This window comes from Tamandua tetradactyla, chromosome 2, assembly GCF_023851605.1.
Source record: "Tamandua tetradactyla isolate mTamTet1 chromosome 2, mTamTet1.pri, whole genome shotgun sequence".
NCBI classification, from domain to species: Eukaryota; Metazoa; Chordata; class Mammalia; order Pilosa; family Myrmecophagidae; genus Tamandua; species Tamandua tetradactyla.
Window position 1 is genome coordinate 216,330,163 of NC_135328.1, and position 142,978 is coordinate 216,473,140.

At 47.1% G+C, this 142,978-nt stretch overlaps 3 protein-coding genes, 1 long non-coding RNA gene and 2 pseudogenes across 4 annotated transcripts; 3 read left to right on the top strand and 3 right to left on the bottom strand.

Annotated features, from left to right (window-relative positions):
- The first annotated feature begins 13,056 nt into the window (after positions 1-13,056).
- Positions 13,057-35,317, top strand: LOC143664674 (solute carrier family 2, facilitated glucose transporter member 5-like). Its single transcript, XM_077138130.1, has 12 exons — positions 13,057-13,378; positions 19,677-19,775; positions 20,354-20,514; positions 23,992-24,116; positions 28,289-28,441; positions 31,864-31,989; positions 32,085-32,272; positions 32,407-32,517; positions 33,175-33,276; positions 33,661-33,736; positions 34,188-34,315; positions 34,421-35,317. The coding sequence occupies exons 1-12, from the start codon at positions 13,346-13,348 to the stop codon at positions 34,601-34,603; spliced, it is 1,485 nt and encodes a 494-aa protein (XP_076994245.1). The 5' UTR covers positions 13,057-13,345; the 3' UTR covers positions 34,604-35,317.
- Positions 35,318-46,962: 11,645 nt separating this feature from the next.
- SLC2A7 (solute carrier family 2 member 7) lies at positions 46,963-60,006 on the top strand. Its single transcript, XM_077138135.1, has 8 exons — positions 46,963-47,092; positions 52,546-52,671; positions 53,066-53,253; positions 54,334-54,444; positions 55,072-55,173; positions 57,411-57,486; positions 59,087-59,214; positions 59,686-60,006. Exons 1-8 carry the CDS (start codon positions 46,963-46,965, stop codon positions 59,908-59,910), a joined length of 1,086 nt encoding a protein of 361 aa, XP_076994250.1. The 3' UTR covers positions 59,911-60,006.
- Positions 60,007-78,182: 18,176 nt separating this feature from the next.
- CA6 (carbonic anhydrase 6) lies at positions 78,183-104,040 on the bottom strand. Its single transcript, XM_077151404.1, has 8 exons — positions 103,908-104,040; positions 101,392-101,571; positions 94,799-94,947; positions 93,249-93,341; positions 89,120-89,189; positions 85,170-85,327; positions 80,983-81,096; positions 78,183-78,625 (listed from the first exon to the last, which is right to left on the bottom strand). The coding sequence occupies exons 1-8, from the start codon at positions 103,984-103,986 to the stop codon at positions 78,614-78,616; spliced, it is 855 nt and encodes a 284-aa protein (XP_077007519.1). The 5' UTR covers positions 103,987-104,040; the 3' UTR covers positions 78,183-78,613.
- Positions 104,041-107,569: 3,529 nt separating this feature from the next.
- On the bottom strand, positions 107,570-108,174 carry LOC143658687 (rRNA N(6)-adenosine-methyltransferase METTL5-like; annotated as a pseudogene).
- Positions 108,175-110,030: 1,856 nt separating this feature from the next.
- Positions 110,031-117,289, top strand: LOC143664696 (uncharacterized). Its single transcript, XR_013166575.1, has 3 exons — positions 110,031-110,117; positions 110,858-111,031; positions 117,161-117,289. It is a non-coding gene; the product is annotated as an uncharacterized LOC143664696 (long non-coding RNA).
- A 2,413-nt stretch (positions 117,290-119,702) lies between these two features.
- On the bottom strand, positions 119,703-120,803 carry LOC143658693 (homocysteine-responsive endoplasmic reticulum-resident ubiquitin-like domain member 2 protein pseudogene; annotated as a pseudogene).
- Between the last annotated feature and the right edge of the window lie 22,175 nt (positions 120,804-142,978).

Consider the following 142,978-nt stretch of genomic DNA (forward strand, 5'->3'; position numbering starts at 1 on the left):
AAGGAGATTTCCTGGCTGTCACTATTCTCACCTCCAGCCTTTCTAGTGTCACCCAGTCCCCAGCTCACCTCGCACAGCTGGTTCTGCCCCTTTATTTCCAGTGCCCCCAGCCTACCTTTATCAGTCACCGGTGACCATGGAGCCTTACCTGTGTGTGTGCGGGGGGGCGGGGGGGGTGGAGACTTACCTTTGGGGGGTTGCACCTATTTACTCAGCATTTTCAGAATTTCCCGTGACCATTTTGTCAGAGATGGGAACAGACCCTCGCTCTGAGCATTCCTGCAGCTTTTCTTTTCCCAGCAGAATGGCAGACTTGCCTGGGCACAGTGCACCGGGAAGCGCTCTTCAAGTACCAGCAGGGAAAACCCTCGCAGCAGCCAGCATCTGTCTGGGGAGCAAATCTCTGCCTCTGCCGCCCCATCACCCGGCCACTCCAGGAGGAAAAGCAGCTGGGACAGCATGGGGGTTAAAGGACAAGGGCTCACTGCTGCCTGAAGTGGCGAGCAGGGCCCTGGGGACGATGTGCCAGGCTGGGGGACGCGTCTGCCCTGGCTGGGCACAGCCCCGGAAGCCTCGGGGCTGGAGCCCAGGTCGCCTGGGGACCTAGTTAAAAATAGACTTTGTTTCAGTAGGTCTGGGGTGGGACGCAAGGTTCTGCATTTCTAACTGGCTCCCAGTTGGTCTGAGGCTCTGTGCGTTTTCCAGGGGCTTCAGGGGCTCGGGCTGCTGCTCATCTGGCTGGGGGTGGGGGTGGGGGTGGGGCTCCTCTTTTCTCCAGAACCCCCTAGCAAGAAACAAGGCTAGAGCTCTGCTTTTCTACCTTGACCACGAGGGAACATGCAAGGTCCCCTTGGAGGGCTGCTGGCTTCCACGGCCTGTTTCTTAAGAACCCAGGCAGGAAGTGTGAGGAGGGTTGACCAGCCTTTTGGCTCATCAGTAACAGATGCCATGGCGTGCTGGTAGATAAATGCTCAACAGGCTGCGGGTGGTACTGATTTCTGGTATTTGCTGATTTCCAGGCTCTCCCCAGCATGGTTGGTTTCAAAGACGGCAGGGTAAAACCGCGTACTTCCACAGCTAATTATGCGTCGCTTAGAGCACTCCCTTCTGGGTGATCTGATACTCATTTTACATGTGCCTCTGCCCTTTCATTGCCTTTGAGCTCTTTTACAGTTCTGTAGATTGCTGAGAACTGCTGCCAAGGCAAAATAATACTTGTCTATAAATAAGCAAATAACTGCTGGAGGAGAAGGTCTTCCCTCCTTCTGAGCTTTCCAACTGTTTGCAAATTCATTTCAATATTCCTGATCTAGAAATGTGTCTGTTCTTTGGATTCTTTTTTGGGGGGATTCTCTTTGAACATCTGCCTGCTCCCGTCCTTTAGGTGTATTTGGGCTCTGTCCAGTCTTTTTCATTGTTGGAAACGGGTGTCGATTATATGGGATGGGGGATGGAACTAGTTGGTGTTCTGGAGAGGCTGGGCCCTCTGGGTTTCGGGACTTATCTGGCCTAGGAACCCATATGGAAGTTATAGGCTTCCAGAAAGTAATCTTAACACATGAAATTCTTGTAGAATCTCAGAGCCCTAGATGTTCTTTAGGGCTGACAGGAATGGTTTTGATTGGGGGTTGGCAAACCATGGTAAATAGCAATGTCTAGCTGAAGCTTGTGTACACTCTATTTGAACTCTCTTGGCCACTGATACCTTATTTTGTTACGTTTCTTTTCCCCATTTGGTCAGGAAGGCATTGTTGATTCCATGGTGCCAGGGCCAGACTCATCCACCGGAGTCACGTCCTGCATTGCCAGGGAGACTTTCACCCCTGACGTGTCCCACGTGGGGGAGAGGGGAATGATTTTACTTGCAGAGTTGGGCTTAGAGAGAGAGGCCACATCCAAGCAAAAAAAGAGGTTTTCTGGAAGCAACTCCTAGGCATAACCATAGATAGACTTAGCTTCTCCGCTACAAAATGAAATCATTAATGCGTATTTATGTTTTATTTGTATAACTGTCATGATATTTCTGTTTTGAAAAGAATCCTTCAAAGCCAAGAATTTGAGGACACTGAGCAGAGTTGGAAAGGGATGTGCAGGATAGCACTACTGGAGAATATTTTGTATTTATTACTATTTATTTTTATTTATAATTTTGAAATTCACGTAATGTAAAATTAACCACTGTAAAGGAAACAACTCAGTGGCATTTAGTACATTCACATTATTATGCCATCACCACCTCTATCTAGTTCCAAACATCTTCATCACCCCAAAAGGAACCCCCTGACCCATTAAGCAGTTGCTCCCCACTCCTCCCTCTCCCACTCCCCCCCGCCAGCCCCTGGCAACCACTAACCCATGTTCTGTCTCTATGGATTTGCCTATTCTGTAACTTTCCTATAAATGGGATCATGTAATATGTGGCCTTGTGCCTGGCTTCTCTCACTTTACACAATGTTTTTTGAGGTTCATGTAGTGTGTATCACAACGTCTTTCCTTCTAATAGCTGAAAAATCTTCCTTTGTGTGTACAGACCACATTTTTGTTTATCCATTCATCTGTTGATGGACACTTGGGTGGGGTGACCTTTTGGCAATGGCTAGTAGTGCTGCTGTGAATACATGCATAGATATCTGAGTTCCTGCTTTCAGTTCTTTGGGGCATATACCTAGAAGTGGGATGGCCAGGTCATATTGGAAGTTCTGTGTTTAACTTTTTGAGGAACTGCCAAACTGTTTTCCACATTACTGCACCACTCTACCTTCCCCCAACAATGTTCCTTTTTTCCCCACAACCTTACCAATACTTGTTATTCTTCATTTCTTCAATAACAACTGTCTTAGTGGGTGGGAAGTGGTACCTCGCTGTGGTTTTGAATTGGGTATTTCCCGAATGGTTAATGATGTTGAGCATTTTTTTTCATGTACTTATTGGCCATTTGTATATCTTCTTTGGAGAAATGTCTATTCAAGTCCTTTACCCATTGAGGTATCTTGTGTTGAACTGTTAAGACTTCTTTGTATATTCTGTATGCTAGACTATTATGTAATACGTGATTTGCGAATATTTTCTCCCATCCTGTTGACTGTCTTTTCACTTCCTTGGTAATGTCCTTTGATGAACAAAAATTTTTATTTTGAGGTGCAAAATCCAAAAAATATCCATTTTTTCCTTTGTCGCTTGTGCTTTTATTGTCATATCTAAGAATCCTTTGCCAAATCCAAGGTCATGAAGATTTAACTTTATGCTTTCTTATAAGAATTCAATGATTTTAGCCTACACCAGAACTTCATTCCTTTTTACAGCTGAATAATACTCCATTGTATGAATAGACCACATTTTGTTTTTCTCTTCATCCCTTCTATGGACACTTGGGTTGTTTCCACCTTTTGCCTCTTATGAATAATGCTGCTATGAACATTTGCTTACAAGTGTATGTTTCAGTCCCTGTGTCAATTCTTTTGGGTATATACCTAGAAGTAGGTTTCCTTTGCTTGTTTGTTTGTTTGCTTACTTGCTTGTTCCTCATTTGAGCTCCTTTTCAGTTTTAGGCAGATAGTAAACACTTACAGATTTCTTATACATCCAAACAAGTTCATGAAAAGTTACAAATAAAGTACATGCATATTTCAAACACCAGCTAATGTTGTCCATTTTGGATTTTTATACAAAACTATTCAGTGTACATCGTAAGCCCAAGACCATGCAAAAGGGGGTTTCACAAATTATTTGGTATACAGCTAACAAAAAAATGCATTAGATACTTCAGTTAACTGCTCTAACCAAAGCTTCTGTTTGTCCCGTGCTATAAAAAAACTATCTATTTACATAGAATATTCATACAGTGCAAACCAGTTACATTGCAAAAAGTAATACATCTATGCTAGATGACAATACTGAATGATTCAGGAAATCATTTCTACCTTACTTAAATAACATTAACAATTTCATTTTCAACTTTTAATGTATCATATCCATGATGTTGCCAATCTAACATATTTTTTAAGCTATCTCTCTATTCTTTGATTCAAAAGCCAATTACAGAAACAAGAATTTGACCTGATTCTGATTTTTGACAGTTATGATACAATAAAGAAATGCAAACATTTTCCTTTGTACACTAACCACTTCTTCGTTACATAATCCGCTCTAATAATTGTGCCTTTAACAACTGTAGCTTCCTCTGTGATAAAATCTCCTGGCTTCACCCAAACATGTTAAAATTATTCAGGTTTCCTGGTAAATGAAAGAAGGAGATACACCTTCAGTGGCCAGAATCTATTTTTTTTGCTGCCTTAATTATCTATAGTTTATGTTACTATAGAAGGGAATGCCATATCTAGGAGTTTTAATCATCCAAAACAGAAGACTTGCTCCAGTGGATCCCAGGAGCTTTTTACATATGCACTAGTGAGGTCCACTCCCTGTGAAAATGTCCACTTTAAATATGAGTGCAGGGTGGGACATGGTGGCTCAGCAGTCAGAGTGCTCGCCTCCCATGCTGGAGACCCGGGTTCGATTCCTGGTGCCTGCCCATGCAATAAGAAGAATGCATATATATAAGTGCAACAATAGAGCAACAGCTGCAGCGTGCTCCATACCACACACGCAAAGGGCCCTCACAGTTCTCTGTAGTCACGGGACACTCCCCCACCCCCACCCCAGGCTGAGCCCACAGCCCAAGAGCTAAGGATTTCCAATTTTTTTTTTTTTTCTGTATGAGTATCATGTGGCCTCCTTCCAAATTTGGTAGAAATGCTTTTTGAGCAGGGGAATGCAGTCAGGTTTTCTTAAAAGAGATAAAAAAAAATTTCTCCAGATTGTTATGAAATCACTGCACTCATTAGTGTATCCTGGGCATTAGCTGCGGAGGGGCTGGAGATTTTTCAGCATTTAAAAACAGTTTTGAGATTTGTTTTAGCTTCAACCAGTCTCACTAGACAAAAAAAGAGCCTACATTGACAAACTCTTGCTCTTGAGGCTTGCTCTTGTGAAGCTGATGTAGGTAGCAGAGAAGCTTAGCCTACCTATGGTTATCCCTAAGAGTTATTTCTGGAGGACCTCTTTTGTTGCTCAGATGTGGCCTCACTCTCTCTAAGCCCAACTCTGCAAGTGAAATCATTGCCCTCCCCCCTACATGGAACATGACATCCAGGGATGAAAGTCTCCCTGGCAGCGTAGGAGATGACTCCCAGGGATGAATCTGGCCCTGGTGCCGTGGCATCAACAATTCCATCCTGACCAAAAGGCGGGAGGGGGGGGGGGAGTATAATTAAAAAGGTATCAGTGGCTGAGAGAGTTCAAGAGGCTGCTCTGGACGTCACTCATACAAGCCTCATTTAGGCATTGCTACCTACCATAACTTGCCAAACCCAAATCAAAACCATTCCAGCCAATCCCAAAGAACACCTAGGGTGTTATATAAGATCCTACAAAGGTTCCATGCATTAGGGTAACTTTCCAGAAATCTATAACCTCCAGTTGGGTCCCTGGCCCAGATAAGTCCTGAAATGTAGAGGGGCTAGCCTCTCCAGAACATTAGCTATTTCCATCCCCCTATCCCATATTATCAACAGCCCCTTCTCACATGAAAAAGTTAGAATGGACAGGGCGGGCCGCGGTGGCTCAGCGGGCAAGGTGCTTGCCTGCTATGCCGGAGGACCTCGGTTCGATTCCCGGCCCCAGCCCATGTAACAAAAACGGAGAAACAGAATACAATAAAACAAGAAAATGTTTAAAAATGTTTCCCTTTCTTCCTTCCTTCCTTCCTTCTATCCTTCCTTCCTTCTCTCTGTCTTTCCTTTAAAAAAAAAAAAAAAAAAAGTTAGAATGGACATAACTCAAATACCCCTAAAGAATGAGAGAAAGATCAAAGGTGATGGTGGCGTTATACAGGGAAGGTAGGGTTTAACAAATGAGTATGAGTGCTGAATTATTATACTGATATTTCTTTTAGCCTCCAGTACTTTAGAGTAGCTAGAAATAAAATAAATAAATAAATAAATAAATAAAAACCTAAAGTTGTGGAATTGTAACCCATACCAAGCCCTGAAATCTGTTCTACAACTAATTGTTATGATGTGCTTTGAAATTTATTGCTTTTTTGTAGATATGTTATTTTTCACAAAAAGAAAAAAAAAGTCAATTATGATGATTAAAATATATATATTTACATATTCCTTCAAGCCTCCAGTGTCTTGGAACAGCTAGAAGGAAAAATCTGAGATGGTGACAAACTCTAGCATCTTGTTGAAGAATGGTTTGAAAATTACTGCTTTTTTTTCTTTCTTGGCTTTGTATATATGTTATATAATACAGTAAAATAAAAGTTTGGTTTTCTTTTTTTAAAGAAGCCTACACTAACCAAGGATTATTTGCTGATAGAGTCTTACCTGCTCGGCATTAGCACAGGCCGATTAAGTACTGGGTCAAAGGGGCGTCGAATAAACAGCTACCAGCCTGTGCCCGCTCAACATCTCCCAGGGCCCATTGGTGCCAGGGCGACCAACCTGTGGGTGACAAAGGGAGAAGCCAGATGAGTCACCCCCCCCCTGGGGGGGCTGCAGGGGGCCCCCCCCCCCCAACGTGGTAAAAGACCGAGATGGGGCAAAAGGGAAGACCTCCCCCATGCCACCAGCAGGAAAATGAGGAAAGATGGGGGCAGCCCAGGGCAGGGGGCGGGGAGAAGAGGGCACGCCCCACCCTCTTTGTCGGTACCTGGGACTCTTTCGCGCTGAGTGTGCACGTCAGCTCGACCGCACGCTCCATCATCTTAGTACTGGCCTTGGTGATGTCCTCCCCTCTGCCGGCGGGGCCACCTCCGGATGGCGACAGTGATACAGTGGTTGTGCAAAATGATTCTCCTTGCTGGGCTGATCCACGGGCCCGTGGTTCACTTGGTTGGGGTAAGGGGTCCTCGTAGTCATTGCCAACATGCATGAGAGGCCTGCTCATGGGCTTTTCCACCGGGCGGCCGCGAGGCCACCCTCACCACCCTGGCCCCGGCAGCCGCCGCCACGTGCCTCATGGTTTTCGGGTTTCTGCGCTTGCTGCCCTGATCGTGGGTTCTGCCACCCTGACCCCAGCCACCGCCACCCTGGGCTGAGAAGCAGTCGCCTGCAAGACTCCCCTGCCCCGGGTCTCGGCTTCCCCGTCCCACCCCCCACCCCCCCCGCCCCCGGTGTCCCATCCTCCTCCAGCTCTGGCCTCGTCTTGCCCACGCCCCCCTCACTCCACGAGGCCCCCCCAGCAGCACCAAGACCCAGCAGCCGAAGTGGCTTTTCGCCAGGACAACTGATAACCCGTCATTGCTCAGCTAAGCTGCATTTGTGCCTGCAGGAAGACAGCATGCTTCGGCTTGGCTGAAACTGTGCAGTTTTGACATGGATTCAGCAGTCCCGCCTCCGTGAGCAGCGGAGGAGAAGCGGTTTGCAGCGCCGCGGCTGTCGGCCACCGCGGCTTTGTTTTTACTACAACTGAATTGAAAGCTCATGTAGTTGAATTTTTAATAATGGCTGCGTGGAACAACCTGCTCACAGCGTCCCTGAAGGGTTACCGGCAGGCTCTGGAGACCCACCCAAGCTGGCTCCTGCACACCACGGAGTATCTGGCCTGCCTTTTCTCATTTTCTGTGACCAAAGAGAGCTGTCCAGCCAGGGTAATGTGTAACCAAGAGCAGCCACTCGGGCCACCAAGGAGCCTCCTGGCGCCCTCGCCTTCACGCTCTCTGTCCGTGATTCCCCTGGAACATGCCCTTCCAGGGCTCCTGCACTTTCTGATAGGAGAGGTCAAATTCTGTTCCCGATAAGTAAAAAAAACACAAGCACCTTGTAAAGTCTCTGAAATGTATACAATAGGTGTGTCAGAGTGCGCTCGGCCGCCTCCCTGCCCTGGGCACCTGGAATACCTTGGACAGGAGCCCAGATGACTGCAGAGCACCGGACAGGCTCGTGGAGCAAGACAGTGGGCTGGGACCACGTTTTCTCCTACTCTGTCCCCACCCTGCAGAGTTGGGTTCCGATAGCCAGGGGCATGCCTGGCTGGGGCGTGGGTGGCTAAAGAAGGCACAGAGTGATCAGGGAGACACACTATGTGGGTGCCAGGCTGGGACATCTTGTGTCAACCAACTGGACCATCTCCCACCCCTCCCTACCCCAGCTTCTCTGGACTCGAGTGCTGCCTGTGCCTTTTCCGGCATCTGTTCATCTCTCCTACCTTCCCTAAAGCTGGAATAGGGATGACCTGGGGAGCTAATGCCTCCCTCCCTGCCACTCCCTTCATCAAGCAACCCCGCATACACACCACGCCACTAAACCCAACCTCCTCTGTGCCCTCTGAGACATACCCGGGAGCTTCTGCTGTGTGCCCCGAGAACCTCACATTCCACCATGTCACAGAGAAAAGTGGGAGACGTCACTTTAATCCCATGCAACTTTATGATCTGAACGCACACCAAACGCATCGTGCAAACAGCAGAGGGGGAGGCGTGCTTTCTCCCTCCGAGGGAGAGGACTCGGGACTCCCACGTCCAGTAGGACAGTTTCCTCGGAACTTGAAATCCAATGTTAGGGCCGTAGTCACGAGTCAACTAAAATAAATTTGTAAAACACACATATAGATACGAAAATGTCTTTTGCATCTTCTTCAACTGCTCTCCTAATTCCACCACTGAAGTTAAAATTACAGAAAGCAACATGCTTCTTGCAACTCTAAACCAACCCAGAGAAGCGCTTCTGCACGATTTTTAGCTTTTTTCTTTAAGGTCTTCATTAAGTTGCTAAGGCTTGTTCTTCAATAGAGACAATGCTTGCCCTGGGTGATCTCGAACATTATATTAACGTGCTGCAAGCACATACAAACACCGGGGCCCTGCTTACCAGTTGTTACAACTCACGATGCTGAGGCATGTAAAGAGGTGGAGAAGACTTCACCATTTGCACAACCAGAGACTTTTGGCCAGAGTATCTTCCGGTTTCCTGTCCTAACAGACTTGTGGGTTATATCAGTGAGAATTAGGTTCAGCTGCAAGATACAGAAAACAAAGAGAGTATTTTCTTTCATATGACGTTCACACAGGTGGTCCGGGGCAGGTAGGGGGCTCCACTGAGTAGGGGACCCCAGGCCCTTCTCTCTTGTGGCTCACCCTCACCGTCCAAGCTAGTGGCACCCACATTCCAGGCAGCAGGACGGAGAAAGGGACGAAGAAGAGAGCAAGGTTCCCAAGAAGTCACCACATGACATCCATTCATTAAACAGAACTTTGTCATATGTCCCTACCAACTGCTAAGGTGGCAGGGAAATACAGACTTTATTTTGGGCAGCCACAGGTCCAGCCTTAATTTCTTTTGCTGTAGAAGAGGGATTGATGAAATGGATATGGGGATGCAGGAGGGGAGCCACTAGCAGTCTGTGCAATACAGTCCTTGTGGCAGAACTTAAAATTCCAGAACATTCCTAGTGGAAGTGAGACCAGCAGTGACCTGAAGTCCTGATATTGTTATCTGATCAAAGAAAATGGCCCAGGGACTTTCCAGCTTGCGTTTGTGATGCTAACCCAACATTTTACATCCCTGATTAAATTTTCCTATATAAAACTTTTTTTTAATTCTGAAAAGCTTCATTTTCAGAAAGACATCATTTTTATTTTTGCTTCCTTAGTATAATAGTAATATAGAAACGCTCTCATTTCCCCTCCTTCCCCATATTGTCTATCACTCAGTTTGGTCCATTTTATACCCAAATGTATCCACTGCCCTCAGTTTTACCACCACGCTGGCCCCAATCGCCACTGTCTGTCACCTGGTCTATGGCAAGGGACTTCTCCCCCTCTCCCTACACTGGTTCCTTTTCCCCTAATCAGTTTTCTAGGAGCCAGAGTCAACTCGCCCAAGACTTCCCTCTGCTCCTGGCACAAAAATCAAGCTCTTTAATGCAGTCTACAGGTGCTTTGTGCCCTTAGCCGCACTGACCTCACAATCCTGGATGACCTTCCCGTCTCTACCCGTGAGCCTTTGCACAAGCCTTTCCCCCTGTCTGGGCAGCTCTTTCTACCACCTCATCCCTACCCACCCCATTTGCCTGGCTAAGCTCTATTCATCTTTCTTTTACATCTCAGCTCAGATCACTTTTTCAAAGAAGCGTTCCCTCCCCAACTCCTCTCTGCCCTCCTTCAGAGCCCTTTTGTAGTTATAAGCTCATCAATGTGATTATTTGACCAAATTCTGCATCCCCCAACTGGAGTATAAGCCCCATGAGGACGAGGTCACGTTTGTACCTTGTTGTATCCCCACCTGAGTATGGTGCTGGGGACAGTAAATATAAATATGTGCTGGGATTAAAAAACCATCTAACATTTCTCCTCTCAGAATAACCACTGTTTTCAGATTCTGATAAGTGTTTTAAGGTCTGTCTGGGCCAGTTTGCCCACAGTGCAATGGGATGGGATCCACTGGGCTGGCGTGTGTGTTCACATTAACATTTACATTTTGGGCTAATAATACAATTTTGGAATTGAGATCCAGGACCCAAATTCTCAGACCACAGTCCTTGCCAAATGCCTGCTTCCCACTTTCTCCATTTGAAAAGGAGAAAGGGCAGAAGACACAGCCCCCTGAGGAGGAGAAAATTGACTATGGATTCTTTTTTTCCTCAATGATAAAATCCTAATTAAATTTCCCAGTTATGAATCAAGCTGTGAAGGAAGTGGAGACAAGAAGATCAAGGAAGAACCTTGCACCTGCAACCACTCAATTTCCCAATTTTTTTTCTTTTGCCCCTTGAATTTTTTCTGTTCCCTTTAAATTTTTATTGTGGTAAAATATATACAACATATGCATTTCCGATTTTACCAACTTTCAAGGGTCCAGTCCAGTGATGCTAATTATCTTCATGATTTGTACAGAGGTCATCACCACCCACTGCCATACCCTTCCCAGTACTCCAGAAACCACACCAGTAACCCCGGACCGCCCCCTCCCCCAGCTTCCCTTTTAAAATGATTCTTTAGCTTCACTTTCCTGGGAACATTAGTTACCTGTTCCCACAACAAGCCTCAGTCTGCTACCTGCAATTAGCCAGAGAGTTCTAGGGTTAATTGGCCGCGACTTAATATGGCCATTTCATGCTCCAAGGCGAAAAGTGAAAGGTCAAAATTCACTGGTTCACAGGTTCCCTTCCTAATGCTGGTTGTGCAGAGACAGAGGGGGGTGGGGAAGTGAGGGGGTAAGGGGTGGGGGGTGGGGAGTGAGGTGGGGCGGGGACGGACGCGGGGCCCAGTGGGCGGGAGTGGGGGATGGGGTGGGAAAGGCGTCCATCTCCAGTTTTCAGCTCCTGTGGGAAGTAAATAAACCTGGAGCTGAAAACCAAAACGTAGCTCGGCCTGAGACGAGGGCCCAGGCGGAAGGACCGGAGAAGGAACACCCCCGCCGAGCCCCCGCCCCCGCCGGGTCTGCTCCCTTCTCACCTCGCGCCGCACCCTGGGGCGCGCAGACCAGCGGGGGCGGGTTCGTCCTGCCTGCGCCAGCCCGTGATCGCAACCAGGGGAGGTGGCGTCCGCCTCCCGGGGCAGCCCCACGGGGCTCGCCCGGCCTGGACCACCCGCACGCTCTCTGTTTGGGGAGGTCGAGGTAGGCCCGGGGTGGGGTGGGCGCCCCAAGACACGCAAGGAGTGAAGTGGACGGGCAGGACCGAGGGGCGCATCCCCTGCATCTGCCAGACTGATGATTTGCAAACTTGTAACATTTCTTTTTATTTGACTGCACAGCATCTCTCCTTCCCCTTACTCCCCACTAGGTGATTCCCCCCAGGCCCCAAATTAATGTTCATTTTCTTGGGAGACTTGTTCAAAATTCTGTAATAATCTGAAACCTCTGGTCTTGCCAAACCTCCGTTGTATTTGCTGTATTGGGGTGAAGTTGGTGAAAGGAAATGGTCAGTGGTCGGTTCTTCCTGGTGAGTAGGGACACAGGGATCCCCTACACAGCTGTCACACTGCTGCCCCCTTCACAGCCCCCAACACAGCCAGGCCCTGGTGAACCCAACTGTGTAGTTGGGTTCTTGGTTCCGATCAGAAATGCCATACAATGGGGTTTGTTGAAACAATGGGAATTTATTGGCTCATGGTTTTGAAGCTAGAAGCAGCTCAGGCACTGGTGAACTTGGGTCCTTGGCTTTCCCATCACATAGCAATGCATATGGTGGAGTCCTCTCCCTGCTTTTTCAGCTCCCATTGCTTCCATGTGACTTTCTTTCCATAAAGCTTCCAGTAGCCATATAAAGGCCCAATCCCATTCAACTGGGCCACAACTTAACTAAAAATACATCTTCGAAGGGTCCTGTTTACAATGGCTTCACACCCACACGAGTGGATTAGGAACATGTTTTTTTCCTGGGGTACATAACTCAATCTGCCACACCTGTTCACAGTTCCTGCGTTTGCTGCTGAGGCCAGGAAAGTTTCCCAACACATCGTGAGCGCCCAGTAACTTGGCATAATGTGGGTGATCGGAGGAATTATTAAATTAACTGGGTTGGTGCCACAGAAAATAAAACAGGGAGTATGTCCCGTGAAGATGGAAGCCTGAGGGCCATGGGGGACTTTGCTCTGGATTTTGGCTGCCTGCCCTGGCATGTCTGATGCCCCCTGAGCACGGGTGGAGCGCAGGGGCCTGGCGGTGGCCCAGCCTTGGGTGTCCAGCCCCTGCTCAGCAGCTGTGATTCATTTTCCCTGCCCTGCCAATAAGGGGTTTAGATTTGTACTGCTTTCCAATAGTGATAAATATGCACGAAATGATGTCTCTGATTTCCTTTAAAAGGAAAATAAGAAACTTTCTCTCTCTCTCAAAAAAAAAAAAAAAAAAGTGTTGCATAGTTTATTGGGCGAATGTGGAATCCCCAGCAGAGAGATTTGGCTGCAGGATTCCTGGGAGGGACCATTTCTAAGAAGCCTCCAATAGCCCAATCTATTGTCCCTGAATTACCTGGTGTATTGCAGGGTCAGTGACAGCTGTTGCTTTCCTTCGTTTGTGCCAGAAATAGCCCTTCCATTAACTCGCCACCTGCCTGACTAGTGGACGCTTTAGGAGTGAGGAAATTTCTCAGTGTCTCAATTGGGAAGCTGCTGATCCCGCAGTCACAGGGGCACCCACTTGCCTGGGTAAAAAAGAAGTGGAAAGAAGACAAAACTTTGGGTTTCTGAAAGAGTTAATCCAACTTAGGCTGGCTGTAAAAATACCATTGGCTGTTACCTTGCAGGGCCAAAGTACAGCCAGAATGTCTTCTCTCTCCACCGAGTACATCTGCTATTTTGGCTCAAAGGAGACAAGCAGCAGTTTGTACTTGCCGTGGAAAGATGGAGTCACGGGAGCCAGTGGAGAAGGAAGGGGTAAGCACCCTGTCCGGTGAAGAAGCTGAGAGCAGGTCAGCTGCCAGGACCTGTCAATCCTGGAGCGTCCCCAGGGAACTGTTTGGGGGGCCTGCCTCTTGGGAGGCCTAGAGAAGAGGTTTGGAGACAGGTGAGGAGACAGCAGCAGACTTTAAAAGCACCTGTTACAGAATGGAAGCGGCTCGAAGGGCTTGTTTGCTCCAACTTTCTTAACAGTAGAGGCAGTGGGATTCCAAAACAAAATCCTTACACATTGTTTGTGAGATTGTTTTTAAAGAATCTATTTGCAATTTGACTTAAGAACTTTTGGAGCAGTAGCATTTTATTTGATCTTTTCAGCAAGTAACCAAGCTAAGCTGGCATGGAAAGAAAACAGACTCTGAAAAGGTGTTGCTGCTTGCCAGACCCTCAGGACTTGAATTTAGCTCAATTCTGTAGCAGAGGGGCCCTAACTTTTAGTTGATGAGGCTTCCTTTTCATAGACAAAAGAATTTTGTGGACAGCCCCCCTGCCAAGAAAATTGCAATGGTAGTTTTAGAATCCTTTGATTGAGGACGATACATAATGACAGAAAGATGATTAAATTATTGTGAGTCTAATAACGCTTATAAGATGTTTGCATTTTATTTATCACAGTAGCGTCTGCTTATATTTGGAGGGAGGGAGTTGTACATAGTTGTGTAAAATATTATTTATTCAGGCAAGGCAGTGCTTGGAGCCCACGTGGCTGTGAAACCCTTGGCGAGGCAGCTTGGGAGCACTGCTCCGTGACACACAGACCAAGTGCGAGTTTGGGGGGGTAGAAGAACCTGACATTCATGCCTGCACCACCCTGTTCTGACTGTGGGATCTTGGGCATGTTTACTTACCCCCTCTGTGCCTCAGTTTCCTCATCTGTAAAATGGAAGTAATTATGACACCACCTCATGGTTAAAGGAGATAATGCATGTAAAGTTCCTGGCCTTTAGTGAGTCCCCCAAAAGTGTTATCCCTTTTCTATCATCCTCTGGCTCAGGGTTTCTCACCCGTACTATTGGCATTTAGGGCCAGATAATTCTTCGTGGGAGGCACGGGAACGGTCCTGGGTATCGTAAGATGTTAGCAGCCTGCCAGACCTCTACTCACCAGGCACCAGCAGCACCGCCCCCAGCTGTGAGAACCAAGCATTGCCCAGAGGGCAAAGGCCCCCCCGCACCCCCAACTTGAGAGTCACTGGTTCAGGGTTCACGGAGCACCTTTCCAAGGATTAACATGTTTGAGTCTCACAGCAGCGAAGAGGGTGTCAGACAAATCAATCGTCCGCCCTCTATATGAGCACGAGGAACTAGTCGGAGGCGGGGGGAGGGCTTAGGCGTTTACATGGGTGAGGGGAGCCCCTGGTCTGGGCTCTGCCCCCCTTCAAAGGCGCCACCCAGCCTTGCCCCCGCGTAGTGGTCCCTCCAGTTGCCCCGGGAAGGAAACCTCCCGTGCCTGCAGAATGGGCTCCGTGCCCGCAGGCAGGAGACAGGCTCCCGGCCCCAGGCAGCTAAAGGGCCGACCTGCCCCTTGGAAGAAAGCCAGAGCACGTGCTGGCCTTTCAGGGAGGCAGCAAAAGAAAGCATTTCAGGGGTCCAGTGCTTGTAAGGATCTGGGAAATCACTAAGTGAGGCCAAGGAGGGGATCAGGGGCCAAGGAGTAGTGCAGCGGCAGGCCGGGGGCAGTCAGCGAGTCCTGGGCTCCCAGCAGGCTGCGGGGCCTGTTGGGAGGGCACCGGGCATGGCGTGGCCAGTGGGCGCTCCCCATCCCGCGGGCCACGTGGCCTTGGGCAAATCCTGAGCCTCGCCAGTCTTGAGTTTTCTCCTATGTAAAAAGAAAAGACCAGTGTCAGCCCAAAGTGCAAACAGGAATTCTACCAGGAGGAAGGACTCATAGCCTGAAAGGAAAACATCAAGTATGTTCAAGAAAAATATATATATATATGCCAAAGTACTTTGGGAAATGATGATACACATTTCGCCTGAAACCTCTGGGTCCTCATTGAGATGAATTGATAGTGACAGTAAACCTGTATAGAACTCTTAGTACATGCCACGTGTGGTCCTAAGCATTTTACATACAAGAACTCATTTGTTTCTCAACATCAATCCTAAAAGGAAAATAGCAGCAGCATGTGCATTCCACCATTGAGACACAGAGACATTGAGTAACTCGCCCAAGGCCGCACAGCCCCTGCAACTGGAGTCGAATTCAACCCTTGCACTGTGGCCCCAGCAAGACATGCAAGGAACCATATACTGAGGCACCACCAGGCCTAAAATGTCACAATTTTTGTCTCTCTATGCTCCCTGCATCATTTAAGCCTCTCCTGCCGTCTGTGAAACATTGGGTTCAATATTGTGATAAAGTGACTTAGATGAAAGTTTTGATAAATCAAAAGAGCTAACTTTCCCAGGGCTATTTGCTTCTGGCTGGAGATTTCTGAGAAGATGGCTTTAGAGGTACAGCTGTGACCACAGAGACACAGTCCCAAGGCAGGCGGCACAGGCTGGGCTTCTGTCCCGTGTCCCGTGTCCCAGAGTCCCCACCCTTGCCAGCCCTGGGGTGGGGGGTGGGGTAATTTTCTGGAGTCTCTAACTGTCCTAGGCATTGTAAAACACACAGGAAGCCAGTTTACTGAGGGCACCGGGGATGTGTCCCGGGTTTCTCCCAAAGGCCTAGCTCAGTGTCCTACCTCCCGGCGCCCCCAACCTCCCCATCCTGTCCTGACGGTCACTCATTTGCCCAAGTGTGACCCCAACCTGCTCCCTCACCCCAATGCAGCCCACTACCAAATCCTTTTTTAACCCTGGAAAGTAAAAAACAAACAAACAAACAAACAACAACAACAAAAAAAAAGCAAGGAAAGAGAAAAGAGCCCAAGCCCTAGTTTTCTTTTATATGCCTTATTTTATGTAACAGCTTTTTTGAGAATGTAATTCACATCCCACGCAATTCATCCTTTTCAAGTGTGTGATTCACTGTATGCTCACAGAGCTGTACAACCAACACCACAGACAATTCTAGAACAGTTTTATCACCCCAAAAGAAGCTCTGGCCTCACTAGCAGTCATGCCCCTTTTCCCTCAACCTGCACCCCCTCCCCAGCCCTGGGCAACCAACCATTAATCTATTGTGTCTCTATGGATTTGCCTATTCTGAACATTTAACATAGTGGAACCACACAATGTGTGGTCTTTCGTGGCTAACTTCTTTTACTTAGCATAATGTTTTCAAAAAGGATTCATGTTGTGGCATCTATCATCCTTCCTTTTTATGGCTGAATATATTTCACTGAGTGTATATACCACATTGTGTTTATCCATTCATCACTTAATGGACATCTGGGTCATTTTTACCTTTTGTCTATTGTGAATAATAATGCCACTACAAGCATTTGTATGTAAGTTTTTGTGTGAACATGTGTTTTCGTTTCTCTTGGGTCTATACCTGGGAGAGGAATTTATGGGCCGTGTGTTAACTCCATGTTTAACCTTTTGAGGAGCTGCTTGACTGTCCCTCGTGGTGGCTCCACCATTTTACATTCCTACCAGCAAGGTATGAGGGTTCCAGTTTCTCCACCTCTCACCAACACTTGTTAGTATCCGTCTTTTGTTTTCAATGTAGCCATGTGAGTGGACGAGAAATGGTATCTTTGGCTTTGATTTGCATGTTTCCCATGGGTGCCAAGTCCTTTAATTTTACTTCCTAACTAGTCCATGGAGCTGCTACTTCTTGCCTCTGCCCTTCCCCAGCCTCCATCCTCTCCCGGCTTGCCCTCTGCAGTAACGCCCTCGGTGGCCTCCCCACTTCTGTTCACCCAGCAGATAGACTGAGCTTTTAAAAGTTCAAATCTTTCCGCCCCATTCCTTGCCTTCCAGAGCACGTGTCGTGAACACCTGATCTGTCCCGTGGCCCCTCCTGCCCCCCGCCCTGCTCAGTCCCTTCCCTCCATTCCCGTCCTGTGTCCCACCTGAGATGCTGGAAGGTGCCACGCCCCTTCCTGCCTCAGGCCTCCGCACATGCTGTTCCCTTTATCTGGAACACCCTTCTTTCTTCCCTTTCCCCCCTTTTTTAAGGCTCAGCTTAAATGTCACTTTCCTGACTTTTCTTTTTAACCACTCCTGTGCTTTTTCTTCACAGCACTTAGCAGTCATGGTTTAATCATTAAATTATCATGTGGAGTTTTAGAGTGTCTGCTTCCCTGTTGGACCATAAACCTCCTGAGGGCAGGGACCCCATCTGGTTTTCTCCCCAGGCTGCAGCCAGTGCCCAAATACTGCCAGCCCTTGATAAATACTTGTGTCACAAACGAATGAAACCTTCTCAGAGAGTCTTTTCCATTTCCTGAGGTGACATCTGACAGCCTAGGAAAGCCCTGACTTCTACGGGATCCAGGGATGTGCCCTTGGCTTGAATTCAAGGAGGAAGCCCAAGAACAGAGGCTGAATTACGTGCTGTGTGCTTAGAGACTCTAGAGCCTGTGCGTCTCTGAGAATTCTTGCCGAGGTCCTCTTAGAGAGACCACAAAAGCAGCCAGGGCTTGGCTGTCCAGTCCCAGAGCTGAGCTGAGCTTGGCAAACCTGCTACTGGCCAGAACCATCATCTGTGGCCCGAGGGGCTTTGAACCTAGAAATGTCTTCAAAACTGAGGCGCTGTCAGGGGCTACACCCGGCCTGTGGCATTTATAGTTAATCATCTTGCTGGGAAGAGGATAGAGGAAGAGATCATTTCATCAGCATTGTCTTTTTTTGTTTGTTTTTAAGAAAACTAAACACCACTATACCCCCAGTACCTAGAACGGGCTATTTCATGGTAGATGCTGAGTATGAATGAATGAATGAAGGAGTGAATGAATGACTACCCAGGGCTCTGCAGATGGGAGGTGAGCTGAGTCCATCGTGCCCAACCTCAGCAGTGGTGTGTGCACACCCCCAGCCTCCAGCTCAGCCCCGGCAGCTGCCTTCCCCACCTCCACGTCCCCCACCCCCCGCTGCTCCCTGTGACACTGGCAACAGGCTGGGTGGGGCAGGCTGGCTGCCTTGTCTTTACCAGCATCTTCCTGCTGGATTAACCATTTGTGGTTCACACTGGTGGAAAGAGAAGACTGTTGCCGGCAAGCGAAAGGGTTAAGTTTCACCCAGTTTTTGCTCTGAACTGGCCCCTTGCATAGCTTCCTCTCGTAGGGAGTTAACTTCTGCTCCAGGCACCCAGGGGCGGCAGTGGGGTCCCTACTGTGCTGCCTCCACTTACCTCTCTCAAGAGATCCTCTTTAGATTCAGTGGGACAGAAGAAGCCACGGGGACCTCAGCCTCCCACGACTGGGGCCCGGGAGGGTTGAACGTGGACTTGGGGGTGTCACATGAGAAAGGGGAGCACTCGAGCCAGAGGATGGAGGATGGTGCTTCTGTGGTGCCTTCAGAGAGTAGCGTCCCCAGTTCACCCTGGTCATTGGGCTGGCATGTCCCAATGAGCCCCCGCGGTCACTCTGAGAAAATGTTCTTCTTGTTTGAGGAAACTGAAGATCTTAAAAATTAAGCTAGAAAGTGGCAAAGGCCAAATTCAAGATGAGATCTGTGAATTCAAAAGGAAACCTCTTTCCACTTCTCTCTTTTCCCCTTTTCATTATTACTACTGAATGCCCTTTTTAAAGATTGTCTCCAATGGACATTCAGTTCCCTCCTGCATCGAAAGAGGATATTATCACAAAATGCTCGTGTTCACGAGTCCCCAGGAATCTATAAATATAAATTTAATTTGTATTTGTTCATTGTGCCTTCTGCCTATCACAGCAAAAAAAAATTTTTTTTCACATTTTTTTTTCCTCTTTGATCTTAGGGGAGTCGGTGTTTGAGACAATGCTGGGCTGTCATGGCAAATGCAGGCTGGTGGCAGGAATGTCAGAGAAGGGATTAAGATGTTAGGTGGCACGATGGAGGCGGGGTCTCTCAGGCTCTCTCTGACCCAGTGGTTACCGGGGATTTGCACCCCCGGCGGCATTTGGCAGTGTCTGGAGTCACTGTTGGTTTTACCAGTGGAGGTGCTACTGGCATCTAAGGAGCCAAGTCCAGGAAAATGCTGCGCCAACCCCTCAGTGCCCAGGAAGCCCCCACCACAAAGTAGAATTCGGCTCCAATTGTCCATAGTGTAGGGCTGAGTAAGAATGCCTCAGCCCGGGGTCGGTAGGGAAATGGTAGGTGGCCACACTGGTGCCCCGTGGATACTGCAGGCGGCCCCTTAGCCCGGGGCTGCGCCCTGCCCTGAGCCGTGATCTCTTCTGCAGAAGCTGACCCTGGTACTGGCCCTGGCCACGCTGATTGCTGCCTTTGGGTCATCCTTCCAGTACGGGTACAACGTGGCGGCCGTCAACTCCCCTGCAGAGGTAGGTCACTCTGGGGAGAGAGACACAGACCCCTATAAACAGGAAGGTGGGACTGCGGTAGCCCGTGGCAGGGACTGGACACACAGTGGGTCCTCAAGCAGGGGCAGAGGGCAACACTCTCAGGACATATGGCGCAGACCCGAGGGAATCTTCCAGCACAAGGCCATTGGGAGGGACCAGGTTCCCAGAGGCTCAGCTTCTCAGGGAGAGCAGGCACAGGTCAGGAATGGCTGGACACCGAGTGTGCTGGGTTCTAGGAAGGGGCTGTGAGTGTCCATGACCCTCAGCTTGTAGTGAGATCAGAGGGGCTGGGGACACTTGGCCGACTGGAGGATTTGGGTGACTCCTTTCTGGTGTGAGACATAGCCAGGGCAGTTTGCAGTCAGGTATGTGTCCCCGGTACGTGTACCCTGCTGACCTGCCATTAATGAAGTTTTGTCCCACCAACCTTCTTCCACTTAATGGATGTTGATCTCTGTGGGTCCGTGGCGTCCCACGGAGTGGCCTAACACCTTCAGATGTTCTTTCTGCAGAACCAGATCAGAATATATGCTGTTCCGTTTTGTTTTGTGCCCCAGATCATGAAGCAGTTTTACAATGAGACCTACTATGACAGAGCTGGTGTGTACGTGAGCGACTCTCTCCTGACCCTGCTGTGGTCCGTATCTGTGTCCATGTTCCCCTTCGGAGGCTTTATCGGGTCCCTCCTGGTGGGGCCCTTGGTGGACAACTTTGGCAGGTAAGGGAAGCCTCGGCTCCCAGGAGCCCGTAGTCCACATCAGAGCTGAAAACCTTGGCCTCAGACGGAAACCCAATTTTTTTGTAAGACTAAGGTAATAACCGCTGTGATTGTCTTTATTTCCTGATGAGATCTGAGAGGAAGGCGCACAGTGACCAAGTACGTGGGGCCTAGCCCGAGTCCTAGGGGTTAGCAGCGGGAGCGACGGGGACCCACAGGCTCTCGGATGGACACGGAAAGAGCCGGGTTTGCCACGACAATCCAGGACACGCGCTCGCTGCCTTCTCACCTTGATGCCGTCTTCCTTACCAAAAGCAGGACAACCGTCTCTCCCCGTTGCATTGCCTTTCCACGGATCACACGTTGGAATGGCCTGGCCCACTGTCAGTCCCAACACAGAGCGTGATGGCATTCTCGGACTCCACATCGTAATTTAACACAAAGACCTTGCTACTCTCTCCTTGACCTTGGGATCAGCTACTACACGAAGTTTAGCCTCAATGAAATTCCTGAAAACTCTGAATGGCGGAGACGCCTGTCACACCCTCCAGCGCGAGGCAGTCCCAGGCTGCAGTCGAGGCCCGGCGTGCCCTGGGCAGGGCTGAGGTCATTGTCCTACCTCTAGAAATATTAGAAGTTCTCCCTCCTGTCAGTTCATCTGAGATTAGAGAGCTTGTCTGCCTGTCCCCCTCCCTTAATGGAGAAGCCCGTGGGGCTTGGCTGAGGCCAAATTGCTTATTCTAGTGAAAGATGTCGTGAGCCCAAGAGTCCAGAGCAGCACCCAGACCTTGTTCCCTTCTCGGTAGTTCTGAGAAAGGATCTGAGATGAGAAATATGCCACCTCTGGTTTGGGGTCTGGGACCCTAAGATCCTCCGGGGAGGTTAGTGTTGAATTCACGGCCCCAAAAGGGCTTCTCCCGAGAGCATCCCTCAACTCAGGGTCAGGGCTGCAGGCCTCGTCTCCCGAGCGAAGGGCTTGCCTTTTGGGTCAGCACCGACAGCTGAGGGTTGCTGCTCAAATATCGAGTTGGGAAGGTGATAACGCTGCTGAGCTGTCTGCAGTTTTTTAAAGGATTTTTTGGTGACTTTAAGCAACCAGAGTAACAGCCAACCCTTCTTGATGGGTTCCTGAGTGCCTGCACTAGCCTGGGGGCTTATCACATACTGACACATCTAATTCTCAGAAAGGCCAAAGAAGGATGTATTATTACCAGCCCTGTTTTAAAGATGGGGAAACCGAGGCAAAGAGTAGACAGCTGGGAGGTGGTCAGAGGGTCCTTCTGAGCACAGGCTAGTAACCTGCACACACTGCTTCTCCTTACAGGGCCGAGGCCTTCTCCATCTGTGGTTTCATTTTGCAAGTCGCGCATACAATAGCTTTTCTTATGCAAAATGTTTAAAGTTTCAAGTGGTCAAATTTAACTTTCACTTATGGTTTTTGCTTTTAGTGTCTTAAGACAGCCTTCCTTCCCTAGAGTCAGAAGGGTATTCTTCTACACTTTGAAAAATAGTTTATAATGTTGTTTTTCCCAGAGACAGATAAGATGGAAAACATGGTGGGTTAAAAGATGTGAAGGAACTCCGTGGAGTTCCAGCAGAAAAGAACGTAGAAAATGTCAGAAAGGCAATATTGGAAGAGATCATGGCTGAACAATTTCCAGAACTGACGACAAAGACGTGAAAGCTCAGACAAGGAACCACAGAGATCCCAGGATCAACGAAAACTAAATCCACGCCTTGACCCATCACGGTGACATACCAGACTGGAAGAAAATGGAGAGTGCTAGCCTGCCCATGGATGAGAAAGCTCAAAATTGCAAGGATTTGGGTTTTCTTTAAATTAATTTATAAATTCAAAGCAAATCCAACCAAAATCCTTTTTCAAGGATTTTGAAATACTGATTTAAAAGTTATGACAGAAGAATAAAGGAGCACCACTAAGGCACATTTGAGAGAAACTGACTTTCCACACTGGGTGAAAAATAAAGCAACATTAGCTCTCCCTTTCTCACCACATACAAAGTAAAATCCCAGGTCTCTCTGGGAAAAACAAAATTGTAAACTATTTTTTAAAGTGTAGAAGAATAACTTTCTGCCTCTCGGTCAGGTGTTTTCAGGATTGCCTTCCAGGCCATTAATTGTCTCTTCAGCTGTAATTCACCTGCTAACTGTTGGAAGTTTACGGAAAAACCATGCAGATAGTTGAGTTCCCTTAAATCCCCCACCCCATTCCTAACATCTTGCATGAGTATGATGCAGTTGTTACAATTGATTAAAGGATATTATTCATGGCCCACATTAGGGTTCTCTGTGTTGTACAGTCCTGTGAATTCTTTGCTTTTTAAAATTTTTTATTCTAGTAACATCTACACAACCTCAAATGTCCCCCTTTTAACCACATTAAAATATATAATTCAGTATGGTTAATTATACTGGCTAAGTTTTTAATTCAATGGCCCTATTTTTCATTTCCAAAAGTTCTATTAACTTATTTTGCAAATCTATTTTGTTTTGGTTTTATGGAGTCTCTCGTTCTTTCTTATAGTACCATTTTGGTCCCTTATCTTATGACGCTAATTGTTTTAAGCATATTTTAAAGTCTCTGTCTAATTCTGTTGTCTGAAGCTGTGCTGCTGATGATGCTGCTTCTTGCATATGGCAGATTGTTTCCTGTCATAGTGGAATTACATCTATATCAGGCTGAAGGAGGGAATCCTGGGGAGCCTGGCTCGAGTTTTGCTACTGTCAGGCACTCTGGGGCTGTTACCGGACCAAGCACACATCTAATCTTGTTCCTGACTCCCATGGGAATGCTTTTCTAAATTGTATTAAGTTTGGTCATTGTTATAGGTTTTTATCAGCTTAAGAAAGTCCCTTCTATTTATAGTTTGTTAAAGTTGTTTGCTTTTTAAAAAATCATAATGGATGTTAAATTTTATCCACTCCTTTGCTGCTTCTAACGAGATAATCATGTATTTTTTCCCAGCATCACCTTTAATGTGGTAAAATACCTTGAAAAAATTTGTAATATGCTGTTGAGTTCAAGTTGCTGATATTTCGCTTGGGAATTTTGCATCTGTGTTGATCAGTGAAGCTGTCCTCTAGTTTTCTTTTCTTCTGATGTCCTTGCCCAGTTTTGGTTTCCAGATTACATTAAAATCATCTTCTCTTATGATTTCAAAAGCCTTTTACAATATTTGTAAAATACTATACTATATTACACTACACTACCCTATACATTCGTTCTTACCACTGAGGCCCTCTGAACCGTGGTCATTTGCTCCACCTCAGAGGAAATTCCCACCCCAGGCCATGTCCTTGACCTCCCTCAGTTTTGGGACACAGGGAGCTTAAAACACGCAAAGCAAAGCAAATCTGTAGCAGGTGGAGCCTGGAGAGGGAAGGTGCTCGGTAAATGTTTGTTGAATGTATGCATGAATCCTTAAACCAAACTAACTCATGCTTTGTCCTTTGCAGAAAAGGGACCCTGCTGTTCAACAACTTCTTCTCCATCGTGCCTGCCATCTTGATGGGATGCAGCCAAACGGCCAGGTCATTTGAGATGATCATCATTTCCAGACTTTTGGTGGGAATCTGTGCAGGTAAGCTAGGCCCCCTGCCTTGCCCAGCTGCCACACAGGTTCATCGGGAGGAGGGGCAGCGGGCTCCCAGGGACCCCAGGCAAGCCGGGGCCTCCGAGGCACCTAGGCTTAAGCTGTACCTGCGGCTCTGTCGTGAAAAAGCCACCTGGGCCCAGCCTGCTCCTGAGTGCATGCAGCAGGCAGGTCTTCACTGTGATGCTTCCTGGCAAGAAAGCTGTTCTCGGAAAGCACTCAAACTCAGAATCTTTGGGGCAGCAGGCCCTTTCAAACCCATCCTTTATCTTAATGTTTTCCAAACTGCAGGTGTTAGGCAGTGGGTGGTGGAATCTATTTAGCCCAACATTTCCTTTTTAAAAATGAAATACAATAGACTGTATCTCATATATATAGTAAGGGTAAGTGGTGTCTTTTGAAGCTTTGAAATTATTTATCCATACGTGCATGCATGAATAGGCTGCAGTGTAAAACGTATTTCTGTGGGCGATGGTCAGAAAGCTTGAGGAGCCATCTGAAAAAGGAGATCCCCTGCCAAAAAGGAGTTCATCACAGGCACCTTTCAACTTTTATACGGCACTTTCAAGTTTGCAAAGGGCCTTTCACATGTCCTGCCTGACTCTGTCCAGACGGGCTGCCTGCCGACATGATGACCCTCCAACCCACTTCCAGTGTGCCATCTCCTGCCTCATCCCCAGGCTTCCCTCTCCTCAAGGCACACCGATCTAGTGACACCGTGAGATTCTTTTACTCCTCTAGCCTTGTATGAACTGCTGCTTCTACCTAGAACAGTCATTCTCAGTTGGGGGCAATTTTGAGCCCCAGGCAACATTTGGCAGTGTCTGGAGAGTTTGGGTTACTGCATCTAAGGGGAGGAGAGTGCTATTGACAGCTAGTGAGTGGGGGCCAGGGAAGCAGCTAAACATCCCACAGTGCAGCAGACAGCTCCCAAAAGAAAGAATTATCTGGCCCAAAATGTCAATAGTGCTGAGGTTGAGAAACCCTGGTCTAGAATATTCTCTTCTTTTTCTCTGCCTGCTGAACTCCACCTCATCTCTCAAGACTCAACTCAAATGTCCTTCTTTCTGCAAAGCCTTCCTCTACCAATCAGGTTCTCTCCTCCAGACAAATATTACCACATTGTTCTCATTTTCCCAAACACACCTCTAATTGAGCACATCACACACTGTATTGAAAATGCTTTATGTCTATCACTAGAAAGGGAGTGCCTTCAAGTAGACACTGTATTTTATTCAACTTTTATTCCCAGTACTTGCAACAATGCCTGGCAAATAGTAGACACTCAAATGTGTATTGGACAAATGGATTAAATAAGATGCAACTACAAAGAAATATAAAGTATTTTTAAAGTTAAAAAAAAAAAAAAAGCCTGCCGGCAGAGGTACGGCTCACCTGAGGTCTCTCACCTGGACCGTGGAGCTGCTGTGCAAAGCCGGACCCACTGCCCTGTAGCCCCTGCCCCCAGGCTGGGCTTCAGTGGTTTTGGGAAACTCCCCAACAATTTTCTTGAAACCAAAGGGAAGCAAGGCTAAAGCCAGGCTGTGGCATCATTTCACAGGCCGCTCCCCCCGGTCCTGGAGCTGGCATTTTTAGGAGCTCTTGTCTTCTTCCAGGACAAGGCAAGAAGGGAGGGTTTGGCCAATGTCAGCAAGCTCCTTAGCTGGAGTTAAGTGGCACTAGAGGAGAAGTCAAGGAGCCTGGTGGTAGGGGAAGTGGTAGAGAATTGCAGGGCAGGGGAGAAAAGGAAAGGAATAAATTTCCTAAAGAGAGCGAGAGGTCATTTCAAGGGGACAACAATAGATGCCCTGGCAAATCTGACTTGGTCATTGCTTTTCCTGAGCATCTGGACGTTTCTCTCTCTGCCACCCACCCCTGGGCTTTGTCTTCAGGTTTTCCCGGCAGTGATGCTCAACTTTATGGACAAACTAGATGATTCCAAAAAGTTGTCAGCAGCCGGAAGTTTCAGCCTCTTTTCTGGAGACCACCTACAATTCTGAATTGGCTCCAATGGGGAAATATTAGCCTTCAGTACATAGGTTAATCACAGTTAGGAATTCTAACCTTTACTCTTATGGGAAATTTCAGCCAGCAGTTCTCAGACATTTTGGTCTCATGACCTCTTTACACTCTTAAAATCATTGAGAACTCCAAAGAGTTTTTGCTCGCATGGGTTCTATCCATCAATATTTACCATATTAGAAATTGCAGCCAAAAAATGGATTAAGTCACTCAAGAATAACAATAAGCCCATTGCATATTTTATGAAAAATAAGTATTTTTTCAAGAAAAACTTAGAGATAAGGGCATTGTTTTACAGTTTTGCAAATTTCCTTAATGTCTGGCTTAACAGAAGACGGTTGGACTCTCCAACCTGCTTCTCCATTCCATTCACGGGACATCACATGTCATGTAGCCGCTGGAAAAACTCCACTGTACACGCATGAAAGAACGAGAATAAAAAAACAAATAACATCTCAGTATCGTTATGAAAAGAGTTTTGATCTCATAGACACTCTGAAAAGGTCTTGGCAACTCCTGGGACCCTCAGACACTGGTTTGAGGACACCTGCTACCGTGTCACCCATCATACATGCCCTGAAAAGTCAGGCAAGAGTATAATCAAGCTTCCCGCAATCTAGACACTCAATTAAAAATATCCAGATTGGGGCGGGCCACAGTGGCTCAGCGGCAGAGTTCTCGCCTGCCATGCTGGAGACCCAGGTTAGATTCCCAGTGCCTGCCCATGCAAAAAAAGAAAAAAAAGCACCCAGATTGGCGTGGTCCACAGGTGTTCCCTTTAAAAACAGAGTAAACGCCTACTCTGACGAGAAGGTGCAACGAGAAGCAGCACAGTTTGGACGTGAAGATGTCAGCAGTTAGCTGATTTGGTAATAGTCCATTTCTTGGCAAGAACCCTGAAAGCTTTCACCAGCTGTAAGGAATTTGAGCTTTAAAAGCCACTCTGCTCCAGCTCTTGTGTCAGAACAAGACTGGCTGGGAGAGCCCTTGTGGAGTCATTTTGAAGCTGAAGTAGAGATGGCTTCCCACCAGCATTAAGGCAGCGCTGCCTCTTCGCATGCCTCCCATGTGTGACTCGTCAGTTATTTCCTTAACCAAGTCGAGAGGCGACCACCTGGCCTGGGGTAAGCGGTGAGGACGGAGCCAGTGCCCGGGAGGACTCAGCTTCCTTACCCTCCCCCACCCCCCACTGCCCTTTAGGTGCCCCCCCGGAGGCCTTCCATGGAGACCACCTCTTGATGTTCAGGAACTCCCGTGGTCTCTTCTGAAATGCAGCGGGGATATCCTTGGGCAGATGCCCAGCTCAGGGGCTCCTCTCTCAGTACCCTCAGCAACTCCAGCCCTGAGTCGTGCGGGCCTCACGCCCCCTTGTCACTTCCCGCACAGACCCCCGGGTCTCTCTGAGCCTCGGTATGACCTGTGGCTGGTAGGGTGACCTCTGGCCTGTGGCTGCCCCTCTCAGCACCCTCTGGGATCCCTCAGCCTCTCATGGGGCTTTTAGGAGAATCGTATGGAAAATTGGATCATGTGAAAATACTTCGGGTCCTGTAAAATTCTATTGTCCCCTCTTCTAAAGGGGTTCAGGTACCGGCATGACAGGAAACCTTACAAGTTTGAACATCGGGGATTCAGAAGAACTACAGGCATTACATAAGCCTCAGAAATGCAGATGCTCCGTGATAGATATTCACATTTTTAATGTTTGTCATTAGAGACCTGGAGCTTGTGCTTAAAATGTGGAAAAGGATCTATGCGTGGATTTATTGCATAAAGTGAAGTGAAGCTACAGCTGGTGGGAAAGGACCACTGGCCTGTGAATAGCAGTCTGTCCCCAGCGAGCGAGAGAGGTCAGTGTCGCTTCCCGCGAGGCGTGTCCACCCCGTGACTCGGCCCGTCGCCTTCACGGCACCAGTCCCAGAGCAGGGGCTTGTTCCTGGGCTTCTTTGGCCTGGCTGCCTTCTCTCTCCCTCAAGTTTAAAGAAAGAATCGGAACAGGAGTTTGCTTTCTCCTTTGCAGTTGTGAGCGAGTTCCGTCCAGGGTAACGCAATCGCTGTGTTGGAGTCACCGTGAGGAGATGCGGCCCGTCCCCGCCAGACTAGCTCTTCCTCATGGTGTTTGTGTTTCTCCTCTCCTGCAGGCCTGTCTTCCAACGTTGTGCCCATGTACTTGGGGGAGCTGTCCCCTAAAAACCTGAGGGGCGCCATCGGGGTAGTGCCGCAGCTCTTCATCACCGTCGGCATCCTCGGGGCCCAGATCTTCGGTCTCCGGAGTGTCCTCGCCACGGAAGGAGGTGCGTGCCCAGGTCCCCAGGGCCCCTGGACCCCCAGCCCGGCCTGAGCGGCTCCCTCTCCCGGGCGCCCGGACCCCACAGTGCTGGCGTGGTGCTCGGGGTGGCCTGCGTTCTCCAGTCCCTCCTGGGGACACGGGAGAGGTAGCTGTGGCTGCACAGGAGGTACCCCTGTCTCGGCCACCCTGAGCCTGTGGGGGCAGGGGCCTGTGCCCGGTGGCACTAGCCACCCGCGTGCCTGCTCCCTTCCACGCCGGCCTCCCGGCTCCCTTCCACGCCGGCCTCCCGGCCACCTGCTCCCCGAGGCTCTGTGCTTATGCTCATTTCACACACCAGGAAAGGGACACTCGAGAGCCAGGGGGACCTGCCCCCTGTCCCCACGAGGTGGAGTCTCAGGGCTGGGCTTTCGTCCCCCACGTGCACTCTGCCCTCCTTGAGAGAGCAGGAGCCCGGCACGCAAGCGGACGGCAGCTCACACAGTCATTTCCGCGCCGTTTTCCGTGGCCTCCCCTTTCTTTGTGTCAGATCTCAAACCTCTGAAAGGAAAACCATCCTTAGTGAAAACAGGCTAAATGAATCCAGTGCTTATGGCCACATCTTCCATCCGGACTCACTCATTTCTCCAAATGGCCCTACAAGGCATGTGCAGTTACTGTGCCCATTTCCCAGATGCAGAACCAGAGGCACAAAGAGCTTGGATAAGTCACCCAAGGTCATGTAGGGCACACACCCAGGCAGGTCGACTGCCAGGCCCATGTCTAAGCACCACATCCTCCCGCCTCTCAGCCACCCTTGCCCGCGTCCAGACACCTGTTGTGACACCACATCCTCGGGCCCAGCTGGACCTGAGGTGGATGCTCTGTGGTCCCTGCCCAGGTTGCTCACGGGGCTGGGCGCGTAAATGAGCAGCAGGACGGCATCGCCATCTGCACAACCCCACGCAGGAGGGAGGGTCTGGCTCTCTGCAAAGGAGACAGAGCAGAGAGAGGGCCTGGACTGAGCAGGGGACCAGCATCCCAGGCCCGGGAAGAGGGGATGGAGGTGTAAAAGTTCACCGTGCATTCAGGGAACTGCAGATATTGTGCTGGCTGAGAACATTTGTCCTACCAGGAGTCTTTGACCTGAAAGAACTTGAACTGCAGTGCTGGAGCTGAGGGTGCCCTCTGCAGCTCACCAGGGCTCTCTCCCACCTTGGCTCCTACCCCACACAATGACAAGACCACCCAAGCATTTTGTCGGGTGTCATCCCTGGACAGTATGGGTCTCAGGAGGGAGGTGCAGATGGAATCACCAGGGAGAGTCAGCTTCACCAAAACCTCCAACTGCCATGCAAAGGAAGGTGGACACTGGCTCTTTGCAGGGGAGTCCTAGACCTCGGTCCTCTAAGTGTGGTCCGTCCTGGGAGCCTGTTAGACATGCAGACTCTCGGCCCCAGGCCATAGCTGCTGAATCAGAACCTGCATTTTAACCAGAACCCCAGGCAGTTTGAAGACATTAGAAAGAAAGCAGCTCTGTCCAGGAGGTATTTCATGCGGGGTGGAGTTGGGGTGGCTGGGGCAGGGGGGTTCTGCTCTGGCTTGGATGAAGTGGTTGACGCGATGAAGAGTCCAGAGAGTAGACAGGAGCCCATGGTGGTCACTCAGATCCTAAACCAGGACAGGAGATGAGGATATTCCTCCAGTGCAAAACTGAACAAGGCTTGATGAACCACTGAAGGTTGTACAAATGAATGGGGAGAGGGAGGCAGATGTGGCAGAATGTTCTACCTTAAACAGCTGGACAAATGGAGATGCTACTAGCATGGCTGGGTGGGGGCAGGAAGTGATTTCATTGTGGACATATGAAGTCTAAGGAACCATGGGACGTCCAGGTGGAGATTCCTGAGGGTGTGGTACCCAGGAAAGATCTGGGAGCCTCCAGCAGACATGGGGCAGCAGTTGATGTCCTGGAACTGAGAGAGAGTCCAGGAAGATGCCTGACTGCTGAGAAGAAAGAGGGGTCTCCGTGATTTAAGGGGTGGGAGGGGAGGCAGAGACAGTGAAGGCAGAAGAGGAAATGGGGTCCCCTTAGAACTCTCATGCTGCCTCCCCTCATTCACTGACGCTCTCTAGACAGAGTACATGCAGGGTGGGGGCTTTGGCCTTATTCCTCTCTGAATTCCCAGCAGCCAGAACGATTCCTGGTGCCTAATAGGTGCTCAGTAAACAAAGAAGAAAGGAAGACCAGAAGAGAATAGTGCCAGAGAAGCCACCAGGAAAGAGCCTGCTGGGTTCAGATCACAGCTTTGCTCCTAAATAACTGTGTGATCTTCTCTCCGGGCTTCAGTCTTCCCGTGTGTGGCATGGGGACGAGCCTGGCACCTGCCTCATAAGATGCTTGTGGAGGGCAAATGAGCTAATCCACCAGTAGCAGTTAGACCAGGCCAGACAGACGTCAGCCACGGTCTGCTGCAAGCTCACGGATCAGCCAGCACTGACAGCGCGTGCAAGGAGCCTGGACTACTCATTCGCTTCTCTTCGAGCCACTTTTATTGTGAAATTCACATGTATAAAGGAAAATTCAGAAAACACAAAAGTACATTTAATCAAATAGGAGAAACCTGTGTCCCCACTACCCAGACCCAGAACCAGGACCACGCCAGCCCCCCAAATCTGCACCACCCCCCCTTTGTGCCCTGCACCCCTAAAGGAGGCTGCCAGTGTGACAACTGTGGCTATCTTTTCCTTGCTTTTCCCTGTGCTTTCACCACCTCTTGCAATGATGTAGCTAACTGGACCTGTTTCTGAACCTTATGTGGATGGGAATGCATTGTGCAGATTCTGGACTCCACGCTCTGTTTGTGGCATTTGTGCATCGTGGCTGGCTTCAGTGGCATGGTGTGCATCCATCCCGTGAGCACACTGCGATTCAATCACCCGCCGACTGCTCTGCTTTAGCGTTTCTGGTTTAGCCTCTGCTGTCCGGGCCGCCCTGGCCTTCCCGGTTCAGTGTCCCAATGTCCCAGCACGAGCTGCTCTGAGCATTTATCTGGGGGCGGAACTGCTGGCTCAGACCCCAGCTCCTGCCAGGCCATCCTCTAACAGACAAACCAGTGGCGTGCACAGTTGCCCTTTGTCCACGTCCTGGCCAGCACTTGGTCCCAGCAGGCTGTTCCCTTCCTGCCAGCCTGGTGGCTGTGTGCTGTCATTCGCCGCCTCTCTGTCCTGTATGTGCTGAGCAGCGCTGCTCATCCATGCCCCGTGCTGGGGCTGCAGGGGTGAGAAAGACCGAGTCCCTGTCCTCCGGAGCACGTGCTCCATCTCCGAGGAAATACTCAGAGTGGGACCGTTGCCTGCGGTGTGGAGAGCCGGGCTGGGTGGCCCCGAAGACGGCTCCGGGGCAGTGGCGAGCCGGGGCCCCCGAGTGGACGCGCTGTGTCCTTGCAGGCTGGCCGGTCCTCCTGGGGCTCACCGGGGTCCCCGCCGCCCTGCAGCTCCTCCTCCTGCCCTTCTTCCCCGAGAGCCCCAGATACCTACTGATCCAGAAGAAAGATGCAGCGGCTGCCAGAAGCGGTAACGTTAGCCGGCGGGCGGGAGAGCGCTGGGCCTGGGGGGGTCCCGGTCGGCGCCCCCAGACCCCCCTCTCCATCGGCCGCCCCCTCCTTCAGCGCTGACGCGGCTGCGAGGCTGGGCCGACGTGGACGCCGAGGTGGACGAGATCCGGCGGGAGGCCGAGGCGGAGAAGGCGGCCGGCTACATCTCGGTGCCCAAGCTGCTCCGCGCGGCGGCCCTGCGGTGGCAGGTCGTCTCCATCATCGTCCTCATGGGCGGCCAGCAGCTGTCAGGGGTCAACGCGGTACGGGGGCTCCTGCGGGGGGCGGCTGGGGCCCTCCTCCCCCGTGGGCCCGGGTCTCCTCTGGAAGGCCGCACGGGCCCCCGCGCGGAGCCCCTTCCCCCGCCGGCCCCTCTCACGGCCCCACCCTCGTGCAGATCTACTACTACGCGGACCAGATCTACCTGCGCGCCGGCGTGGGGCAGGGCGACGTCCAGTACGTGACGGCCGGCACGGGGGCGGTCAACGTGGTGATGACCACCTGCGCTGTGAGTGCCTCCACGTACTGAGTGCTGGCTCGGTGGTGGATGGGCTGAGGAGGCTCTCACAGAGGAGGAGCCTGTGGTCCAAGGTGGCCTCTGCACTCTCTTCCGAGACAGCCCATCCCCTGTGGGGCCACCCCAAAGATGAACCCCACTGCCCCCCCACTCTGGAAGTGCCGCCTCCCCCAGCCCCACCTGAGGCTGCTCTTCAGCCTCTTAAATTTTCGGCCGCCAAGCCGCCCTGGTCCCTGCGTGACAGGCTGAGCTGGCCCTGGCACGGGCAGCGCAGTGGCCCTTGGCAGCACCTGCAGAATGGAGGGGTCCCACCTCCGTGAGGGGAGAAGCCCTGGGCTCATCCCGATCTCCAGCCAGCCTCCAGCAGCTGTGGGCCTCCTAAGGTTTAGGGACATGTTGTTGGAAGGCTCTCAGAGGTGGAATGTCCTTGAGGTCTAGGCAGCGTGGCCAGGGCCACAGGCCGACTTCCCATGGGTTGTTCCAGGGCACGTCACCCAAGTGCATGCACACAGGCCTGCACACGCCCAGTGAACACGCCACGCACTGGGTGAGGGGTGTGGGGGTGGGCAAGGACTCCGCGGAAGGCAGCTCTGTGGGGGGCAGGGGAGGGGTGTCCTGAGCCCCTCCCCCGTCTGCCCCTTGCCCCAGGTGTTCGTGGTGGAGCGCCTGGGCAGGAGGGTGCTGCTGCTGTTCGGCTTCTCCCTCTGCTTCGCTGCCTGCTGCGTGCTCACGGCCGCGCTGGTCCTGCAGGTGAGAACAGGAGGCCCCGGGGTTCGCAGGGCCAGACCCAGGCACCCCGTGCTTCCAGGGAGGGACTGGCAGAGACGTCCCGCCCCACACCTGATCCGGAGTACAAGGAGGAAGAGATCAGAATGATGTGTTGTCACAAGTCTGACCGGCCAGCCATTCCGAGGCCCACGGCCCTCCGCCCCCCACTGCCCACTGCCCCTTTCAGCGGCGTCTCCAATGCCCATCGGCGCCGCCCTACCAGAGGGGAGCCTGGGTCCCTTCTCCCCCAACCTGGGCCGAAAGACTGACCCTCTGGTCATCCTAGCACAGCCCCTGGGTCCCACCGTCCCCATCACTGGCACTCCTGCCTTGCCAGGTGTGTGCCAACTGGGTTTTCTCCCACAGGACACGATAAGCTGGATGCCCTACATCAGCATCGTCTGCATCTTCTCCTACGTCGTGGGACATGCCCTGGGGCCCAGTATGTACCCCAAAGCTGGCTTCATGGTTGCTGCCCCCCCACTCCTACACCATCGGCCCAAGAAACCTCCAGCTAGGGCTCCTCGGAGAGGCTCCTCCCGCCTCAGCGGGGTGTGTGGGGCACAGTTAGGATGAAAACAGGAAAGCAACTTGTGTAGGTTGCGACTCGCTGGCCTGTGCGACTGGCCTTAGTGAGCCTGGGGGGGTGGCCATCAGCCGGTGTTAGGGACATCACAGGATGTTGGCCATTGTGCCAAGCACACGGTCTGTCCGCTTGTGCTGTTCACATCCTCCTGCGGCTTCCCCACAAGGGACACATTGTGGTCCCTGCAGACACAACGCTTCCCCTCTCGTCCAGCTGCCAGGGTGCCTCTCACGAGGCTGGGCCTCTGGACCTTTGCGTGGGATGCTCGGCCTTCAGGGGAGCGCCCTCTCCCACTCCCTCCCCCCAGGTCCCATCCCCGCTCTGCTCACCACCGAGATCTTCCTGCAGTCCTCGAGGCCGGCAGCCTTCATGGTGGGGGGCACCGTGCACTGGCTCTCCAACTTCGCCGTGGGTCTGATTTTCCCCTTCATTCAAGTAAGTGGCACCCACAGCCCCAAACCCATGGGACACCCCCCGCCCCCTCAGTGCCGGCCTCAGCCCCTCGCCTGGCCACCTGCCCTGTTTCTCCCCCCCCCCCAGGATGGCCTTGGAGCTTACAGCTTCATCATTTTTGCCGTAATATGTCTTCTCACCACCATTTACATCTTCCTGGTTGTCCCCGAGACCAAGGCCAAGACATTCATGGAGATCAATCACATTTTCGCCAAGAAGAATAAGGTGGCAGAGGGGTACCCAGAAAATGAAGAAATGAAAGATCTTTAATCCCCTTCCAGAAAATAACTCAGGGGCAGAGGAGCCTGGGAGGCAGGCTGTAGAGACCTTCCCCGCCTGGCGTTTCGGACTCCCAGTGTCTGTGAATATCCAGAAATGGGGCAAGTCCGGTACAGGGCGCAGTGGGAAATGTCCAAACAGTTCTGGGCTGTTCCTCACGCCAGGCCACCTCTCCCCAGATTGACCAGGCACAACTATGAGATACAAAGAATGGCTGTTCCTCGGCCCTGCGGAGTTAGCCATTTTGTGGCTCATGGTAACACCAACTTTCATAACAAATAAACAAAAAAAATGATTGTGGAGAGAGGAAAGAACTCGAGTTCTGCCAGAGAAACTAACTCTTCTCCAGGTCCATGGACCTCTCAGGGCCACACACCTTCACTCAGAGCAGGACTCATCTGCTCAAACCCTTCTCCTGCCCGGGAAGTCTGATGTCAGCAATGACATCTAGGAAGCTGGGGAACAAGTCCTTACGGAGACAAACCAAGTCAGAGACCATTAATCCTAAATTGCACTGTTGGAAGAAAATGGAATTACTTCTTTATACTGAATAAAACAAATGTGACTGCTTTTCACCAAGACACACTTCTCTCCATGAGCAGGGGGACGGCAGCAGGGGCGTCTCCCGCCTCCTTCATGCAGCTGCACTGAACTGCAGGGTCATCTCCTCAAGGGCAGGGGTTTCTCCCTCAACCCCCTTTCCCTGGAGGAGGCATTCAGACAGGGAAGAAGTAAGGAATAAAGGGGGAGCAAAGTGGTGATTTTTTAAAAATTTAAGTTCAGGAAAGTCTCTGCCCATCTTCAGGTACAGAGTGAATAGCGGTGGGTCCTGAAGGTGAAATGGGATGGGGGGGGAGAGGCAGAAGGGGATGGCCCCCTGGCCCCCACAGCAGAGCTAGAGACTTCTTTTCTTAAAGATGTGAATAAAGCGTTGTGTATGTATGAGGAAAGTGCATTAGAAAAATGTGAAGAAAACTTGATGTGGGAGAAGGGAAGTGGCGGGACCACCTGCTGATTGCCTCTGGCAGGGTGTGAGATAAAGGAAAGTGGAGGCCAGAGGCCGGGCAAGACATCCATGGGAGCTGGAGAAGGAGTGGGGATTTGGCAGGTGATGGATTTAACAACTCACAAGAGTAGAGAGGGCCCAGCCCAAGTGAATGCTGTAAAAGTTGTGGTTGAACCATCCTTGCCCTGCAGTCTGGAAAGGGGGCACAGAAACAGGCAAAGACAGGGCTCTCAGCGCTGAGGGGAGGACAGGTCAGCAGGGTTGTCATGCATTCCGCCAACATCAGCTGCGCACCCCTACCGTGGGAGGGGGTGGGGTGGCCAAGACCTTGGGCATCCACTCCCTGAGCTCAAACCTTGGTTCTGCCACTTCTTAGTTGTGCAAGTTGGGCAGGTCGCTTAGCTGTTCTGTGCCTCAGTTTCCTCTTCTGTTAAGTGGAGCTGATCACAAATACCACATGTGGTGGTTGTGAGAATTACATGCATTTGTATGTTTATAGATTTTAGATGCATGCCCGGCAGGTTTAAGAGATCTCAGCTATAGCTACGTGCTTGGGACCGGTGCTGGTCTTGAGGACAAATAAACCCACAAGAAAATACAGTGAGAGAGCGCTATGTGTGAGCTGGGGTTGAACAGTTGAGGAAATGGTGAGGCGTGGGAGCCACGTGCCTCACTGCCAGAGCAGGAGGTACAGATGAGCAAGGGGGGTCCTTTGGTGAGAGAGCTGGAGACATGGGGATGAAGTCATGTTCAGCTCAAGGACAGACACAGCTATTCCATGTGGAGATATGTGGAGAGACACACACATGCAGCTAGAGAGATACATGGACCTGGTTCTATGGTGGCACAGAGGGAGGTGAGGCATTGTGAAGGACACAGAGGGTTTTTCCAGGGGGAGGAGATGCAGCAAGGAAGTGAGGAATGGAGGCTCCAGGTGAGGGGCAGCACCTGTCATGGAGGTGTTGTGGCGTCAGGGAACTCCAGCTAGTTTGGTCTGAAGGTGAAGCCAGAGGGTGCAAGGGGGCAGAGCATGGGGTGGGGAACCCCTTGTGTGCCAAGCGCTGGAGTCTGAACTTTATCCTGCAGATAATCGTGGAGTCCGTGATCTTTGAGTTTCAGGACGTTCGGAGGCAGTGGTGTGGAGGGGTGGGTCTTGGACCGCTGCCAGGAAATATGAAGCCCCAAGTGGAGGCAGCAGGGGAGGGTCAGAAACAGAGGGGGAGCTCAGAGAGACGCGGTAGGATCTGGCGACCCCTCGGCCATCAGAGGAGGAATCCAGCATCCCTCCCAGGATTCACCGTGGACCAGTGGTGAAGGGTTTGGGGAGCTGGCAGTTTGGGGAGAAGGTATAAAGTATTTTTATATCTGTCCAGACAGAGGAGTTCACAGTAAAGATGTAGAAAGGAAATTGGCCCTATGGCTCCGGGGTTTGGAGAGCAGAGACATTGATATGGGGAAGCTACACATTCATTGCACTTACTGTGCACCAAGCACCATTCCAGGCACTGTTCCAGGCACTGGGGATATACCAGGTCGGGGAGTGAGAGGCACCATAAAGAAAAATAGAGGAGTGTCACGGGTGAGAGGCAGGGGGCTGCCAATTTCAGAGGGAAGTAGTGGAAGTCCTCCCTGAATGTGGGAAACCACCCCGGGACAGCATCTGGACAAACCCAGGAAACAGCGAGTACAGATGCCTAGCGGTGGGAGGGGGCCGGCCACATTTAGGGAATAAGCGGAGACCAGTGGGGCCTGAGCAGGGAGAGAGGGAGGGGTCGGAGGCAGGGAGCTGGGAGGAGGTAGGACTTCACTGGGAGTGTAACGGGAAGCCACTGGCTGGTTTGAGTCTGAGCTCAAAATCAGGATCTGATTTGCAATTCAAAGGCCCATTGCTAGGGTGCAAGGGTGGTTCAGGGGTAGAATGCTAGCCTTCCATGCAGGAGACCTGAGTTCGAATCCCAGCCTATGCCCCGCCTGCACCTCCAAAAGACCCACTGCTGCTGTGGGGCAGCCGAAGAGGAAGCGAGGAGATCAGATCCTTTCTAAATGATCCAGAAATAGGTTAAGGTCCAAATCTGCAAAGTAAGGTGACCCTGGGTAACGGAGTGAGGAGATAACAAGAAGGGGGATGGAACCCCATAAGGGACCAAAGAAGACAGAGGAGCCAGCTCGGCCTTTTGCTGGGACCAGAGAAGGAAGTAGGATCAACTGAGGCAGAGAGAAAAATATTAGACCCTACATTTATTTTTTTTTCCTTCCTCCTTGTCTTGGCTTGCCAGAGCTGCCCCTGACAAATGCCCTGCGATGGGTTGGTGCCAACACCAGGCACTTATTGGCTCGCAATTTGGAGGCTGGAGGCCCCCCACGAGACCGGGCAGGGCCGCACTTCCCCTGAGTCCAGAGGGCTTGTGGGACCCTTCCCTCCAGGCGGAGCCCTGCTTCCTTCTCTCCTCCTAAGGCTTTCTCTGCCTGCTGCATCCTGATTTCCTGTGTAGGGGCTCCTGGCATGCTGAATAGGGACCACATGTTTCAGTTCAGCCACACATTAACTGACAACATCTTCCAAAGGTCCCATTTACAGATGGGTTCACACCTGCAGGAAAGATGAAGATCCGAACCTATCCTTTTGGGGCCCATGATTCAACCCCAACATTCCCTTCTAACTCCGAGTGTGGGTTTTATCGCCTATATGATGTGCATGTGTCTAATTTACTTAAAAATGAAGTATACATATATTAGAGGTTTGTATTCTGAGTTTTGTTACTGATGGGAAGGCACGACAAAAAGTTTGGAGAGCCTTGGGGGCCAAAGATAAGTGAAGGCTAAGGAGAAATGACAGTTCAGGAGAATTAGAAAATGTCAGGAGGGAAATGGGAGGTTTCTTGGAAGCCCATCAAGTTTAGGGCCAGATAGCAAGGGAAGGGCCTGTGGGGAGGAAGGCTGCAGACCTCTTCCTCACTGCTGTGTCCACAGTGCCTAGAAGACTTTATGGTTCTTTGATTGTTTTCTCACAAGGAGGGTTTTGAGGGGTGACACAGCAGAACCAGGAAGAGGCGGCCGTCCCGAGGCTGCATGTCCATCCCCCATTAGCTCGGTTTGTCCAGTGGCTTCCACATTTCTCAATTTCACAGACCAAAATCTGGTGGACTGACACAGGGATGCCTGGTTTCTGTTTTGCAAGTAAGAGCATTTTTAAAAACATTAATTCCTATCTACTCTGATAATGAACCAAGACATTAAATGAGAGGACATTTTTCTAGATAGGGGGAATGGAATCACAGGATAAATTTAGTCCTTCAGATGGACTAGATTTTTCTTTACGAAGCCTTTACTGCATTCCCCCTGGATCCTGATGTTGCTTCACAACCCGGGCAGAGAGATCAGAAGGGGTGAAAATGTGCCCTGGCAGTGAGGGAAGGGCTTGCAGCCGGCCGCAGATCTGAAATCCAATGTTCGCTCCCGACGTTTAATGAGACAGAGTCTTGCCAACTTAAATCTGCTTCCTCGAAGGCTGGCTCCTAGTTTCTGCAGGAGAAGTGGGGAGGCAGAGGGCTAGTGCCCAGCACAGCTGCAGGAACGCCCCCTCGCCGTCCCCTCTCCTAAATTCCTCAGCCGGCTGATCGGGTGCTGGTGGAGGGTTGCTCCTGTCACCCAGAATTCTGCTGGGCACAGGGACAAGGAAGTGGCCTGTGCATGACATCTTCTGTCTCCAAGGAATTTACAAGGAGGACAAAAGCGCAACCCCAAATGAAACATGGAGCGGCCAGATTTAACAGAAGGGAGAGAGCATTGTGCTCAGCTAGGGGTCCGCGGTGAGCTCGTGAGCATCTGGGCAGCTCCAATGCCTGGTAGAGAGCGTGGAACTTATTGACACGTAATGATGTTTGTTGAATGAATGAATGTGAGCGGGAATGACCTTCAAGGAATAGACAAGCTGTGAACTGAACCTTCAGGAATGGGCAGGAAGTGTGCAGGACAGAGGAGAGGTTGTTCTGGAAAGCCGTGGTGGAGGAAGCATCGTGGGATCATGACTTAAGGACCGTCCTTCACTCAACAAATAGTTACCGAGCACCTCTAGGCGCCAAGCAGTGAGTCTAATGGATCTAATGGCCAGAAAAGCAAGTGAACAAATAGTCAAGGTCACCTCATGGTAGTGCTAGAGCATGCCTGGCCAGGGGTGGGGAGACTTTAGAAAAGGAAGCTCTAGAGGGGGCCTCCCAAGGAGGTGATGTGCGACCCAGGACCTGGGGGAAGAGTTCCAAGTGGAAGGAGGTGAGGAAGGAGCTTGGCTTTGCTCTCAGCTGGACTGCAGACTCGGAGAAAGGAAGGGGAGACATAAAGAATTTAATCAAACGCTATCAAAATATATGTGAGCATTGTGACCTGATCAGACAGGAGACAGGCCAAGAGAAAACAGCATTCAATCGGCAAATAAAGTGGAAAGATCCGTGAACTAGCATTCAAGTGTCCTTAGAAGCAAACGGGAAGATGATTGTGGTAGGCCAAATAACACACACGCACACACACACACAGTATGTCTGCATCCTGAACCCTGCCTCCTGTGGGTATATTATGTTACATGGCAAAAGGGATTTAAATTTACAGATGGAATTAAGCTTGCTGATCAGATGGCCCTGGATGGAAGACTGTCCAGGATTATCGGGGTGAGCCCGAACCATCGCCAGGGAAGAGGGAGGCAGAAAGCAGGGAACCAGAGGGCAGTGGGAGAAGGACTTCGCCCAGCGTGGCTGGCTACAAAGATAGAAAAAGGGGCCATCCACCAAGGAATGCTGGGGAAGACAAGGAACAGGATTCTCCCCAAGAGCCTCCAGAAGAAATGCAACCTTGCCCACATCTTAACTTTAACCCAAAGACAGCCGTCTCCAACCCCTAACCTCCAGAACTGTAAGGTGGTAAACTTGCGTTGTTTAAAGCCACTGCATTTGCGCCAATTCGTATAAAAGCTACAGGACACTAATCCTGGTGTCGGTACCTGGAAGTGGGGAGCTGCGTACCTAAAAACGTGGAAGCAGCCTTGGCAGTGGGCCATGGAAGGAGGTGGACAGATTTCAAGAAGCCTGATAGAAAAAGTTCTCCACCTGCTTATTCCTGCGCTGTCCACTCCTGCGCCGTCCACTCCTGCGTCGTCCACTCCTGCGCCGTCCACTCCTGCGCCGTCCACTCCTGCGCCGTCCTGCGAGCCCATGTTTCCTTCTCTGGTCACTTAACATGAAGCTCATAACTTCTACGTAATTTTCCTAATTGCAAAGGCCTTTTCAATAGCAGCCCAGTATTCCAATTAGTTCGCCCGTCATGATTTATTCAGTACTTCCCAGTAGAGGTAATTCTGAAATGAGCACCTTCGTTCAATTATTGCATTCATTTACTTAATACTGTTGGGTGTAATTATAAATAATAAAGTAACATTTCTTTAAAATTATTTCATTTGCTCTTTCTCCCAAATGGACAATTAGTCCAAATTCGGAAGGGTTGGTATAGACAGAGAGATTTTACAGAGGACGCAGTGTAGAGTCAAACAGCAGCCTGGCTTCCTTTCCAACATGTCTCATTTCTAGGAACCCTGTCGGGTGTTTCTCCCACCGTGATGCAATTGGGGAGCTTCGGGTTTTGGTTTCAGGTTAGTAGATACAAAGACATTGCTTGCCCGTGTGGGATTGTCACAGGTAAATCACTGTAACTCTTATCGCACGTTCATGAAAATGTGCTCCTGGGGAAGTCAGCAGGTGCAGAGGCCAAAGGGTCATAAATCCCAGAGGGAAGGGACGGAGCTGGCTGTGCTGGGGGCGGCGCAGTGCCGAGCTCCCGGTGGGCTTCCCGCACACCTGCTGCCAGGATGGAGGAGAAAGAGACGAGGACTCCCCCACCTGCCTCGCTTCCACATAGAGTAAGTGCCAGGTCTAGGAAACTGTCACTGTCACTTTCGCTCCAGATGTGGGGACTTGTGGAGGGAGGCGAGGCTTCCTGAAGCTTCCAGCAAGGAGGGGGTGGCCTGACCTGGGAGGCGGGCGCCAGCCCTGGCAGAGCAGCATCAGCTCAGGCAAGGAGGGAGAGCTGAGCCCAGCTCTGGCGATGCCAGCCTCCCCCAACCTGCCCCCACCCTGTTCCCCGACCCTCACTGCCCAGGAGACGCTGCCCCAATCCGGCCACTCTCTGGCTGGCAGAGTGTGCAGGGCTGAGGGCTGTAGGCAGTCAAGTCACTGCTGTGTACCTGGAGGTGGGGGTGGGGATGGGGTGGAGGTGAGGGTGGGGCTGGGGCACGGTGGGGCAAAGGATAGGGGAGGGGGTGGGGTGGAGGGGTGAGAGTGGGGGTGGGGTAGGTGGGGCAAGGGGTTGGGGTGAGGGTAGGGTGAGGGGGTGGATGGGGTGGGTTGGGGTGGGTCCTGACTGCCGTCCCCCTCCGGCCTCGCCCTCCACCTCCCCTGGCCTCACCCGGGGCACAGGTGGAGGGTGGCGGAGGCCCCACCTTTCCCACCTCTGGGGTCCAGGCCCTGTCTACAGAGCTGAGCATGGCTTCGTGTCCACAGCTCCCGCCCGCCGTGGTGCTGGCCACTCTGAGTGCCGCCTCGGGCTCGGCCTTCCAGTACGGCTACAACATCGCCGTGGTCAACACGCCACACCAGGTGAGCCCGGGACAGGCAGGCCACCGCCGTCCCCATCGCTGTCCCCATCACTGTCCCCCCTCTCTCCCCAAGGCTGCCACCCTTCCCCGCAGCACCCTGCCTCCTCCGGCTCTGGATGCGGGTCCCCAGGGAGTGCCACCCTTCTGGGCACCCTTGACACACTGGCCCTGCTGGGGGGGCCCTGGGGGCAGAGTGTCTCCAAGGCCAGGTGAAGGAAGAGGCCGAGCAGGCAGGAACCCCTGCCCTGGGCGCGAGCTGAGGCCTGAGAGCTGGCCACCACCTCTGACCTCGTGGAGGGCAGGAGTGACCTTCAGGGTGGGCGCTGGAGACAAACGCCTGCTGGGAGTGGGTTCAAGAGAGAGCAAAAGGGAGGGGAAGTAGAGGCGGTGCTGCGGGAGCAGGGGAAATGGAGGAAGGTGAGGGTGTCAAGTGAGGTTTTCGTAAGGAGGGAGCAGAGTCTGCAGGCTGCTGGGAGGGTGCGGCCGAGAGGGCAGGACCAGGGAGGCAGGACAGAGATGCTGCGGGCGGCCCTGTCCCTGGAAGGGCCCGAAGGGGGGGACCTAGCGACTCAGGTGGGAGCAGGTGCAGTGACTGCTCACCTGGGGTGTGAGTTCTGCCGTATCCAGCGTCCTTGCTTTATAGCTGCACCTTGTTCAACAGACACCATAGGAAACACTACATAATGGCCCGTAGCGTGTGTGAGTATATGGAGATGTATTGCCTTTGATGGAGCATCTTTTCTGATTCAATGTTCCATCACTTTATCACATTTAATGTTCACAAATTCTCTCGATAGCCAATGAGGAAGCTAAGGCTTCTGGGGTTTAGATGACTGGCCTGAAGTCATGCAGTCAGCATGCGTATTTGTATGTTGCCTCTTGCCCCGTCCTAGCGTACAGTCTATTCTTTAATTCTCAGGTCACAGCAGAGAGACAGCAGGTTCGCCTGTGTCCCAGGTGGGGGTGGGGGAGGCAGGTACTGGCAGGAACATCTCTTTCGGCAGCAATGAGGGAGCAACTGAGTTCACATAACGTCCTCGTCTCTCGGGGGCCGCACAGGGTTCTCCGCTGGGGACAGGCCAATGTTTTCCAGGTCCTGAAGTCATTTTATAACGAAACCTACTGGGAGCGCCACGGCACGTTCATGGATGAGAAGCTCGCGCTGCTGCTGTGGTCCTGCACCGTGGCCGTGTTTCCGCTGGGCGGCTTGCTGGGCTCGCTGGTTGTCGGCGTGATGGTAGACAGGTGTGGCAGGTAAACAGCAGGTGTGCTGCGCTCGCGCCTAAAACTCACCTGAGCAACCCTCGCCCTGTCCGGGTGGCTGTGCACCTGGGGGAAGGCGCCAGGCCCCACGTGGCCACACTCAACATGACCTGAAAGCACGTCCCAGAGTGCCTCTGGGGTTCCCTCCCCCAGGCAGGTGCTCCGTAAGGACAGTGTCTCCCCCACCCCCATGGAGGTGGTGGGCCTTTGAGACCACCGCTCTCAGGGTGCAGCCGCCGAAGCACTTCTGCAGCTGTGCAGCACCTGCCTGTCGATGGGGTTGATTCGTGGTTCGTGGCCTGTCGATGGGGTTGATTCCTGGTCCGTGGCCGCGGCCTGGGTGGTGCCTGCTGCAGCCCCCGCCTGCTCTGCGGCCCGCGGGCACGGAGGAGATCTGGCTCGCTGCACGTGCCCGGCTGCCGCCCCGCCGGAAGAGAAAAGCTGCTGCGTTGTCCTCTGCTGGGCGTGCGTGGCTGCGCTGACCTTTGGCTTGAGGTCCAGGTGCTCCAAAGACGTGACTCCACAGATAAGGACCGTTGCCCGGTCAAGGTTCCCAGGAACGGGAAGTGGGAGCCGAGGCCGCACGGGGGGAGGCGCAGGGGGACTCCGGTGGCTCAGTCCCCGCTCGGTAGGAGTCACAGGCGCACGGGGCCTGGACAGGCCCAGCAGGGCAGCGAGTGGGGACGGGCGGGAAGCCCTCTGCAGAAAGCAGACTTTTCAAAAACCTTAACACATTCCATTTTCCCGCATAAAAGAAAATGGAGTAGAAAATTATGTAATTAAAGCAGGACCCGTAGACCTCTTCTTCTAGACGCTAAATTGGTCAAGTTAATACTCCATATTGTGTGGTCTTGAATGGAGGAAACATCAATGTGTTGTAGTGATTCCTGATTCCACAAAGTCAGTCTTTTTATTAATTTGGAACATTTTGTATAACGGACTGTTCCAGAAGCCCAGGTTTGGCCTCCACTTTGTTCCCTGAAGAACCCCAGTCACAGACCTGGGGCCTCGGAGACTGTCTTACATGTCCTCATTTACAGATGAGGAGCCTGAGGCCCGGGAGGAGCAGTGGAGTCTGCCCTGCCTTGTCTGAGCTTCCAGCCAAGGCAGTGTGTGCATGTGTGGTTACATGTGTGGTGTGCATTGTACATGTGTGTATGTGTGTATGTGTGTGTGCACTTGTGTGTGTGCATGTGTATGTCTCTGTGTGTGGTGTGCTCATGTGTATATGTGCATGTCTGTATGCATGTGTGCACATATGTTGCTGTGTGTGTGTGTTTGTGTGTGTGTGTAAGGAGCGTGTGGGCTGTTCTCCTTGGGCCTCGGGGCTGCTTCCCCGCTCTGCTCATCCGGTTTGGGCCCCGTGGGCAGCTCCCTGGAGGGTGGCAGTGTGGGCAAGTGGCCGAGGAAGCCGCCTACCTGCCTGTCGTCTGCCTGGGCAGGCCTCTGCCGCGTGGCCAGGGCATTTTCACAAAGCTCTCGGGACCCACTCTGGCAAGGTTTCTGGATTTCTGTCTCCTGGCACCAGAGCCTGGCCCTCCTGGGGTGACTGGCCCCACACCCCCGTGTGGGCTGGGTCCGAGGGCATGGGCATCGGATGGGGAAACCATGAGAGGAGTGCAGTGTCCTGGGGCTGCCAGCAGCTTTCCTGCTCCAGCCCTGGAGGGCAAAGGTGGAGCACAGCTCCGGGAGCTGCGGGGGTGGGGTGGAGGGGGTCAGGGGGGCAGCTGCCAGGAGCTGAGACCCCAGCCAGCAGCCGCCCCAGCGAGGGGCGCCCTTCCTTCCTTCTAATCCATGCTCTTCTCCTCTGGCAAGACCCAAGCCCGAGGTGAGGGTGCAGGGGCAAGGGAGCCATTGGTGCAAGTCAGCATTGGGGCACACAGCATGGAGAAAGGTGGGTGGGGGCACGAGGGGAGCAGGGTGCCTCGAGCAGGCTGCTCTTTCCAGCACTCCCGCCTCTCCTTCATAGGGTCATGGCTTTCCAGACTTAGAAGGAACCTTAGCGATCATCTAGTCCAACCCTACACCATTCATCAGCATTCCTGACAGTGGTCTAGTCTAGCTCCTGCTTGAATCCCACTGGTGACAGGGAGCTCACTACCTACCAAGGCAGCCCATTCCTTTTTCTCCCCTACCATTTTCAGGCTGCTGCAAGTACCTGAGTGCCCTACCCACCCCCCATCCCAGCTCGTCCTTCCTGGAACTCCCGCTCTTTCATCCCTGCTTTCTTATTCTTTCCACTGATCGCTCCCCTCTCAGGCCTATTCCCAGCACCTCCCCGATGACTGAGGGCAGAACAGGAGCTGGTGCCAGGGGAGGGGTGCTCTGCCCCTCAGCCCCCTGCCCTCTGGGCACCCCTGTTGTTGCAGAAAAGGGACCCTCCTGATCAACAACATCTTCGCCATCCTCCCCGCCATCCTCATGGGTGTCAGCAAGGTGGCCAAGGCTTTTGAGCTGATCATCTTTTCCCGAGTGATCGTGGGAGTCTGCGCAGGTATGGGGGTGACAGCCGAGCGCCACGCCCCCTCAGGGTCCCCATGTGGGGAGTGTCTCCCACGCAGGTGGCTGCATTCGGCTCTTCCTGCTCTAACTGGGACCCCTTTCCCCGTGGGCCCAGACTCCCCTCCCAGCTCTCGGGCCCCTGCGAACCTCATGCTCTGTCCCCGGCCCTTTGCAGAGCAAAATGTTCCATCAGAAGGATCTTTAAAAACATACTTGTTCCTGGAGGTGTGAATGACTAATACAGTCTGTAAGGCCATTTCCGAGGAGGGTATACAGTTTAAATGGATGTGAAGGGGCTTCAAGCAAAAGAACTCAGCATCCAGGGCCTCAAGGGGGCTTCTGAGCCATAACGACTTGTATCAAAAAGAAAAGTAAGGGGGCTGCGAAGGTAGTTCAAAGTGGTAGAATTCTCACCTGCCATGTGGGAGACCCGGGTTCGATTCCCAGTCCATGCACTTCCCAAAAAACAAACAAACAAGCAAAACAAACAAAAAATTCAACAAATGGTGCTGCAATAATGGGATACTCACATGGAAAAATAATGAATTGTGACCCCGTCATGCAGCATACAAAAAAAAAGAAAAGTAAGCAAACAAGTAATATATGTTACAGGAAAATCAGGATAAACCCAGGCAAAGAGTTGTCTTTAAGTCCTATTGAGTCAGAGATACACAGTGGCCTTGAACCCCTCCCCTGACCCCGTGGGATCTGAGGATTCAAAAGGGGTTTCTGAAAAGCCTTATGAAATGGTTAGGAGCGGCCCAGTTCCACCTGCACAGGAGGACGGAAGCAGGCAGGCTGGGGCTGACCTCAGGGAAGGTTCTGGACTACGAAATAGAATTGGACAAATTTGCAGCTCCCGGGCCTGGGTGGCTGGGCTGCTGGGCCCCTCCCCCGACTTTCCTTTTGTCCAAACTAGGCATAGCATACAGCGCCCTTCCCATGTACCTGGGCGAATTGGCTCCCAGGCACCTGCGGGGCACCCTGGGAACCATGACCGAGGTTTTCGTCATCGTGGGAATCTTGCTGGCCCAGATCTTCAGCCTCCAGGCCATCCTGGGGAACCCCGCAGGTAACCACAGGCCCCCACAGGTGAGAGGAGGGGAGGGAACCTCCGAGCTGCAGGCACACTGGGCACCGTCCTCATCTCAGCTGGAGCCATGCTGTGCTCCACGGGGCCGCAGGAGGCCTGGGAGGTGACCTTTGCGCTGGATAGTGTGGCCCTTGGTGGACACTGGTGGCCTGGATGAAGGCTGTTTTGGAGATGTGGTGGGAGGTTGGAAAACATTCAGGAGGAGAAGAATCAGGGAGGAGCAGGAGAGGCTACTGTTTGGTGTTTGGCTCTAAAGGGAGCAGGAGGAGCTGGAATTGGGTGTGGGGTGCAGAGAAGGGGGTTTTCCACGGGTGGAAATGAACACAGGAGCGGACAATAGGGAGCCAGGTGCATCCCCGGGGACTCTGGGGCGTGGGGAGGCTTCCTTCTGAGTGCTTCAGCCTCCTCGGTGAAGTAGGAGTCAAGGTGGAGGAGGAGAGTGCAGGCGGGAGGGTGGAGATGGCTGAGCGAAAAGGTCACCCGGGGGCATGGCCAGAGGCTACACTGGAAAAGGTCCAGATGAAACATATTCAGATGACCCACTGCCACCCCCGTTCCTTGGTGGGTGCACCATGTCTCTGTGTTCCCCACACTACTTTGAAGAGACTCCGAGGCTCTGAGCTGGTGGCTTAGTGGACAATCATTAAGGATAACGAGTCCCAGAGGGCCCCAGGGCATTGAAAAATTAAACCCTCCAACTGCAGTTGAAGACTTAAGCTGATGGGATCTGAAGGAAGTTTATGCCATTCTACTCCTGCTACTCGCTGCACGCATTGCGTGTCTTCAGCCCTCACGATTCCCTATGCGATTCTTATTATTTATCACCTCCATTTTACTGATGTGTAAACCGAGGCTTGAGGAAGTTAAATGACTTGTCCAATTCTCATCGTAGCAAATAGGGGTGGGAGGTAAGTGGGTGCAGATCCCGTTCCCTTAGTCAAATCTCAGGACCCCCATCCCTTAATCCAAACCTTCCAGACACAGGCACAGCTCTGCAACCTTTCCCCAACCCAGCTGCCAACGAGATGAGGAGATATCCAGTCATCAAACTAGGAACAGGCCATGGCTTGTCCAATTCAGTGCACAAAGTACATTCACAGTGTTGCACTCCCATCACCACCATCCATTGCCAAAATCTTCCATCACCCCAACAGAAATTCCGTACCTTCACGTCATAACTCTCCACTTCTCCCTCTCCCCCAGCCCCTGGTAATGGCTGATCTACCTTCTGTCTCCATGGATTTGCTTATTCTAAATATTTCATACAAGTGAAATCATACATCTGTCCTTTTGTGTCTGGCTTATTTCACTCAACATGACGTCTTGACGCTCCATCCATGCTGTCACATCACATGTACCAGCATTTCATCCCTTTTTACGACACAGTAATTCCAAGTATGCAGAGACCACATTTTGTTTATGGATAGTTTGCTCATCTGATGATGGACACTTGGGTTGCACCCACCTTTTGGCTATTGGGAATAATTCTGCTCTGGACTTTGGTGTCCAAGTATCAGTTTGAGTCCCTCTTTTCAGTTCCTTTGGGAATATACCCAGAAGTGAAATTGCCAGGTCATATGGCAAGTCTGTATTTGACTTTTTGAAGAACTGCCAAACTGTTTTCCACGTGGCTGCCATTCCCACCAAAACTGTTTGAGGGGTCTCACTTTTCCACATCCTCACCAATACTTGGAACTTTCCATGTTTTAGAAAGCAAATAGCCATCCTAATGGATGTGAAGTGCTACTGCATTGTGGTTTTGATTTGCATTTGGGGAGTAAACTTTTTTTTTTATATTTTCAAAAACTTTTTTTAAAAGGACAGTTGCATAAACTATACAAACCCCATACAGAGAATGTCAACATACCTCCAGCCCCCTCCCCAAATACCCAGATCCACCAATTCCAACATTTTGCCACCTTTGCTGTATCATTCCATCTCTCTCTCTCTCTCTCTCTGTCTGTCTGTCTGTCTGTCTTCTGAACATTGGGGAGCAGGTGCATACAGCACATATACTTCCATGTACACAGCCTACAAACAAGAATATTTATCTATGAAATCACCTTAAATCAGTGACCAAGTTTAAGAAATTCAACTATAAAACTTACATTCTGTATTCCATATTTTCTTATGTCCCAATAATGTCCTTTTGTGCCTTTTCTCCTCCATTCTAAGATCCCATACAGTATCATGTGTTGCGTTCAGTTGTTATTACCTCTTCAGTTTCTCTTTTGTCCTTCCTTTCTTTAGTTTTTTAATTGTAGAAACATATGCACAACGTAAGTCTTCCCATCCCAACCCCTCCCAAGCACATCATTCAGTGGGATTAATCACATTCACAAGATTTCGGGACCCTCACCACCAGCCGTTATGAGAACTTTCCCTCCACCCCAGACAGAAACCCTACGCTCATTCTGCATCAACTTCCCATTACCCCTGACCCCCGCCCCTGGTAACCTGTGCTCTACTTTCTGACTCTATAAATTGGATGTTCTCTGATATTTTCTTTGTGGTTACTATGGGGCTTAAATTTAACACCCCTAATCTATGGCAATCTTGGTTGATTCGATACTAGTGTAACAACTTCAATAGAAAACATAAACTATGTTCTTATACCCCTTTGTCCCCCCACCTTTATGTAGTTCTTTTCACAGATTGCATACTTACACACCATGTGTTCAAAACCATTGATTTATCATTCCACTTTTAGGCACTTACCTTTAGATCCTATAGGAAGAAAAAATGGAGCTACAAATAAAAAATACAATATTACTGGCATTTATATTTACCCATGCCATTATCCTCACTAGAAATATTTATTCCCTCATACACCTTTGATCTATTGTCCATTGTCCTTTCCTTTCAACCTGCAGAACTCTCTATAGCATCTCTGGTAGGCTGGTCTAGTGTGACAAACTCCCTAAGCTGTTTTTTCACTGAGTGTTCTAGTTTGCTAGCTGCCAGAATGCAGTATACCAGAAACGGAATGGCTTTTAAAAAGGGGAATTTAATAAATTACTAGTTTACAGTTCTAAGGCTGAGAAAATGTCCCAATTAAAACAAGTCTATAGAAATATCCAATCAAAGACATCCAGGGAAAGATACCTTGGTTCAAGAAGGCCGATGAAGTTCAGGAGTTCGTTTAGCATCTTGGATGTGTATATTCATGTATTTCATTAAATTGGGGATGTTTTCAGCCATTATGTCTGGCTGATGGACTCTCTCCTTCGTTGTGCTGCAGCATTCTCTGCTCTCTCTGAATCTCTCATTCTCCAAAATGTTTCCTCTTTTATAGGACTCCAGAAATTTATCAAGACTCACCCGAATGGGTGGAGACATGTCATCACCTAGTCCAGCGTAACAACCACTCTTGATTAAATCACATCTCCAGGGAGATGATCTAATTACAGATTCAAACATACCGTATTGAATAGGGATTATTCTGCCATTATGAAATGGAACATTGATTAAAACATGGCTCTTCTAGGGTCCATACAGCCTTTCAAACCAGCACACTGAGAACGTCTTTTAAAATGTCCCTCATTTTTAAAGATGGTTTTGCAAGATATAGAATTCTTGGTTTGCAATTTTTTGTGTTCAGCATTTTAAATGTCTTCCCACTGCCCTCTTGTTCCCATGGTTTCGAATGAGAAGTTGACACTAATCTTATTGTAGGTGACATGGTGCTTCTTTCTGTCACTTTCAAAATTTTCTCTTTATTTATGGCATTTGACAGTTTGGTAATAACATGGCGTTATGTGGGTCTTTGGGGATTTATCCTGTTTGGAGTTCGTTTAGCATCTTGGATGTGTATATTCATGTATTTCATTAAATTGGGGATGTTTTCAGCCATTATTTCTTGATTATTCTCTCTGCTCCTTTCTCTCTTTCTTCTCCTTCTGGGATCCCCACCATGATGATACTGGTACACTTGATGAGTTCCCATAGCTTCCTCAGGCTCTGTTCACTTTTCTTCATTCTTTCCTCTTCTCTCCTCAGACTGGATGATTTCACTTGTCTTGTCTTCAAGGTCACTGATTCTCTCTTCTGCCAGCTCCAATCTGCTGTTGAGCCCCTCTAGGCAATTTTAAATTTCTGTTTCTGTGGTCTTCAGTTCTCTCTGGTTCCTTTTCATAATTTCCATCTCTCTATTCTTTTTATATTTATTGTTTTCCTGGTTTCCTTTAATTCTTTGTCCATGTTTTCCTTTACCTCATAGAGCATATATAGAACCAATTTTTTAAGTCTTTTCTGTCTGATATGTCCCATGTCTGGTCCTCCTTATTGATGGTTTCTAATGCTTTAATCCTCTCCTTTTTCTGAGCTATCACTTCTTGTTCCTTTGCACGTTTGTGATCTTTTGTTGAAACCTGCATATTTTGATATTTGAATGTGTTGTTGCTGGAATTTAGACTCTGAGGTGTCTGTTCCTTAAGCTCGTAACCAGCTAGTGTTATGACAGAGCTTTCCTTGAATGCCCAGAGCTAACCAAAAAAAAAGAAGGAAAAAAAGAAAACATCTTTCCCAGTCTTTGCATATTGTCCTATGGACTTCTCTCCTTCATAGCTTATCCATACAATGAGTTTACAGAATAGCTCCAGGCCAAAGTGTAGGGAATTCTCTAAGCCTTTTTGCCCATGTATATTTGTGTTTGGCCCTAGGAATTCCCCATCTAACACCTACAAATGTCCCCCTTCCCTGGGATACCATTTCCTCATGGTCTGGACACCGCACTGTGTCCTCCAATGAGCAGTCCCTTGCCCTTTCTGTAAGAGAGCTTGATGAACCACCTTCTACACCCAGGGCAAGTTCAGGGACAATGAGTCGCTCAGGCGACCCCCAGTCAGATCTGCCCACATATTCAAGCTCCCAGTATGTGCACAAGGGCTGCTCTGCTTCCTCTGGAGCTGGGGCCCAGGATCTGTACTGGGAGCATGGGCTGGCCGGGGAGGAGGGCACCTCTAAATCCCACTGCTTTTAAGTGGCCTTTTTCTCCATCCAACACTTGCCCTGTTACTGCAGTCCTCTGTTTTCTGGAGCTTGGAGAACGATGCTTCTGCCAGTTCTTGCTGGTTGGCAAAGCTTCTGTGGGGGGCTGGAGCCTTGAAGCATCTCACCCACTGTCTTGATTGACACAGGGCCCGAAGCAAACTTTTAACGCATGTGCTCTTCCTCAGACAAGCAACATTCTTGCAAAATAAATTAATAGCGTCTTCTCTGGATTGATACCTATTTTCTCTATTTTCAATGGGACCCCTTTGTGGACAGGTTTCAGGAAGCCATCTGTTGTCCCTACTGTCGTTGGCTCTCACTGAAGGCTGGACCATGTGGGCAAGTGACCCCCTAAGAGGAGGGTGTGACTGGTGGAAGGTCAGCGGGGCCTGGGGCCCAGAGACTCACAGGCTCCACGTCCCAGTGTTGGTTCCTTCCAGGCTGGCCCGTGCTCTTGGCCATCACGGGGATCCCTGCCCTGCTCCAGCTCCTCTCCCTGCCCTTCTTCCCCGAGAGCCCTCGGTTCACTCTGATTCAGAAAGGAGACGAAGAAGCAGCACGTCAAGGTAGGGAAGACCCAGGCTGCTCCATCGAAGCCCCTCTGAGCCCCTTCACCCCCCTTCCTCCCCCCGGCTTCCACCCAGGCCTTCAAATGGCCCTCCCCATAAGCCCAAAGAAGAGAATAGGCAGGCGAGGGACCCAGAGACATACTGAAGACGCAGGCACCCTAAAGCACAGAAGTGCCCTAGGGCTGGGGGGCACCCACGGTGGGGTTTGGGGCAGCTCTGGGGTGAGATCGAGAGCCAGAGTTGGGTCACAGTAGATGGAAGTGTTGAGAGGACAGGCTGCTCAGGGTGGGGTGGGGTTGCCAAGGGGCACACGGTCCCAGTGTGGGGGGCAGCAGCACTAGGCCCGGGGAGGATGAGTGGGATGCCCTGTGTGATGCCCTGTTCCTCGCAGCCCTCAGGAGGCTGAGAGGCCGGGCTTATGTGGAGGACGAGGTGGAAGAGATGCGCAGGGAGCACCAGGCCGAGGAAGCTGAGGGCCGCCTGTCTGTGCTCAACCTCCTCACGTTCCGGCCGCTCCGGTGGCAGCTAGTGACCGTCATCGTGCTGATGGCCGGCCAGCAGCTGTCCGGGGTCAACGCGGTAGGCGGGCGCATGGGCTGGGGGTGGGCGAGGGAAAGGTGCTTCCCCAGAGTGGAAGGCTGATGGCTCTGCAAAGCCCCTTTTAGGGCTCCAGGTTGGCCAGAACCGAACCCCACAGACCCTCTCCTGAACAGCTGTGAGTAGTGTCTGTGTTCCTACTGTGTGCCACGTGCACTTCTGAGAAGGAACGAGCTGAGGCCCCGGCGAGGCGGGTCAGAGCTCGGGGGGACGTGCCCCAGTCCCAGAGGGCAGCGGCCAGGGGTAGCCACGCCTTGTCACATGGATGCTGGGGGTTGCAGGTGGCAGGACGCCCTTGGAAGTAGCTAAAGCAAAACCAGACTGCATTTGCAGACTCACATAGCTCAGCCAGGCTTGGGCCTCGGAAACAGACAGAATGCCGTGGGAAGCCCAGGAAATCTTCACTGCCTCAGCTCTCCCTCCCACCTTGCACCCGTTTGAGTCTTCTCTTGCTGCAGGGCATTTCTCTTTGCTTCCCCAGTCTCAGGGAGAAGACGTCTCCCGGGAGTAGTTCCTCCCCTCTGTCCAGGAGGCCAGCCAGACTGGGATGGAGACAAGGTCTCCTGGTCCCGACCGTGACTTCCCAGGGCAGGGCAGGGCAGGGCAGATACTCAGGCCAGCTCAGGTTGGGGCCCCCCTGCACATGCTCACTGGGACCCTTGGGTGTCCCTCCCTGTGAACATGGGTGCTTCTGCCCCAGCTGCATCATCCGTGGAGGGGAGAGCTGCACAGAGGTCTGAAAAAAAGGGGGAGTCACTTCCCAGAAACGTAAAAGGTTGAGGAGGAAACCAATGAATGCCAGAGGAAAGGGTCAGGGTAGAGGGGGCACCCTCAGATGCTCCCCGGGCGGGAGCAGCACCTTGGAGATTTTGGAGCGGGGCTGGGCAGGAAGAGGAGCCGAGCTTGGGGCTGCGGGGCCCGCAGGCGGGAGCACAGCGGGAGCCCGCGCACTCCTCAGCTGCCCAGCACAGCGCCCCGCTTTATGGCAGCAGAAATGGGGGCTCGGAGAGGGGAAGGGCCGTGGGCAAGGACGGGCGCGAGCACCTTGCGCTCTCCTTCCAGATTAACTACTACGCAGACACCATCTACGTCGCGGCGGGCGTGGCGGCCTCCCACTCGCAGTACGTGACCGTGGGCGCCGGGGTCCTCAACGTGCTGGCCACGATCGGCTCGGTGAGTCGGGGGGCTCTCGGGGCAAAGGGCCCCCACCAAAGGCCCACTGGCTGTGGGGTGGGGGGTGGGGTTCTGGCTCTGCCTGGGGGAGCTGGGCTGCTCCTGGCCTGACCCCGAGAGGGTCACCCAAAAACCTCCAGCTCCTCCTTAGCTAAATGAAAGTGGGGACGGCGGTACCCCGAGTTCGGAAATAGGTGCTGGGTTGTCGTTGGCGTAATACTGTTATTTCCCAGTTTCGCATCTAAGACCTGAATCTCTCTGCCTCTTGGCACACGCTGCGTAAACGGGAACGCAGGCAAGGGGAGCTCGTTTACAAAACCATCGCCACGCTCCTTCCTTTAGAGCGTCTCTAAATTGTTATGACGTTAATTCCTGTTTCTGAGGTTAAACTTGGTTTAGAGAGTTGTTGGTATTTTCCAGACTTAGCTGGGAGCCCTCAATGGGTTGAGCAAGCTCCAGAGGATTTGGCAAGACAGGGAACGGGGCAGTTACGGGGCAAGCCAGCGAGGGTGGTAAGAAAGCGCAGGGAGGGGAGTAGAGAGGCCCCCACGGGGGTCCCCATTGCGGGGAGCAGGGCGCAGGCTCCCGAAGGGTCCCGGCAGTCCCCTCACGTCCCCTTCCCCGCAGGCGGGCGCCGTGGAGCTGCTGGGGCGCCGGTTCCTGCTGCTGCTGGGCTACGGCCTCTGCGGCTCGGCCTGCCTGGGGCTCTCGCTGGCTCTCCTCTTCCAGGTCTGAACCCCAACTTGCTGCCCCACGGTGGGGGGGCTGTGCAAGGGGAGGGGGAGGCCCCTAAGATGCCCCGTGGGCGCGCCACGTCCGGCGGGCGGCCCTCACTCCCTCCACGCACAGCGTTTGCTGATGGCCCCTGTGCCGCCGGGACATGACCCACGGAGGGTTTCACTGGCCGCCCGCATGGCTACCCACGCTCGAATAAGCGGCCGGGGCGCCAAGAAGCAGCGAGGGAGACGTTACAAGGAGAGGGGCAGTTCCCTGTGTGTAAATAAATGTTGGGGCACAACTACACTAGCAGATTTCCACGCGGGATGAATTGGGGGGGGGGGCTTCACGAGCAGGTGCAAGAACTCGAGGACGGGGTCTGGGTGGCAGAATAAAGTAGGGTCCGGGCATGCGATGGAGGACAAAGCTGTGGCTGCAGGGACAGCAAAATCCCAAGACCAGTTGGAGGGGTAGAGCGTGTACAGAAGGAGAGGTGGGTCTGATTCCCTGGTGTGATTGAGACAACCCCCTGGTATCTCAACCGGGCAGGGCTCCCGGCTGCAACCCCACCAAGCCGCCAGGTAGATGGGCCCAGCCCTCATCTCAGAACCACCTCGGCGACCAGGAAAGGATGAGCCGGATGGGGAACTGCAAGGCAAGGCATTTGGAGCAGGTGGAATACTGTCCGATTCAGGGCATTACACGGGACGGCAGCCGGACAACGAATGCATCCTTTTAATTTGTCATGTTCTCACCATATATATGTTCACTGCGAGAGTTTTGAAAATACTTGGGATGGCCATGCCAGGAAATATTTTTTTAAAACCTGCATTTTGCAGAACCTCAGCTCTCGCTATGCCCTTGCTGGGTTTTGTTTTGGTTTGTTTTTTTGCAGTAAAACCACACCCAATCCTTTTTCAATGAAAAAGATCTCACTGGAAATACTCCCAACCGCGAGGACACAGACTGTGTGGGAGATTATTCTGTTTAGAGACAGTATCTATTCTTTTCCTTCTTCTCCAAGTGCTCCTTGCCCCAGTGACTTTCTCCTTAATTATTGGGTGAGCACAAAGAATGTCTGGTGAGAAGAAGCTGGTTCTTATGTTCAAGGAAGAGCAAGAGAGCAGGGGCCTGCGGCAGAAAAGAGGAGGGGAACAGCAGGTTTTGGTTAAAGTTTTATTTTGGAAAGTACTTTAAAACTAATATAAATTTGGAGGATGTTTAGGGCCGATAGACCAGCACAAGGAAGGAAATGCACGTGAGCATTATGCCACCCCAGAGGCCATCGTGGGTTATATTTCAGAAACCCTGACCTCATCCCCAGCCATGCTTCTCCTCCCGCTTCCGCGTCCCCCCATCAGCCAGTCCTGGCGGCTGCCTCCAAGCCCAAGCCCAGGTCAGCCAGGCCAGCCTCCTCCTCCTTGGCTTGAAGTGTCAAAATGGAACCCCCACCACGCCTCTTCCGTCCTGGCCTCCCCGCTGTTACCTCTGCTGAAAGGTGAAGCACAGTCGGCCCTCGCTGCTCAGAGGCTTCCAGTGCGTTTTCTTTTCCGGTCGAGGCCGTCCCCGCCTCGCTCAAATGCTTCTGCGGAGCATTTGTCATCACCGCGCTTAGAGAGCGAATGTGTGGGTCGTTTGGGGCTCACCATTTGGCCTGGTCTCAGTCTGCCAGCCTGATGCTTGCCAGCCGTTCCCCCAGCTGCTGGAGGCAGAGCCGACACCTGCTTTGGAGAAGACGGGGTCCTCCAGGACCCCCTGCCTGGCAAGCCTAGAAGATCCTCTCCGCCCGGTGCTGTGGACCCCAGTCTGGCACCTGCTGCTGCTCACTTGGGCAACTGCTTGAGCCCCGAGGACCGAGTCTCCTCCCAGACCATGTCCAGCCTCCTCTGTGCTGTCTCCGCACCTGTAGGATGGAAACAAACCGTCAGGACTCAGAGAGCTGCTGCGGAGAGAAAATGAATGAATACGTGGGAGGTGCAGAGAGAGGGCCTGGGGCCAAAACAAGCATAGGCTGGTGCTCCCATCCCAGTTCTCCTCCCAGAAGGACTGTGAAAGCTCTTTGCGAACTGAAAGAGGGGTGTCGAGCCAGGTGCTCGCCTCGCTCCATCCTGCAGAGCCTCGAAGGCTCGCGAGGGTACTCAGAAATCCAGGAGTGATTCCTTCCTGAGGGGGAATGGGGGGACCCGCCTGCACTGGGAGGCCCCAGGCCAGGACCACCGAGACTCAGACAGCCCCGCCTCTGCCCACAGAGCACGGTCCCCGAGCTGTCCTATCTTGGTGTCATCTGTGTCTTTGTCTACATCGTGGGACACTCCATCGGGCCTAGTGAGTACCTGTGTCTCCCTGGGCACAGGTGCCCAGACCTGGCTCAGGGAAGTTCCTGGGCTGAGGTCCAGAGCCCAGGGAGGAAATGAGCCTCTGTACAGGGGACTCCTGCCAGCCAGACCCATCTGGGGCACCTGGGCTCGTTTCCAAACCCTCCAAGTCCAGGGCCCACCTCAGGTCACGCTGTCCCCGTCCTGTCCTCTCCAGCTGGGACCCCTTGTCACTTTATCCACATCCTGTGCTAAGCGCGCCCTCGGGGCCTTCACCTGAGTTGGTTCTCAGGCAGCCTCCCAGACCCCAGGTTACCTGTCACACCTTTATACCTGCCCTCCCCACCCCTGGAGGCGCCTCCAGTGTCAGCATCCCCGTGGATCTGCGTTTTGAAAAGGGTTGTGCGTGCCCTGAAATGCAGGCACTGCTCCACTCAGCACCCGCAGCAGGGACCGAGCACCTCTAGGAAAACAGTGTGGTGGGCAGGAAGCCTTCCCGGGCACCCCAGCCATGGAGGCGGGAGGGAGAGGACAGGCCTGGCACGGCCCAGCCCGTGGGTGCTGCCTGGAGATGCCCAACAGCTCAGCCAGGTCCCAAAGGCCGGCCTGGGCCGGTCCCCAGGTGAGACAGGGAGCAGGACGGAGGGCGGGGGCAGACACCTTCCTTCGGCAGCGCCCCTCTAGGGAACAGTTGGAAGAAGGGGTCCCTTCCCCCCTGGGTCTTGGGACGTCACCCTAACAAGCACCCAGGGCAGCCTCACTCTCTGTCCACACCCCCCAAGGAATCGGCACTGGGGGAAGGGGACAGACGAGCTTGCTCTTTGGATGTATAAAGCCACAGAGATACTGACAGCACAGAGACACAGCATGAATTAAAGTTTCATAGGGGCGTGGCGGTCAGGATAACAGTCCTCAGACCTTTTCCTCCCGGCTCCTCGGGGGAATGGTAATAAAAAGGTAGAGAAATCTGACCTAGACCCAAACCCAGGTGTAGTCCCGGCACCTGCCATTCCCCCGACCCACCACTGGAGGGCAGCACTTCCCAGTCCAGGTGCCCACGGCGGCTCGCCCCGGAGCTGCCTTCCCGGGAATTTCAGGGGCCCCCAGCTTAGAGGAAGGGCCCTGAGAAAATGGCTCGGGCCCAGTGAGGGCAAAGCCCGTCGTTCCACAGACTCAACTATCCCCCGCTCCCAAGCAGCGTCTCATTTCTGCAAGCCTTTACTGAGCATCCTTGGCCTTGGAGAAACCAAGCTAGGGGAGTGCCACTCCAGGTTTTCCGAAATGGACCTCCCGGGCCTCCTGCCCCAGATGCCCCAACGGGTGGGGTGGGTGGGCTTCCTTCCTGGTCCCCAATCCCGGCAGGGCTGTCCAAGCAGCGGGGTCCCGGGGGGCCTCCAGAGACCGTGAGCTGGCGCTGCCCGTGGCCCCCGTCGGTGGCACCTCCACCTGCTCCGCATGTGCCCAGGAGGTGCCCAGTGCAGCAGCTGCTTTCCGTGGCCTTCCGGAATAGGCAGGATTGAGGCCGGAGCAGGCACGAACCGCCAGCCGGCCCTCTGAGCCCCTTCCCCTTGTCCTCGCCCTGAGCCCCTTCCCCTTGTCCTCGCCCCCAGGTCCCGTGCCCTCCGTGCTCCGGACGGAGATCTTCCTGCAGTCCTCGCGGCCGGCGGCCTTCATGGTGGACGGGGCGGTGCACTGGCTCACCAACTTCATCGTGGGCTTCGTCTTCCCTTCCGTCCAGGTGAGGCCGGGGGCTGCCCTCCCCGCCCCCACCCCGAGGAAGGGGGCTCCTAGTTCACCAAGGATGGGCTCTCAGACCCTTTCATGGCCCCGTGAAACCCAAGCAGACTGTTCATGGGCTAGTTTCCCACTCAGCAAAGGGGATCCAGTCCTCCCAAGCTGAACGGCTAGTTACAGAGGGGCTCTGCTCTGCCAAGGCCAAAAGGCAGTAGGAAGGAAACGAGGAGGAAATCCCTGCAGCCACCTCCTTCCGCTCTTTCTGGAAGTCAGCACGTCAACTCACTGTTCTCAGTGTCTCAAGGTCAGAAGCCTAGGGGTCTTTTTTGACATTTGAGGTGGGACCCAATTTCCTAGCTAGGTCACCACTCCAGGAGAAAAGCAAAACTGGCCACAGAGATGCTCCTCTGTGACTCACAAAGCCCCTGCTATTTTCCCCTCCATTCCCACCTGTTCTCTCTGTTCCCTGCTCTAGGAGGCCATTGGTCCCTACAGTTTCATCATCTTTGCGGGAATCTGCCTCCTCACTGCTGTTTACATCTATGTGGTTATTCCTGAGACCAAAGGCCAGACGTTTGTGGAGATAAACCGAATTTTTGCCAAGAGAAATGGGGTAGAGTTTCTCCCCGAGAAGAAAGAAGAAATAACAGAGGCTGGGCCTCACACAGCCACAATGCCCGCCAAAGAGACCTCCTTTTAATGACTCTTACCACCCGCCGAGTGCCCACATTCAGGACTCCCATGTATGAGAAAGGGGACCCAGTCCCAGGTCTCTTCCTTGTTTATTTTTCCCTGCATTTTTACCCAATGGACTGTGACAGCTCAGAGAGGTTTGTGGCCCCCTCCCCAGGGGGCAGTGGAAGGCTTTGGAAGGTTTGGTGCCTGGGTTCATTGAGACGTGGCTGACTTCCATCTTCCAGCAGCCAGCTGCCTTCTTTTCCTGAGAGGAAAGACCTGGGAAAGGCAGGTGTAAGAGGATTGAGTGCTGAGATTCCATCCTTTGATTCTCCGCTAGCACCAAAATTTGAATGATGGGCAGACACAACTTTTTAAAGTAAAATGTAACAAGTTCAGTGATAGATATGGAGTCCTGAATCCCAATCCACACGTTGGTTAGAGATTCAAAGGAATTAGATGCTGCTGGGATAAGACCGAAGCACTGGGTCCCTTTCCCTTCCAGGTGAGGCGGTTTCCCTCCCTCTGTTTTGTAGCCATAGAGAGAATGAGCCCTGGTCAGCATTTATTGACTGCCCTGGGCTGCTGACCATGGGGCAGGTGGGCAAGAGAGGTGAGACCTGACCGCAACTCCAGAAAGCCAGTCCCAAGATATTGTCAGCGCTCGGCTGGGGCTGCTGGTATGCGTCTTCACATAAGGAGAGTCCGAGTTCACCTGTCTTAGTTTGCCGCTCCTGAAACCAACACCGCACAAAGGGCTGGCCTAACAACGGGTATTTGTTGGCTGAAGTCCTGCTCCCTCGTGACCAGCAGGCTTTGGAGGTCCTTGGCTTTTCCATTACACAGCAGTGCACCATGGCTGCACCTTCTCCTTTCTCTTCTGGGTTCCACTGACTTACAGCTTCTCACTGCTCCCCGAGGCTTCTCTTGTCATGTCCAGTTTCCTTTGCTTTTGAGGACTTCAGCCTCATGGATGAAGGCCACCCTCACTCAGTCTGGGCACACCTCAACTGATAACATCCTCAAAAGGCCTATTAACAAATGGGTTACACCCAGGGACCAGGGTTGGGACCTGAGCCTGCCTTCGGGGGCACGTGGTTCACTCCCCAACATCACCCGTCAACACCTGCATCCTGGTCTGACCATCTCCCTTCCCTGCTAAATCCTTGCTTGGTTCTCTATTGTCAAAGGCTATGGCCCAACCTGTGGGCATAGCATAGACTGGAGGTTCTAGCCAGTGCAATCAGAGAAGAAAAATAAAGGTATCCAAATTGAAAAGGCAGAAATAAAACGTCCTTTATTTGTAGGCGACATGATTTTCTACATGGAAAGAATTACAGGACCTGTTTTTTAAAAGCAACTGGAACCAATTTGAACAAAATGCATTTAGCATGTATCGTTCCCATGGCTTGGCATGTCATGGGGGAGGGGAGGGCAAGCATGGGCCAGAGCCACGGTCAGACAGTAGTGACCTGCCAGCACTCCTTGGCCGGCTGATAATCGCTTTGTCCTTTGTGAAATTCAATAACCCTTAATAAAATCTGTAATTAGCACACACACACACACATGCACATACAAAGCTACTAGAACTAATAAGTGAGTTTAACAAGTTCGCAAGACCAGTATACAAAAATTGCATTTCTGTAGACTAGCAATGAATGACCAGAAACTTCCATTTAGAGGCAATACCAGTTACAATAGCATCGAAGAACATGAGATATTTACAAATAAATCTGTCAAAATATGTGTAAGACCTGCACACTGAAAATTATAAAACACTGCTGAGAGGAATGAAAGCCAGCCTAAATGAGTGGCAAGATATACCATGTTCATGGGTTGGAAATGTCATTATTGTTAAGGTATGGATTATTCCCAAATTGATCTATAGATTTAACACAATTCCAATCAAAATTCCAGCAGGCCGATTTTTTGTTGTAGAAATCGGTAAGCCGACTCTAAAATTTACGCGTAAATGCAGAGGGCCTAGAATGCCCGAACAACTTTAAGAAAGAGAAACGAAGTTAGAGGTCTATTACAACATGACGTCATCACTTAACACAAAGCTACAGTAAACAAAATAGTGCGGGGTTGATAAAAAGATAGCAAATAGATTAATGGAACACAATATGGAATCCAGAAATAGACCCACACCTATAGAGACAACTGATTTTTGGCAAAAGCAATTAAATGGAGAAAGGGGAGACTTCCCAACAGCTGTGCTGGAAGAATTGAATATCCATATGCAAAAAAATGAACCTTTATCCATACCTACACCATGTGTAAAAAATATTTCAAAATGGATCATGGTCCTAAATAAAATGGTAAAATTTGTAGAAGAAAACATAGGAGATAAGTCTTTGTGAGCACAAAAGCATGATCCATAAAAGAAAATATTGATAAATTGGACTTTGACAAAATTTAAAACTTCTGCTCTTTAAAAGACATTGTTGTGAGAATAAGAAGACTAAATAAACTGGAGCAAAATATTTGCCAATTATATATCAAAAAGGATTTGTATTGGGCGGGCGATGGTGGCCCAGTGGCAGAATTCTCGCCTGCCATGCCGGAGACCCGGGTTCGATTCCCAGTGCCTGCCCATGCAAAAGAAAAAAAAAAAAAAAAAACTTGTATCTAGAATGTCTAAAGAACTCTCATAACTCAATAACAAGAAAACAAACAACCTAATAAAATATGGACAAAATATTTGACTTGACACTTCACCAAAGGAGAGATATGTGTCTTAAATAAGCACATGAAAAGATGATCAACATTATTAGGCATTAGGAAAATATAAATTAATACACAATGAGATACCACTAAACATCTAATGGAAAGGCTAAAATTTAAAAGACTGACTATGTCAAGTGTTGACAAAGATGTAGAGCAACTAGAACTCTCATACATTGCTGGTAGGAATGTAAAATGGTGCAGCCACTATCTGAAACAGTTTACAATTTCTTAAAAACTTGGAGACTCCTTGCCATATGATCCAGCATTCTGCTCCTAGGTATTTACCCAAAGATATTAAAACATGTCCATAAAATAACCCAAGCGTCCATCAACTGATGAATGGGTCAACAAAGTGTGGTACATACATAAACGATAGAATAATATTCATCAGTAAGAAGGAATGAAGTCCTGAAGTATGCCACAAGATGGATGAAGCTTGAGGACATTACATTGATTGAAATAAGCCAGACACAAAAGGACAAATACTCACATCAACTAATTATAATGAGCAAACTCTTGGAGTTAAAAATCTAGAGTAAAAGTTACTAGGAGATAGAGTGAGGGTCAAGATTGGGAGCTGATCCTTAATTTGTACAGAATTTCTAATAAGGGTGATTGTAAATGGGAATGGATAGAAGTGAGGGTAGCAGACTACTGTGAGTGTATTTAACAACACTGAATTATGGGTGTGATTACGGTTGAAAGGGGAGGTTTGTGTCACCAGAAGGAAAGCTAGAAGACAGAACATGGGCTGTAAAACACAGTGAGCCCTGAGGTGGACAGTGGGTGTGGTTGACTGTATAAATATAAGAAGTTCTCACATGAACTGGAAAGTACATCACTATTACAAGACGTTAACAACAGGGTGGTATATGGGAAAATGCCTCTAAGGCAAACTATGGACTATGATTAACAGTAATACGATAATATTCTTTCATCAGGTATGATAAAGGTAGTATATCAGTGCTAAGTGTTGATACTAGGGGGATGTAAGAGGTGTGGGGTTTTTATTTTTGGAGCAGTAAGAAGGCACAACTCTGTGAATGTACTGATAGCCATTGATTGTACACTTTGAGGCATTGTGTGGTTTGAATAAATCTGTTTAAAGAAGTGTCCATGCTAAGACTTGTACCCACGTGTTCATAGCAGCCTTATTTGTAACAGCCAAAAACTAGAAACAGCACAAAAAGTTGATCAGGTGAATGGACAACTTATGGCATTTCCATTCAATACAATATAGAATTTTGCTTGGCATGATGGAAGCTACGATGCGGATAAATCTGCAAGTAATTATACTGAGTAAAATAAGCCAGACCAAAAACAAAGTGCACACTGTATGATTCCAGTTATATAAAATTCTTTAAAAATGCAAATAAATCTAGAATGACAGAGAACAGATCAGTGGTTTCCTGGGGGAAACTATTGGGGGCGATGAAAATGTTCAGTATCTTGATTGGGGTGATAATTTCATGGGTGTCTACCCATATAAAAAATTATCAAATTTTACATCTTGGATAATAAAAGAAACACAAAAATCCACATCTTCTCTGGGCGGCTGTGCGCCTGGGGGGAGGCGCCAGGCCCCACGTGGCCACACTCAACATCACCTGAAAGCACGACCTAGAGCGCCTCTGGGGTTCCCTCCCCCAGGGATGTGCTCCGTAAGGACAGTGTCACCCCCACCCCAATGGAGGTGGTGGGCCTTTGAGACCACCGTTCTCTCGGCATGCAGCCGCCGAAGCACTTCTGCAGCTGTGCAGCACCTGCCTGTCGATGGGGTTGATTCCTGGTCCGTGGCCGCAGCCCGGGCGGTGCCTGCTGCAGCCCCCGCCTGCTCTGCGGCCCGCGGGCACGGAGGAGATCTGGCTCGCTGCACGTGCCCCGCTGCCGGCCCCACCGGGAGAGGAAGGCTGCTGTGTTGTCCTCTGCTGGGCGTGCGTGGCTGCGCTGACCTTTGGCTTGAGGGCCAGGTGCTCCGAAGACGTGACTCCACAGATAAGGACCGTTGCCCGGTCAAGGTTCCCAGGAACGGGAAGTGGGAGCCGAGGCCGCACGGCGGGGAGGTGCACGGGGACTCCGGTGGCTCAGTCCCCGCTCGGTAGGAGTCACAGGCGCACGGGGCCTGGACAGGCCCAGCAGGGCAGCGAGTGGGGACGGGCGGGAAGCCCTCTGCAGAAAGCAGACTTTTCAAAAACCTTAACACATTCCATTTTCCCCCATAAAAGAAAATGGAGTAGAAAATTATGTAATTAAAGCAGGACCCGCAGACCTCTTCTCCTAGACGCTAAACTGGTCAAGTTAATACTCCATATTGTGTGGTCTTGAATGGAGGAAACATCAATGTGTTGTAGTGATTCCGTTAAGTCAGTTTTTTTATTAATTTGGGCTATTTTGTATGACGGACTGTTCCGGAAGCCCCAGTCACAGACCTGGGGACTTCACTTTGCAGACGAGGAACCTGAGACAGCTGGGGAGGTCACGAACTCAGGCCCGTGCAGCCCCCACCAATCCCCGCCACCCTTCGCTGGGACCCGAGGTTGAGTCTGCTTCCATTTCACAGCAGAGGGAATGGGGATGTAAGGGCTAAGGGGAAGGCGGCACCGACCGTATACCTGGACCCGGGAGAAGGCAGCGCCCGGGGGAGACACCCCACACTCCCACGGCCCGGGCCTCCCCCTCCAACATGATGTGGGGTGTGCACGGCCGCCACCTGCCCACCCAGGGGCCCAGCCACGATGTGGCCTTGTCCCCTGCCTTCTGCCCCTTTGTGCAGGGGAAGAAATAACGCGGTCCTTTGCTGAAGTTTCTGCCCTGCCTGAGCCCATGCTCCTGGGGACACCGGGTAGCTGCCTGCTCTGTAGAGACCCAAGAGGTGCCGCAGAGCCCACCCTGGGACCCCTGGCTGTGGGGAGGGGAGTGCACAGGACCCGGGACCCCTGGCTTTGGGAAGGGGTGTTCACGGGGCCTGGGACCCCAGCCTTGGCCGTGGTTGCTTGCTCTGCTGGCAAGGTTTGCGCTCACATGGGCGGCTCACTCAGGGGTGGACATGGAGAAAATGACTCCAGGCGTGGCGCCAGGTGTGCCCCGGGCAGGACCTCACCTGCCTGGTGGCCGGTCCGCTCAGAAAACCACTCTGCACGTCAGCTAACTGCGTCCTCGGTGCACTCGGAAGGGGATATGTCCATGGAACTCACGGAGCCACTTGGGAGAGGCTTTTCTTAAGGGGACACCCCCCAGGCCCCCCCATCTGGCCTCTGAGCCTCTCCCTCCTGGATTGACCAACTGGACCAGTTTTTCAGCTTCTCCCTCTGCCTCTTCATACGATCAGGGATTTCAACACTGGTTGGGGGGTCCTCGGCTGTCGCCTAGTCCCTGCCCCTTAGTAGGAATCCCTTGTTCAAAGCTCTTCACTATTATCAAGTTCCTGCTGGAATACCTCCATCGACAGGAAGCTCATTACCTCCCGAGACAGCCCATTCGGTATGGACTCTGGGGCCGGACTGCCTGGGCTTGAACCCACCTCTGCCATGTGGGTACTGTACTTAACTTCCGTGTCTCATTTTCCACAGCTGAGACACGGGATGATAATCACATTCATATCTTCAGAGGACTGAAGGCACGAGTGGGCTTGTGGCAGACCCCGAGGCCTGAGGGCTTTTTCCCGAAGCTGCCCCAGGGCGGCCTTGAACCAGGGCAAGCGAGAAGCCTGGGGAGTGGACGCTGCCGTGTACCCCACACCCCCCAGCACTGCCTGAGGGCAGCTACTGTGCAAATGCCCCAGCTCCACCCAGAGGGGGAACAAATCTGAGAGGGTTCTGTGCTTAGCCTCGCGCGGCTTTGGGGAAGACGCTCCACCCGCCGCATGGTAGCGGTCGGTATCCACCTGACAAGACATCCCAACCGGCTGCTTCCTCTCCCTGGCTCCCCTCTCCCCTGCCCTGCCCGTATTGTCTTCCACTTCCCAATCGGACCACTAGCACCTGTCTCGGGATCTGCTTCTGGGGCAATTTACACCAAGACAGCTCACAAAGCCGCTTAGCAGTGTCTGTATGAAGTCAGAGCATCGTCAGTGTTGGTAATTTTTGTTTTCAGGCAGTTTCATTTGGTAAGATGGTCTTCCTAGATGGATCCCAAGCCTTCCTCCTTGAACAGCTGTTCATTTGTCCTGATTTTGGCACCCTTCCATTCCAGCGGCGGCACCATTTTACATTCCCACCGCATTCCGTACTTTTTTTTAACATTCAGTACTTTTTGATGTTTAAAAGTATACTGCCAACCTGGGTCACTTCTGTCCCCAGAGGATGACCCCAGGCCGTGCCCTGTTGTAAAAAGGAAACCCTAATGGTCAACAGTATCTTGGAAACAGACTGTGACCAACCATGAAAAAGCAACTGCATTGCATGTTCTGTTCCATTTCCTACCTGTAGCAGCCCCTACTTTTGATTCTCGGGACTTGAAAGGTCCCATCTCCCCAGCCTCCTAGACAAGAGCCTCCCTTTAACAAGAACCTGCTCTCTTCTCCGTCATTGGCCTTTAAAAAAGCGTAAGTGTTTTGCTTCATTTCCTTCTCTTCCTCCTTCTCTTCCTCGTCTTCCTTCTTCCTCACGGAAATATTTTAAGGTGAATTACAGACATCATGATATTTTGCCCCTAAATATCTTATTGTGAATCTTTAAAAAATAAAATCACGTTTTTATATAATGACAAACCTTTATTTCACATACCAAAATTCAAAATAATTCCTGGACATTATTAAATATTCCTATCACAGTCAAATATCTACAGTTGCCCCCCAAACATGTTTTACAGTAGATTTGTTCAAACCAGGATCCAGTCAAGGTTTACATGTTATATTTGTTAGTTATGGTTTTTAAATATCTTTTGATCTAGAACAGTCCCACCCAGGGGCAACAATGAGCCCTAATGCTCATATTTTTGGTCTCTAAATACCGTTTCCTTCTAAAAGGGACCTGGGCTCCGAGGAGAAGTGGCTGACTCTGGGCCTGGTGTGGGGAATGCACAAGTGACCCCAAGACAATGGTGTTGCACGACAAGCACAGACGCTTTCTGAGTGATGTCCTGTCATACCACGAAAGGACACAGGAGACATCCTTAAGCCTCTTGGGCCTCTTGCTGGCCCAAGTTGGAATCACTGAGGATCAAAAGCATTGACGACTGGTTTCATTGGTGAATTCTAACAGACCCTTCAAAAATTCTTCAAAAAAATAGAAAAGGGAGCACTTCCCAACCCATTCTACAAGGCCAGCATTACCCTGATGTCAAAGCTAGACCAGTATCCGGGAGCATGTGGGGAACACTGGAACCTCCACGCATTGCGGATGGGAATGTCAAAGAGTGTGGCCACTTTGGAAGACAGTTTGGCAGTTCCTCTAAATGCTAAACGCAGAGTTAACATTGGATTCAGCAATTCTAAGGTATAAACTGAAGAGAAATAAAGTCCACGAAAAGTTGCTCATGGATGTTCTCAGCAGCATATTCATTATAGCCCCAAAGTGGGAACAGTCCAAATGACCACTGGCTGATGAACGGGTGAACAGAGTGCAGTCTGTCCACACAGTGGAACGTCAGTCTGCCATAAAAAGGAGTGAAGTCGTGATATGCGCCACAGCAAGGGTGACCCTTGGAAACATGCTAAGTGAAAGAAGCAAGTCACACAAGGCCATACACGCCTGATTCCATCAATATGAAATGTCCAGAATAGGCAAATCCACACAGAAGGTAGATTACTGGTTACCAGGGACTGGGGAGTGACAGATGATGAGTTCCTGGGAGGTTTTCTTTTTCATCACCCAGGGGATGATGAAAAAGTCCCCAAACTAGATGGTGGTGATGGTTGCACAACCCTGTGATACAGTTAAAACCATTGATTTGTACTCTTTAAAAAGTTGAACTTTATGGTATGTGAATTATATCTCAATAAAGCTGTTCTTAAAATAATAATATTGATTGCAATTAATTTAAACATATTGACTATATAAAAATCCATGAATCCATAATGACATTCTAAGCTTCCATGCATCCAGCAACAAGGAAATTAGAAAGGGAAACTTTTAGGAGGAAATAAAGAAGGGAGGTTGCAATAGGCCAGGTTGCAGGCAAGAATTTTGGGAGCGCTGCTGGAGAGGCAGCTCCTGGAATAAGCAGCTCTCCATGCCTGGGGCTGGTACCAGCTTCCAGCTTTGAAAGCACACCTCTCTGAACCGTGTTCTGGGAGGAGAGAGCAGTGAAGCAGGAAAAGGCATAAAGCCAGAACTGCTGGATCTTTCTCCCCATTCAATCCTCTCCTCTTTCCCAGGAGCAGACAGTATCCCCAAAGAGCCACTGGCAAGCTAAGAAGCTTGCCAAGGGCATCCCAGAATTCCTTAACTCAAGCTTGCCTTCGCCAGCCTGCCTTTGTCCCCCAGGAATTTCCAAGTTTTCAAAGGGGCCTGACAGTTCATTGCCCACCTAAGGCCAGCTGTTGTTTGCAGGTGTCCTGAGCCAAGAATTCTTGCTCGGTGAGCCTCAGCCCCCTCTGTTCTCCCCACCTTTGAGGGCCCGACTGGACGGGCCTCATTAAAGCAGGTCGCGTGGGGTAAAGGGGAGAGGGTGGCCTGGCAGCTCCCTGTGTGACCTTCATCCCAGGTTGTATATTTTCATTTCCAAAGGCTCCATTGTGTTTTTCTTCTTTTTCAAATCCTCCTGGTGATTCCATGATCCTATTCTTATTCCCTTCTTTACCTATTTAAGTATACTAAATGTGCTTTTATTTTATATCTTCTATGCAATAGTTCCCATGACTGCAGTTTTTGCAAACCTGGATACACTGTTGGCTGTTTCCGCCGACTCTTGCTACTGGTGATATTCCGTTTCCTCGTTTGGGCTTATTATATGCCTTAAATCCCTGCCTTCAACCGAGTTTACAGCTTGGGGAACCTTCTTCTCTTGTGTTTGCAATTTTTGATTGTGAGCGCCTGTGCATCGGGACACTGTGGGAGGTGATGACGCCTCCAGATCAGCCTGTGCTCACGCCTGTCAGGCACCAGAAAGCACCCTCAAGTTTGGGGTTTGGGGTTTTTTTTTTTGGTGGGTTCTTTCCCCTGTTGTTTTGTGTTCTCCTACCCTGCAGGTAATGTAAATTTGAACCCAGAAGCCACCTAGATGGAGACCTTCAGGTTTCCTTGTCGCCTCCCTTTACTGGACGGGCTTCTTTCCCGATCTCTCTTTTGCTGAAGCTGCTCCCGGCAGGGTCCCACTTTAGGTAAGTGTCTCTACTCCAAGTTTCCTCCTTGGCAGCTGAGTTGAGAAGGTAGAGTCCTGGGGTGGCGCCTGCGCCCAGGACCCCCAGAGAGAGAGGAGAGCGCAGCCGGGCCGATGGCTCTGTGCAAGACCTGGGCCAGCACCTGTGCGTGAAGCCACGTCTCACCTGGGTTTTTCAGGTGGGTGAGACAGGAGGTTTCCTTTGTTGCTAAGACCCATTTGATCTGGGTTTTGTGGCTCTGAAAACAGAGTCTTGAATAAAATCGCTCACTAAGGAACCAAGCAAGCCAGAGCAGCACTTCCCTGCTACGAGGGATTTAGAGCCACCCCCAGTTCAGACTTCCAGTAAACTCAAAGCCCAGACAGTGGACCTCAGCGCGATCTGGGAGCTTATCAGAAACACAGATTTCTTGCCCTCCCCGCCATCCCACCCTACCGAATCAGAAACTCTGGCCTGGGGCCCAGCAACCCTATTTAAATAAAAATAAAAAGAAGTAAGCCAGAAGCCAAATGACAGAGGCCCTGATGGAGGCTTTGGGATGTACTCCAGGCATAATGGAAGCCACTGGAGAGTTTTGAATAGGCATTGGGGTGATCAGGTTTGCATTTTCAAAGAAACAAAGAGCAATAAAGTAATAAAGATATTAAAGGGTAATGAATACCCGGGTATCCTCTTCTGTGGCAGGTCATTAAAGACATAGCAGATGGCCCTGTGTTCTCTTTCCTCATCCCCCTAACTGAAGTAGCCACTCTCCTACTTTTACTGTTTATCATTCTTACCAATTACCTTTACTGTGTGTAACACCACTTTAAAAATCATAAGTGTATATAATTATTTCATTATTTTCACCTTTTTATAAACAATGTTACACTATATACTTTTTTCTGCTGCTTGCTTTCGCGGCTGAGCTTTACGCTTGTATGTCTCTCCCGGGTCGATAGGCGCAGATCTAGATCATTCTTTCCTGATTCCTACATAGTGCAAACGGCGAGAAGTCACTGCCTTACATTATCCTGTTGGCAAACGTTTAGGTTGTTTCCTACATGTTTTTGTTACAAGTAGTGCGGCTATGAGCATTCTTATCTCTGTTTCCTGTTGCGTTATTCACATTTCTCTAAGGTAAATATCTAAGGGTGGAATTTCTGGGTCACAGGAGATGCACATGCTTCCCTTGATGAGGTCTAAGCAAAGTGCTGCCAGGGCGGGTGCACCAGTTGTTGTCCCCCAAAATGACATTTACCCCACATCCTCAGCAGTACTGTCAGACTGCAGGCTTTCTGATATTATTCATTTTGATGCTAGATTGTCCCAGGAAACCCCTTCAACATGATTCTTTTCCACTTCTAGGTATATATTCAGAGGAACTGAAGACAAGGACACAAGAGGATGTCTGCACACCAATGTTTATTGCAGCATTATTCATGATTGCCAAGAGATGGAAACCGTCCAAATGTCCATCAACAGACGAGTGGCTAAACAAGCTGTGGTATATACAGACAATAGAATATTACACAGCTGTCAGACAGAATGAAGTCATGAAGTATGTAACAGCGTGGCTGGACCTTGAGGACATTATGCTGAGTGAGATTAGCCAGAAACGAAAGGGCAAATAGTGTATGGTCTCACTGATATGAACTAACATTAAGAAGTGAACTTTGAGAATTAAAGTTGAGAACACAGGTTATCAGGAGATAGAAAGAGGGTAGAGATTGCACATTTGGTGCTGAAGGAATATAGAATGTGCAACAGGACTGATTGTAAAGACTCAGAAATGGAAAGCACAATACTATCTGATGGTAGCACAGTAATGTTAAGTACACTGAACAAAGCTGGGTACTTGTGTGGTTGAGAGAGAAGCGGGGTGGGCAGGTATGACACTAGGAGGAAAGATAGAGGGTAGAGACTGGGACAGTATAATTTAGGAATGCCTGGAGTGGACAATGATGGTGATCAAATGTCCGAATGTAAGAATGCTTTTGCATGATGGAGAACAAATGAATGCCAACATTGCCAGGTATTGAGAATGGATGGTATATAGGAAAAATAACCAATGCAAGCTAGGGTTTATAGTTCACAGTAATATTGTAATACGCTTCCATTGAATGTAGCGTTATGCCAAAAGTAAATATCAATAAGCTCGGGGTGTTGGGGAGGGGTATGGGATTCTTTAGGGAAGAAAAAGGAAGGTCCTCTTATAGACTGTGATGGCGAAGACATGGCTATGTGATTACACCGGGAACCACTGATGTTTTATTTAGGTTGGACTGCATGAAGTGCTGGAGAAAATGAGGAGAAAGAGATGCTGCAGCCCTCTGGGGGCCAGTGCAGTGTTTCCACAGGAGGTTAGGGGTGGGGCTGCCATTTCATCCTGCGGCCCTTACTAGGCATATACTTGGAGGAACTGAGGGTGGGGACACAAATGGACGTATGCACACTGGTGTTTATGGCAGTTGTGTTCCAGATTTGCAATGGATGGAGGTGGCCTAAGAGTACATTGACTGAGGAGTGGAGGGGGTAACTGTGGTGCATACATACAACAGACCACCAAGCAGCTAGCATTTCCTTTGCTACATTCAATGGAAGCAAGAAGGAATGAAGTTGTGAGGTATGCAGCTAGGTGAATGAACCTTGAGGAAAGTATGTTGAATGAAATGTCAGAAACAAAAAGACACAATATTATCACGGTTCATTCACTGCCCCCATGATGCCCCACCACACTCCCCTTTCCCTGCCAGCACCCTTGGCCTTGAAGCTCTGGCCACACCAAACTCCCCCCACCTCCCGGTGTGCCCCCACCCCAGCACGTGCTCTTCTCTCTGCCTGCAAAGCCCCTCCCCTCCCCTACCAGTCACCAGGGAACTCCTCCTCAGCCTTCAAAACCCAGGTGTACTCCAACCACTGGGAGGTTTTTATGGTGGGCGTTCTCCTTATCATTTGAGAATTACTTTTTCAGTGTCTCTCCTACTCTCTGAACTTGAGCTCCAGGAGAGTGGAAACCACCTCTCCCTCATCTCTATACCTGGGTACTTAACATATCCAGTACACAGCAGGTACTCGACAAACGCTGTTGAATAAATGAGAGACTTCTGTAGTTAAAAGAACTGGGAATTTGTAGACAAAAGACTTGGATTGGACTTCCGGGTCAAGATGGTGGCTTAACAACGTGCGCGTTTTAGTTCGTCCTCCAGAACAACTGCTAAATAACCAGAAACAGTACAGAACAGCTCCTGGGGCTATGTCAGTGACCAGACACACAGCGTACCCCAGTCTGGACCAGCTGGACCGGCTGTGAGCACCCCCCAAAACCGTGAGTTCCCAAAGCTGCGGCGGCCAGCGCCCCTCCCCCACAGGCCACTTCCCAGAGGGGAAAGGAAAGGACTTTACCAGCAGCAGGGACTGGGTACAATCAAACGCCAATTGTGGAACTAATTAACAAATTCTGACTACTAAAAATAGGCCCCCAGCTTAGGTGAACCTGATCAAAGCGGAGGTTGCTCATTTTTGCCCCGGCACCAAGGGGGCAGGACTGACAGAAAAAGGGGGAGAAAAAAGAAGGAAACAGGTTTTTGTGGCTGTGTATCTACAAAGGCTTGACTACCTCTGGATACAGCGGCAGGACTTTTCAGGCTGCAACTGCCCCAGGCATAGGCAGAAGTGAGCTCTTTTGGGGGGCTTATCTGGAACCTGTGCCTTCCCCAGGGGAGGGGTGAAGGCCCACCCAGGTGGAATCCCTCCATCAAGGAATTCAGACACCAGTGCTTGGTAATTTGAAGCCATTAAAACCAGCCTACAACCTCTCCTCTGTCTCCAACAAACTCCCAGCCAAAGTTAAAGGTACCGCATCATCTTATGCTGGTGGGACCTGCAGGCAGACAAGCGCCACATACTGGGCAGGATAAGAAAAACAGAGTCCAGAGACTTCACAGGAAAGTCTTTCAACCTGCTGGGTCTCATGCTCAGGGAAAACCGATGCGGGTGACTCTTTCCTCCTGATAGGAGGCCAGTTTGGTCTGGGAAAATCTGGCTGGGGTCTATAATATCTAAGCAGACCCTCCTAAGTGTGTGAGGGGGAAAGGTACCACACAAGCAGGGCAAGAAACAAGAAAACAAGAACTGAAAAATTCTCCTCTGTTAAACAAAACCTAAGCTAAAGGTTCAGATAAAGCTGAACAGAATGTCAAAGAACAGATAGACAACAAATTCATCCAGCAAGAAAACCCTAGACAAAAGAAGTGAAAGCAATCTCCAGAATAAACTAATTAAGGTAATTAAATGCCTAGATGCCAGCAAAAAATAACTAACCACACTAAGGAAATTGAAGATATGGCCCAGTCAAAGGAACAAACCAACAATTCAAATGACATACAGGAGCTGAAACAACTAATTCAGAATATACGAACAGACATGGAAAACCTCATCAAAAACCAAATCAATGAATTGAGGGAGGATATAAAAAAGGCAAGGAAGGAACAAAAAGAAGAAACTGAAAGTCTGAAAAAACAAATCACAGAACTTATGGGAATGAAAGACACAGTAGAAGAGATGAAAAAAACAATGGAAACCTACAATGGTAGATTTCGAGAGGCAGAACATAGGATTAATGAACCAGAGGACAGAACATCTGAACTCCAACAAGAAACAGAAACTATAGGGAAAAAAAAGAAAAAATATGAGCAGGGACTCAGAGAATTGAAAGACAATATGAAGCGCATGAATATATGTGTTGTGGGGTCCCAGAAGGAGAAGAGAATGGAAAAGGAGGAGAAAAACTAATGGAGGAAATTATCACTGAAAATTTCCCAACTCTTTTGAAAGACTTAAAATTACAGATCCAAGAAGTGCAGCATACCCCAAAGAGAACAGATCCAAATAGACATACTCCAAGACATTTAATATTCAGAATGTGAGAGGTCAAAGAGAAAGAGAGGATCTTGAAAGCAGCAAGAGAAAAGCAATCCATCACATACAAGGGAAGCCCAATAAGACTATGCACATATCTCTCAGCAGAAACCATGGAGGCGAGAAGACGGTGGGATAATATATTTAAATTATTAAAAGAGAAAAACTGCCAACCAAGAATTCTATATCCAGCAAAATTGTCCTTCAAAAATGAGGGAGAAATTAAAACATTTTCAGACAAAAAATCATTGAGGGAATTTGTGACCAAGAGACCAGCTCTGCAAGAAATAAAGGGAACACTAGAGACAGATACGAAGACAGAAGAGAGAGGTGTGGAGAAGAGTGTAGAAAGGAAGACCATGAGTAAAGGTAAAAGGAAGGAAAATTAGATATGACATATAAAATCCAGAAGGCAAAATAGTAGAAGAAAGTACTACCCATGCAGTAATAACACTGAATGTTAATGGATTAAACTCTCCAATCAAAAGACATAGTCTGGCAGAATGGTTTAAAAAACAGGACCCATGTATATGCTGTCTCTACTCAAAGGTCACGAGGCCAAGGACACAAATGGACATTTACATGTTTATAGCAGCATTATTAACAATTACCAAGTGATGGAAACAGCCAAAATGTCCATCAACAGACAGTTGACTAAACAAACTGTGACATTTACATAAGATGGAATATTATGCAGCTGTAAGACAGAATAAAGTTATGAAGTATGTAACAACATGAATGGACCTTAAGCACATTATGCTGAGTGTGATTAGCCAGAAACAAAAGGACAAATACTGTATGGTCTCACTGACATGAACTGACGTTAGTGAATAAACTTAGAATATTTCCTTGGTAACAGAGATCATCAGGAGATAGAAATAGGGTGAGATATTGGGTGATTGGAGCTGAAAGGATACAGATTGTGCAACAGGACTGAATATAAAATCTCAGATATGGACAGCACAATACTACCTAACAGTAATGTGATTATGTTAAAACACTGAATGAACCTGCATGTGAGAATGATAGAGGGAGGAGGACTGGGGACATAAATGAAATCAGAAAGAAAGATAGATGATAAAGATCGAGATGGTATAATCTAGGAATGCCTAGAGTGTATAATAATAGTGAAATGTACAATGTACAAATTTAAGAAATGTTTTTGCCTGAGGAAGAACAAAGGAATGTCATTATTGCAGGGTGCTGAAAATAGATGATAATTAATACTTTAAAATGTCACCTTATGTGTGAGACTAAAGCAAAAAATGTTTATTTGTTACAAAATTTATATTTTGACTAGAGCATTTCCTAATATAACTCATGTAGATAGTTTGAGTGAATGTCATAAGTACTTGGAATCTCAGGTAGCACATGAGATTTTGTTGGTTTGTCCAGAGTGATGCCCTGATGAATCCCAGAGTGATTTGATCAGTGACTGGAAAAATATTTGCAAGCCCCCTTTGGGAATGGTGAGAGCGGGGAGAAATTCAACTTCCCCAAGTTGAATTCTTGATATTCTCACAAGCAGTGTGGACAACCAAAGCTATAGGCTGAGCCCCCAGGCTTGGGGTTTGTTCACATGAAACTTAACCCCACAAAGGATAGGTCAAGTCTACTTAAAATTTAGGCCTAAGAGTCACCCCCAAGAGAGCCTCTTTTGTTGCTCAGATGTGGCCTCTCTCTCCAGCCAACACAACGAGCAGTCTCACCACCCTTCCCCTCTCTGCGTGGGACATGACTCCCAGGGGTGTGGACCTTCCTGGCAACATGGGACAGAGATCCTGGAATGAGCTGAGACTCAGCATCAAAGGACTGAGAAAAGCCCTAGAATAAGCTGAGAATTAACATCAAGGGATTGAGAGAACCTTCTCGACCAAAGGGGGAAGAGTGAAATGAGACTAAGTGTCAATGGCTGAGAGATTCCAAACAGAGTTGAGAGGTTATCCTGGAGGTTATTCTTATGCATTAAGTAGATATCACCTTGTTGTTCATGAGGTAGTGGAGAGGCTGGAGGGAACTGCCTGAAAATGTAGTGCTGTGTTCCAGTAGCCATGTTTCTTGATGATGATTGAACAATGATATAGCTTTCACAATGAGACTCTGCGAATGTGAAAACCTTGTGTCTGATGCTCCTTTTAGCTACTATATCAGCAGAAGAGTAGAACATATGGAATAAAAATAAATAATAGGGGGAACAAATGTTAAAATAAATTTAGTTTGAAATGCTAGTGGTAAATGAAAGCGAGGGGTAAGGGGTATGGTATGTATAATCTTTTTTTTCTCTGTTATCATTTTATTTCTTTTTCTGTTGTCTTTTTATTTCTTTTTCTAAATTGATGCAAATGTTCTAAGAAATGATGAATATGCAACTATGTGATGATATTAAGAATTACCGATTGTATATGTAGAATGGAATGATCTCTTAATGTTTTGTTTGTTAATTTTTTTAATTAATAAAAAAAGTTAAAAAAATAAAATAAATCTGTTCTAAGAAATGATGATCATACATCTATGTGATGATGTTAAGAATTACTGATTGCATATGTAGAATGGAATGATTTCTAAATGTTGTGTTAATTTCTTTTTTTTCTTTAATTAAAAAAATAATAATAAAATTAAATAAATACTGGGAAATGATCATGAAAAAAAAAAAAGACTTGGATTGGAATCCTGGTTTTGCCATTGACACATGGGAGATCTTGGGCAAGTCATCTGAACTTTGTGCATCTCACTCTCTTTTTCTGTTAACTAGGGCAATACAGTTTCGTCAAGGGGTGCTACAAGGGTTAAGTAAAGCCACAGGTGAAAGTGCATTGGAGATGATGAATGTTAACATGGAAGAGCAAAGGAGAAGGAAGAACAGATAAAGGAATTCAAAAAAATGAGGGAGAGCTCAAGCAGAGATGAGGAGGAAGTTTTTTTTAAAGTGGGTAAGGAAGGGACAGCAGCGAAGAGTTCACATACTTGAAGGATAAAACCAATGGCCACTCTGCCAGGTACTTCTCAAGCATTATCTTATTTAATCAAAGCACAGCCCCAAAAGACAGGTGATTGCATTACCTGCATTATAGGTAAATGGCAGAACTAGTACCTGAGTCAAGATGTCAGGCCCAGAAGACCCGGGCATCGTTTGGCTCATAAGGACAAGGTCTGCACTAGGGCCCTGTTTCCTCCCTCCATCTCTCCCTGGGGCCTACCTTCTTTTTCTTCTGTTTTTATTTCACTCACAGGGCACACCCACTGCTGCAAACCTCCTTACCGAAAAGTTCCCAACGTGTGAATCGCATTCACTTTTCTTAATCTTAGTCTTGGGAATTTCCTTCCCCTCCCATCTTGATCTCCATCCCATCACTGCGTCCCTCAGGACAGGTTGAAGAAGTGGGAGAAAGGAACAGAGGAGAGAAATGTTTAAATGACCAACTTCCAAAATTAGTTTATTACATCTAAATGCTAAAAGGAAGATTGGCTGGTTTACAATTCAAGCAGATCAAAGTGAATGATTTCTCAGGAGGATAGCTAGGGTTGTATTTCCATTGCATTTGCATTCCAATCGATTTCCAGTGCTGTTATTCTAACTCAAATCCCATCTCGTGCATTTAAATCATCTCACTTCTCTTCATCAATGATGGTTTCCATGGTTCAAATCAGAAATTTAACAGGTGCCTCAGGGTTGCTTAGAGACAGGTACAGCTTGAGTGGAAGGCACCACTTCCTGCATTGCTTCCTCAGGCATCAAGCTGGTTAAGCTTGGTATTTTCCCTTAGCTTTTAGCGGAAAATTTTCTTCAATATTTTGACGTCTTCATTGATTTGGCTTTGTAGAAGCTGGAGCTTAGAGTTTAAATCAAAGCCTATAAAAAGAATAGTTTTTAGGAGAAGAGCAAAACTTTGACGGTCCTCAAGAAAACAGAGAATGCAGGACAGCCAGATGTCATTCCCCACATCTATTTTGGGGACATGTTTTTGATTCCTTAGAATGCCCTCCATGTTCCCATCCCACCAGAGCTGGGCATCGTCACTACATCTGAATTTAGGCTTGAAAGCTGCCAGAATCCAATAGGCAGCATGGCAGACATAGTTCTGCTCTTTGACTTTGATTCCTCATGAGATACTCAGTGTTCCTTACCCTAGAGTGCATGCATCTTTGATAGTATTTTTTTTACAATAAAAAAAAAAAATGGCAATAGGTCTGTATTTGACCACAGTCTTGTTTTTGTCACTGATCTTACTTTCTCACGTCATTCCTCACTGATGAATTAATCAAATCAATCTACCTGGGATGGAAGTCTACGAAACTGTGAGATGTCACGCAAGTCATGTCTCTGAGCCTTTCACTGCTACATGGAAATCTGGTCTTGAGCGGACATGAGCAAGATGATATCCAATTCTCCTTGTTACTATTAGCAAAGGGAGGCCAAAATTCAGATCCCTTAGTTGAGGATTAGGGAGAAGCCTCTTACTATGTAGGTCATCTAAAAGGTTTCAGGAGGAAAGCCACAGTGGACAAAAACACACAAATGGCAACATGGAGCATTTTGGTCTAGGAGGTGAGTATCCAGGACATCTGAGCTCCCTCTTGAGGAAAAATCAGTGATCCTTTGGTGGAAAGAGCATTTGAGATGTGTCATATGGGGAATGGTACAGTTTGTGTGTACTATTGCAAGAAAAATGTAAAATTGTAATTAAAGAAAGCAGGGGAAGATGGCAAAACTTAGTACAAGGAGAAAGATGTGTGTCTAAGCTTCCTTTGGTTAGCCTTCTGGTAATTGGACGTGTCCAACAGTGTGTCTCACTTTGGAAAAAGGAACTGTTGCTGTTAAGATTTTATTTAGTGTAGTATGGGGAAATTATCATTATAGCTGGTGTCATTTTCTTCCTCTATTAGTGACATATTGAAGGGAGCAAACTTACATAAGAGAAAATAATAAATGAAACAGGAAGGTGAGACAGAGAGAAAATCACAAATGGGCATTTTTGAGGGTGGGACATTTTAAAGTTTTGAAAAATACATGTCAAATGGAATAGTATTGATTGGAGACATATTTTATTCAAAGATTATAAAATTATCTAAGTATTTACTTCTAATCTAAAGTATTAGAAGATATAAAATTATCAAGAATGGTTAATGGAAATAGATCATAAAGACAGTAAATTCAGGAGATGTATAGAATTCACCACACTTTAGGAAGAAGCACACAAAATAAAGATGGGAAGACTGCAGAATATTTACATCCTTGTAAGCACAGAAATAAGGGGAACCAAAAACACCTGGAGCCTGACCCAGCAGAGGAGATGGTACAGTGGAGGTTGCACTGCTTGTGCCTGCTTCCAGTGCCATGGTGCCTGGGACTTGATTCCCAAGCAGATGTGGTACATATTTTGTGGTCTAGTTAATCCCAATGTGATGGTTCATTTTATGGGTCAACTTGGCTAGGTTATGGTGTCCGGTTGTTTAGTCAAAAATTGGCCTAGTTATTCCTATGGAGATATTTCATAGATGGGATTAGCATCTACTATCAGTTGACCTTATCCAATCATTTGGATGTCTTGACAGCAAGAACTGGAGGTACTTGAGACCAGAAAAATTCAAATTCAAGACTTCCTCATCACCTTTACTGGAATGTCCAGCCTGTGGCCTACCCTACACAATTCAGACTTACTAGCTCTCACAATCACATATGCCAATTCACCAATTCCTTGTAATACTACACACATACACACACATATATGTACATACATACATATATCACATATCCTCTTAGAGCTATTTCTTTGAAGAATGATGACTGATGCACCCACTTTGAGGAATATCTAGGAGGAGTTGGGGATCAGCTTGTAATACAGATCAAGATAATAGTGACAGGGAAAACATTTGAATTGAGTTTAACAAGGTTAACTTGAGCCTACAATCTTATGAGAGCTTCTGGATGCTGCTGACATCTTGCTTCCCCCAATGTCTCCAGCCAAAACTAAGAAGATAATAAACCATGAAGTTGCCTACCCTCCTGGTGTCCTCTGTTCTACTCACTGGCCTCACTGCCTGGACTGGGAAAATGTCCAACCCCAATTCAGGTTGGTCCATCTGAGCCTCCTGCTGCTCAGATGGTTCTCCTGCCTTTACCAATGTCAGAAGAGACAGGTCCACCCAGAGCAGGGAGGAAAACAAGGAGTCAACAAACTGCAAAAAATGAGCAAGAATTTATCTCACGCTGCATTTGAAGTTGGCTTCCACCACCCTGTGGTTCAGGGGCTGGGTCTTCCGGTAATCGTTTTGGAGAGTGTGGTTCTGGAGATCCAACACAGAGTTCTCCAGCATCCAAACCTGCAGGCAACAGGAAGTGAATTATGGAGGGGAAGAGACACTGGGTAATTTAGAAGAACTTAGCAGCTGGACTGGAGCTTGCACTTAGCAAGCTGATAAAGCAGCTGTGAGGAGGAAGTTCTTGGGGCTATTGGCAGCATTATTCTAAAACTCACCCATCCATTCATTCTTCTAATCAGTATTTATAAGCAATCTCTTTCAGTCTTTTTCTATAAGTATTTGGTCAATAGTAGAAGGGAGAGGAAGAAGTAAACGGAAATATATTCAAGTGGCAAGCTCAATTTTTATTACTCTGAAAATTCTTGTATTTTTGCTGCATATGTAACTCTAGGTTGGTTATTCATTTTCATTTTGAAAATATGATTGCACAGCTTTCTGATTTTCATCATTACTGTGTGAAATAAACTCTTGGTCTAATTGTACCCTTTTCATGATAATCTATCTTTTCTCTCTCTGGGTGATTTTTTTCCAATGATTTTTTAATTGAGATATAATCATACAAAGTGTACAATTAGTGGAGCACAGTATCATCATAACGTGCACTCATCATTACAACCGATTTTTTAACATTGTCATTAAACCCCCAAAACAGTAAAAATAAGAATAAAAATAAAAGTAAAAAAGAACACCCAAAACATCCCATAACCCCTATACTCCCCGTATTTATTTGCTTTTTGTCTTTTTTTTTCCTTACTCATCTGTCCACACAGTGAGTTAAGAGGATGTCAGTCACAAGGTTTTCACACACATGCTCACACCTTAGAAGCTCTATAATTCTTCAATCATCTTCAAGAATCAAGGCTATTGGATTACACTTCAACAGTTTCAGGTATTTCACTCTATCTACTCCAATACACCAAAAACTGAAATCTATATACTGCATGACAATAGCCTCCAGAAAGATGTCTTGACTCCATTTGAAATCTCTCAGCCACTGAAACTTTATCTTGTTTCATTTCTGTTCCCCCTTTTGGTCAAGAAGGCTTTCTCACTCCCACGATGCCAGGGCCAGGCTCATCCCTGGGAGTCATGTCCCACATTTCCAGGGAGACTTATACCCCTGCAAGTCACGTGCCACATAGTGGGGGAGGACAGTAAGTTCACCTGTGGAGTTGGCTTAGAGAGAGAGGTCTGGTTGATTTTTAAATTGTCTTCTTGCCTTTGATGTTTGGTGGTCTCACTGTGACTTATTTAGTTGTGGGCTCCTTTTTAGTTTGCCTTGACTCAGCTGTTCTGGGAAATTGTCAGCCACTGTTTCTTCAAATAGTGCTTCTGCCTCTCTCCCCCTTCTGCAATTTCGATTATACATTTGTTAGACCTTTCCACTATCTACTCTATGTCCCTTTACTTATTTTTAAGATTTCATTGCCTTTTCTCTTTGCACTGCATTCTAGATAATCTCCTTAACTCTGTCTTCCAGCTCACTATTTCTTTCTTTAGTTGCATTCTAATATGCTATTAAATTCATTCATTGAGTTCTTCATTTCAGTTACTACCTTGTCATTTCTAGAAATTCTATTGTTTTCTTTGTCCAAGTCTACTAGTTCATTTTATATTTTATTGTTCTTTCCTCATACAAAATCCACTTATTTCTTTATCCATATTAAATGTTCTTATTTTATATTAATTATTTGACAATTCCAATATCTGAAGTCTTCCTAGGTCTTATTCTGCTGATTCTCTGCCATGGAGTCTTTTTCCTATGTAGTTTGTGATTTCTTTTTTTTTAAAAAAAGCTCATATTTCAAGTAATCTTCTAAATCTGTATTTTTAAGGTGCATTTTTCCAGAGATAACTTATATTTGCCAGCTATCTGGGGGCACTTCTAAGCATGGATCAATTTAATCTAAATTCTTTACACCAACTACTTGGTGTAAATTCAGACTACAAATCCATGTGAGCCTAGATATTGATTAAAAATTCTCAGAGGAGGGCAGGCCATGGTGGCTCAGCAAGCAGAGTTCTCACCTGCCATGCTGGAGACCTGGGTTCAATTCCCAGTGCCTGCCCATGCAAAAAAGAAAAAAGAAAAAAATGCTCAGAGGAGATATTTTTCCTTTCCACTCAGGATCAATATTTGAGGAAGAAGCCCCCTAAGGATTTTATTTCCAATTCCAGCATAGTACTACTTTTGACTTCCAGCTTTAAGTATGGTGAGGGTCGCTGGGGGAGACCTGGACTTTGAATCCAACATTCCATGATTTACAAGTCTATGAAAACCAAAGTATAATTTTACTTGGTTCAGCAGATGTCCTCCTAAGAGAGCCAGCTACAGTGTTCAGCTTATCTCTGTGTGTTCCCACTTTCACTTAGGTTTTAGCCTCTGGATAGTCTTTATTGGTTGATGAGCTCACTGATACTTCTAAAAATCTTTATGCAACATATTTAGATTTTTGTTTTGTTTTGTTTTGCTTTTAACCAGAATAGCATCTAACAGAAAACCAATTCTACAATATTGACAATAGCAAAACTCTGTACTTTTCTTCATTTCAACTTTAAGTTCCCCTTTCATCCAAGAATTATTTAGGAAAATATTTATAAATTCCCAAAGAGGCGCTTGTTGTTAAAGCTGTTGTAATAGTCTTGATGTTAATTTCTAGTTATTTTGCATTATGAGAATGTGGCCAATAGCAGTTCTATCTTTTGGAATTTATTGCAATTCTCTGGTAGAATGTTACTTGAATAACTTCTTTACCCATTGCATGGGCATTTATATAGAATAGATATAATCTGTTGGGTATGAAGTTTAATGTGTCTATTATATCAAACTTGTTAACTGTACTATTAAAGTCATTTTTATTCTTTTTTTTTGTCTTCCTGTCTGACAAATTCTGAGGGCGAAGCATATTAAATTCTGAGGACGATTCAAGTTTTGTCAAGTCTTTTTGTATTTTGAAGTTTTCACAATCCTTACTTCTCTGCTATGCTATTTTGTATGCAAATATACATGATTATTTTAGCTTCTTAATAGAAAATAAAATATACCTTTGCCCCTCTAGCACTTTTGTCCTGAAGTCTACTTTATTTCATGTTACCATCGCCAGCCCTAATTTCTGTATACTTGCATTCCTCGCTAGAGATTTGCCATCCATATATTGTCAACCATTGTTATCTTACCTTGTGAGTTCTCTGTAAAATGAAAAATAATACCCACCACTCCGGATTTGTGAGGTTAAATGAGACGATGCATGAAAAGTACACTGCCTGACACCTCAGCAAGGAATTAGTTTTGCTGTGTGTGTGTGTGTTAACATAATCTGAGTTTGTCTTTTTATATCAAAACAATTTCCTGCTTTCAAGGTAAATATTATGTGGTGGTAGAGAACATATGGTGCTTCTTACATTCAAATGTAGTATCTACAGGAAAAGATATGATCTGAACCTCTCTAGTTAACATTATTTTTTTTTTGAGGGGGGGGTCTCAAGTAGGGGACTTTTCCACCTCTTCCCTGGAGTAGGGAAATGAAAGGTTTAGGAAAAACAAATATTTGTTTCTGAGGCACAAGATCCCCCAGATGGAAATGCCAGCTGTGCCTTGCAACCTCAGTGACATTTGTCCTTTTACTCAACTTGACATACATTTATCAACAGTTATTGCTGTGCCAGGTCAAGAAAGACAACCGATGGTTCTTCTCTTCTAGGCATTTTAGCACAGTAAAGAAATACACTTGACATTATCCTTCATGAGTAAAGCCAACTAAGAGGCTAGAAGGTATGCTCCAAGGGGACAGGGGCTCGTACAGGGGGGGCCTGCAACAATGCCTGATAAAGCATCGACAGATATTTGCCTTCACGACGTAACTCTTTCCCTACAACTTGGATCATAAGGACAGACTTGGTGCAGTACTTTCACTGCATCAGCTATAAGCTCCTTGGATCCTCTGATGCCTCCGTTTCCCCATTTCTGCCACGGCACTAGTAGCGTCACCCATGGCAATACAGGGGAGGGACAAGCAGCCTTGCAGATGAGATGGCAAACACCGTAGGAACCTCAGGCACTGGCATGAGGTGAGCCTTTGGGGATCGCTCTCACTAGCCATTTGGTCAAAGCAGAGCCTGGTGCCATGTGTTACCTGTGACCTGGAGAGCTTGACCGTCTCTGCCAGGATAAACCACCGGACGTTCTCGGTGCAGGGAGGAGTGGTGAGCGAGCCCCGGTAGCTGTAGTAGTGGTGGAGATTCTTGGGCAGCATATCCCGAATGTCCAGACCATGCAGAATGGTGGTTTGTCCTAACCGTGGAGACAGGAGTTGAAGGCATGTTAGGGTCATTGCTGTCTCCAGGAAGGGGAGCTCAGGCTCAGGCCAGCTCAGACCCCACCACGTCACGTCTCCTCGTTTGCGCGGGAAAACCTAGAAGCTGGTACTGGGAAACTCCTCCCTGCTCCTCTGCCTCCTGGAAGAGGTGCAGAGCAGGGACGTGGGGGTCAACCTGCTCAGATGCCTCCTCGTGGCTGGGTCGGCGTGGCTGGTGCTCAGCTACTCTGAGACTGTTTCCCTCTCTGTGAATCGGGGGGATAATTAGGATTGCTGTGAGGGTAAATGGAGAAAATGTTCATAATGTGACTGGCATTGAAGGACTCATCACTAGTGTTGGGCAGATGACACATTTTATGACAAATGAAAGGAAGGAGTGATGACCTCTAGAGGCTTCTGGGCAGGTACCTTCAAAGAAAGAGCAAAATTCCTTGGTTTGGGCTCATTTGGAAAGGAGAGATTAGAAAAGCAGAATCAGAACCACGCCAGCGTCTGGATGTATGCTCCTGAGTTCTTTCTCTGCCACACCCCTTGGGAACCAACGTGAAACACTGGGAGAGGGCACCCCGCAGGTGGGGGGCAGGGAGAGGGCACTCCCTCCCCAGATGGGGGCAGGGTGAGGGTACTCCCTCCCCAGGTGGGGGGCAGGGTGAGGGCACTCCCCAAGTGGGAAACAGGGAGTGGGCACTCCCCAAGTGGGAAACAGGGAGAGGGCACTCCCCAGGTGGGGTACAGGGAGAGGGCAATCCCCAGGTGGGGTACAGGGAGAGGGCAATCCCCAGGTGGGGTGCAAGGAGAGGGCAATCCCCAGCTGGGGTGCAGGGAGATGGCACTCCCCAGGTGGGGTGCAAGGAGAGGGCTATCCCCAGCTGGGGTGCAGGGAGACAGAATTCCCCAGGGTCTCTGCAGCCTCTAAAGCAGCCGCCATGCATCTCTGCATCTAGAGAGTTACTTCTTTTGTTCATGTCAGTGATGTTTGCCCCCTGAGCACAGCATGAGACTATCAAAGAAAGGTAGAATTAAGCACGGGACTTGACTTCACTTCCCTGAGCGTTTTGGCATTTTTTTAAGGGCAAAGAGGACATTGTTTTGGGGGGTGCATGGGCCAGGAATCAAACCGAGTCTCCTGCATGGCAGGCGAGCATTCTACCACTGAACCACCATGCTCCCTAGCTATTGTTTGATGTACACACACACAGGCTTGTTAAACGAATGCCGGGAAGCCTAGTCATGCATAAACCTGTGACTAGGCAGAAGGTCTCAATGTTTCATGGTTCCTGGAAGGATTTCAGATAATAACCTTCTAAAAGGGCTTCATAACATAGATTTCTTTTCTTAACATTAATACGTTTAAGTGAATGCTAAGAATTTCTATCCATCTTTAAATTTGGGTAATTGGAGCCATTCTGGGGAAAGACATACCTTAGGCTGGTGGATTCTAATTCAAGGAGGGTATTTTATAATTAAAGAAGTTTATAAAAATGGCATTTGGTTGCAAAGGTACCGTCTGGATTTTCTGCTGACACAGGTTTGCTTCTATCACTTATTTGACAGGTGTTTGATGCCTACCGTGTGCCAGCGAGGGGAGCGGTGCTGAGCTTACAGCAGCAAATGAGGCCAACTCCTTGCCCACTTATATCTGAGGGAAGGGGCTGCATAATAAATAAATGAGTCAACAGAGCTCAGACAGTGATAAGTGCTGAGCAGAAACAGGCCCCACTGATGACCTGGATGTAGAATGATAATGGAAAAAGGGAACTGAAGGACGAGTCCAAGATCTTTGGCTTCAACCCTGCTCTTTGCTTGACGAGAGAGGGCAGGGAGAGTCGGGTGGGGGTGGGCAGAGCAGGGGCGGGGGTGCACAGCTGTGCTTTGGCTCTGCCGTGTTTTAGATCCATATGGCAATTTCAAGTAAGCAGAGAGACCGGGGTTGCTCGGTGCAGAGGTAGGATCGGTTGGAAGCAGAATTTATCAGTTAGTAGAAATAGTCTCTCTGGACTCGGTGGATTCAGGAATCCCGGTTAGCCAGGCCTGTGGTTTCTCCTGCTGGCTTGTTCATGGACAGTAAACAAACCAGAAGGTTCCTGCACCCACTTTGCCTCACCTGGCCTGCCTGATGTCATCACTCCCTGGAAAGAGGAGATACATAATTTTGGAGTCCACAGCCTAGAGATGGCAACTCAGGCCACGGGACTGAATGAAGGTCACCGAGGGGGACTGTCCGCTGTCCGGGTACCGTTCACCATTGAGAGTTGAAGCCAGAATAGGAGCCTGGGAGAGCGAGCTGGGGGGGGGGGGGGGGGGGGCGGGGAGCAGGAGAGCTGGCATGTAGGGAGGACCAGTGCTCAGTCACTTAAGAGGAGAAAAGCAGCCAGCAGATCTAAAGCAGGGTCGCCCTCGACAGGCTCGGTTGTGTCCGACGAAGGTGGGGGAAAGGAGATGAGGAGTATTTGACAACTCTTTCAAGAGAAGCAGAAAAGTGAGGAGTGAAAACTGGGGGAACTGGGGGGTAAGAGCTACCTTTGCTTGTTCGTGTTTTGAGAAGGGAGAGGTATGCGCTTGGGGCGACGATGCAATGATGGGTAAGAAATTAAGGACACAGGGACAACCTGGGTAGAAGCCCTGGAAATGGCCCTGAGAAGGGCAGGGGCAGAACCAGCCTCCCGTGGAAGGGCTGGCCTTGGACAAGAGCAGGGAGAAAGGGAGCTGGGACCAGATGCAGGTGGGCCAGGAGCTTTGGGACTGAGAAGACGAGAGCGAGTCCCTCAAAAGGCTGCTTCTGCCTATTCAGAGAAGCGGGAGGGAAGGTCATCAGTTCCAAAGAAGGATCTAGGACCAGGGAGAGGGAATTCAGGAGAGAGGGGAAAGGTGTGAAATAATCATTTCCAAGAGGGGCAGAATAGAGTCATACGGTCAGATTTCCAGGCTGTGTTAAACACCTGCTCGTATCAGTAGCTAGGAATAAACATAATGCCAGGTAGATGTTTGTGTTTTCCTGTCCAGGAAGTTTCAGCTTCCTGGCTATGGGCTCTGCACAGCCAAGGGCTGGTTTGGGGCACTGCCAGGTTGGAGGGCAAGACATTGAGGGCATTTCACAGAGATGTGATAATAATGGCCCGTGGACTCCAAGGTAGCTAGAGAGAAAGGAAAGGAAACAAAGGGCGACGGTAGCCCTGACGTCAGTGGGTTGGGAGGCTAGTGGCGGGACCAGACAGCGGGACCCGTGAAGTCGAGACTTGAGAGCTGAGGCAAAGGCTGGCCACGGGAGGGAGCGCGGCTCTGACGAGAGGTTATTTGGCCTCTGGAGGCAGAGGTAAAGCCAGGCCCAGCATCAAGTGTCTGCGTGTCCCGGTGGGCTGGGGAGGGGCCCCAATTTTAGGATTCTTCTCACTTTGCAGCTAAGGAGGACATCTCTCTCCAGTGACCAGGGCTGATTCTAAAATGAGGTCACCATGGCCAGCTGGGGCCGGGGGTGGGCACCACTTAACTGAGGAAAATCCCTGTGTGCTAGAACTTTGATCATCCAAGCTCCCATCATGAGAACCTAAAGGTATTTAGTGAACAGGTTTCTTGGAGGTTTCACCACCCAAGCCAACAGCAAGAAGCAGAGATGTATGCAGGGATGGGGGTGCTCCCCTGGCAGAGCCCTTCAGCCACCCTCCCCACCAGCACCACCCTCCCTCTCCCCTCCTCTCATCCCTCCCTTCAGGTTTTGCTTCATCCTTCATACCTCTTGCCTCCTGCAGTAGCTGTTCAGCATCCCTTACCTGGATACTTGACCATGGACAAATGGGAAATGAAGTTTGTGTAAAAAATGTTTTCAGTGTCATCCCAGACCTGTAGGAGAAATACGGGGCAGTTGGCATCAGTGGCGAAGAGACCTCCGCCCTGTCTCTACCCATGCAGCCCAGAGAGCAAGGAGGGGGTGGCCCGCGCCCCAGTTGTGCTGGGGGAGACAAGTTGGTTATCCATGGCCACCAATGGCCTGGACTATCGGTCCTTCAAGAGAGACCATCTCTGGAGCATTCTGGCAGTTTCCAGGGAGCACTGTCAGCCCTAGTCAGATTCTCTGTGATGAAGGAGTCGGGCTCTCCTGAGCTCCCCTCTTCATCCACACGGACATTTGACTGGGAGGAGGGAGCAGATGTCCAAGGAAAACTGCCCCAGTGCTACCCACTGCCAGGTCCCTCTTTCACGTTTAATTGTGTATGAGTGTTTATTTCCAGCAAGTCAGAAAAGTTGCGTTTGGTGAAAATGTCTATTTTTGATGCTTTTCAGGCAGTAATCTTGTTCTCCTTCCTCTGTGATTGAATTCAGGCTTTCTCAGGTTAGTGGCCGCCATTTTGCAATTTACTGTCTATAGGTCTCACGTCTTTTTGTTCCTCTGTTTCACTTTTATTGTGTTTTCAGCATGTGTTAAATAAATATGTTTAACGTACCCTTTAACCATTTTTAGTTATTTTCTTAGTGGTTGCTCTAGTACACTACAATATATTACTCATCACATTCTATGACAAGGCAGCATTAATTCCAGTAAAATACAGAAACTTTACCCCAATGTAGCTCTATTTCTTCCCCCACCTTTTCTTCTATTTTTGTCATATATATCACATCTACCTATGTTATAAACACAAACAATAAATGTTTTAATTATTGCTTTAAACAACCTTACTTTTTTAAAGAAATTGAGAGAAGAGAAAATTTCATTTATATACTTTCTTATACTTACCATTTCTGGCGTCCTTTGTTTCTTTCAGTGGATTCAAATTACTGCCTAGTAACACATTTTCCTGTTTCTTTGATATGATATAACAAATATGTGAAAATGTTAAAAGTTGATAAATCTGAACATCAGGGTAGGATGTCAGATAAAGTACGGTAGCAACTCTAGATTCTGATTTTTTTTTAATTTCCTAAGGGCTTTTTGTTTGTAATTTTGTGATAACTTGCCTGGAATTAATGACACAGCATTGTACAGTTGCTGATGCCTCTGCTCAGTTTGTTTATTTTTAATCAAGACCATAATTTTGATATGAATATGTATATTATATTTTAGGGTTAATAAAAGTATATTCTAGTTATCATAGTAGAGTGCAAAGTCTAACACAATATTTGCCAACAAATTGATTTCTAAGAAAAATAGGTACTCTTCAATGGGTAAAGATCTTAACACATGCTTCATAAGATAGATTAGAAGGTTCCAAAAATTTGTAAATGCCCTCACTTGTCATATGTGTTCTTTCTTTTTTGTTAAACTTTTTATTCTGAAATAATTTTAAACTTACAGGAACATTGCCAAAACAATACTGAGAACTCCAATACACTTCCAATAAATCTGATACCCAGATTTACCAATTTAACATTTTGCCACATTTGTTATATCATTCTATTATCTATTTAATCTATCAATTATGTGTCTCATCTATTTTATAAACATTTGAGAGTAGATTTCATACAACATACTCCTTTACCATTTAAAACTACCATGTACATTTCCTAAGAACAAGGACGCTCTCTTATATAACCACATTAAGTACAATGATCAGTTTCAAGGAATTTAACATTGTTATGAAGCACATAGTCTATATTCCAATTTTTTCATTTGTCCCAAAAAATGCCTTTTTGGGGCATCTTCTCCTCCATTATTAGATCCAGTCCAGGTTCATGTATTGCATTTAGTTGCCATTGTCCCTATATCTCTCTCTTTTACTTGGGGTGACATATCCAAGATAAGATTCTTCATCTCAGCCACTTCCAAGCCAACAATTCAGTGGCAGGACTTACATTCCCAACGTTGTGTTGTCTTCATCACCATCCATGACCAAAACGTTTCCATCACCCCAGATGGAGACTCTGTTCCCATTGAACATGAACTCCCCACTCCCTCTCTGTCCTGACCCTGGCAACCTGTAATCTACTTTCTGTCTTTATGGATTTGCATATTCTAGTTATTTCATCTAAGTGGGATGATACAAAATCTGTCCTTTTGTATCTGGCTTATTTCATACAATGTGATGTCTTCAAAATTCATCCATGTTGTAGCATGTATTGGGACTTCATTCCTTTTATTGGCTGAGTACTATCCCATTGCATGAATATGCCATGCTACCTATTCTAGTTTGCTAGCTGCCAGAATGCAATATACCAGAAACGGAATGGCTTTTAAAAGGGGTGATTTAATGAGTTGCTAGTTTACAGTTCTAAGGCTGAGAAAATGTCCCAATTAAAACAAGTCTATGGAAATGTCCAATCAAAGGCATCCAGGGAAAGATACCTTGGTTCAAGAAGGCCGATGAAGTTCAGGGTTTCTCTCTCATCTGGAAAGGCACATGGTGAACACGGTCAGGGTTCCTCTCTTGGCTGGACAGGCACATGGCAAATACAGCATCATCTGCTAGCTTTCTCTCCTGGCTTCCTATTTCATGAAGCTCCCCGGGAGGCACTTTCCTTCTTCATCTCCAAAGGTTGCTGGCTCGTGGACTCTGCATCGTGGTGCTGCAGCATTCTCTGCTCTCTCTGAGTCTCTCTCAATCTCTCATTCTCCAAAATATTTCCTCTTTTATAGGACTCCAATAAACCAATCAAGACCCACTCAAATGGGTGGAGACATGTTATCCCCTAATCCAGTTTAACAACCATTCTTAACTAAATCACATCAACCAGGGAGATGATCTCATTACAGGTTCAAATATACGTATTGAATAGGGATTATTCTACCTTTAAGAAATTAGACTTATATTAAAACATGGCTTTTCTTAGGGGGCATACTTCCTTTCAAACCAGCACACTACCCATTCAGCTATTAATGGACAATTGGGTCACTTATTAATTTTTAGTCTGGCTTCTAGGGACCACCTTGGGTCACGTGGTCAGCCAATGATTTGGGCAGTTTGATACTTCCCTCCTCCACTGATGTAGGATGAGTAGTGCATCCTACGTTCATCCAAGTCTGCTTCAGCCTTCACTTTCCACCAGGTGCTCCTAGGAAGCTTATGTAGTCCTTCCAAGGATTCTCTCATTTCCAGGATTTCCCTTTTATATTTCTGACTGGTCTGTCACTCACCATACCTAGGAGTACAGCTTCAGTCTAGTAGAGTTGCAAGTTTTCCCAGTTTATTTTCTGTCCTTTCTGCGGGGGTTGCCTCTCTTACTGAAAGTGTCTCTGGGTATTGTTTTTAGCTTCCACCCCCAAATCAAGTCAACCACCTCACTTTTTTTGGGGGGGGGGTGTTGCATGGGCCAGGACTCGAACTTGGGTCTCCTGCATGGCAGCCAAGCAGTCTACCTCTGAGCCACCCATGGCCCCCAGCTCTGGTTTCACGAGCAGCCCTGCCCTGATCACGATACCTTCTTGACCAAGCTGGGAAGTGGGGCAGGGGGCGGGGGGTCAGCTCCAGGAAACAAGGCTACAGACTCTCCATCATTCTTACTCAAAATCCTAGCCGTTTCTCACAAATAATTCTCAATATGTTGTTTGGCCCATTCCCAGAGCACCGAGATGGTTGTTTTGAACAATTTTGTCCAGTCTAATGTTCTTTGGGGGGGTCGGATTTGCCAACCACTTCTAGCCACCATCCAGACATCCTTAGAAATAGCTGCTTGGGTGGTGGGTAGCCCCTTGTGCCTCAGACCAGGCATGTCAAGCTTCTGGTGATCCCTGCTCTTTCAAGTCAGCCTGTCCCACTCTTCCACGCTGCCTGGGGCTGGCAGCACAGAGGCAGCCTGGGACTGTGAACAGGTCGGGAGAGGAACCAGCTCTTCCTTGGGGTCAGCATTTCCAGAACCATGAGCTCAGGAAGGATGGAGAAGGAGACCCTTCAGCTAGACTTGTTACTGTGTTTCAAGATATCAGTCCATCCTTTCAAAGGCAGGCACATGTGTTGAGATTCAGCCTACCTCAAAGAGGGCTGCCAGGACAGCCAGGCCATCCGGGGACTTCTGGGCCTCGAGGTAGTTCGTGTACTTGGAATTGTAGTGCACAACGTGAATCTGCGGGAACGAGAAAGGGCAAGTCAAGGGTCGGTTTCAAATGCTTAAAGTCTTCAGGGAAGGAGGACAAGGAAAGAAGTTGGGACCTTGGACTAACCCACAGAAACAACTCCTGCTTCCCTGTCCCTCCAGCTGCCCTACAAGCCCTAGCTTCAAGACGAGAAAGTTCTCAAGGGATGAAGGGGCCAAGGGAAACTCTGGGAAGATGGCAGCCTGAGGTGTTTCCCTGACCCCAGGCAGATGAGCTGGCGGAGGCCGGAGGGATGGGAGGACACCACAGGCTTTCTCCTGAGGTCTCTAGGGAGAATGGGGTGGGGGACCCGGGCCTCTGGGCCCCTGGAAACAAGAGCTAGGGAAGTGCGGCAGATGCAGAGCTGCTCCCTGGAGCCCCGGGCTTTGGTGGAGGGTGTGTGTGTACTCGTCACGAACCCTGCTCGGGGCCTGAGGTCCTGAAGGACCAGGGGTCAGAACTCTGTGGTCCCCGGTCACAAAGGACTGTCTTTGGTCCCCGAGAAGACCTGAAGTGGAAGGAAAGGGCTCCTGCTCTGTAGGGGGATGGTGTCGCCCCCAAAATCTGTGTCCTCCTGGAAAGTCAGAGCGGGGCTGTGTGGAAATAGGGCCTTGCAGATGTGATGCGTTAAGGACCTCGAGAGCAAATCAGTGACTGATGTCCCTGTTAGGAGGAGGTGATATTCCCCAAAAAACCACATGAAGACTGGTGTGAGGCGGCCATGAGCCAAGCCACGCCATCAGAAACCAGGAGGAAGTGAGGAGGGTTCTCCCCTGGAGAATGGTCCCCTCAGGGGGAGCCCAGCCTGCTGACACCAGCCTGTTTGGGGACTTCCTGCCCCCAGGACTGTGAGGGAACGCAGCCAGACAGAGGCTGCGGCAGGAGGACGGGCGCTGCCGTTGGGCAGGCGGGCGCCCAGGAGAGCACGGGCTGGGAGAGGCCGGCAGGAGCAGCCCCCGTCCCCTCGCGGGGAGAGCCCTGCCTGGGCCTTGCCCTTGGACCCGGAGCGCCGCGGGCCAGGACCCCCTCGGGCGGCTCCGCCTCCAGCAGCACAGGCAGGCTGCTGGCTCTGGTACCTGATTGATCCCCTACACCCTGAGATCTTGCTCCAAAGGGAAACCCCAAACAGGAACCTCTACCCCAGGGGGCCGCTATAAACCTGTGGCCACTCCAAGGATGGATCCAGGCAGGAGGGACCCCAGAAAACCTAACACCTAGACGTCCAGCCGGCAGAAAGGGGCGCTCATCCTCCCCGGGGGCTCGCCTGCCCAGCTGTGAGTGCCAGGAGGGCAGGGGGCCCTCGATAGTGGCTGCATGAATGAAAGTTAAGCTCGGCCTCAGGGCTACTGGGCCATCACCATTGCAATAAGTCTTTTGGGCTGTTTGAATGAGGAAAGTGACCCCGGGGCTCGAAGGACAGCGAGGACCCACGGGCAGCGGCGGGTACCTCGATGACATATCTGACGCCGTCCACGGTGTGCTCAGAGCCCCTGATCTCCGAGGACGCGCCGCCCCAGTGGAAGTGCACCTGCGTGGCGATGTACAAGGTGCCATCAGGGGCCGTCATGCGCATGGTGTCCGGCAGGGCAATCTGCACTGGAGAGAGGACGGGGTGCAGTTGTGGGGGGGTGGTCTGGGTTGGGTGGTCTCCCAGTCACCTCCCACCTGCCCCCTCCCGGGGCTTCAGATGCCACGGGCAGGCTCAGCAGTGGGCAGGCAGGTGCAAGGTGAGGTCGGAACGAGGCGATGAGCAGGCGGGGCTGGGACAGGTGTGTCTCCCGGGGCACCCACCTTCCCGTCTAGAACCGGAGGGTCAGGGCAGGCCGCGGAGTGGCAGGGCCCAGCTGGCTGGCCCTAGGAAGGAAAGGCCCTGACAAAACAGCACCAATGGACGGGGAAACCTGGAATTCCCCTCCTCACCCCTGGCCAATTTCAGAATTTGTTCAAGGTGCAGGAGGGGTTTTGATCAACTTTACTCCCCAGAGTTTGATGGTTTAGGAGGCCAAGTTGAGGCCATCATCCTCTTCATGGTTAGGTTAAATCTATGTCCTGTGTAGCCGTCTAGAACCAACCCAAGTGCCAGCGGCTCCACTCGATGGAAGGAGCAGCCTGCTGGCATTCTCCACTTTTATTTTATGAACAAGGAGGCCAAAGTGGCCCGGGGAGATGGGAAGCCTTGCTCAACTTCACACGTGTCATCAGCCAGGGGCAGAGCAGGGCTGAGAACGAAGCATGTGGACTCCCCACTTGGCTTCCCCCAGGGCTCTTTGGCCTGACTCAACGTGCCTTGGGGAGAAAGGGGACCAGAGTCTGCAGCAAGCCAGGGAACACACAGAATTTTTGCTTTGGATTTAGCTCAGCTGTGATTATCAATGGATGTGTTAGCTGTTAGACTCTTGTCAGTGGGAGAATGGATCCTTCTTCCTGCTTCCTCCTGCCAGACACACCAGGGAAGTCACTCAGATCAGACTTCTGTCCTTCTTTGTTTCACTAGCTCAGACCTCAGGGAAATCTGTATTGCTGGGAATGAGCTAGGCAGAAAGGAGAAATGGAGAATGACACAGAGAGAGACTTTGAAAAATATCCATGAGGATTTAATTTGGGTCTTGGAAAGGGGCAGACAACATCTGTCTTATCAACAATGTCTTCCCATGTAAAGTCATCAGAGATGGTTTTAGAAACAAGTAAGTTTTCTAAAGAGAAGATTAGAGGTTCCAGTCAGATGCCCCCTTCTACCCTTCTAAATTATCTAAAGGAGTGGGAGCTATAATTAAATTTATAAAGTAATATGCTATCACCCAGGAATCCTGGCACAAAGATTTGGCCAGTAGAGGTGCTTTGTATTTGGTGGTTAAAATATGACCCAGCCTCCAAATCAGTGCTAGCACAAAAAAAATGAAGAGCCTAAACCCCAACCAACATCACTCCTGTTGACTCTTAAGAACATATAGGCTCGAACTGAGACTCTATAAAGGTTTCATGTACTAGGTTTGCCTTCCTGGAACCTAGAATTCCCAGAGGGTTCTGAGGTCAGATAAATCCTGAAACGCAGCAGGGCCAGCCTCTCCAAGATGATCAATTCATTCCATCCCCCCATCCTTTCGTGTGGACACCTCCTCTCAACACAAAGAAGTCAGAAGGGATGTTGCTCAAAGTTCCCCAAAGATTGGGAAAAGGACCAAAGGAGAAGAAGGAGGTATAATGGAGAGAAGGGGGCTTAAACGAGTGTGGCTGCTGAATCACTATGTTAACATTCCTTCTGGGTTCCGGTGTTTGGGAGCAGCTAGAAGGAAAAACCTGAGGTGGTGGAATCGAACCTCATGACAAACTCTGGGATCTGTTCGGTAACTACTCATTGAAGTGTGCTATGAAAACTATGATTTTTCCTTTCTTCACTGTGTGTTATATTTTACAAAAAAAAACACTTTTTTAAAATTGAGGAGCCTTTTAAAAGGGATATGCACAGGAGGCTGTGCAGAGAGCCGATGGGGAGCCTGGCCAGAGCTTCCTAGATGAGTACTGGCCCCACCGGAGCAGAATTCAGGCCCTAACAGTTACACTGCCCCCGAACACCGTTCTCTGGATGCTGAATGCCTCGCTTCTCAGGCTACACCAACAGGGCCACACCGGCCAGGTTGGAAAAGAGCAGCAATTCTTTCCGAGCATGCCACTCTGCTTTTGAAAAGGTGACACCAAAATATCTGTCCCCCAAATCAACTTGCTGAGCAACTTTCTAGATTCTGAAAATCGATTTCACTTCCAGGAATGCCTGCTCCCCACGTGGGAAACCAATTTAACAGTTTCTTATCAGACTAGAAAACCTGCATGATGGAATCACTTTCTGCACTCAGAACACAGCCAGCCAAGTGTCAAGGACGTAAAGTCAAAGAAAGGTAAAGGGACTGTCACATGGTGGAGGAGACAGAGGAGAGATGACAGCTGAAGGCAACATGGGATCGTGGACAGGGTCCCAGAACAGAAAAGGTCATGAGCGAGAAAAGTGACAAAATTCAGATAAGACCTGTAGATGATTTAAGAGTGTCATAAGGATGTCAATTTCCTGGGTTCGAAAAGAATTTCAGTATGTTTATAAGATGTCAATATTAGGGTAAGCAGGTGAAGGGTATATGGGAAATCTGTAATATTTTTGAAAGTTTTCTGTAAATAGAAACTATGTCAAGATAAAAGTTAAAAATAAAGACATAACCAGCCCCCCACCCCCACCCCCCAGCTCCCACCTGTAGCCTTCAGAGATCTTAATTCACTTGGAATCCTGATGCAGGAATTGTCACCTACTTGGGAATTTATCCTTCTCAGTACAAGTCTTTTCCCTTCAAATGCTTCATTCCTGAACATTTTTGGCCAACTCTCTGCCAGGGCCTGTGCCAGGTACTGTGATATAAAGATGCAGGAGAGATTGTCCCTTCTCTCAAGGAGCTTAAGGAACAGAGTGGCAGGTGGCATGTGTTGAGAGAACAGGGATGGTTTTCCCAGCGAGCACTAGAGGTCCGGTGTGCAGGCTGTCAAGCCTTTCTGGAGCCTCTGAAAATGTTTTCTCGGGTATTAACATATGTATAGTGTAAAAGTAATTAATGCCACTGACTCATACACTTAAAATTGGCTAACAAGGCTCCAGCACCCATCAAGATGGCAGCATGAGATGCTTCGGGGCTCCGTCCCCCCATCTGAGGCTTTCAATAACCAGCATCAAGAGGAGAAACATCCTTCTCAAAGCTCCAGAAAACAGTTATAAGATTGTAGCAATAGGGCGAGTACCAAACCAAGAAAAAGGTTACCTAAAAGCAGCAGGGTCTCGTGGGCCCAGCCGGCCCTTCCCCACGCCCTCACCAGTTCAGCACAGATCCTGCTGCACTCCAGGGAAGGTGCCAGGCCTCAGTGCCAGAGGGAGCAGAGGGACCCTCGTGCTCACGCTGGGAGCTTGTAAGTCTGGCCTTATCTGCTGGGGGTGGCCTGAGGGACTCGCTCTCCAGAACATGTCCTGTGCGTGGAAGGCGACTCAGCAGGGTCTCCTACAGAATGCCGTGGGAGAGCAGTCCGGTGGCTGCTATAGGACACAGTGCAGTGCCTGGGACCATGAGGATATCCTAGGGAAGGGGGTTAATCCTACCCATGTGGATGGGGGAGTTCCTTGGGCCACACACACACCCGCCTAAGACGAGATGCGTGCTCAGAAAGGATCAGGCAGGCCCTGTGCTTTGGCCTGGAGTCAGTCTCTAAACTCATTGTACAGATAGACCTGCAGGAGGGCACTTGAACAGGTCAGTCCACAAAGACTGGGAAAAATGGTTTCTCTCTCTTTTTTTTTTTTTAACTTCTTCCTCTTCTCCTCCTCCTCCTCTTCTTCCTCCACCTTCTTCTTATTAGCTCCTGGCATTCCAGGAAAGCTCTGTCTTATCACTACCTGGATATAAGCTTAAGGAACAGACACCTTAGAGTCTAAATTCCAGTGATGACACATTAAAATATGAAAATGTCCAGATTTCAACAAAAGATGAGAAAACATACAAAGGAACTGAAAGCAATGGTCCAAGCAAAGGAGAAGGTTAAAGCATTAGAAACATCAGTGAGGAGGGTCAGATCCAGAACATTCCAGACAAAGACTTAAAAAAAAAAGAAAAGAGAAAAGAAAAGAAAGGTGAACTAAAGGAAAACATGGACAGAGAACTAAAGAAAATCAGGAAAATAATAGCTGGACACAAAGAGAATATCAGTAAAGAGATGCAAATTATAAAAGGGAATCAAAGAGAGCTGAAGACCGTGGTAACAGAAATTAAAAACTCCCTAGAGGGGCTCAATCGCAGATTGAAGCTGTCAGAAGAATCAGTGACCCTGAAGACAAGTGAAATCATTCAGTCTGGGGAGCAGAAAGAGGAAAGAATAGTGAGAAGTGAACAGAGCCTCAGGACCCTGCAGGACACTGAATGTATACCAATATATGCGTGGGAAGAATGCCAGAAGGAGAGGAAAGAAAATACTCAAATCATGGCTGAAAACTTCCCAAATGAATATACACATCCAAGATACTACAAGAACTTCAAACAGGATAGACCCAAACAGACCCGCACCATGCCATGTTAAAATCAAGCTCTCAAATGCCAAGGATGAAGAGAGAATTCTGAAAACCACAAGAGCGAAGCAATGTGACACATAATACAAAAGAGCTTCAATAAGATTAAGTGCTGATCTCTCACTGGAAACCACAGAAACAAGACGCAGTGCGAGGACATTCGTGAAGTGTTGAAAGCAAAAAAAATTGCCAACCAAAGAATTCTATATTCAGCCAATATATAAAATTCCACATAGGCAAAACTGTCCTCCAAAAGCGAGGGAGAATTAAGACGGTCCCAGATAAACAAAAGTTAAGGGAGGTCATCGCCACAAGATCAGCCCTATGAGAAATCCTAAAGAGAGCTCTGCACAGTGACAGGAAAGGCTCCCAGACAACTGCACACATGAAAAAAATAAAGATCTCTGATAGCGATAGTGGCCTGGGTAAGAATAAATACCAGTACTATTGCAATTTTAATTTGTAACTCCACTTTTTACTTCCTACAGGACCTAAAAGGCAAATGCATAAAATGCAATGATAAATCAACGGTTTGGGGTTCATAATTTATAAATACGTCATCTGTGACAAGTACTACATAAAACTGGGGGGATGGAACGGTATAGGAACTCATTGTGCCAACGCTATTGAAGTTAAGTTATTATTCAAAAAAAGATCGTTATAGATTTAGGATGTTAAATTTAAGCCCCATGGTAATCATCAGGGAACTATCAGAGATTGTGCAAACTCACAGAGACAGAAAGTAGAGTACCGGTTACCCGGGTTGGAGTGGGGGACAAGGGGGAGTTCGCGCAGAGTGAGTGCAGGGTTTCCGTCTGGGATGAATGGAAAGATTCTCGGAGAGATGGTGGAAAGGGTTCTGCAGCACTGTGAATCTGATCAATCCCACTGAATGTGCGCTTGGAAGGGGTTAAAATACAAAGATTTTTTCTAATATGTTTCCACAATTAAAAAATAAAGGTAGATAAACTACTCAAGAGATAATGGCAATTAAATGCAATACATGATACTGGATGGAATCTAGCAAAGGAGAAGAACAGGTTCAAAAAGACTCTATCGGGTAAAATAAGTTTTATATCAATGCTGAATTTCTTAAACTTGCTAATTGCAGTTAAAGTGGTTACATAAGTGAATATCCTTGTTCTCAGGAAATGCACATGACAGAATTAAATGTTAAGTGTACAACCTACACTCAAGTGTTCAGAAAATGGGCTGATAGACTGTGAGACGGACAGAATGATATGGCAAATGTGGCAAAATGCTAACAGTGGTGGGTCTGAGAGGTGGGGGTATGCTGGCGTTCTTTGTATGGGGTTTGTATTATTTTTCTATCATGTAAGTTTGAACATATTTCAAACACAAAATTAAAAAAAGGTTAAAATGGCAAATATTGGCATATATATATATGCTCCCACAATAACATATATATTGGTTCCAAGAAATAAAAAGAACACTGCAAAATCAAAATTAACAAATGTCACATCATGGCAACTTTATTAATTGTTAAACTCAGCATTCAACAAATTTTCATTACATCTGAAAATGTTTGAGTTAGTTTTCTTTTATTTGGTCACAATCAGCCGAGAAATTGCAGCCAGTTGTAAAGTTATTTACAAATTATTATTTGTAAATAATTTCAAAAGCCAAATCATAAAAGTCTTTCGAAATATTTTGTGTTACAAGAACAGAACAGATGTGAGCCATGGGTGCATTTAGGTGTGTAAGATGCGGTTGGAGGGGTGCCCTCCCCCCCAGAAGCAGGCTCCCCACTTACCAGGCAGCATGAAGGGGCCAGCGGGGACCGATACTCAAGGCAGACGCCGCCCGCCCTTGGCAGGGCCCCCAGCTTCCCGGCCCGGGCTCCCGTGCGCCCCCATGGCCGCCCTCCGCCCTTGGCACCGCCTGCCTCCCCTACTGGCCGTGAGGGGCTGGCAGCCCCGGGCCGCCCTTACCTGTGTGGCCGTTGTTGGTCATGGGGAACTTGCCCTCCTGGGGCCCATAGCCGGTCAGTCTCAGCGCCTTCAGGGTGGGCTTGTAGCGCACCTGGCTCCTCTGTAGGTCGATGGGTGACTGATGCTTCCCCCCGCAGGACGGGAAGTGGGTGGGCCAGTGCACCTCGCCCAGCGCCCCTTCTGAGACGGGAGAGAGCCGGAGGGCAGGGGAGCCGCTGCAGCCAGGGATGCGCCCACGGGGGGCCCAGGGACGCACCCCACCCACCCACCCCACGAGGCCCATGCTGGGAGTGGGGGAGGTCCCTGGAGCCACCTTCTAGAGAACAGGGGGCACACCTGGGGAGGAGGCTAAAGGGGCGGTTGAGGCGACTCCAGGGCCCCCGGCGTCTGGGGTTTTGGTTTTCATCTCTAACTTGCACGTGGCATCCACTAGCCATGGGAACGTGGCTTCAAGTTTGGAAAGCAAAGAGAGTCTTTCATACCTAGCTTTTCCCTGCTTTGAATTTTCAGATCCTTGGGCTTGGTGTTATTACATGGTGCTTTGGGGGGGGGGGGTTTTCCTTGATTCTTCTGAAAGGCACAGGCTCCCTTCCAAGCCCCCACAGTGACAAAGCCCCCTCTGCCCCCAATCTGCAGCACCTCCCCCGTCTGTTTTCTTGCTCCAGCCCCTTTTAGGAGGTTTCCAAAAGGGTAAAGACCACAGGGGGCCAGCTACCCCGGAGGCAGCTGTGAAGTGTTAGGTCAGCATAGAATGACTGGTCAGAAAACATCATGTCCAGGAATCATTTTAAAGCTGATGGATGATCACAGGGGAAAGGGTGGTGATGCCAAGTGGTTTGTGGGGTGGCCTGGCCCCCTAACAGCTGTGGGTCATGGTTTCACCAATTTGCAACTGGGGTTCTGAGCTCCCTTCTCCTTCTTTTAAGGAGAAACTACGTAGTAAGTGCACAGCTTAGGTTTAAGAAAGGTCTTTGTAGTTGGACCTCTCTCAGCTTCTCAGCTTTGCAATCAATAGAAAAGTCAATTTCTATTTCTCGGTTCTTCTCCTCATTCAATGATACAAACCAATTTTTAAGGAATTCTTTCCCCAGAGGCAGGACTCCAGAGTCTCAAGCTCAGCCGGCCACAGTTCAAAATGCCTTGGCCACGCCCCTACCTATAATGGGGTGTTCTCAATAAGTCCTAAAGGCCTTTGCAGTAGCTCCCCAAAGCTCTCCAGGGTCTCCAGTGGCTCCCTGAGAGGCCCCAAGTCTCAGCGGCTGAGCTGAGCCTGGAGAGGACAAGGCCACGGCTGTGTGAAGTCTCTCTTTTCCCTAACCTCTGGACAGCCCCCAGGAGAACGGGGACTGATGAGGCCGAAAACCCCAGGGTCTCCCGTGGCACGTGCAGGTGTCTGGAGATGCTCTGCTCTCAAGTGGGCTGATCAGAGTGGGCAGTCCTGGCCTCCGAAGCTGGACTTGCTGACCTCCTAGAATGTCCCTAATTCCATTGTCCTTGACTCAACAGGACAAAGCATCCACCCTGGGTTTGTGTTTCCCGGTGTATCTGAGGCTACACAGATCGTGCGAAGAGTGAGCTCAACACTGCCCCCTGCCCCTGCCTCTTGCCTTCTGCTCCTGCCCCTGGACCCTGCCTCCTGACCCCTGACCCCTGCCCCAACCATCAGCCTTGAGCCTCCTCTCCGGTCTCCACTCTGTGGTCCAGTACAGAAAAGAGGGGGTCGGCAGGCGGGACTCTCCCCAGTGCTCCTTGGAGGGGGCATTTAGTGTCCACAGACCCCACACAGCCATCCTTTCCCTGAGTCACACGTGGGCCAGACCCCATGCCAAATGAGTTTAAAACTCCCATTTTAAAAGTTGGGATCCCAGGTAATGTGTGGGTTCGAGTCCCAGACACTACAGCTGAGGGAGGGAGCCAGGAGGTGCCTAAGGGGGACTGGCGAGCACGTCAAGTCGGGACATTCTGGGTAAATATTTTGTATCATGGAATTCCTAACACCCTGTAACAACCTCAGGGAGACTATGAGAAATCTTTTTTAAGAGCTTTATTTTCCACCTATGCAGACCTATAAAGCAAATGGTTTTGCAATTGAGCAGTGAGTGGGTTCTTTTTTTTTTTTTTTTGCATGGGCAGGCACTGGGAATTGAACCCAGGTCTCCAGCATGGCAGGCGAGAACTCTGCCATTGAGCCACCATGGCCCATAGTAAGTGGGTTCTTGAACCAGCCTATGCTTGTGGAGAGGAAAAGGGTTTCAAAGAAAAATTCTGCAAGTGCATGGGGATTTAAGAAGGGAATTATTGTCTCTTTTTTCTTAATTAAAGCCTAAGTTTAGTGTATTCTCCAGATACCCCGAGACATCGAAAAGGCCGTTCCGAGCCCCCAAAAAACAAACTCCAGTTGAGGACCCACACAAAGCCCTAAGCAACCTGCCCGGCCATTCTGCAAAACGGCAGGCTTCTCGCTCTTTCCTCGTGGCGAGAGGAAACCGAGGAGACATGCAGGGGCGGGGGCTTACCCGAGTAGGTCCAGTGGAGCCCGTGCTGGGCCCTGGCGCCCAGGAGCAGGGCCAGCAGGGACAGCAGAACCACCAGCATCCTCCCAGCACTCCAGGTCTGGAACCAGGACGAGCCCCGGGAAGCTCTTCTTTTAAAGGCTGAGAACCTGTAAACAGCAATTTACCAAATCCGGCTGGTGGCTCCACCCTTGCTGCACCCACTCAAACAATAACAGCCTCTCCACAATGGCCCTTCTCACTCGGTGGGTTTGGCCAGAGGGCCGGAGCGCGTTCCTGATGCCCTCCAGAGCCGCTGCCATGTCCAATCCGTTCAGGGGCTTGGCTACTACGTGTCTTACGATAACTCACCTGAAATGCCACACAGTGCAGCCTTTGTGGGCGAGCGTCCACTGGAGGGGGAAAAGGCCCCAGGCGGACCGGAGCAGGATGGGGAAGCGTCTGGAACAATGGCACTTCCTGTCCCCCAGCTCCTGGCAAACAGGAGCGCTGGGAAGAGTGTCCTGAGAGCCCACACCAGGTCCCCCAGGCCTCTCCTGCCTGTCTCAGTGGTGGACACAGGCCACCACTGCCAGCTAACGGCTGACCTTGGCAGGTGCCTGGGGACCTGGGGCCCTGCATGCGGGCAGGAGACGGAGGGTCCAAACAGAGAGTCGTGTCTTCTTCCCGCCTGCAGTCGGTGGTCAGCCCCAGAGCCCACAGAGCAGGAGCCTGATCCCGACACATGCCTCTGGGTCATCCAAGCAGGTGTGGTGTCCAGGTGTGTCCTTGAGATGCCTGCCCTCGTCCCACCCAAACCAATCAGACTCGTCTGATTGATGCATTGCCTAACCTCGTGTACCCATTTGGGTAACCAGCCCTTGAAATTAGCTGAGGGAGAGACTTTTGAGTTTCCTTTGGAGAAGGTGCAGCTAAAGGCAGGCAGAGCTCCCGCAGGGCACGGGCCTCCGGGCCAGGTGCAGGGAACCCTCCTGCTCTGGCCAACAGCTGATCTCTTTCCAGCCGTCTTCACCTGGTTGCTCCCTCCCTAGGGATATTGGGATGGCAAAAGGGTACCGGCTGCATGAATTCACGACAAGACTATTGAAGGTGAATGTGGGATCTCCTGAATATTTCAAAAGGTCTCCCCATTGTCAGTCAATTAGGGAACATCAATTGCTCGAAGATCCCCGTGAAAAACTTAGATCCATAAAGCTGAAGAGCTGAAAGGATCTCAAAGCATGGTTAGGAGCAAGGATTCTCAAATTCTGCCACTTACTTTGGGTAGTTCACTCAACCTCTCTGTGTCTTGGTGTTCCCATCCTTAAGAAGGGTTGATGACAGTACCTCCCTCAGTGGGATTCAACAGTAAATTTGTGTGCAATGCTTGGAGCAGGGTCTGGCATGTGGCAAATGGCATTATTATCTATTTGATCCACTCATTTTCTGGAAAAAGGAACTGACTTCCCATCATCACCCAGCTAGTTAGTAAGGGAACTGGAGATAAAAACAAAGGACTCTTTTTCTCCAACTCATGGAACTCTTGCCTACACTTTCAGAAATTGTCCCCTCTTCAGCCTTTGCTCTGTCAGTCAAACCCTGCCTGCCGTGCCCACAGCCATGCCCAAAGAGGCAGCTGGCAGCTCCCATCCGACCCCCACCTCTACAAGGCGTACAAGGCTGGGCATCAACCCCAAGATTGGCCTGGAGCCCCTGCCATCAATATGGCAAGAAACAGGGCTGTGGTGCAGATGGAAGTCACGGAGACGTTGATCAGCCTGTGCAAGGTGGAGCCCGAGTGAAAAGGGCCCCTGAGGTCAGCCTGAGCCGTGGGGCAGGGGAAACAGCCCAGAGAGGGAGGAAAGAGAGGGCCTAGGGAAGTCGGAGGAGATAGGAACAGACCCTCAAGGGCAGTGGCTCCAAGAGGGAGCACGTGGAGCCCATGATGGGGAAATTGAGCTTCCACAGCTCCCGACACTCCCCAAATCTGCCCTCTCTCGGGGCTCCACCATCCTGTGGTTAGTGTTTGGAGGTCATCAAGAGAGTCCTGTTGCTTTCATTGCCTGGTGAGCTTTCCTAGAAAGTGACCTGATACCTTTGGGAGTCTAATTTTAGCAACCACCTGTCGAGGTCCCCTACAACCTTTCTGAGGCCTTAGCCTGGTTTTCCACAACTTTGACTTGGCAAGAGCCTGGGCTGGCCAGTGGCCCATGCAGATGGCTAATGTTGAGAATAGGTGGGTTAAGTGAGTAAATAAGTTAACAAACAGATCAGATGGGTTCTCTGAGCCTCAGCCATCTGCCACTGGAAAGAAAGGGTCGACTTCTGCTTTGCATAGCACACACCCAACGACAACCGATGACATAATAGACACAATACTTAACGTTGCCTAATTTCTAACTCATCGTCTTCTCCACCTCTAAAATCTTCCATTGACCTTTTACCTGAGTTTTCTCCTTCTATTTGTGAAGCATGACGCTTGCTTTGATTGGTTTTTTTCTGAACTTCCGTTTGCCTCCATCCAACTACATCTCCAGCTCATCGGGTTGTCTTTTATTACCAACTCCTGTTTTTCAAGGGCCCATGACTTCAATGGCTGAGATGAGTTGACAAGTATGTCATTATCATCACAACATAATGTCAAAAATGAGAAAGGAGCTTTTGTTCTTCCTTGGTGCCACCCCAGCTCCATAACAGACGCCCACTGAGGCAAAGAAAATGAAGAAGGCCTGGGGACATAGTTGGCCCAGGTGAACAGGAAGGCAATGGTCAACACAGGTGAGTGGGGAGGCATAGTCAGCCCAGGTGAGCAGGGAGGCATGATCAGCCCAGGTGAGCCAGTGCTCAGGTTTGCACAGGACTGGTATGAAAAATGAGTCTGGCAACGCAAGAATATGCACACTTTGTCAGTAAGCAATACAGACAGGCCATTGTTCTGTTTCATGTAAAAACACCAACTTCTGGAATTCTGGAGAATGAGTCATTCTGAACAAGTGGGTTTTCTAGAGGGCTAAAAGCTCTATCCTTATAACCACCAAGACCTTTAATTCATTTTGGATTAAAACTTCTAAAATGTATCATAGTCTGGCCTGCTTTCTCAAATAAAGTCGAATGTAATTAAACTTTTCTTACTGACTGAAGCCCGCTAATGCAAATAGCAATTATCATCCTGCATTTTAATGTACTGATGCATCCTGAGCCCACGACTATATAACTGTTCTGCCAACATGAAACAATCCCCATTGGCTTTTGGATTGCTTATATCAGCTATTGAGTAGGAAAAAAAAAAAAACACTGTCAGGTTTACTCATTTATGAAAGCAATGCACGCCCATGTTCGTGAGTGACATTCTGATTTAATTAACATCCACCAGGCCAGGGCATGGCACTCAGAACAGAGGGCAATCTGGGTGCTGCCACAGGGTCCCAGGAGAAGCCCTGCGTTGCTGGGCCGTAAGGAGGTCAGCAGGTCTTGGAGGAGGCCTGGGCTGCCTATCAGTGTCCATAGACTGACTTTTATAGTTATGCTTCTAGCACAGTGTGCCAGCTGTTGCCCCTTGGGTTTTGTCGGCTGCTGCCCTCATTTCCTGCCTTTCTATTTGCTGGGGATTTAGTTGTTGTTCTTTTTCAGTAAAATGTTTTATTCATTTTACTTAAATTTTAAGCTGCTTTTATCTTTAGAGGTTTCTAAAAAGAATACCCAATTAGGTAAATGTCAACATCCGCTGATTTTTTTTTTTTTTTTAACATGGGCAGGTACCGGAAATCGAACCCGGGTCCTCTGGCATGGCAGGCAAGCATTCTTGCCTGCTGAGCCACCATGGCCTGCCCCACTGATTTCTTTTTATGGGATTTGTACGAGGCTGGGAGGTCCTCTCTCTGCTCGGCAATAATACCTATTTTGATTTTCCATTCTGCAGAGTTCTTTTGAATACCTCCTCTCAATGAGGATTCATGTAAAGAATATACTGCTGTCCTTGGGATTTCCAAAGCAGCCATGTGGACAGACATATATCTGTCCCTTCATATGCTTGGTTCCAAAGGAAGGATTCATCATTTCGGTTTCGAATGACCTGGGCATTTTGTTAGATATGAGCGCACACCACGCTGAGCCATGTCCACGCTTAACTCCAATTCTCCCCTAGTCCTGTGAACTATTTCCATTGCCTCCTCGCCTGTGTCAAATTTCAGCCTGCTTCTGGGATTGCGGCCCCGAGGCTCAGCCCTCTGTAACCTTGTCCCAGCTCTGCAACCACTTCATTTTCTGTGTCATCGTGTGTTATAGAGCGCATAGAGGGAAAATGCTGCAGTGTGCAGCCGCTTGGACATGGTTCTAGAAGTAGTTTGTACTTTTCAATCCACGGTGCAGGCTACTCGCTGCTTCCGTGAGCCTTAATTTCTTCACTATTTTTTCCTTTTTTTCTTTGTGTGTGCGTGAGTGTTTTTTTGTTTGTTTGTTTGTTTTTTGTTGTTGTTACATGAATAAGCACTGGGAATCGAACCCGGGTGTCTGACATAGCAGGCAAGAACTCTGCCTGCTGAGCCACGTTGGCCTGCCCTTTTTTCCTTCTTTTTAAAACTATGGATTCCCAAGTTTTAAAAGGCATTGGATCTCAGGAGGCAGCCGGCAACTCAGCCCAGGCCAGAAATGCTTTCCCTCTATTTACTGGTTTCAATCTCTTTGGCCGGAAATGAGATGACTGCACTTCTTCGGATTATGAGCATAAAAAGAAGGGGTACAGTTGAAATGTGTTCCATTTCCTTTATGATTTTCGGCCATGTCCCTGTGCATGGAGGATTAACATAACTGACTTATGGTGTCAATAACCTACTTGCAGAATACTCAGCTTCACCCAGCCCCAGTTCAGCGAGGACACCCCTGGTTTCTCTCACCATCCTCCTGGGTCTTTAGAGACTCTCCAGTCTCATGTGTCCTTCTGGAGTCCAATACCTGTCACTTAGATGTGTTGCACAGCAGCTATTTCCTTCCTTCACATCCATCCCCTTCTCCCTTGCTGTGGACCGTGAACCCACATCAAAAACACCCCAGACCCAAATTCTCTTCTCTATTAATTATCTAGGCATAAGCAAAAGAGGAACCAAACACCTAAAAATATTTTCAGCTCTATCTAACATCAATGCCTCGTGCTTCCTTCTCCACATAAATGTACCACAAGGAGGGGCGTTGGAACGGGACATCCAGGTGTACCTTCTGTTGACCAGATCTTCTGGGTCTTCAGTGGGCCAGAGTTTTGTTTCTATCCCTTTGCTGTACCCCACTCTCAGTTTACTTCTGGAGGGCGTGTCTGCGTCTTTCAATTCCACTCGTAACTGGTCAATAAGCAATTCCCAATCACCATTGAGTCCTACCCTGGCCTTTTCATGCCTAAGGAACTGGTTATACAAGGAGAGGGCTGGTTGTACAAGGAGCGGGCTGGTTGTACAAGGAGCAGGCTGGTTGTACAAGGAGCGGGCTGGTTAGACAAGAAGAGGGCTGGCTGTACAAGGAGAGGGCTGGCTGTACAAGGAGAGGGCTGGCTGTACAAGGAGAGGGCTGGTTATACAAGGAGCGGGCTGGTTGTACAAGGAGCGGGCTGGTTGTACAAGGAGAGGGCTGGTTGTACAAGGAGAGGGCTGGTTGTACAAGGAGCGGGCTGGTTATACGAGGAGAGGGCTGGCTATGCAAGGAAAGGGCTGGCTATACAAGGAGAACGCTGGCACTCCTTCCCTGATGCTACTGTAACAAGTTCCCACCAACTTAGTGTTTAAAATTTCCCAGATTTCTCCTCACCATTCTGGAGATCAGAAACCAGAAATCATTTTCAATGGGCTAAAGTCGAAGTGTTGGCAGGCCTGGTTCCTTCCGGAAGCTCTGAGCAGATAATCCACTTCCTTATCTTTTTCTAGTTCATTCCTTGACTGAGGACATATTCCTCAAATCCCTCCAATCTCTTGCTTCCGTCACCATGTCTCCCATGTCCTCCACTCTCTTCTTGCCTCTTGTGAGCACCTCTTCCTGAGGTTACATTTAGGGCCCAGCTGGACAATCCAGGAAGGTCTCCCCACTTTAAAAAGCCTTAACAACCACACCTGCGAGCTCCATATGAGGTAACATTCGCAGGTTCCAGGGATTATGACATGGACATCTGCAGCCTGGACAAGAACCTAGGGCACGGCCAAGCTGAATTAACCTGGGAGCTGCTGAAAACTGGATCTGACTTCAAAGAATTGAGCAGTAAGTCAACAATTCACCAAAGACACCAGGAACAGAGGTGGTGGCAGGGGAGCTAGATAAGCAGCTAACATGGTCACGAAATGCACGATTGCTGGGCCTTTTCTGAGCTCTTAGTGGAGCCTTGGTGTGGCCAGGGCTGGCTGCCAACAGCACCGAGGAGAGGGGTCAAAGGTGCAATGTGGTCAACCAGCCAAGAGTGGGCAGGCAAGGCCCCCTCGGGTGGACAGTCATCTTTGGGCCTGCAGGTGGGCCTCGGCATCCAGAAACAGGGCCCTTTACTTTGTGCCCAGACAAAGCTCAGCCCTCTTGATCTAGAAGTTAAAAAGAGGGACTATAACGCACACACAAAAATTTTTAAATCTTTAAGATTTCTCCACGTTAGCCAAAGCAGGCTAGCTCATTTTATACCAGTCCTTCCACTGAGAAAACTAGAAATGCTGGACAGACAAACTATCTTTTGGAAAATCTATGTGAAGGCATCAAAGAGCACCAAGGAAGTAATATATAAAAAGGAAAACATATCATCAGCAGTTGGGTTTGTCCCAGGAATGCAAAGTTTATCTAACATTTAAAAATCAATGTCATTCTGAAGGTTACTCTTATGCAAGCTTCAGCCAGATATTGCAAACTAGCACAGTATGCCAAGTCCCAGCCAACAGTATTCATGAAAACCATAAAGAATACCCTGGGCTCTATCTAAATCTCTATAAAAGTTTTTCTTAATAAGTTTATTTTTTCAGAAACCTAATCTACAGGTTGATCCTATGCCAGATAAGCCAAAAGTTTCTAGAACATCCACCAGTCTCATTCCTCTACCCTATAATGTCAACACTTCTTTCCATCATGAAGAAGTTAAATGGTCACTGCCCAGCTATCTCTGAAGATTGCGAGAAAGCTCAGATGAAACGGAGGAGGTACGACTGAAAAATTAGGATTTAACAAATGACTGTGGCTACTGACTCACTTTATAGACACTTCTTTTTAGTGTCTGGGGTATGAGGATAGCTAGAAGGAGATCCCTGATGTTCTTGAACTGTAATCCAGTAGCTCTGATCTTTGGTAATGATAGTAAAACTATATTCAAAAACAAAAAAGTCAGTTGCCCATGCTTGTATGGTCTGTTTTGTTCCATAGATCTATAAATCTATCTCTGACAATCCTACACTATCTTAGTTAACCTACCACCATTGTAAGTCTTAAAATTGGGTATAGTACGATACTAGTGGTCAGTAAGAAGGGAAGGTGTTCAGGGGTATGGAATGTTTGGGGGTTTCTTTTTCTTTTTTAGTTCTTTTTCTGGAATAATGTAAATGTTCTAAAAATGATCCTGGTGATAAAGGCATAACTATGTGATGATACTGTGAACCACTGATTGCATACTTTGAATGGATTATAAATTACATCAAAACTTCAGTGTAACAAAAACAGAGGGGAAAAAAACAATAGAAGCATTTCAATATGTGCTGGAAAATGTATTGAAAAATTCACCTTTTGTTTCAGTTTGCTAAAGTTACCAGAATACAATATACCAGAAATGGGTTGGTTTTTATAATAGGGATTTGTCCAATTATAAATTTACAGTTCAAAGGCCATGAAAATGTCCAAATTAGGCATCAAGAGAAAGATACCTTCTCTGAAAAAAGGCTGCTGGCATCTGGGGTTCCTGTGTCACATGGAAAGGCACATGGCAGGCATCTGCTCATCCTTCATTCCTGAGATGCATTGTTTTCAGCTCCTGGTTTCGGTGGCTGTCTCTCTGAACATCTGTGGGTCCTCTATTAGCATCTCTAGGGCATTTCTCTCTGAATTCTATCTCTCTCCATGTTTCTGCCTTTTATCTTCTCATAAAGGACTCCAGTAAAGGATCTCAGTTGAAACATCTCATTGAAACAAACTAACCAAAAGGTCCCACCCACATCAGGTCTGCACCCACAGAATGGATTAAAAGAACATGGCCTTTTCCAGGGTACGTAACAGCTCCAAACCACCAAACACCTTCCAAAAGAGAAAATCAAAACCCCCTCACAGAAATGTTCTTAGAAACCAGGGGATAAAAAAAGGAATTTCCCCAATCTGATAAAAAATATGGTAAACATTATAGTTAATGTGAAATATTAAAATTTTTCCGGAGACTGGAAAAGAGATGAGGATGCCTGCTTCTGTCACTTAAATTAAAATTTTCCTAGGGATCCTGTCCAGAGCAGTAAAGGGGGAAAGAGATTTAGGGGTTGAAATAAAACTGTCTTACTCACAGATGACATAATTATGTACAGAAAAACCCAAAAAGATCTACAGGTAAGTTATTACAATTAACAAGCATTTATACAAATTTAATATAAACATTGTTGTAGTTCTATATAATAGGAATTACCCTCTAAAAATTAATTTTTTAATTTTTAAACTTTTAAAAATGATATACTTAAAGGAACTTTGTACTATCTTAGTCACTTTTCTGTAAATCTAAAACTATTCTAGGTTCAAAACTCTATTTAAAAAAAAAATACCATTTATAATGACATCAGAAAACATCCAATGTCTATGAATGGCTCCAATAAAAACTTATTGAGAGATGTAAAACTCTTAGACGAAAGCATCGGGGTAGATCTTTATGACCTTGGATTTGGCAGTGGATTCTTAGCTCTGACATCAAGAAAAAAACTCAATCAGATTTCTGTATTATGTTTTTTAAAAATACAGAAAATAGGGTACATGGGTGGTTCAATGGTAGAACGCTTGCCTTCCATGCAGGAGACCCAGATTTGATTCCCAGACCATGCACCCCAAAAATAAAATACAGAATATAACAAGTGTTGACAAGATTGCAGTAAAACAGGTCCTCCCATTGCTGGCGGGAATATAAAATGGTACGGCCCTTGTGAAAATAGTTTGGCACCTCCTCAGTATCTTAACAGAGGATTATATATGAACCAGCAATTCCACTCCTGGGAATTACCCCAAATAACTGAAAATAGGTATCAGACAAATACCTCTGCACACATGTTCATAACAGCATTAGTTAAAACAGCCACATGGTAAAAACAACCTAAATGTCCAGCAACAGATAAATGGATTTAAGAAATTGTAGCACATCCTAACAAATGTGGCAACATGTTTACAGTTGGTGAATTTGGATATCTGGGTATGGGATATATTGGAGTTCTGGTTTTTTAGTTGTTTTGTTTCTTTTTTTCATGGGTAGGCACCAGGAATCAAACCCGGGTCTCGGGCACGGCAGGTAAGAACTCTGCCTGCTGAGCTGCCATGGCCCGACCTGTATTATTTTTTGTATTATGTATGAAACATAACTTTCTTGTACGCTGGAAATTATTTCAGAATTAAAAGTTTTTCTTAAATTGTGGTATACCCAAATGATGGAATATTATTTGGTCATGAAAAAGAATGAAGAACTGATACATGCTACAGTGTAGATGGACTGAACCTCAAAAACATACTAAATGAAAGAAGCCAGACACAGAAAGTCACACACTGTTGGACTCCAATTATATGAAATGTCCAGAATAGGGAAATCCATACAGACAGAAAGCAAATTAGAAGTTGCCAGGGGCTGGTGGCAGAGGAGAAAGGGGAGTGGCTGCTTAGTGGCTATGGAGATTTCTTTTGAGGATGAGCTTGTTCGGAACTTGATATAGATAGAGTTTGTACAACATTGTGATTGTACTAAATGCCACTGGATTGTATGCTTCAAGACGATTAATTTTGTTATGTGAATTACAACTCAATAAAGAAAAATATTAAGGGAAGTTAAAAAACACAAAAAAATGGAGGGATAGGGAAAATTTCTTAAATGGGACATAAGGAAAAAGATCGACAAGCTAATCTACATTAAAATTAGAAACTGGTTCATCAAACGACACCATGTAAAAAGGCAAGCCCCAGCGTGGAAGAAGGTATTTTCACTACTTACAACCAATGAAGGACTCACATCGAAAATAAGTAAAGAACTGTTACAAATCAGTAAGAGAAAAATTTAACAGCCCATAGGCAAACAGGCAAAGACTGGAGGCACTTTACAAGAGAGGGTTTCCAGATGGCCAATTACTTATGAAAAGATACAACTTCCTTAGTTACAAGGTAAATGAAAATTAAAACCACAATGAGATTCCACTACACAACTCATCCTTGCCCGAATGGCAAAAAATTGAAGGGTGACAACACTAAATATGAGCAAGATTTAAAACTCTGCTAGTGGGAGTAGATGACATTGGTCCCACACTTTAGAAAACTGTCTGTATCTGCTAAAATTGAATATATGCAGGCACTATGACCTAGCTATTCTGTTACTGGCATGTCCCCAAGAGGAAGTTGCAATTTTGGGTACCACAAGGCGGGCTGGAGGGGGAGGGGGAGTGCAAAAGTAGTTCCGTGGTAGAATTCTTGCCTGCCATGTGGGAGACCTGGGTTCGATTCCCCAGCCATGCACTTCCACATGCTCCCAAAATAATAAAAATAAACAAATGGTACTGCAATAACGAGATAGTCACATGAGAAAAAAAAAATGAAATATGACCCCCACCATACAGCATACAAAAAAAAAAAAAGCAGTTCAGCATTATTCATTATACCCCAAATCTAGAAACAACCACATATCCATTAACAGCACAATGGGTGAATAAATGGTGGCATCTTCACGAAATGCAGTCAATTCGCTATGGCTTCCTACAGGCAAAAAATAATAATAAATTCATTCATTCATCTCACAACATGTGGAAGGAAGGAAGCCAAGCAAGGAAGGACGCAGAGAATAAGGATTCTTTATCAAGTTCTAAAAGGGGCAAAACTAATGTCTGGTGTTGGGGGAGGGGCTCCGGGATGGCCTTGGGGGTGCGGAAACACAAGGACTGAGCGCGGCACATTCCAGCCTCGAAACAACAGCGGGGCTCCTGTTTGACAGTGTTGCACATCCAGGCTGCAAACCATCCCCAAACGGCCAAAGAGCCCCGTGCAAGGTGTCACTAAGGACAAAAAGCTGATCTCTAAAGAAGATGCTGACAGCTGAGAGCAGCAGAGGACAGAAAAATGTGACCTTCGACAAAGACTAATGCGTTTACAGCATAAAGCTGCCTTATTTTGCGAATTTTTAGACCTTACAAGACTTTATATTTTGACGTTAAAAGTTCAAGTTATTTAAAAAAAAAAAGTGGGAGAGGTGGTGGGGAGGATGTGCCTTCCCTCCACGAATCTTCCTGGGTGATGCTACCTTAGTGTGCCAAATTGTCTAGACCCATTGCAGAAAGAGGTTTGTGTTAAGAGGGGAAGATTTTTAAAAAGAGAAGATCCACAACTCAGTTTTTGTAACTGCATTTTCAGAAAGGGAGGTCAAATATAATAGTTCATTATAAGATGTGTTCAACATTATTCTGTTTGGAAATACGGGAAAAATCTCACTTAGATATTTGTTTACTATGAAATTTTAAAACACTTGCACACTTATCCTAGAAGGATCTGACTTTATTTTTTCTCCATTTTAATTGCATATTGTGCTGCTTTGAAATTGTTACGTATCCTCAGAAAAGCCAAGTTTCCTTAATCCAATACTCTGCAGGCAGACCTTTTGTTTAGGGTGGAAACTTTGTTTGGATTGTTTCCATGGAGTGTGACACACCGAGTTGTAGGTGAGATCTTTTTTATTAGATGGAGATGTGGGCCTTGCTTAGTGTGCTGGAGTCCTTTAAAAGGGGAAACATTTTGGAGAAACCTCAGAGGCAAATGCAGACACAGTTGTTTGGAAATGTAGAAGCCCCAGGAGACAGAGATGCTTCAGAGTTGATGAAGACTCAGACATTTGAAGGTGCTTGGAGAGCCAGCACTGAGAGAAGAGACAGACGTTTGGAGATGCAGAGCTCAGCAGACATCACCATGTGCCTTCCCATGAGATGCTAGGCAAGGCAGAACCCAGAGTTGTGTCCCAGAGGAGCTAAATGAAGGCTCACAGATGCTTAGAGAGGAAACCACTGGCATCAGAAGCTGGAAACAATGGAACTGAGAAGAAAGACCAGCAGGCACAAGCCAAGGCCTTCCCATGTGACAGACATCGGCCTTTCTTGAGTTAAGGAATCTTTTTCAGATTGCCTTAGTTTGGGCACTTCTATAGCTTAGAACTGTAAACTTGTAACTTAATAAATTCCCTTTTTAAAAGCCACTCCATTTCTGGTATATTGTATTCCGGCAGCATTTAACAAACCAAAACACACATCATATGCTATTTCTTTATAATCTATTATGTTTTCATTTCTTAGGCTGCTTAAAGAAGTGCCATGAAATGGGTTGGGACATGAAAGGTTTAGGAGGCGAAAGGGTGAGAAAGAAGAAAGGTACACCAGGAAATTTAAAGTGGGGGAGGGTTATTTCTGTGCTCCCGGGCAGAACTCACTGAACCCACGATGGTGGGAGGTGAGTGCGCGCGTGGGCTTCGGCATGGGCAGCTTTTAAGGATGGAGGTCAGGTGACATCCGGAAGAGGCGGGTCATTAGTTCCGGAAGTCATGCTGGGAGGGGCGACACAGCCTCCACAGCTCCAGTTGCAGTGCCCCTCCCCGTTCCCCCAACCTAACAGGATAAACAATGGGAATGTCTTTGCTCATGGTTTTGAGGCCAGGAAAATGTCCAAATCAAGGCATCATCAAGATTCCTTCCCAAAGACCAGCTGCCAGCGATCCTTGGCTCCTCTGCCATATGGCAAGCGTCTGCTATTCTCTCCCTTCTCTTCCAGGTTTTATTGATTTCAGCTTCTTGCTTCCATGACTTTCTCTCTGTGTCTGAATTTCATTTCACTTATAAAGATTCTAGTAATAGGATTAAGACACATCCCAATTGAGGTGGGTGACACCTTAACTGAAGAAGTGTTACCAAGAAGTCCTACTTACAATGGGTTTACAACCACAGGAATGGCTTAACTTTAAGAACATGTCTTTCTGGATACATACAGTTCAAGCCAGCCCAGCATATGAATGTCCTGTTTCTATTAGTGACAGGACCTGGACGAGATTTACATGTTTGTTTTTCTTGCAAATTTGGAACCACCAGCTGGTAATCTCCAGGGAGCCCAACCAGGACATCTCCGTATTATATAAGCATAGAAGGCGATGTGAACAAGATTCAAAAAGTACAGCTACTCCCATTTTATGAGCCACTCGTGTCATATTTTACTACAATTTTTGCCTGAATTGGATAATAGATAGATTTAATGAGACAAATGAAAAGTTGTTTAACATTATACACTTCAGAGCCCTGTATGCCATTATGTTTGGTGTTTATTCCCTAGCATTTGTTCCAGATTCTGGGACATATTTAAAATATTCTGTAGTGGTTTTACTAAAACTTGTTCTTGGGGGAACAAAGTGACCAGAAGAGAGCACAAGCCACTTGCTACAGAGGGGCCATACTTTTGATTGAGGTGACATTTACACAAGGGTGTTCCCGATGAGATAAATGATCAATTCTGTCATTTTCAATATGTAAAAACCTCAGTTAAAAAGTTAATGATTGTAGCTTCTGGGAAGGTGGTGGAGCGGGTGGACTGAATAATTCACCTCTGCTCCGTGGGACACGATGGGGGCGGTAAGAGAATGACCAGGACTGCAGTCCTGGGGCGGGGGTGGGGGCGGGGGGAGTGGGGGGGAGCCATCGAAGAGGGTCTCCAGGGTTTCTTTGGGAGGAGAGAGATGGGCGGGATCGCGATGGGGAGAGCAGCGTGGTTCAGATTGGCCGTGACCCCCGACAGGGGCTGCGGCGTAAGGGGAGGTGCCGATCAGAGAAAACTGACCGTCCCACCACTCAAGCTGGCCCCAGCTGCTAGCTATGGAGGCGTCCCCAAGCAGCTCCGCAGCTGGAAGCACCGGCAGGTCAGCCGGGCTGACCGCTGTGAAGAGCCGCACCCCCAGGCTCTGGGAGCAGACATCCAGCCAGGTGCTGCGAATATCCATCCCTTCAGGTGCTGGGCGCGGCAGGTCAGCTGTTCCCTTAGCCTCTGTGGTCTGCTCCCTGCAAGGGAGGGGCTGGGCTGTGGGGAGGAGGTGGCTCGGGGGCACCACCTGCTGGTCAGAGGTGGTAAGTGCAGGCTGGCAAACATCCCAGCTCCCTAGGTTTTTTTTTTCTTTTCTTCCTCTTCTTTTTAAAATATATTCTTTCCGTGTATGGTTTTTTATCAAAAGTATTATTGTTATTTTTACTTTCATTTATATATATTTTATATATTTATATATTTTATTGTTTTTATTTTTTATTATTTTTTTTTATTGTATGCTGTACGGTGGGGGGTCACATTTCATTCTTTTTCTATGAGTATCCCGTTAATGCAGCACCATTCGTTGAATTTTTGTTTGTTTGTTTTGTTGGTTTGTTGGTTTTGGGGAAGTGCATGGGCCGGGAATCGAACCCAGGTCTCCCACATGGTGGTGAGAATTCTACCACTGAACTACCCTCACACCCCCTGATTTTTTTATTTTTTATCTTATTTTACTTTACTTTTTAAATTTTCTCTCTGTGAGCACCAGTCTGAGTTTATTCTCAGTATATGTTGGGGTGTCTCCTGACTTTGGAGCCTACTGTTGAGGTGTGGTTTTTTTCATATTTTTATCATATTTATTTTATTTTATTTTGGTCCAAGAATTGAGCCTGGGTCTTCTGTGTGACAGGCAGGTGTTCTGACACTGAAGTACCCATGTGCCCCGAAGTAGGTTGGTTTTTGTTTTTCATAAATGACCTTTTCTTTTTTGGGGGGGAGGGGGTGTGTGCATGGTCTGGAGTCAAACCCGGGTCTTCCACATGGAAGGTGAGCATTCTACCACTGAACCACTCTTACACCCCATAATTGACCTATTATTTACAAAATTTCAGGGTATAATTTCCAACATATCTTATTTTATAAAAGTACTTACTGTAGTAAATACTTTTTATCACTGTACTGAAGAGCTGCCTTTTTTCTTAAGATATTAATTCCAATTGGTGGGATTCACACCATTAGAATAGGAAGTTTCCATTATTTATTCAAATTTAAAAATTAAGATTATTGAGAAGTTTATTGTTTTAGGGCTGGGCAAGATGCCACTAGCATATTTTAAGTAAATAACAGTCTTTATTAAAAACTATGAGGTTGGATGGACGGTGGTGGCTCAGCAGGCAGAATTCTCACCTGCCATGACCGGGACCTGGGTTCGATTCCCGGTACCTGCCCATGCAAAAAAAAAAAAAAAATACCATGAGGTCATTCTGTTTAAAAGTTTCAGGATAATTCACAAAAAATAGATATTTTTATTCAAATTTTACATTAATGGGCTGGGCTACTAGCTATAGAAATTTATTTGTAAAGCAGCTCTTTAAAGAAATAAGGCACACAAACAGGTCTGTCTGGGTATAATATACATAATTGAAATGAATTAAACCTGGAAGGCCAATATTGTTTCTCTATATTTTGTTAGAATCCTAAAAAAAAAAAATCACACATTTAGTTGTCCATTTGTACTTAAAATATTCATACGCATGAGAAGTTTAAAGAAACAAAAACACCTCTGTACATGATGATCAAAAGAAAGTTATAATTTTTTAACTTTCAATTCCTGGTGCCTGCCCATGAATAAAAAAAGAAAGTTATAATTTTTCTTCAAATTGCACTGTTATTTAAAACAATTTCCTCAGGTCAAACCCTCCTTTGCAGCTGGCAGTTTTTCAGGTCTAATTGGCAACCTGGGAAGGTCCGTCTGGTATTAACGAAGAAGGTGGTGATAAAATCCCAAGCTGAAGCCATTAATTCAGACGTTTGAATTGCACTGGCATCTTCTCCTGCATCTTTTCCACGCTCATCTTCCAGCCCATCATCCATAAGATGCTCCATTTCTTCAAGTTCTAGATTGTTTACATTTTGCCCATCATTGTTTGCTTCCACATTATTGCTGGGAGCCTATTGCTGACCTCCTTGTAGCCTAAAAGGAAACCATGCAGCTTGGTGTAAATAAACCAGTAGCATGGCTCCCATTACCATGATAAACCAACTAAAGAAGAATAAAAGTATATAATACCGAAGAGCACTGCAGCTCGGGAGAACGTGTGACTCCAGTCTGGCCAGTCTTGATTGCAGTCTTCTTTGTTAAGCGCTGGACACTGGACCTCCCTGTGCATTCATGTGAACATTCTCATTCATGGTTGATTTTCTTTGGCCACTGTATTTAGAACAGGTGGTGGTTCTTCTCCAGTAACATGCACCATATTTAGAGGCTGTGAATCAATAGGCTGCGGTGGGTTGGCATTTGATGTGGACTGAGCTGAAACTGCAGCTTGATAATGCATATGGTACTGATGAGCATACATCTGTGGCCATCACAGCGTCTGCAGTGGGCTGAAAGCAGGATGCGCTGGGAATTCAACCAGACCAGCCTGCCCAGGAAATTTATTGTCTATATTTTCTTGCATCACCTATGGGACCTGATGGCTCTCTGCAGGGTGAGTTTGTGCTTGCGGAAGGGTATGTTGCCTCAGTCCTTCTGGGATGAACTGGCAGCTGTAGTCAGGGTTTCCTGACTGAATGATGGAGCTGTGATCCTGAATGATCTGGGCTTTTTCTGAGAACAGCATTCAGCTGCAGGGTATCTGGAAGCAGTCTGCCCAAACACACCAATCTCTGATTGTTAGTCAACTGAGGGAAGGCTTCAGGGCTGCCACCACAGCTCTCCATGCCAGGGCAAGACCACTGGACACACAGCCCAGCTAGGGATCATCTGCAGAGGCCACTCCCTGCTGCTAGGTGGCAGCAGCCACGGGCAGTCCTGGGTCTCACTAGGCTGCATGGGTGAGTGGAAGTAAGGAGAAGCTGGCTGAAGGGCATGGTCCCACCTAACTCCCTGGGCAGGGCTGGACTCCCGGCCTAGCTTTTAATAGATCCCCAAGTAGATTTGTACCCTCTATATGAGATCCGAGACTTAGTTGGTGAGGAATTGCTGACAAACCAAGCGCAAAAAAAAACCTTCAATGCAAAACCAAGTATATATTGTGGTTCCAGTGGGGAGAGAAGGAGGAAGCAGGGAGCGGGGCAGCTAGGGGGGACCCGCGCGCCTGCTGCCACCGCCGCCACCACCACCTGCGTGCTCGTGGCGTGGGAAAGGAGGGGTGGGTCCCGGGCGCGAGAAGGTGGCGGCGCCGCTGCGGGAGGGTCGGTGGTGGGAAGGCGATGGCGGACATAGATAAACTCAACATCGACAGCATCATCCAACGGCTGCTGAAAGTGAGAGGGTCCAAGCTTGATTTTAAAGCCTGTGGAGAAAAAGAAGCCAAATGCCACTAGACCTGTAACACCACCAAGGGGTATGATCACGGAGCAAGCAAAGAAATAGATGTCATTTTGACACTGCCTGGTTGGGACTTATAACATGTAGTATATAACCTTCATTTTTAAAACTGTAATGTGTACTGGTCAGCTTGCGCAAATAGATCTGTGTTTGTGGGGCACTCCCCCTGCCAATTTTGATTTAATGAATGGCATTTGCTGGTTATAACAGCAAATGAAAGACTTTTCCATTCGCAAAAATAGTATTTTGTTTTGTTTTTTAATTCTCTATTCTTTTTGCAAACAACTTCAATGATGGCATTAAAACTGTACACCCCAGGACAGTCTAACCTGTCTAAGGGGTAGCTGTACTATTGATCTTTTTTAATCCAGTACAACTCATGAATAATGTAAATGTTTGTTTTCTTTAGGATATAAAGAGAGCCCTAGGGTGCTCTGAATCTGTATATGTTATTGTTATAAAATACATACTGTCGAAACAAACCACTGTGAACATTTTTTTAATTTTAAAAACTTGTTTCAAAGGGATTGCTTTCTTCTCTCATTGTCTTATCATATACAAACTAGTTTTTATAGCTGTCAACATTAGGAGTAATTTTCAATCTTGCCAGCATCACTGGTATGATGTATATTTAATTAATTAAATCACACTTTTCCCCTACCGTATACTTAAAATGATGAGTAAAGCCATTGTTTTAAATATTTGTGACTCTTTCCTAAAGCCAAAGTTTCCGTTGAGATCTATATTGACGCTAGGTGGCATGGTTATGTACACATGCCATCTTCTAGGGGATTCAAACAAGTTTTTTATTTCAAATAGAAATTAGTAATATAGTACTGCTTAAGATATTAATGATTAAAGTTAACATTTTGTACAATTTCTATATATAGTCTATTCATTAAGTAATCTTTTTACAGTTGCATCAGGCCTGAACCTGACCATTCAGAAAGCTTTAAATTATAGAAACAATACTGTTCTATACGAGTGACCGATTATGCTTTCTTTGGCCTACATTCTTTATTCTGCAGTGAAGTTGAGGTTTATAAGTCAAAAGAAAGGAACTAACTTACTATCCACCAGTTTATACAAAACTCACAGTATCTATGACTTTTTTAAACTTAAATCTGTTAAAAAGAAATCTGTTTCAACAGATGACAGTGTACAATACCATGTGGTAAAAATGAATTCAGACTTATTAAATGAAGAACTTGTTAAAAAAAAAAAAACAAGTATATATAAAACTTTACTTGAATGAAGGAAAGCAACTTGCAAATAACCTTACTAAGATAATCAAATGTCCCACACATAACAGAAAATCACAAAGCACATGAAGATCCAAGAAAAAATAGCTCAGGTAAGTGACCAAATCAAAACACTGGAAGGGACACCGAATAGGGAACAACTACTCAAGGATATTTATAAAGAAATAGAGGATATCAGGAAGACACTGGAAAAGCATAAAGAAAAAGTTGAAAGATTAAATAGAAAAATCAGAAAATCAGGATATTTAAGATCCTGAATGAGAAAAGCTTCCAGTCAAAAATTCTTTCTCCAGCCAAGTTGTACTTCAAAATTGAGAGAGATATTAAAATCTTCAAAGACAAAGACTGAGAGAACTAGTTATAGAGAGAACTGCCCTGCAAGAAATGCTAAAGAGAGTCCTGTCAGCAGGGAAAAAAAAAAGCTACTAAAGGGGGGGTCTGGAGGAAAGCAACAAATTGAAGAGTACCAGTAATGGTCATTTAAAGGATGAAAAGAGAGAAAGGGAAATAATATATAGATCTGACAAATAAAAATGAAAGGATAAGATGGTAGAGGCAAGAACTGTTTTTACAGTAATGACTTGGAATGTTAATGGACTAAACTCATGAATTAAAAGATATAGATTGGGGCCCAAGCCCCGCAGCAGCCGAGCCGCCCGACCTCCTTCTCCCCTCTCTTTCTCCGCCGGCCCGCCGCGCGGCGCCCAAGCCCCGCAGCAGCCGAGCCGCCCGACCTCCTTCTCCCCTCTCTTCCCCCTCCTGCTCCGGCTGCTCTCCAACCACCACGGTGCCCTCTTCCCCCACCTTCACCGTGCTCCTCCGCCACCAGCCTCGACAGCCTTGCCGCCCTCACCTTTCCTCCTCCAGAACAGCTACTGGGGGAGTGGAGATAATACAGAGCAGCTCCCGGAGCCACGACGGAGATCAAAGTGACAGCGGACCCCATCCTGGAACGGCTGACTATCTGGGAGAACCAGCTCCGGTGAGATCACCAAGGGGCACGGGCTTTCCTGGGTGGGACGACAAGCGACCGGAGTCCTTCCCTTCCACCTTCCTGGGCCAGCTGGTAGAATTGGACAGGCGGTCCCCTTAGGCCGCGGCGGCTGGTGCCCCCACCACACGAGGCCCCCCGGAACAACTGAGATAGTTGGGTCGGAAACCCCCAGACTGCGGAGAACAGTGACCGGGGGATCCCTTCCAAACACGTGACTCCCCCGTCGGCTGGGAACAGTGTACTCTCCCGGGCTGCGACAGCTGGCGCCCTCCCGCCACGCTTGGTGCCCCGCGCCGACTGGCTAATTTGGCCGGACGCTCTCCTGTGCTGCGACGGCCGGCGACCCTCCCCACGTTTGGAACCCCGGGCCGGCTGGCATTCTTCCAAGACGCTTAGGTTGCCGAACCTCCCCTACGGCGAGAGTTTTCCAGAGTTGAGGGACCCACAGCAACTTTCGCTGGTGGAACCCACAGACAGGCGTGTGCCACGAGCGCCACCTACTGGGCAGGATAGGAAGAACAGAACCCAGAGATTGCGCAGAAAAATCTTTCAAGCTGTGGGGTCGAACACCCGGGGAAATCTGACTAAATGCCCAGACGCCAGCAGAAGATAACGGATCACGCTCAGAAAATTGAACATATGGCCCAGTCAAACGAAGAAACCAATAGTTCAAATGAGATACAGGAGCTGAAACAACTAATGCTGAATATACGAACAGAAATGGAAAACCTCTTCAAAAATGAAATCGATAAATTGAGGGAGGACATGAAGAAGACATGGGCTGAACATAAAGAAGAAATAGAAAAACTGAAAAAACAAATCACAGAACTTATGGAAGTGAAAGATAAAGTAGAAAAGATGGAAAAAACAATGGATACCTACAATGACAGATTTAAAGAAACAGAAGATAGAATTAGTGATTTGGAGGATGAAACATCTGAATTCCAAAAAGAAACAGAAACTATCCGGAAAAGAATGGAAAAATTTGAACAAGGTATCAGAGAACTCAAGGACAATGTGAACCGTACAAATATACGTGTAGTGGGTATCCCAGAAGGAGAAGAGAAGGGAAAAGGAGGAGAAAAACTAATGGAAGAAATTATCACTGAAAATTTCCCAACTCTTATGAAAGACCTAAAATTACAGATCCAAGAAGTGCAGCGTACCCCAAAGAGATTAGACACAAATAGGCGTTCCCCAAGACACTTACTAGTTAGAATGTCAGAGGTCAAAGAGAAAGAGAGGATCTTGAAGGCAGCGAGAGAAAAACAATCCGTCACATACAAGGGAAACCCAATAAGACTATGTGTAGATTTCTCAGCAGAAACCATGGAAGCTAGAAGACAGTGGGATGATATATTTAAGTTACTAAAAGAGAAAAACTGCCAGCCAAGACTCCTATATCCAGCAAAATTGTCCTTCAAAAATGAGGGAGAAATTAAAACATTCTCAGACAAAAAGTCACTAAGAGAATTTGTGACCAAGAGACCAGCTCTGCAAGAAATACCAAAGGAAGCACTAGAGTCAGATACAAAAAGACAGAAGAGAGAGACATGGAGAAAAGTGTAGAAAGAAGGAAAGTCAGATATGATATATATAATACAAAAGGCAAAATGGTAGAGGAAAATATTATCCAAACAGTAATAACTCTAAATGTCAATGGACTGAATTCCCCAATTAAAAGACATAGACTGGCAGAATGGATTAAAAAACAGGATCCTTCTATATGCTGTCTACAGGAAACACATCTTAGACCCAAAGATAAATATAGGTTGAAAGTGAAAGGTTGGGAAAAGATATTTCATGCAAACAACAACCAGAAAAGAGCAGGAGTGGCTATACTAATATCCAACAAATTAGACTTCAAATGTAAAACAGTTAAAAGAGACAAAGAAGGACACTATATACTATTAAAAGGAACAATTAAGCAAGAAGACATAACAATCATAAATATTTACGCACCGAACCAGAATGCCCCAAAATACGTGAGGAATACACTGCAAACACTGAAGAGGGAAATAGACACATATACCATAATAGTTGGAGACTTCAATTCACCACTCTCATCAATGGACAGAACATCTACACGGAGGATCAATAAAGAAATAGAGAACCTGAATATTACTATAAATGAACTTGACTTAACAGACATTTATAGGACATTACATCCCACAACAGCAGGATACACCTTTTTTTCAAGTGCTCATGGATCATTCTCAAAGATAGACCATATGCTGGGTCACAAAGCAAGTCTTAACAAATTTAAAAATATTGAAATCATACACAACACTTTCTCGGATCATAAAGGAATGAAGTTGGAAATCAATAATAGGCGGAGGGCCAGAAAATTCATAAATACATGGAGGCTCAACAACACACTCTTAAACAACAAGTGGGTCAAAGAAGAAATTGCAAGAGAAATTAGTAAATACCTAGAGGCAAATGAAAATGAAGATACAACATATCAAAACTTATGGGACGCAGCAAAGGCAGTGCTAAGAGGGAAATTTATTGCCCTAAATGCCTTTATCAGAAAAGAAGAAAAGGCAAAAATGCAGGAATTAACTGTCCACTTGGAAGAACTGGAGAAAGAACAGCAAACTAATCCCAAAGCAAGCAAAAGGAAAGAAATAACAAAGGTTAGAGCAGAAATAAATGAAATTGAAAACATGAAAACAATAGAGAAAATCAATAAGACCAGAAGTTGGTTCTATGAGAAAATCAACAAGATTGATGGGCCCTTAGCAAGATTGACAAAAAGAAGAAGAGAGAGGATGCAAATAAATAAGATCAGAAATGAAAGAGGAGACATAACTACTGACCTCACAGAAATAAAGGAGGTAATAACAGGATACTATGAACAACTTTACGCTAATAAATACAACAATTTAGAAGAAATGGACAGGTTCCTGGAAAGACATGAACAACCAACTTTGACTCAAGAAGAAATAGACGACCTCAACAAACCAATCACAAGTAAAGAGATTGAATTAGTTATTCAAAAGCTCCCTAAAAAGAAAAGTCCAGGACCAGACGGCTTCACATGTGAATTCTATCAAACATTCCAGAAAGAATTAGTACCTACTCTCCTCAAACTCTTCAACATAATCGAAGTGGAGGGAAAACTACCTAATTCATTCTATGAAGCCAACATCACCCTCATACCAAAACCAGGCAAAGATATTACAAAAAAAGAAAACTACAGACCAATCTCTCTAATGAATACAGATGCAAAAATCCTCAATAAAATTCTAGCAAATCGTATCCAACAACACATTAAAAGAATTATACATCATGACCAAGTAGGATTCATCCCAGGTATGCAAGGATGGTTCAACATAAGAAAATCAATTAATGTAATACACCATATCAACAAATCAAAGCAGAAAAATCACATGATCATCTCAATTGATGCAGAGAAGGCATTTGACAAGATTCAACATCCTTTCCTGCTGAAAACACTTCAAAAGATAGGAATACAAGGGAACTTCCTTAAAATGATAAAGGGAATATATGAAAAACCCACAGCTAACATCATCCTCAATGGGGAAAAATTGAAAACTTTCCCCCTAAGATCAGGAACAAGACAAGGATGTCCACTATCACCACTATTATTCAACATTGTGTTGGAAGTTCTAGCCAGAGCAATTAGGCAAGAAAAAGAAATACAAGGCATCAAAATAGGAAAGGAAGAAGTAAAACTATCACTGTTTGCAGACGATATGATACTATATGTAGAAAACCCAGAAAAATCCACAACAAAATTACTAGAGCTAATAAATGAGTACAGCAAAGTAGCAGGCTACAAGATCAACATTCAAAAATCTGTAGCTTTTCTATACACTAGTAATGAACAAGCTGAGGCGGAAATCAAGAAACGAATCCCATTTACAATCGCAACTAAAAGAATAAAATACCTAGGAATAAATTTAACCAAAGAGACAAAAAACCTATATAAAGAAAACTACAAAAAACTGTTAAAAGAAATCACAGAAGACCTAAATAGATGGAAGGGCATACCGTGTTCATGGATTGGAAGACTAAATATAGTTAAGATGTCAATCCTACCTAAATTGATTTACAGATTCAATGCAATACCAATCAAAATCCCAACAACTTATTTTTCAGAAATAGAAAAACCAATAAGCAAATTTATCTGGAAGGGCAGGATGCCCCGAATTGCTAAAAACATCTTGAGGAAAAAAAACGAAGCTGGAGGTCTCGCGCTGCCTGACTTTAAGGCATATTATGAAGCCACAGTGGTCAAAACAGCATGGTATTGGCATAAAGATAGATATATCGACCAATGGAATCGAATAGAGTGCTCAGATATAGACCCTTTCATCTATGGACATTTGATCTTTGATAAGGCAGTCAAGCCAACTCACCTGGGACAGAGCAGTCTCTTCAATAAATGGTGCCTAGAGAACTGGATATCCATATGCAAAAGAATGAAAGAAGACCCATCTCTCACACCCTATACAAAAGTTAACTCAAAATGGATCAAAGATCTAAACATTAGGTCTAAGACCATAAAACAGTTAGAGGAAAATGTTGGGAGATATCTTATGGATCTTACAACTGGAGGCGGTTTTATGGACCTTAAACCTAAAGCAAGAGCACTGAAGAAGGAAATAAATAAATGGGAACTCCTCAAAATTAAACACTTTTGTGCATCAAAGAACTTCATCAAGAAAGTAGAAAGACAGCCTTCACAATGGGAGACAATATTTGGAAATGATATATCAGATAAAGGTCTAGTATCCAGAATTTATAAAGAGATTGTTCATCTCAACAACAAAAAGACAGCCAACCCAATTACAAAATGGGAAAAAGACTTGAACAGACACCTCTCAGAAGAGGAAATACGGATGGCCAAGAGGCACATGAAGAGATGCTCAATGTCCCTGGCCATTAGAGAAATGCAAATCAAAACCACAATGAGATATCATCTCACACCCACCAGAATGGCCATTATCAACAAAACAGAAAATGACAAGTGCTGGAGAGGATGCGGAGAAAGAGGCACACTTATCCACTGTTGGTGGGAATGTCAAAGGGTGCAACCACTGTGGAAGGCAGTTTGGTGGTTCCTCAAAAAGCTGAATATAGAATTGCCATACGACCCAGCAATACCATTGCTAGGTATCTACTCAAAGGACTTAAGGGCAAAGACACAAACGGACATTTGCACACCAATGTTTATAGCAGCATTATTTACAATTGCAAAGAGATGGAAACAGCCAAAATCTCCATCAACAGAAGAGTGGCTAAACAAACTGTGGTATATACATACGATGGAATATTATGCAGCTTTAAGACAAGATAAACTTATGAACCATGTAATAACATGGATGGACCTAGAGAATATTATGCTGAGTGAATCCAGCCAAAAACTAAAGGACAAATACTGTATGGTCCCACTGATGTGAACGGACATTCGAGAATAAACTTGAAATATGTCATTGGTAACAGAGTTCAGCAGGAGTTAGAAACAGGGTAAGACAATGGGTAATTGAAGCTGAAGGGATACAGACTGTGCAACAGGACTAGATACAAAAACTCAAAAATGGACAGCACAATAATACCTAATTGTAAAGTAATCATGTTAAAACACTGAATGAAGCTGCATCTGAGCTATAGGTTTTTGTTTTGTTTTGTTTTGTTTTGATTTTACTATTATTACTTTTATTTTTTTCTCTATATTAACATTCTATATCTTTTTCGGTTATGTTGCTAGTTCTTCTAAACCAATGCAAATGTACTAAGAAATGATGATCATGCATCTATGTGATGATGTTAAGAATTAATGATTGCATGTGTAGAATGGTATGATCTCTAAATGTTGGGTTAATTTCTTTTTTTCCGTTAATTAAAAAAAAAAAAAAAGAGAAGGGATAATTGGAGATGAAGGGATACAGACTGTACAACGGGACTGGATATAAAAACTCAGAAATGGACAGCACAATACTACCCAATTGTAATGCAATTATGTTAAAACACTGAATGAAGCTGCATGTGAGGTATAGGTTTTTTGTTTTTGTTTTTTTTGTTTTTTTTTTCTTTCTATTATTGTTTTAATTCTTATTCTGTTGTCTTTTTATTTCTTTTTCTAAATTGATGCAAATGTACTAAGAAATGATGAATATGCAACTATGTGATGTTATTAAGAATTACTGATTGTACATGTAGATTGGAATGATTTCTAATTGTTTTGTTAATTCTTTTTTTAATTAATAAAAAAAAAACACTTAAAAAAAAAAGAACTATAAAAAAAAAATATATATATATATATATATATCTGGAAGAGCAGTTTGCCCAGAATAGCTAAGCGTATCCTGAGAAAGAAAAATAAAGTTGGAGGTCTCACACTGCCTGATTTTAAGACTTATTACAAAGCTACAGTGGTCAAAACAACATGATACTGGCATAAAGGTAGATATATCGACCAACGGAATTGAATAGAGTGTTCAGATATAGACCCTCTCATCTATGGACAATCGATCTTTGATAAGGCAGTCAAGCCAACTCACCTGGGACAGAACAGTCTCTTCAATAAATGGTGCCTAGAGAACTGGATATCCACATGCAAAAGAATGAAAGAGGATCCACATCTCACACCCTATACAACAATTAATTCAAAATGGATCAAAGACCTAAACATTAGATCTAAGACCATAGAACTTTAGAAGACAATGTAGGGAAATATCTTATAAATCTTATAGTAGGAGACAGTTTCCTAGACCTTACACCCAAAGCATGAGCACTGAAGAAATAAATAAGTAAATGTGAATTCCTCAAAATTAAATGCTTCTGTGCATCAAAGAACTTCGTCAAGAAAGTAAAAAGACAGCCTATGCTATGGGAGACAATATTTGAAAATGATATATCAGATATAGGTCTAGTATCCAGAATATATAAAGAGATTGTTCAACTCAACAACAAAAAGACAGACAACCCAATTGCAAAATGGGCAAAAGACTTGAACAAACACTTTTCAGAAGAGGAAATACAAATGGCCAAAAGGCATGTGAAAAGATGCTCAATTTCCCTGGCTATTAAGGAAATGTTAATCAAAACCACAATGAGATATCATCTCACACCCACCAGAATGGCCATTACCAATAAAACAGAACACAAAAAAATGCTGGAGAGGATGTGGAGAAAGAGGCACGCTTATCCACTGTTGGTAGGAATGTCAAATGGTACAACCACTGTGGAAGGCAATTTGGCGGTTCCTCAGGAAGCTAAGTATAGAATTGCCATATGACCTGGCAATACCATTGCTAGGTATCTACTCAGAGGACATGAGGGCAAGGTCACAAATGGATACTTGCACACCAATGTTTATAGCAGTGTTATCTACAATTACCAACAGATGGAAACAGCCAAAATGTCCATCAACAAATGAGTGGCTAAACATACAATGGAATATTATGCAGCTACAAAATAGAATAAAGTTATAAAGTATGGAACAACATGGATGGACCTTAAGGACATTATGCTCAGTGAGATTAGTCAGAAACAAAAGGACAAATACTGTATGGTCTCACTGATATGAACTGACATTAGCGAATGAACTTGGAGAATTTCGGTTGGTAACAGAGACCATCAGGAGATAGAAATAGGGTAGATATTGGGTAATTGGAGCTGAAGGGATACAGATTGTGCAATAGGACTGATTGTCAAAATTCAGAAATGGATTGCACAATACAACCTGATTGTAGCACAATAATGTTAGAACACTGAATGAACTGAATGTGAGAATGATAGAGGGAGGCAGCCTGGGGTCACAAATGAAAACAGAAGGAAAGATAGACAATAAAGACCGAGCTGGTATAATCTAGGAATGCCTAGAGTGTATAATGATAGTGACTAAATGTACAAATTTTAAAATGTTTTTGCATGAGGAAGACAAAGGAATGTCAAAATGCAGGGTGTTGAAAATAGATGGTAATTCATATTTTAAAACCTTAACCTATGTGTGGGACTAAAGTAAAAAAATGTTTATTTGGAACAAAATTTATATTTTGACTAGTATATTTCCTAATATAACTTATGTGGACAGCTTAATTTAACACCATAAGTACATGGAAACTTGCGTAGGGCATGAGATTTTGTAGGTTTGTCAACAGTGATGCCCTGATAAATCCCAGAGTGATTTGCACAGTGAATAAAAAAGTATTTGCAAGGCCCCCTTGGGGGAATGGCAAGAGAGGGGGAAAACTCAGTTCTCCTAGTGGAGAATTCTTGATATTCTCACAAGCAGTGGAGACTAACCAAAGCAATAGGTGGAGCCCTAAATCTTGGGGTTTGTTCATATGAAACTTATCCCCGCGAAGGATAGGCTAAGCCTACTTAAAATTAGGCATAAGAGTCACCCCCAAGAGAACCTCTTTTTTTTGCTCAGATGTGGCTTCTCTCTCTCGGCCGACACAGCAAGCAAACTCACTGCCTTACCCCTCTCTACGTAGGACATGACTCCCAGGGGTGTGGACCTTCCTGGCAACGTGGGACAGAAATCCTAGAATGAGCTGTGACTCAGCATCAAGGGATTGAGAAAATCTTCTTGACCAAAAGGGGGGAGAGTGAAATGAGACAAAATTATCAATGGCTGAGAGTTTCCAAACAGAGTCGAGAGGTTATCCTGGAGGTTATTCTTATGCATTAAATAGGTATCACCTGTTTAGTTAAGGTGTAATGGAAAGGCTGGAGGGAACTGCCTGAAAATGTGGAGCTGTGCTCCGGTGGCCATGTTTCTTGAAGATGATTGTATGATGATATGGCTGTCGCAGTGTGACTGTGTGGTTGTGAGAGCCTTGTGTCTGATGCTCCTTTTGTCTACCTTATCGACAAACAAGTAAAGCATATGGATTAAAAATAAATAAATAGTAGGGGGAACAAATGTAAAAATAAATTTAGTAGATTGAAATGCTGATCGGTGAAGAGGAGGGGTAAGGTGTATGGTATGTATGAATTTTGTTCTGTTTTCTTTTTATTTCTTTTTCTGAATTGTTGCAGCTGTTCTAAGAAATAATCATGATGATGAATACACAAGTATGTGATGATATTGTGAGTTATTGATTATATCTCAAGAATGGAATGATCATATGGTAAGAGCGTTTGTGTTTGTGTGCTGTTATGTTGAATAAAAATAAAATAAAATAAAATAAAATAAAAAAGAAATTATATAGCTCAACAGCAAAAGAACAAACAACCCAGTAAGAAAATGGGCAGAGGATATGAATAAACACTTTTCTGAAGAGCAAATACAGATGGCTAAAAAGCACATGAAGAGATACTTATTTTCATTAGCTATAAGGGAAATGCAAATCAAAACATCAATGAGATATCACCTCATACCTATAAGAATAGGTGCTATTAAACACACAGACAACCACAAATGTTGGAGAGGTGGTGGAGAAATTGGAACACATTCACTGTTGGTTGGAATGTATAATAGTGCAGCCACTTTAGAACACAGTTTCATGATTCCTCAGATAACTAAATATGGAGCTGCCCTATGACCTGGCAATATCAGTACTCGGTATATATCCAAAAGAGCTGAAAGCAGTGACACGAACAGACATTTGCACACCAATGTTCATAGCAGCATTATTCACAATTGCCAAAAGATGGATACAATCCAAGTGCCCATCAACCGATGAGTGGCTAAACAAAATGTGGTATATACATACGATGGAATATCATGCCCCAGTAAAACAAATGAGGTCCTGAAGCACATGACAACATGGATGAGCCTTGAGGACATAATGCTGAGTGAAATAAGCCAGATACAAAAAGATAGTACTGTATGATTTCGCTATTATGACTCTGGTAGAAGTAATCTCAGAGGTTACACCACAGAATAGAGCAGACCTAGAGGTACACGAAAACTAGAGATGGGGAGAAGTCTCCCCAGTGAGGTGGAACCTAAATGCAAGGGCGTAGATAGAAGTGATGGTAACTAATCAGTGGGTTTATAAGTAACTGCCATATCAAAGGTGAATATGATTGAAAGGGGATGTAAATTATCACATATCCCATTGATTAAATCTACAGTTTTAAATAAGTTCCCACATGAACTATTTCAATGGTTTGATAGTGGACAAAGAGTCAATAGTAGAGGGTATAGGGTGCATAGTTAACAGGAAGACATTGACAGCATCACAGCAATACCAGGGGCAACTGATTGGCGGGGGGGAAGGACAAGTAATAAAGGGTAGTTTTGATTTAATAGTTGGTGACACTGTCTTTGTCGCTATGGAACAATGAAAATTCTCTAAAATTGAGAGTGCTGCTGATTGTACAACCAAGATGGACAATCTGTAAGACATGGTTTGTTTATTTTCGAACATTACCCATGATGCCCAACTCTTCGTGAGCCGAAGGGTACAATGTCTGAGAAACTGAATGGTGAATTGGAATACATTTATATGATGGAATATGTACAACTACAAAAAGAAAGGATGCCAAGAGGCACACAATGAAACTGGATAAACTTTGGGGACAATGTATTGTGCAAAATAAGCCAGAAACAAAAGAACAAATATGCTAAGGTGTCTTTCAGAAAATACTTACAAGAAAATTGGAGCCTAGGTGGCAAGCCCTTGTAGCAGCTACACTTACTGTGAAGCTGTAAATGTATTTCTAGATGCGGAGACACTGAGCTATGTGTACCTGATGGCATTTCACTGGAACTTTAAGTAACTCTGTGACAGTTAGATAATTGTCAATTAGATAAAAGACCCACCTGGCAATTTTACTTTTGGAATTTATCCTACAGATAAACTCTTGCCTATATGCAAAAAAATGCATAATCAGACAGTTCCATCTCCCAACCCCATATTAGTGACAGACCCCTCCAATATGAAAAAGTTAGAATGGCCATAGCCCAAACAACCCTAAAGAGAGGGACAGAAAGATCAAAGGTAATGGTGAAGTTATACAGAGAAGATAGGATTTAACAAATGAATATGACTGCTGAATCATTAAATTGATATCTCTTTTAGTCTCCAGTATTTTAGACCAGATAGAAGTAAAAACCTAAAATTGTGAAATTGTAACCCATGTCAAACTCTGAAATATGTTCTACAACTAATTGTGGTCCTGTGCTTTGAAGTTTATAACTTTTTTGTATATATGTTATTTTTCACAAAAAAAAGAAGGAAAAAAGTCGATTGTGATGATAAAAAAGTATTTAAGCCCTCTAGCCTCCTATATTTTGGAGCAGCTAGAAGGAAAAATCTGAGAGGATCACATGGTAGCCCATGACAAACTCTGGGATCTGTCCTGTAACTACTTGTTGAAGAATGCTTTGAAAACTATTGCTTTCTTATTTTTTTACTTTGTATATATGTTATACTAGACAATAAAAAAAAGTGAAAAATAAAATAAATGAATAGATAAATAAATTTTAAAAACACACAGGAGGATTTTCACTGCTGTCTTTTCTGTAATAGCAAAAGACTGGAAATAGCCTAAATGCCCCTCAAAAAGAAAGTGTTTGAATAAATTACAGCAGAGCTATAAAATAGAATACCACATAGCTTTAAAAATAAATAAACAAAATAAATCTGCTTGGACTAAAATGAAAAAAAATTCTCAAGATATATTGTTATATGAAAATAGCAAGGTTCAGTACAGAATGTATAAAATGCAATCATTTATGTTTTTATTTAAAGGGGATTCCCATGTATGGTTTCTTATGGATTTTTTAAATTCTAGGAGGATATGCAAGAAACAATGTTTGCTTCCAAGGAAGGAAACTAGGAAACTGGGTGGGTGGGACACTAATATTTTACTGCAAATCTTCTTGTACTGTTTTGATTTTACATTTCTTATTTTTAATAAAATAAGTAATGTTTTTAAAAAGGAACCCAATCTGGCTGGGTCTAAGGTTAATAAGAATACAGGGTAAAAGATGATACTGCATTATTCTAGACCTTCACCTACTATATTATAGCAGAGGCAGAGAGGTTCATTACGTCTAGAACTTAGATTTTCTGCAACACATAATCTAAATCCACTTGTCTATAGAGCTCATTTAAAACCAAACTCCTGGAACCCAACATGGGATTGAGGCCCTGTAATTCTGTATAGCTTAATGTAATACCAGGATACAGCTCAGACTATGGTGGGCTGAGCTTGCCATCATTTTCTCTTCTTCCTTTTTGCCACGAAAATCAGGATGTCTGGAGCCGTAGCAGCTATCCTGCAACCATGAAGATAAAAAGCCAATCTGCTAAAGATGGCAGAGCAGAAGAAGAGAAAGAGTTTGGGTTGCTTGATGGCTTCATTGAGCAGCTCTAGCAGTGCCAGAAACTGTGTTCAGATCTTCGTTATCTGAGAAAAATAGCCCCTATTCTATGATTCACAGTATTTGGATGTTCTGTTACCTGCATCTGAAAGCATTCCTAAGTGATACGCCCATATGCAATGTTTCAGGCACTTTTCTAAGCTTTGCTTTCAGAGAGCTTACAGTCTGGTTGGAGGAAACAAATATTCAAAATAATAAGATTATTGCATATGGTGATAAATATAGGAAATAAAGCAGGTCTGGCTGAGAAGAAGGGGATTTTGGAAGATCTGAGGGAATGAACCCCAAAGTTCAGACTCATCGAATATGAGTTCTCCTGACCAGTAATCCATTAACAGAACTTGTCAGCAAGGCTACCTGCAAAATATCTCTGACCACCCAATTGTGGGTGTGACCTTTGATTAGATGGAGATGTGACTCTGCCCATTTCAGGTGGGTCTTGAATAGTTTACTGGAATTTTTTTTTAAAGGAAACATTTGGAGAAAGCCAGAAATGGCAGAAACCTCAGAGCTGACAGAGAGAGCGCCAACAGAAACTTCAGAGCAGAGCTGATATAGATGCCGACATCTGGAGAGCAGAGACACAGATGTTTGGAGATGCTTGGAGCCCAGCAGATGTCACCATGAGATGTTAAGCAAGCCAAAGCCTGGGGAGAGCCAAGGGAAGCCAAGAGATGAAGGCCAGCCCTGGAGAAGCAACATGAGGAACCCCCACAGGAACAGAGGCTGAAAGCAATGGAGTGCAGGAGCAAGGGACCAGCAGATGCCAGCCACCTGACTATGCAGCTGGTAGAGCTATTCCAGACCAATAGGCCTTCCTTAAATTGAGGTATCTCTCCCCAGATGCCTTAGTTTGGGCATTTTTATAGGCTTAGAACTATAAACTTGTAATTTATTAAATTCCCTTTTTAAAAGCCATTCCATTTCTGTTATATCACATTCCAGCAGATTAACAAACTAATATACCCTTCAATGGCTCCTATCTCACTAAGAGTAGCCTTGAATCCTCACCATGGCCTCAGGCCCCACACCATCCACCCCACCCTCTCCAACATTGTCTCCTGCCGCTCTGCCCTGCTCCCTGAGCCCTGGTGGTGCTGCCCTCCAGCTGCTCCTTAAACTCACCAAACACGCTCCTACCTCGGGACTTTGCACCTGCCGCTCCCCAGCCTGGAATACTCTTCCCTTGGAAGCCCACACGGCCTCTCCCTCACCCCAGTCAGGTCACCACTCAGGGGACATCTTCTGAGAGTCGCCTTTTGGGGACACTCGTGGTCCTTCCTGTGTCTTCTGGCACCGCAGTTCTGAAGAAGGGCCAAATCTTCTTTCTGAGTCTCTGATCTTTTGTCCACAATAGAAATCATTAGCGACAAGGATAGGCAGACTTGGGGTACATTCTCAAAGTAAACGTATTTCCTCTCTTCACTCCTGGGCTTGCCCAGATGCTGCTGCTTTAAATCATCCATTGTTGAAACTCTCCAAGAAATTTTTTTTTAATGTTTTAAAAGCACTTACATAAATTTTTGGTTATTTTCTTCTTTTTCAATCCTTCTGACTCCAATTTCCTTAAGCCCAGATTTTATCAGTTCTACCTTCACAAGCTTGAATAGGCTTTTTAAAAAAATCATTAAAATTCTTTTATCTTGCACCTTTCCTTGTTTGTAAATGATTCTTATGTTCTCCAAAGGGTTAGATTCAATCTATCAGGCCCCCAATCTACCTCCTACTTAATTTGTTGACCTTCCTTTCTAATAAAAAAAAATTAACCATGCTATTTCCATGGACGATTTCCCACAGCCCAGAGGAATAAATAAAGGTGCCAGCGTGCACAGCTTTGGTGCCATCTTAGAGAGGGAACCAAGAGTACTTTTATCGATGAGAAAGTGCTGACACGCAAAGGTGGTATAGATGAAAATGCCAAAGCTATACCGTCTTAGTTGGCCAGGACAGCTGTGACAAATACCACACACTGGGTCGGCTTGAGCAGCAGGGAGGTCCTGTTCTCAGTATGTCAGAGGCTGACATCCAACACTAGGCACTTGTGGACCAGCTCTGGCCTGCTATCAGGGGTGGTCGGCCGCCTCCGTCACATGGCCATCTGTCCCTCTGAAGGGATGTATGTCCCCTAGAAAAGCCATGTTTTGGTCTAAATCCCATTTCATAAAGGCAGAATAATTTCTATTCAATACTGTATGTTTGAAACTATAATCAGATCATCTCCCTGGAGATGTGATGTAATCGAGAGTGGTTGTTAAACTGGATTAGGTGACGACATGTCTTCACCCATTTGGTGTCTCCACCCAGAAGTTTCTGGAGTCCTATAAAAGAGGAAACATTTTGGAGAATGAAAGAGATTCGGAGAGAGCAGAGAATGCTGCAGGACCACAAAGCAGAGAGTCCATGAGCCAGAGACCTTTGGAGATGAAGAAGGAAAACACTTCCTGGGGACCTTCATGAAACAGGAAGTCAGGAGAGAAAGCTTGCAGAGGACGCTGTGCTCACCATGTACCCTTCCAGCTGAGAGACAAGCCCTGTGTTCGCCATGTGCCTTATTCTCACTTGAGAGAGAAACCCTGGACTGATGATGCCATGTTCGCCATGTGCCCTAATAGATGAGAGAGAAACCCTGACCATGTTCACCATGTGCCTTTCCAGATGAGAGAAAAACTCTGACTGTGACTGTGTTTGCCACGTGCCCTTTCACTTGAGAGAGAAACCCTAAACTTCATCGGCCTTCTTGAACCAAGGTATCTTTCCCTGGATGCCTTAGAGTGGACATTTCTATAGACTTGTTTTCATTGGGACATTTTCTCAGCCTTAGAACTGTAAAGTAGCAACTTATTAAATTCCCCTTTCTGGTATATTGTATTCCGGCAGCTAGCAAACTAGAACACCCTCCTTGCACCTGCTCCTCTCATTTCTGCCGACGTCTCACTCTCTGACTGGATGCATCTGAGTTTCCTCGGCTTTTAGGGACGCCAACCATCTGGGGGAAGGGCCACCCTCATTCAGTTTCGCCTCATCTGAAGGTATCTTCCATCACAAACGCGTCCAGCCCTCACTAGGAATATCTTCCAAGGTCTCATTTACCAATGGGTTCACTGCCCCAGGAATGTGGATTAAGATTCGGACATGTAAAAAAAAAAAAAAGATTCGGACACGTCTTTTGTGGGGTCTGTGATTCAACTGCCAACACACACTCAATTCTGAAGTGCTGAAGTGTGGCCAATTGCGTTCAGGTTGATGGGCAAAGGAGTTGCTCTCTTCAGAGATAGAAAGACCAGATCTTGGGAAGTAAGATAGTGAAAACGAGCATCTACTAGTCCTTATTTTGTTTTGCCCGATGAGCAGAGCCCTATACTGCTTGAGGCCAAATTCCAGGTCATTCACCTTCCTTGCTGAGACGTGTCCATCCAGCCCCTTGTTTTGGATGTTTACTTTCCTTCTGTAACTGGTTCTCCACTGAAATGTCCTGAAAATCACAAAGAAGACAGTGCTGCAGTTTTGCTTATCTTCAATTGCCTGCATTTTGTCTGCTTCTCAATGTCATGTTTGCAAAAACAGAACTTCTCAAGGGCTCATAACCTGTCCGATGCCTCCTGCAGTCTCGAGAACCACCGTTCCAGGGAAAGAAGCTGCTTTCCTTGCAGTACCCAGTTTTCCTAGCTGAAGCAAATATTGTGCACTCATGACATCCAGTGGTCAGAAAAAATACCTTGCATAATTTTTATTTTTTAGGGTGCAATCACAAACAGCTAGTCTGCAGAAAGCTGAGCATTAGAAAGAGAGGAATGAACGTCATGCTTCCTGCTGCAATGTCAAAAGAGCCCAGGTTGGCCTGTGGCATGAGAAGATGCTCATAAAAGGTTGTGTGAATATTCCAAAAATCCCATTTCCCAGATGATCAAATACCCAGTTATGGAGAAAGCAATAGGTTTGTTTGTTTGTTTAGGTGAAATTTATATAACGTAAACTTAATATTTTAAGGAGTACAAGTCAGTGATATTCAGTACATTCACCATTTTGTGCAGCCACCCTCTCTATCCAGTCCCAAAACATTTCAACACCGCCCAAAATAAAACTTCTGCCCATTAAGCAGAATTCCCTACCCCCCACCCCTCACCCCTAGTCACTGGCAAATACCAAATTGTGTCCTGTCTCTATGTATTTACCTATTCTAGATAGTTCGTATAAATGGGACCATACAGTATGTGACCTTTGTGTCTTGCTTCTTTCGTTTAACATAATGCTTGTTATCCACAGTCCATGTGGTAGCATGTATCAATTCTTCATTCCTTTTCATGGCTGGATAATATTCCACTGTATGCATATACCATATTTCGTTTATTTGTTCATCTGTTGGTGGGCATTTGAGTTATTTTTCACCTTCTGGCTATTGTGAATAGTACTACTATGAATATTTGTGTACAAGTGTGTGCTTGAGTCCCTGTTTTCTTTTCCTTGGGGGACATATCTAGGAGTGGAACTGCTGAGTCTGATGGCAATTCTATGTTCAATTTTGTGAAGAACAGATGACAGATTTTCAGACTCCCTGAAATTGATGGAAGAAGAATTTCAATTAGACCAGGACCAAAATTTCCGAAATGAACAATGGATTACTTTTTGGAGCAGTTTCCCTCACTCATGTGTATCCAGCTTGTTAGTCCATCTGAAAGTACCCGTGGGAATGAGTCCGCATTCACAGACGAGATAAAAGAACCTATTCAGGGGAAAGTTAATTTGCCTAAAGATTCTCTGTTGACATTTGTTTAGCTTGAAATGACAGCTCAGCAAACAGAAATTCTTGCCCTAAATCTCTGGTATGAGCTCTGTCATAACATTTTGTTTGGAAATTGCCTCCAGACTGAGAATGAATTTGGACAGTCAATGTGAGTTAATTAAGCCAAACACTGCTCTCAAAACAATGATTTCTCTGATGTGTTATTCTTCCACCCTTCCAGGTCGCTAATTTGTGGTGTTTTCTTTAAAAGGAGAAAAGAGTGAGGGCTGTATTTGTTGTAGCGCCCTCTAGGATAAAAATATCCCTGATTTGACATCAGCGAAAGAGGAGCTATTTGGCATGAATGAAAGTTCCAGAAAATTCAAGCTGACTCCTTTAAACCTCCCTTGCAAATACGTTGACCATGTTGGCTGAAAAGTTTTATAAAGCTGAGAGAAGATGCTGACCATGGCCATTATTTGTCTGAGCTACAGCTGCAGTGGTTTTCTCAAGAGCTAAGGGTTTGGGAAGGATGCTAGATTGTCATATTTTACTTTCAAATTCTTCAACATGTGATTTAGTCCGTTTTAATCCACCTCCTAGGGGCACTCACCTCTCCTAAATTGGGAATGCAAAACTCCACAGGTGGTAAAAGCCTGCATTGGAAAGATTCATCAAAAGCCCACTTTGGTTCTCTTTATTGCCAATCGACATCAGATGGTTTAATTAGCATGACGGGAGCCAAAAATAATTTTTCATTGATAAAATGAATGGTTTTCAAAACCAGTGGACTGACTAGGAATATTGTCCAGGGTCTAAAGTCTAGACGTTCTTGCCCTTGTCTGGACAGGGTGTAAGAATCTCCACGGGGTACCGGGAGCCTGGGACGAGGGGAAAGGAAATGCGGAGACATTAAGCACAGAGTTTCTGTTTGGGGTAATGGAAAACTTTTATTAATGGATTGTGGCGATGCTTTCACAACATTCGAACAGTAATTGACAGCACTGCATTATATATTTGAACATTGTTAAAAGGGGAAAGTTTTAAGTTGTATATATATTACTGGGATAAAAATTAAAATTAAAAACAATTAGGACTGAATAATACACCAGTGCCCCCAAATGTAAACTATGAATATAGTTAACAGCACAATTAAAATAGTATTCGTTCATCAATTGTAACAAAGGAACACACTAGTGCAAAGTGTTAAAAATGGGAGGGGGGGTTCTTGCAAGCATTGGGGACTGACACTTTGATGGGACAGGCCCTCAGTCTTGGGACTTGCCTTTATGAAACTTACTCCTGCAAAGGAGAAGCTAAGCCCACTTATGACTTATGACCAAGAGTCACCTCCAGAGAACCTCTTTTGTTGCTCAGATGTGGCCTCTCTCTAAGTCGACTCTGAGGCAAATTCACTGCCCTCCCCTCTACATGGGACATGACTCGCAGGGGTATAATCTCCTGGCAATGTGGGACAGGACTCCCAGGGTTGAGCCAGGACCCAGCATTATGAGATTGAGAAAGTCTTCCTGACCAAAAGGGGAAATAGAGAAATGAGACAAAATTTCAGTGGCTGAGAGATTTCAAATAGAGGCAAGAGCTCATTCTGGAGGTTATTCTTATGCACTATATAAACTTTTCAGTTTTTGGTCTAGTTTAGGTCTATTTCTCTTCCTTAGGGCAGGGATGGCATTTTCTCATTGTGTGTTCCCCATAGGACTTGACATAAACTGTCAGGCCAGAGGAGATGCTCAAATAATGCCTCTTGACTTGCCCAAACACCTGGTTCTGATGGTGATGACAGGGCACCTTGGCTGCGTCCTTCTGTCTCCTTTAATTAAACTCGTTCGAGTAGCTGGGAGGAAATACCTGAAACTGTTGAACTGTGATCCAATAGTCTTGATTCTTCAAGATGATTGTATAACTTTATAGCCTGTAAGGTGTGACCGTGTAATTGTGAAAACCTTGTGACTGCTACTCCCTTTATTCAGTATATGGACAGATAAGTGAGAAAAAAATATATAAAAATAAATAAATAATTGGGGGGATGTAGGGGGTGTGATGTTTTGGGTGTTCTATAATACATCTCAATATAATTGCATTAAAAAATAGGGGTATATGGTGTCAAATAACACAAATTTTAAGAATTTAGAAGAGAGACTATTTATCAAAAGGAGACAATTTGCTAATCAGGGAATGCTCTTTTTCCCTGAGAAAGAGGCAGTATATATAGCAAATACAATGAGGTTATACCAAATATATATATATAT

Bases quoted from the DNA above. Each gene is read 5' to 3' on its own strand.
- LOC143664674 (XM_077138130.1), top strand. From the start codon at position 13,346: ATGGAGTCACGGGAGCCAGTGGAGAAGGAAGGG. The intron at 19,776-20,353 runs GTAGGTCACTCT...TTTGTGCCCCAG, and splicing joins CCGTCAACTCCCCTGCAGAG to ATCATGAAGCAGTTTTACAA. The intron at 33,737-34,187 runs GTATGTACCCCA...CCCTCCCCCCAG, and splicing joins GGGACATGCCCTGGGGCCCA to GTCCCATCCCCGCTCTGCTC.
- SLC2A7 (XM_077138135.1), top strand. From the start codon at position 46,963: ATGTACCTGGGCGAATTGGCTCCCAGGCACCTGCGGGGCACCCTGGGA. The intron at 55,174-57,410 runs GTCTGAACCCCA...CTCTGCCCACAG, and splicing joins CGCTGGCTCTCCTCTTCCAG to AGCACGGTCCCCGAGCTGTC. The intron at 59,215-59,685 runs GTGAGGCCGGGG...TCCCTGCTCTAG, and splicing joins TCGTCTTCCCTTCCGTCCAG to GAGGCCATTGGTCCCTACAG.
- CA6 (XM_077151404.1), bottom strand. From the start codon at position 103,986: ATGCTGGTGGTTCTGCTGTCCCTGCTGGCCCTGCTCCTGGGCGCCAGG. The intron at 94,948-101,391 runs GTAAGGGCGGCC...TCCTCTCTCCAG, and splicing joins GACCAACAACGGCCACACAG to TGCAGATTGCCCTGCCGGAC. The intron at 89,190-93,248 runs GTAGGCTGAATC...TTTCTCCTACAG, and splicing joins TCCTGGCAGCCCTCTTTGAG to GTCTGGGATGACACTGAAAA.